This window comes from Cajanus cajan, chromosome 1 (genome assembly GCF_000230855.2).
Source record: "Cajanus cajan strain Asha chromosome 1, NIPB_CcT2T_4, whole genome shotgun sequence".
Classification (NCBI taxonomy): domain Eukaryota; kingdom Viridiplantae; phylum Streptophyta; class Magnoliopsida; order Fabales; family Fabaceae; genus Cajanus; species Cajanus cajan.
The window spans coordinates 77,210,918-77,321,963 of NC_138517.1; the positions used below are offsets into that span (position 1 = coordinate 77,210,918).

Sequence of the window (111,046 nt, forward strand, 5' to 3'; positions counted from 1 at the left end):
ACGGTATAAATAATGTTAACTTTTTTTATCAATAAAGATAAAAAATTAAAAAATACTTGTATAAACATTATAATAGATACGTTTTAAGTGTAAGAACTATAAAATAAAATTTATGCTGTAATATGAATGAAATAAGTAATTAAACTATTAATTAATGTTTTTATCATAAATAAGTTTCAAATAAGGTTGTTTTAGAATTAATGAATTAAACATATTTATTATTCAATTAATTTGAAAAGAATAATAAATTTAATTTAAAAAATAATTTGATATTAAATGACTTTTAATAAAGGTATTATTAATTACTATGTAATGAAAAGTAAGAAGGTGATATACAGGGACAAAAGCATGAGTGATGACAGAGGGAGGTACGAAGTAGGTTATGTGTCAAAGGCGTGCACTAATTAGGAAATTAAGGACGGCAGGTTTCCATAATGTCACTTTTGTCCAACGCATTAAAATCCGCTAAGGTTGCCATAACATCGTCAACATCAACCTCCAACCACTCCTTTCATTTTCAACTTTCAATTCCACCTTCTATCTTATTTATTACCTTTATTAGTATTTTGAAAACCAAACTAGAGTATATAACAAAATACTTCTAATCCCAAGTGTGTAATCTAGTAATAGGAGTTAATTTACACTTAAACAAGGTCAAGAGTTTGAATTCTGCTTTGTGTATGCAGCGACGTTAAATCTTGAGGCCAGTTATCATATTCTTTGAAGTGCCTCCAACGTAGCAAGGAGATTAGTCACTGCTATCGACAGTGGATACTCTAAGGACAAACAAAAAAAAAACAAAATACTTCTTCTAAATTTATGTATAAAAAAAATGTTTAAACTTTTTCGATTAAAATGTAAATAATTATTTAATATTTTAAATTAAAAATATCCTTAAATAATAAATAACAGTATTTTTTTATTATAAGTGTAGTTAAATATATTATAATAAATGTAATGTATATTTTATGTGAAATCGTAAAAATTAAATATATTTAATTTTTTTTAATAAGTGTAAACTTGTTTTTTTAACTTATATATAAGTTCAGAGGAAGCACTTTGTAACTTTATATATTTTTAAAAATAAAATAAAAATGTTAATGATTAAACGGTCAATATTTATTGAGTAATTATAATTGTAATGATAGTTTTTGAGAAATTTTAAGAAGTAAAATAAATTAAATAAAAATGATAAAAAATAATAATAATTTAAGAGATGGTTATAAGGACGAATTTGTTTAAAAAATATGTATACTAATAAAGAGAATTTCTTTTATTATTAATATAGATAGTGTGTGTAGTAATATATTGTAATTAGTGTATCAAGTCATTTGATCTGAGTAATATATTGTAATTAGAGTATCTTTAAATTTGAATGTTGTGTATAAAAAAATTATGATTGGAGAAGGAGATCACTATAGGTGGTTAACCAATTTTTTTTGACAAAAATAAGTTATTAATAAAATTAATGGATATTTCATATTAATAATATAATTAAAAAAATACTATAATTAGAATAATCACATACAAATAATAATTTATTCAAATATTTTTTTATTTCTTTTTATCATATTATTAGTTATACTTAATAGATTATTTTATAAAGAGATACTTAAATTCTCTATAATAAAAATCTCTATAAATTTTCTTACATGTTTTTTTTAGAGAAGGGTTCAAACGACGCCGGTGTAACTTTTACTAAGTGTTAGACCGCTCAATAACTTTATATTAAATGTGAATTTTGAAAATTCAACCGTTAGGTTGAAAGTTCATATCTCTTAGACCATATACATTTCAAAATAGACTAAAATATGAACACTTTGATTACCTTCAAGTTGTTGTTCAATTTTAACAAAATTTGACATATATGATCTAAGAGATATGAACTTTCAATTTAAGGGTTAGATTTTCAAAATTCACATTTAATATAAAGTTATTGAGCAGTGTAACATTTAGTAAAAGTTACATCGCGGTGTCGTTTGAACCTTCTTCTTTTTTTCAGTAAATTTTCTCTCTCTTATTTTTAATTAAAGAGTAATATTTTACTAAATAAAAATATTGTATATGAGAATCCAAAATCAAATCAATATTATAACTTTCAATTAATTTTTAAAAGTCAATAAATTTATAATAAATAACAATTTTTAATTAGATAAAAATTGTATTTTTTTACACGATATATGCATAGACTATTTCCTTTATAAATGGGTATATATAACAAATTTCTCTCTCTCTCTTTTTTTTTACTTTTATATTAATTATCTTGAAAATTATATTAAAATAAAAATATTTAGTAATTATTTAACAATTATTTTTTTACACAAATATTATATATCTATTAAAATCTATTTTTATTTCGTCTATGTTTTTACTTTAAAAGAATGATACTGTACGATTAAAAATATAATTAGTGTTTTTATTTATATAAAAATCAGTTTCAGAAGTAATTGTTTTCATTTATCTTTGTTGGCAATTATTTCATTCATTTAATAAATGTTTAAATATTTAAAAATAAAACAAAGTAAATGTATAATTAAAAACAACATTAATTCAAATTATAAAATATTGATAAAAATTATTATAAAAATAGCAAAAAATTTACTTCTCTATTATTAATTAAAATATATAATTTAAAGAATAAAATTATGACATTTTTTTAATTAGTTTCAATTAAAGTAGTAATAACATTTTCTTTCACTTTAGTTTCAAAATTTAAAACGAAATTAGAAAGCACGTGAGGAGTCAAAAAGTATTATAATTTGGAAAAGTAAGAAATTAATTGTGCCGTGTTGTTGACTGGGGAATAGAAATAAGTCAATCCACGTGTCATTCTTTGTTTCCTCCGAAGCAATAAGCAGTATGACGTATCAGTTTGTATAAGTACGATGACATATATGATAAGTCGGTGGGAACAACTGTGAAACAAAACCCACTGCAAAACGCATCGAAAGAAGCGAGACCTAGTAGTCCTATAACGCTATAACTTTTCTCTCTCTGTCTGTGACTCTCACTTCTTCCTCTTTTTTTTTTCTTTTCTCTTTTAATTTCCGTGCAAAAATTTTCTTCTTCGATTTCACTGTTCGCTACGCGCAACCGTCACGGAACAACCCTAGAAACCGCTTCTTCCTCTGCGCTTAACCACCCTAAACGCCGCCGTTTTGCTCTTCCATTGCAAAACTAGATAACACCGACATAGGTTTCAACCTGCCTTCCGAAAACCTCGTCCCCACCAACTGCTGTCTGCTCTCCGTGTTCAATTCCCAACCCTAGTTCCGAAACTTGGCATTTTTTCTCCGGTGGGTCTTCTGATTCCACCGCTTGGAGGGCAAAAATGTCATCTTTGAGTAGGGAATTGGTGTTCCTCATTCTTCAATTTCTCGATGAAGAGAAATTTAGAGACACTGTGCACAAGTAAAGGCGTTTCTTTCTTTTTATTATTTTTTACAAATTTTGTTTATTCGTTTGCTCCTCTTCTTCATGTATGTAAGTCTATATATGGTGAGTAATTCGCGCGGTGAATTGAAAATTTTGGAAATGTGCTTGTTCTGTGTTGTACTGGGATTCAGGTTGGAGCAAGAATCGGGTTTGTTCTTCAATGTGAAGCATTTTGAAGAGAAAGTCCTGGCTGGAGAGTGGGATGATGTTGAGAAATACCTCACTGGGTTTACCAAAGTTGATGACAATCGATACTCCATGAAAATTTTCTTTGAGATTAGGAAGCAGAAGTATCTTGAAGCCTTGGACAGGTCGTTATTGTTATTTTGTTAATTACTTGTATCTTACAAAAATAGGTTGCTCCTTCTAGTTGTACCCTTTATGTTTCTTTTTAAATATTTGTTGATGAGTGTTATTCGTTAGACTATTTTATGGTTCGGATTCTTTTTCCCTCTTCTCATGTTTAAATGATCATGTTTTTGCTCAGGAATGACAAAGTGAGAGCTGTTGAAATACTGGTGAATGATTTGAAAGCTTTTTCATCGTTTAACGAGGATTTATTCAAAGAGATAACACATCTTCTAACCCTTAACAATTTTAGGTAACTGTGTGCCTTCTGTTTTTTGTATGATGTTGTCCACCAGGGATTAAAGAGATGTTATATATTGAAGAGATGTTGAGATAATATGGACTTTGATTGAATGCAGGGAAAATGAACAGTTATCAAAGTATGGTGATACTAAATCAGCTCGAAATATAATGCTAATAGAGCTCAAGAAATTGATTGAAGCAAATCCTCTCTTTCGAGATAAGCTTATATTTCCTACGTTTAAGACATCAAGGTTGCGAACCTTGATTAATCAAAGGTAATATAGGTGTATACAATTTTTGTATGTGTTGAACTTTACACAAAATTATTCCATTTTCATAGTGCTTTAATCATTAATGATTATGAAGTGTTGTCAATTTTTTCTATCCAGTTTGAACTGGCAGCATCAACTGTGCAAGAACCCGAGGTCAAATCCAGACATCAAAACTTTATTTATTGACCATTCTTGTTCACCTACAAATGGATCTCGTGCAACTACTCCTGTCAACCTTCCTGTAGCAGCTGTTGCAAAGCCTTCATCTTATGTTCCACTTGGGGCACATATTGGGGTATGTTGTAGGTTTTCCAATTGTTTAATTTGAATCATCGTTGCTGACAATATTAGATCTCCAATTTTTTTACATTGGAATGTTTCATTTCCTCATGTCACTTAATTTTGTGCAGCCATTTACACCTGCCCCAGTTGCTTCTAATGCTAATGCTTTAGCAGGATGGATGATGAATGGGAATCCTTCCACTTCTTCTCAATTACCTGTAGTCGCTGCTTCCTCATTGTCTGGTCCCCCAAATCAAGGTATGTCTGGGTCAGTTTGTTGTCATGTAACATACTGTTCCATCAAGGGCAAAAGATCATAATTAGACTAATTTATGAAGTAGTCAATATTCCAATATACTAATTTCAAGTTTATAAAATAAACAAATGAGAAAGGTAAAAAAGGAAATTTTTCCCTTGGCGTGGGCGGTCTGCAGTGGATAGAATGGAATGGGACGTTTGTTTGCTGGAGAAACATACTGTTATGTCTTTCACATATATGTACATTAGATATTATCCAATTATCATGACGTATTCAGCATCCAATCAACCAAAGTGCATAGACAGTCTCTTGTACTGATTTCTTAATAGATTGACTTTGTTTTTTCCTCTCATCATGTGTAAGGGATAATTTAATTTCTCCTCTCCAATCTTCATAGAAAGCTTTTTCATTTGTATGCTGATACTTATGTGGATATAATTTCAACTTTTATCTACTCAATTGTCCTGGGTAATAGATGAAGAATTAGTAGAATAATCTTTCTATTGTCCATTCTCTTGAGCATTTGGATGATTAAATATGTGTTTGAAAATCAGTTATGGTGAATGTAAGTATGTAACTCCAACCCCACCTGAGAGTTCCTTTTATGTTTATGCATTGGAATGCCAAAATTCTCCATTGAATGTGGTTTTAATAGATTTTCAAACACTAGTTCTTGGAATGTTTGTTTGAGTCTGTTCCATTCTTAAGTTCACATGTTATTCAATTTCTTGTAGTCTCTGTTTTGAAGCATGCAAGAACACCTAATGCTCTCGGAATGATGGATTATCAAAACAATGACCATGAGCCACTAATGAAACGGTTGCGAACTGCACAATCTGTTGATGAGGTATTTACAATAGTTTGGCATGATTTCTTTTCCATGCAGTTGAATTGCCATAAGTATAATAGAAACTGTTTACAATCTATGTAGGTTACATATCCTGCTCCACCTCAACAAGCTTCTTGCTTGTTTGATGACCTTCCAAGAACTGTTGTTTGTACATTACATCAGGGAGCAACAGTAACGAGCATGGATTTTCATCCTTCCTTTCACTCCGTTCTTACAGGTAGGTTGAAATAGACTGCATGTCTTGTATTATAATGAAATTCAGTCCTATATTGACTTGGAAAAATAATTTCTGAAACAGTTGGTTGTGCAAATGGTGAAATTTCACTTTGGGAAGTTGGTCAGAGAGAGAGGCTGATATCAAAGCCTTTCAAAATATGGAATACTTCTGCTTGTTCTGTCTTATTTCAGGTGTATATTGCACTATTCAACTGCATATTTGTGACATACTGACTTTGCATTTTTCAGCTAAGATCTATAGGCAATTAGCATTGGGGGATATTCTTTTTTTAAAATTTTCTATTATTTTTTTTTCCATTTAGGGGGAAATACTTAAATCTGAAGTTGTTATCAACAAAATAAAAAATCCACTTAATTCCCCAGGATGGATTATGATAAATTGATAGAACACCAATTGTTAAACTAGTAAAATATAATACTGAACACAGAAAGCACAGACAATACATCAATACACTTCCTTTCCTAGAAACTAAGGTCGTATTATCTATTGACAGACTTATACACCTTCTTATGAAATGTAGTCCTCACACTTAACTGCCATCAGATAGTTTCTAATACAGAGCTGCTAATACAGGGTAACTTGTTTTCTATCATGTTACTCCTGATAACTGCTCCTGCTCATCAATGGATCTTTTCTAATCCATTCCATTTCAGTTTCACTATTTCATTTCCATTCTATTTCACTCACCATTAAATATCGAAACATAAACTATTAGTATTACAAATTCAAAATAGGAAAGCAGATATATTTAGAGGGGATGTTTAATTTGGTCAGATTATGGATTCACAAGTGACCAAATGTGTTCAATGGCTGCACAACATCTGCTCAATCTTGTAGTTTAGTTGGTCGTCCTTTTCCTGCAGCACAAGTTCTACCCTTACCTTTATGAACATTGGGAACTGTTTAGGTAATATGAAGGCATGGTTTGTTTGTCATTCCACTTCTCATCCATTTGCTTATTTCAAGTAACTTGTTTTTTATATATTGTAAGTGCCACAATATTCTTATGTGATATGCCGGAGTTTAGTAATGAGAGTGTTGTACAGGCTGCATTTCTTAAAGAGTCATCTATATCTATCAGTCGTGTATCATGGAGTGCAGATGGGAATTTTATTGGTAAGTGTTGTAAGGAAACTTGGTTCTAGTTTGTTGCTTAATTGGTGGTTAATAATATAATTTCCCTTCTTTTCAGGGGTTGCTTTTACAAAACATTTGATTCATTTGTATGCCTATCAAGCACCTAATGACCTACAGCAGCGTTTAGAGGCATGTTGAGATCAATTTCCGATGTGAATTTAATACACAGTTTTTGTGATTTCTGACTAATGTCTTCTTCATTACAGATTGATGCTCATGTTGGTGGTGTCAATGACTTGGCATTTTCTAACCCAAACAAACAGCTATGCATTCTAACTTGTGGAGATGATAAGTTAATAAAGGTGACAGATTAGTTTCTGGTCTGTTTTAGCTTGTAGCTAGATGAATGTATCCTCGCTTGTTAATTTTTGGGAATGTATTACAGGTATGGGATTTGACTGGAAAGAAGCTCTTTAACTTTGAAGGTCATGCAGCACCTGTTTATTCTATTTGTCCTCATCAGAAGGAAAATATCCAGGTAAGAGTCTCCTAACACTCCCTCCCTCACGTGGTGGGCTTTCTATTTTTGGATTTTGAGATATCCTCCTTGATTAATGAACTTTTTTTTTTGTTACAAATTGATAAACGGTGTATGATTATTTGGATTTTTCTAACTAAAGGTATGAAACCTAAAGGAATCCCATTATGTAAAATTTTGGTACATTAATAACGTTAGAATTTGAAAAATTAAAGATTAGTATAGATTTGGCCATACTACTGTGGGATGTAATGCAAGCCAATTTTCTGGGCACTTATCATGTCCATTGCTTGTATATGCTTTTGTACAGCTAGACTTTGGTCTTGTTTCATGTGTTATCAATTCTGGAAAGATGACTGAAATAAACATGCAAAGAGAAAATGATGTTATTACTTTCTTTTAAAGGCTGTTGCACTGAATGTTTGACTGATAACAGTTAGACATCATATATATGCAGTTTATATTTTCAACTTCTGTTGATGGGAAAATCAAGGCCTGGTTATATGATGACATGGGCTCCAGGGTTGACTATGATGCTCCTGGACAATGGTGCACCACGATGCTCTATAGTGCTGATGGAAGTAGGTAAGTATTCGAGGAATGATACACAAAATATATCCAGTCGATCTTATATATATTTTTTAGTTCTTTGGGTTTTTCTCTGAAAGTTACAATGTAAGTTATAACTATTCTTTCCTATTTTAGATTGTTCTCTTGTGGGACAAGTAAAGATGGAGATTCTTTCCTAGTTGAGTGGAATGAAAGTGAAGGGGCACTAAAAAGAACATATTCTGGGTTTAGAAAGAAATTTTCTGGCATTGTGCAATTTGACACAACAAAAGGTCGCTTTTTGGCTGCTGGCGAAGATAACCAGATTAAGTTTTGGGATATGGATAATGTCAATGTTCTGACTAGTACAGATGCTGAGGGTGGTCTTCCTGTGAGTAGTACATATACTTTCCATCTTTTGATGCATTTTAGAGCATTGTTTGATATGGTTGATCCCTTGTGTCAGAGTCTTCCTCGATTGAGGTTCAATAAAGAAGGAAATCTGCTTGCTGTTTCTACAGCAGATGGTGGTTTGAAAGTCCTTTCTAATTCCGATGGCATCAAATACTTGAGGGCCATGGAAGCCCGGTCTTATGAAGCATCTAAAGCACCTTTTGAGACAAAGGTTTTTATCTGCCATAATTCTCCATCTTACTTTCTCCTTTAATAAATATCATTTTCTGGTTTTATTACTGTGTCAATTTTGATGGGTACAACCTCAACAAATTAGGTACCTGGCTCTTCGGTGGTTACAAATATCAGTCCACTCATCAATAAAATAGAACATATGGACCGAAACTCTCCTGCTGGACTGGCATCTACCCTTGTAAGATATAAATGACGAAGGACAGACATTTACTATTATTTTGAGATTAGTAATGCATTTGTCTATTGAATATATTAGGAGGAACCTAACATACAAATTTTGCATCCTTCTTTAATCAATTAAATTAATATGGATTTATGCTGCAGAGGTTTTTGCCAGGCACCTCCTGGCTTTAGACAGTTGTGTCCCACTGAATTGTTCTGTTATTCTTTTTTATTCCAGAATGGAGTTGATTCTATGCCTAGAGGCATGGAGAGGAAAAGAAGTTTGGATGATGTATCTGACAAATCTAAAGCTTGGGAATTTACAGAAATAGTTGATCCTGTTCAGTGTCGAACAGTTACTATGCCAGATAGTATGGATCCCACCACTAACAAGGTATTGCATGAAACCTTCCCTTTTATATACAGTATTCTTAATTAATATATTTCTGTTTTAATATCAAGAATTTCATGTTCGTAAAAATTGTGTTTCTTACCAAGGTTGCTCGCCTTCTTTATACAAATTCTGGGGTTGGTCTTCTTGCTCTTGGATCGAAAGGGATTCAGAGGCTGTGGAAATGGAGCCGAAATGAACTGAATCCTAGTGGAAAGGTGATTGTTCCTTGAGACCAAAACATATGTAAACACTTTCCTGGTGTTTTATAAAAATAACAGGCCTCTGCATATTATATTATATACATGTTTCTGTTACATATGTATGCTTGTATTTTGTTATGTCTAATGCAATCATCCACATAAACATGAGTCTTCCTGTCTGTTCAAAAGGCCACGGCAAGTGTTATTCCACAACATTGGCAACCAAATAGTGGTCTACTCATGACTAATGATGCCCCGGATAATTCTGAAGCAGCAGTTCCCTGCATAGCACTCTCAAAAAATGATTCCTATGTTATGTCTGCATGTGGAGGAAAAATTTCATTGTTCAACATGATGACATTTAAGGTGACATGACAACTTATAACATATTTTGTGCCATCATTAAAGGCTTTTATCTTGCAATATTTCAGTGTTTGAGAGACCTGAAAATTTATGCTGAATTTCAGGTGATGGCAACTTTTATGCCACCTCCCCCTATTTCAACCTTCCTTGCATTTCACCCACAAGATAATAATATCATTGCAATTGGAATGGAAGATTCAACAATTCATATTTACAATGTTAGGGTAGATGAGGTAACTACTTCAAGATGCTCTCTGAAGTTTAACTTCTAATTGTTTCTTGAATCATATATTGATTTGACCTCTTTGTTTAGGTCAAATCTAAATTGAAGGGTCACCAAAAGCGCATTACTGGTTTAGCTTTTTCAGCCCAACTGAATATTTTGGTCTCATCAGGTGCTGATGCTCAGGTGTGTTCAACCACGATTTCTGTTTATTAGTTGTATTGTGTTAACTGTTGTTGCTTTTGTGGGTCTGTATTTTATATCACAAACAATTATTCTGAATCCTATTCAATTATTTCAATACTCTTTTTTTCTCCTTTCCGCCTTTTACCCGTAATCCCAAATATGGAACTCATTTGTGTTTCCCTTTCTGTTTATGTGAGTCGTTAGGTCTACTTGGTATTTTACTTCCCAGTTTGCTCATTGTCATCAGATTTTGTCTTCCCTATCTATATACATTGATTTTTTTGGTTCATTTTATGCAGCTATAGAAATGAACATCTAGATTTTAGATTCCAAGTTCCAATAGAATCAAAAAAATTTTAATCTGCAATTTTTGGTATCGATCAAAGTTGTTGGAGTCCATCGTGTTTCATACCAGAGTAATTCATGCAGTGAAATTATGGCAGAGTATTAGAATTTAGTTGTATTGGCTTTCTCATTACTTGCTTGAACTTGTACTAGTTGCACTACAGCTGTAATTGACCTAGAATAAATGGGAGTGTTATGTCGGTGTTTGCTTTGTTCCAAGTCCCAACATCACAATAAGTTTTTGGCTACTTAAATTAAATAAATGAATATATTATTCTTTTTCATTTTCATATAATTTAAACTATTTCAATTATCATTTTATCACTAGTTATTATGTAACTGTTTTGTGCTTATGTCTTTGTGGTCCTATCTATTTTTCATTATGATTCAAATTCTATCTATATCATATTTATTGAGAGAATCCATTTTTGAAATATAATTTCATAATAAAAAAGGAAAAATTTTGGCTGTATTTGTGGGTTCTTTGTAGCTTTTCTTTTGGAGCATTGACTCATGGGATAAGAAGAAATCACTATCAATCCAAATGCCAGCTGGAAATGCAGCTGTTGGTGATACTCGAGTACAATTCCACATTGATCAAGTAAACTTGCTGGTATGCCATGAGACGCAGCTAGCAATATATGATGCTTCAAAAATGGAATTGGTTCGGCAGGTAAGCAGCTATTCCCTCTTCCACTCTCTCCAAGAAAAGAAATTCTCAGAACAAAACTCTTATATGTCCTCCTCCCCCTCTTTTAAATTAAGAAAAATCACTCTTTGATTTAAGAAATTTATGATAATTAAATTCCCTACATTTTGACTTCCATGTAAATGAGTTAGTAACATCTTTATGTTTGGATTATAGTGGGTGCCACAAGATGGGTTGTTTGGTTCCATATCATCAGCAACATATTCATGCAATAGCCAACTAGTTTATGCTGCTTTCACTGATGGAAATATTGGAGTATTTGATGCTGACACCCTCAGACTAAGATGCCGTATAGCTTCATCAGCATACCTACATCAGACCACATTAAACAGGTTTTCCAACACTTTATTTATCTATCTATATGAGACATATCAAATGAGAGGACATACAAATCAGTGTGATTTTATTTATTTATTTATCAATAAAAATAACTGTTTTAAGTGATAACGTGACTTTTAAAAAAATAATCTTGATCATCCATGTATAATTATATGACCCATATTTACTCTTCTAACATAAAAATGCTCCTCTCGTATATATATTTGAGGACTTATTGCCTAAGCCATATAACGAGTATTTCCTGTGGCACATATTAACAGTTGGAAGTGGTGATAACCATTTGTTTGTTGTTACTAGAATTAGAAGTGTGCATTTTTGGAACCTTGCTTAGAATTTGTGCCTTAAAAATGCTTTAGAATTTTAATTCATGTTTTACTTTGATGAAAGCTTGCAAGTTGGGGAAGTTAAGAGTTTAAGTTCAACCGAGCTAGCCAATTTTTTTTACATGATTCCCTTCCATCAAAATAATCCTTAACCTTAGTTTTTTTTTGCAGCCAAAATGTATACCCTATTGTTGTTACAGCACATCCACAGGAGCCAAATCAATTTGCAATTGGACTTTCTGATGGCTCAATTAAGGTTATTGAGCCCAGAGAGTGTGATGGGAGGTGGGGAATTAAAGCACGTGTTGATAGTGCGATGCAGCAGAATGGTAGGACAGCATCACCCTCCACCACAAAATAATTTGACTCTGAGCACCTCCCGTTAAAGATGATATGATATGATTCATGTGCATGGTTCTAGTTTCCTAGTTTTTTTTAGCTTAATACAATAATATATAGTAAAACTGTTATGGATAAATGTTTCTTATTGTGCAACAGTGTTTGGCTGCTCACAAGGATGTGTAGGTAGAGAAACCTTGTGCATATAAATACATAAGTATTATCTTCTCTTTTAAAACAAGATATTATTAATTGCTTCAAATATCCAATGGCATCTCAAGTCTGAAAAGTATGAATAAAATTCAAAGTTGTCATTTACTAATCGAACTTGTGTTTATTTATTTTCTTTTAATTTGCACCGAAGAATTTTCAATTGATAGTTACAGATAAGTTTCGTTTAGGGTGTAGATCACTAGATTTTGTCTCTTCCAACAGTTTTTTCCTGTATACATGGTTGGGATTTGGGAATCGAACCTTAAGTAACATGTTTAAAGAATCTAATTATTTACCAACTCTGTTAGACTTTGTTGGTTTCACTTGTGTTTATCTGATACCAGTCAACAATAGTACCCAAGTTAATGAAATGATTTATGGATTATTCAATAGCTTTTGTTTTTCTTTTTGGGCACTAATTGCCATTTATCTAGCAAATTTTGCCTTTAATGATATGAGAATAATGTGTTCGTGACATGGATCTGATGGGGTAAGGGTTGGTAGTTGGCGCTATCATATGGTGAATGTTCCAACATCATTAGGTGCAGTGCATGCATAACGTTCATAACAAATGCATAATGTTCCACTTGCTTAATTGGTCTCACAAATTTTGTGGAGTAATCAGCGGCAACCAGCAAGTTAATAAGGGTGGCAATCAAACAAAATTGTGGCTTTGTGGACACATTTACGTTGAAAAGTTGTGGGCAAAGCACGTGTATGAATATTTTTTTTGGTTTGGTTGGCTAAAAAGGTGTCAGCAGATTCTGGCGAGATCCGCGGCAGATATTGCAATTTTGATGCTATATTACGGCTCTCAATTTGGATTTATAATCTCCAACTAACTATTTATTAGTTAAATGCCTCACTAACTCACTTCATAAATATATACTTTAAAGCCTTTTATAATTTTTTTACTTCTTCATTTGTACATAGTCATAAGCTTACTAGTTTCTATTTATCTGTTTTTAGGGTGTTTGGTGAAATTAATTTATAAGCTAGAAGATAATAAGAAACACAATTGAAAGTTTACTATAAACATCTTTGATTATATAAATTATATTTTATATTTACGATCAATAATTTCAATTGCAATATAAAATTATTTTTAATTATTGATATTTTTTAAAAAATATTGAAAATCAATCTGAAAATAGAGATAAAAGAAGCATAATTTGAGACAATTAAAAGATGTTTTTTGCTCAATTAATTACAAGAGTAGTGTGTGAAGAGTACTTTTAAAAGAGAAAAGGAAAAATGTTGAAAATATCTAATAGAGACTCAAGAGTTAAAGTTTTACATTTTAAAATATGAATTCTAATTAATAATACAAATTTAGATGGTAGTGGATATTTAGAACATTGATCAAACCATATTATAGGCATGCTTGTTTTATGTTCATAATAATTCTCCCATCATTCGCCATGTAAAATTTGTGGTCGAAATTAATTTAGATATATACCTCAATTATGTTTTAAAATTAATTCTATAATAATCAATTTAGATATATACGTTATAAGACTTAACACAGTTGATAGGTAATTGAGTTTAAATTAAGTTTTAACTATATGAATCTACAAGATATAGCATTGACTTCTATTGTTAGAATGATTTAAAAGTTTATAATTAAAATATTAATTAGATACATGTCAATAGAGAGCCCATTTCAACTGTTGGCTAAATTTAAGGACCCTTGTAATTAGATTAATTTCATACTATAAAAAATTTCTAAGCACGGATCTATACAATTATAACAAGGTTTACTCAGGAAAAGAAACAAGGTTTAGAAAGACCTACAATCTTTAAATAATTACACAATCCACAATCTCATCCTATAATTATGAAATCATAAGGGGTTCCAATATAAATTGCTTAAGTTAAGTTATATTTCTTCATTTTTCTTAAATAAGATCATAGATTAGATAGCGTGAATAAAAAACAAAATATATAGATGTTAGGAGAATTTTGTCCCCTTGAATTCGCTCGATTTTACTTGCAGTAGTCGAGACCTAAAGTTATTTCAATACCTAGAGTCGCAGATAATATAAATAACACAGGATAAAAATATATAGATGAGTGAGAAAGACAATACAGTCTGTCTATCATCAATTATTTAAAATGATTATATAAAAAGTTTAAATATAAATTTTAATTCTTATAAAATATGTTAGTTTTGATTCGGGTCCATCAATTTCTATTTTTATTTTTTACTCCTCTAAATTTTAAAGTCATTATTTTTAAATATTTGGATAAACTTTCTTGTAAAATATTTTTGTTTAACTTTTATCCTTTCAAAATTTAAAATCACTAATTTCAGTCCCTAATATTTATTTTAAGATGGATAAATAATATTTATTTTAGATATTTTAATTTTTTAGAAATATCATATATTAATATAATATTACAAATTCCGATAGGTGTCACATGTCAAAGATGGTTGCTTAATCTTCTATTCAACATGTAAACAATTAAAGAGTGTCAAATAATAATATGAGCCAAAAAAAATAATTTTTAATTTTTAAAAAATGAAAATAAAGAAAAAAGTCTTCAAGATCAAAAATAAAACTCATTTATTTTATTATATATATAAATATAAGTATAAGTAAAATATAAGTCATGTATAATCTATTTATACTAAAGTTTAAATAAAGTGTCAAATTTTTTATATAACCACTTCATCCCAAATTCCCAATAATACTTGGAAGGTACCAATTTAATTTAATGTGACTTTAGTCATGATTGTTGCTTATGTACTCCGAGATTAATTTTGATAGGATTAAATACAACACTAGTGTCGGAAATATTCCCAAATGCTAATTTAAGTACATCAATATTTGAGTATAATTTGCATCAGTTTGTCATCCATGGTGAAGTTAAAGAGCTATGCAAGTACATTGAGCATGTGTGGTCCTTCACATCACCAAAGTATTAAATGTCAGTACAAATAACCTGTTTGGCCCCAAAAACGCACTCGAGCGTGCAGCTCAAAGGTATTTGGTTTTGTGATTGTGTTAAATTCATGTGTAGGAAGAGATAAAGGTACTTCAAAAGTGTCCTTATTTTTTCTTTTAAATACTAATTAATATTTATCAATGAGTACGAGTTGCATAATAAGTCAATAACATTAACATCCTCTCATTATGTTCTGTCTATGCCTCTTACCACTTGACACCTTAAGATGGGGTTTGGCATACTTAATTATTTCCTCTTATCCTTTGTTGGGTGGATCACAATAATTTCACATTTTATATAAATGTGTATTAAATCATGGAAAAATGACATAAAAATAATAAAAGAAAAATTAAGTGTACATCTCAATTTGCAGACAGAGCATGTCATATTGTTTGTGTGGACTGTGGACCAGGTAGTACAGCATGCTTAGACACAATATTCTGTCAATTGATTTTCCTTAGAATGTAATCCACGCATCATAGTACCATATACTATAAATTATAAAGAGTAAATATATACCATGTTTTACTACCACTGCAATATTTAGCTACCAAAAAAGGGTGGCAAAGATGATGCACATAGAAAGGAATCAAAGGACATGCTTGACCACCAGTTTCTACTTTCTAGCCATGGAAATTGGAAACTGGTCCTTTCACAAGACATCTAACTCTAATGAGATGCCCCAGAAAGCAGAACAAAGATTCTAAGTAAACCTTCGGATCTTGTTGTACTAGAAAAATGTGACACCCATCATGCCACTTCAGTTCTGTTCCTCTTCCAAATAATGGAGTTCCTGAATTGGGAATTTTCAGGGAAGAAATCATCAATTTTACTAACTCTTCTTGGTGCATATAAAAACTTCAACATCATCCATACTTTTTCCTTTTTACTGTCTCTTCTTACTTTCGTACGTATCCTTTTTCTTCATAATTCCTTCGCTGCTATAAGACAACAAAGAATACATTTTTTTAACTTCTACTAGATTACTATTGCTGTCGCTTTTGATTTTAAAATATATTTAATTATAAATGGTCATAAATATGGTAACTTTTTTGTTTTAATAATAATTGTATTAAAAGTTATATTTATCATAATTTCTAATAACAATGTAAAAATTTTCATACCAATAATATATAAAAGCCAGACTCTTAAGAAACTTAAAATAAATAATATATATTATGACAATCTAAAAGACTTTTGAATTTCATCTTTTTAGGGACAAATTTACATATCCCAAAATTAACTATTAAAGATTAATTGGACCATGATTTTCACTCACTAAATATTATTTTAATATATACGTAAATTGTACCCGAAAGCATTATTCTTTTGAATTTCACTTAATAACAAATCATTCTATATAACAAATTTGTTAATTTTTATAATTATTATATTAAAAATATACCAATTAAATATAAGTTTTTGATTAACTGCAGATAAGGGTGAGTAAGATATAACACGTCTTTTCAATTCGGATTAACGTTTAAAAAATTAGACACAATATATATTTTTTTTGAACAGATTCGAGATTCGAGATTCGAGTTGTGATTCTTGTCTCAACTCGAATTAATGTTTGCTGTCAAAAAAACAGGCTGGAACTAATAATGTCTTATTATAAAATACGGAGTATCTTTTAATTTAATTTCTATATTTTTATTTTACGGTTTAATTATATATACAATATTAAATTTACGCTTAAATATATTTTTAGTTCTTTAAATTTGATTTTGGTTCCTCATATTTAAATTATTATTTTTAATCTTGTAATTTCAAAAATTTTATTTTAATTTTTATATTCAAATTTTATTAAAAAATTTATCAAATATTATTGCATAAAATTTACATATTAGTGTCTTTATTAGTGAAAATATTACATTAAATTTGATTGATATTGCATAACTATCTTAACTAGTTATTTTCAAATATATTATTGATGACTTAAGGGACTAGAATAAGATTTTTAAAAATTACAGTAATTAAAAATAATAATTTTAAATTTGAGGGACTAAAAAATAAATTTGTCTTAAATTTGAAGGATAAAAAATAAAATTATCTTAAATTTGAGGGACTAAAAATATATTTAACTCTTAAATTTAATATAATAGAATAATATATTAGGTTAAGTGGATCTTAAAGATGTAAATTAGATGAAGGTAAATTGAAATAATGGGAATGAGAAGATAGATGAAGGTAAATTGACAGGGAGACGCCAAGTTTGGCTTCTCTTCATTATTATTGCGTTTGCAGAATAAGGCTCAACTCTTATCACACCATTTGCACAGAGAGCTCAGTTTGCAGTGTTTGTCTTTTGGATTTTTCCGCACGAATAATTTGTTACAGAAAATGACTTATGGAATTGTCAAAACTTATTTCATGTCTTGTGCTTATGTGCAACTTTTTCACCACTCAAACATTTTTTTAATTCCCCACCTGTCTTCGCACGTACCACAGATAACGTGCCCTCTTTCCTCACACCACACCAAAAATCTCATACCTTCTCATCTTGCTTTTCAGTTTCCTCTTTCACTAATACTTGCACCACCACTCTATTTATTGTGTTATGTCACATCACCACATGCACTTATATATAATTCAATTAAGCCACGTTTCTTTTTTAAATCTTGGGTAACTTATACATATATATACGAATGATTCTAATTAAGATGCCTGTTTAAATTAAATTTAATTGAGAAGAACTAGTTTCCACCCTCGTAGATAAGATTTTATGTTTGAACTTTATGCTTGTTAATTGAAGTGAAAATTTTTGCATGAAATGGGTTGTCTTATTGATATGTGATAACTTTGACCATGGAAGAAAAAAATAAAGCAAACGCTAGCTGTGCAATTATGACAAAGGAGATTGGGACTTTCTACTATTGGCAGAACTTTTGAATTTCCTTCTTTATAAAGAAAATGAACAGACAGCTTAAGGTTGTCTCAATGTATTTTCTTTTTCATACACAGCAAGCAAACCTTAGACCATATACCATTGCCATGCAGGATACAGCTGTTTGAATAGAGATGCAAACCAGTACTACAATTTACAAAGCCAGGTAACCACATTGAATATTACAAATTAATTAAACAATGTTTGAACGCTGGGAATTAATGGAAGCTAGAAGTCAATATATATTTTTTTCCATCTAATTAAGTCATTTCAGATTAATTTTTGGCAACATCTTGCATGATTCTACAAATATATATCCCTTAGGAACTAAGTATCCTTGCCTCCTTGGAACTAAATTGTAAACATTTTATCATTACCATAGGAAAGCATCATCATACTGCTGGAAGGACAACAATCATACTAAAGAACCTAGTTAGCTTTAATCTTTCATCATATTGTTCTTTGCCAAAAAAACAAATTAACTAAAAGTAAAATAATATGCTAATTGATTTAGCCATTGTGGGGGGATGAATTTTCTTACCTTAATTAGAATAACACTTGTAACATTAACACCCAATTAATCTATATCTTAATGAGAATTTTCTATGACTAATTTATTCATGAGTTATAGAAGCTATGTGAGGTGCTGTATTGTTCAACACTGCCCCACATGTGCCACCATTAAAAAGCAATGTAACCCGTATATGGATTTTGAATTGGCTTATGGCTACCTTTTGGTGTGGTGTAAAAAAGTAGTGAGGAATATATGGTTGTAGGGAACGGAGATTTTGAATGTGAAAAGTCATGAATTTTGGTGTGTTATTCTTATAGGAATTAATTATCTGCTTTAGCTATAGCTAGCATCTTTCCCCATTTGTGTTTTCTTGATTTTATTTTTGGTCATTTTCATTGAAGATGTGAACAATAAGTCCATTAATAAATGGCCTTAAAAGTCTAGGGTTCCTATTCTAAAGATGGCCGTCGTGGGACAGAGAGAAGTGAATGTTGTTGAGGGTAGGGGTGTGGATTCTGAAGACTAACATAAAGAAAAGAACAAACTAGGGGTTCGCCCACACTTCTCTACATTCTTCGCATCTTAATTAATTTGTTGGCTATGTATGATTAATTAACTGTACTTGAATATATAATTATAGTAATATATAATTCAATGTTAAGGTTCAAATATCGAAAAAAAAAATATTTCTGGTGTTTAAGCAGCTTATTTGAATAATAAAAAAGAATGAAGATAAGAAAATGACAAATTTAAATAAGAAAAAAATATATATGATAATGTGCATAAACTGTATATATCAGTATACTTTTTTTTTTGAATTTTATAGAAAAAGCCAGTACACCCTTTTAAAAAATAGTTGATGCTACAATGACAAATAATAGTTGATGGAATAATACGGGTCAACAAATTGTTAAGGGGAAAAAGTGAATTTCATGAAAATATGAGAGACTAAGGTAGGTCAAAAACATTATTGAGAGAATAAAAGTGAAATTTGTGAAAAGATAAGACTGAAAAAGATATTTTTAAAAAATTACTTGTAATCATAATTGTTAATGTTGTTGATCAAGTTCAATATAAAGATATGATCTTTAATAATTTTGATGATTACAAATAAAATTTTTTTTGAAAGAAAAGAGTGTAATTTATATTTTATTTTGTGTTTTGAATTTCTTGAAAGAAAAAGTATAAATTGTAGTTTGTTTGTGTGTTTAGAGTTTTATTATTTGTATGTTTTGTGTTTGATAAGTAACTTAGTTATATATATCTAGATGATAATTGGTGATGAAAATAAGTTTTAAAATTGATTTGTAAAAAGAAATGGTATGAAAAATTGAGATATTAAATTTTTACTTAAAATAATTTATTATCTTAAGTAATAATCGATTATTTGTTCTATTTTTAGTAACTTGAGAAACAATTATTGTGATAATCAATTATTCAACAAAATAATCAATTATTTTAGAAATTAATTTTTGAAATAATTGATTATTGCTCAAAATAATTGATTAAACTATTTTCAAATATGCTAAGAATAAAATAATCAATTATTCATATAAATAATTCATTATTTCTGTCAGAAAACTTATATCATTTTTCATACTTAGAATTAAGATATTTGAATCTTTGTAATATCTTTTTTTGAAAACACTTTTTGTCTTTTAAACAACTTAGATAACACAAATCCAACCTTTGATTCAACATGCAACATAATTACACCAAGAAATCATCAATCTTGGGTTTTGGTTCATCAATCCCAAAATCTCCAATTTCATCATTTTCAACGATTACCTCAAAATAATAAATTAAGTCATCAATGGACAAATCACCAAAAATTGTAACATGCAAAAACTTCAAAGAATCAAACAAAGAAATTTCCTAACCTTAATTGCTCTAGAAAATAAGGAAGAAGGGAAGCAAACTCAAGAACTCTAAACTCTCGTATGACAACTTTTCTCTGAGATTTCCAATTCCTCAGCTTGAATCTCAACTTCTACCACATCAACTAACAATTAAGCGAAAAAAAAGTCTTTCAAAGGGATTAGATCGAAGATTAGACTTTGTTAGCTCCAAAACACCTCTCTAAGATTCTAGAGTTACAAATTTATGAAGTTTATTTCTCAAAACTCACCTTATATCCATTAGCCATTCCAAGTCAACTTTCATACACTTAAGGTATATCCTTAACTAATTAAGCTTAGAGTTATTCTAACCCTAACTCCCATCCCACATAAATTAAAAACAACCAAATAATATTAAATATATTTTTAATTACATTTATCACAAATAGACATAATTAAAAAAGAATATAGTGTTACAAAAGTACTAATTCATAATTTAATAATTCATAGTTAAACTAATATTAATTAAATTTATATTTTTAATATTAAAAAATAATGCACATTTTACATCGAATAAAAAGTATTTGCTGAAACCAATTCTTTAGGCTAATTTTATTTTTTGCCAGTTCCACCACCAATTTGTCTTTTTTATTATTATTTAAATTATTGATTCTTATTAGTTCTAATGTAAGTGGCGTTTCTACTTTCTATAGGATGATGTCATACGGGTGCAATTTCTACTATTGCAATTTTTTTTTTCTTTCTTTGGGCAGATTTTTGGAGTTAACATATGGATCATCAAATTGGTGTCTAGTCAGACTGGTTAAACCAACCGATCTAATTTTAAAACTTCGATATTAACTACTCAAAATGAATTAATATTTATTAATTAAAACAAAAACTACAATACAAGAAACAAATAAAGGAAAATTATTGTATTTGAGGAATAGTTATCCACATTACCTTAACCATTACGTTAAATACCAAGTATTAAATACGTGTAAGCTCGATCTTATTATTGTCAAATTTAGTATGCATTAATAAGATATATATATATATATTTTGAATTACAACATTTAATATAGTAATAAATAAAAACTTCTTGAGCAGGAAGACCAAGCAACCTTTTATTTAACCTAAGAAAACTAGAAACCAAAACAGGAATCTGAGGCAAAAACAATGAGTGATGTGATGCATCTAAGTGAGTAGATAGTATGATTGACACACACAAACAATGGTATACATGATTATCTTGCTACTAATTTTGACTAAAATTGAACATGACTCAATTGTGAGTGAAGCCAGGCTAGCATCTGTGCCATGATTGGTGTGGGTCCCACAAACCCCCCATTTCTGCTCTGTCAATCCACATGCTCTGTGCCCCAAACCCCTTTCTCATTCCCTCACCCACCCCTCCCTGCAACCTTCCACGTGTCGCTCAGGGGAGCCTCTCCTGCCATTCCTCACCCTCCCGTTTGCCGACACGTGGCACTCCCACCGCGACAACCATGCTAACCCTATCATTCCCCATGTCATAAGCTCAAACACGAATGTTAGTGACACAATAACGTTGTTTGTTAGATGCTAATTGCTAACACCAACACATAGGCACACAATAAAAACACGTAAATTTCTGACATGTGAAAACAAAACACCACGCACTGTTCTTTCTCTTCACTCACTGCAGCCACAATCTATGAGGGCCGTTTCAAACGATTTTGTCGGCGAGAGACGTTATTAATCATGTTCATTAACAGGGGCAATACCCAATTATTGCAATTAATTTACCTGTTTTTCTGCTTTTATTTTTTTTTTGTCCCGTTATTATTAGTATTCTCTTCCCCACTTCACCACCCTTGCTCATTTCCTACGCCCCTTTTTCCTCTTCCACATTATTCTGTTTAAATTAATTAATTAATATGTGCATGGAAAAAGAAAAGTTGTCATTATGGTTTATATTTGTGATTTCGCATTAAGAAAAAAGAAATTTGTTACCGAATATATGTGTGTACATGTCCATGTATGAAAGGACTATTAATCTTCTCCTTTTCTGTGCGTAGATTAATGCTTATAATAATACTCACAAAACTGAATAAAGCTGCTTCTGTTCCCGTGGCTGGTTCTTCTTCCTCCTTTTCCTTCTCTCTCTCTCTTTCTCTCTCTGCTTCTTCTGCAATTTTTTTCTTTTTTCTTTTTTTTTTGGTTACTTGTTTCTGCTTTGGCACTAGCGCCGGTTCTTGTCTCCCTTGGACTCTGACTCTGTTGCCAGCTTTGACCTAAGAAGATGCTTGTAAGTACGTTTTTATGGTTCATTCTTCTGTGGTTATTTGGTTTTTGTTTTTCTATGTTGTCTTTGCCTTTTAGCCTGTTTTCAAATCTGGGAATCGTTGATAACTAAGAGGGCATTCTGAAGTTCAATTTTTGGTTTGGTTTTTGATGTTTGAGTCCAAGTAACCGTGTTCCATTGAGATGGGTCTGGTTTTGTTGTTCCTTTTGTTAGGCATGTGGCAATGGTAATTGCTGTAGATGATGGGGGATTGGATCAAATGGAATGGAATTTGATCCGATAAACTTGCATTCTCTCTTGATGTGGAATTTGTCCCAAATCATTTTCAGCCGTTACAGATTCATTTATTGGCGTGTGATTTTTCATTCTTTTGGCAACGAGAGATGCTTTTAAACTCTGTTTGGAGTGAATTTTTTGGTCAATGATGAGATTCTTTACTTCTAATCCAATTGAATTATGTTTGGCTTTGGTTTCTCTGTGTGTGTGGCTCATAAATCTTAATATAGGATATAATCCTGTGGTTAATTATTGTATTTGTAGGATATCTTCTGAGAATCAATGGGTTGCGTTTTGCTTTTTCTACCCTCTTTCAGGTGGCATTGCTCTTGCTGTTGGCATTGAGCAATGCCGTGAGAGTTAATGGAGATGGTGGGCAATGTGGTTCCAACCCAACACTAGACCCCAGACCACACAGTGTCTCCATTTTGGAGTTTGGTGCAGTTGGAGATGGTAAAACACTCAACACTATTGCATTCCAGAATGCCATCTTCTATCTCAAGTCATTTGCTGATAAGGGTGGTGCTCAGCTCTATGTGCCTTCGGGAAAATGGCTCACTGGAAGCTTCAATCTTACCAGTCATCTCACCCTCTTTTTGGAAAAAGGTGCTGTCATTATTGGCACTCAGGTATATATTGCTTCTTTTTTCACTAGCTTTTGATTGATCTTGTCTTTTTTCTGCTGATCCTTTTGTATATAGAGATGGTTCGTGTTCTCACATGAGGAGTGTTTTTAATATGGTTTTTGGTATTTACATGTTGTTATTCCATGTTTAGGATCCATCTCATTGGGATGTTGTTGAGCCCTTGCCTTCTTATGGCCGAGGGCTAGAAGTTCCTGGGGGAAGATATCAGAGCTTGATAAATGGATACATGTTACATGATGTGGTTATAACAGGTTTTGTCGTGTTCCATGATTTTGTTTCTTTCTAGCAACCCTTTAATGGGTCTGTTTCTTGATTGAAGTTTATTGGATTCCTCAGGTAATAATGGAACCATTGATGGCATGGGAATGGTTTGGTGGGAGTGGTATAGCTCTCATTCCTTGAACCACAGTCGTCCTCATCTGGTTGAAATTGTTGCATCTGATTATGTGGTAGTTTCAAATCTTACATTCTTGAATGCCCCAGCTTATAGCATACACCCAGTTTATTGCAGGTATGTGTTCTGTGCTGCTTCTAGACATTAATGAAATGATAATTATTTTTCCAGAAAATAAAATGTCATGTTGATTAAGTGTATGTAATCTGATGCAGCCATGTACATATTCAAAATGTTTCAATCTCCACTCCTCCAGAATCCCCTTATACTGTTGGTATAGTGCCAGGTTTGTAAAAAACATATTAATCATTATTATACACTCTACTTTTGGTCCTTGTGAAAATGACATTGCATCTAAAATATCGTTACCTTACCTAACTTTGTTTAGGGTCACTTTTGTAACCTTTGTGCACTTCATGTATTCAGATTCTTCTGATAATGTGTGTATAGAAGATTGTATTGTTTCCATGGGATATGATGCAATTTCTCTCAAAAGTGGCTGGGATGAGTATGGCATTGCCTATGGCAGGCCTTCTGAGAATGTACACATCAGAAGGGTGCATCTTCATGCATTTTCTGGTTCTGCTCTTGCATTTGGCAGTGACATGTCTGGTGGCATTTCAAATGTTCTAGTGGAGCATGCTCATCTTTTCAACTCAAATAGTGGCATTGAGTTCAGAACCACCAAAGGAAGAGGTGGTTATATGAAGGAAATTGTTATATCAGACATACAAATGGAGAGTGTTCATACAGCAATTGCTGCCACAGGTAATTGTGGATCTCATCCTGATGACAAGTTTGATCCAAATGCACTTCCACATTTGGATCACATTACCTTGAAGGATGTCACAGGTACAAATATTACCATTGCTGGAAACCTTGCTGGAATAGAGGAATCACCTTTCACAAATATATGCCTTTCCAACATAACCTTGTCTACAAATTCTGTTTCTCCTATTACATGGAATTGCTCAAATGTGTCCGGATTTTCAGATTCCGTGCTCCCAGAACCTTGTCCAGAACTTGGCAACCCCTCATATGATTCATTCTCATCGTGTTTCCACCTGCTGAGGATTATCAGTGGCAAAACTGCAGTGCAGTGATAAAAATCCTTTCTCAACAGAAGATTCTTATTCTTGAGTACCCTTGTTGATGTTGATGAAAAAGTGAATGGCCATTTGCCATCTAAGATTAGGCCACATTCTTTCCAATAAGACGGTTGTGAGGATTATTCATTTTTTCATCCCTTAGATTTGCATTCTTGCATGTTCCTACCAGCACATTTTTTGTACAGCTTCATTTCTTCATTCATGTGTAAGGAAATTTTGGTAGTGCCGCCACAGGAGGACTCGAAAAGTTTGATAGTTTTTGCATTAGTTCCATTGTGATTTCACTGTAAAGCGTGTAGTGGATTTGGTGATACTTCAATCAAAGAAAGTTCAACTTTTTGTTATCATTATCCATTTCTGAGTAGTGATGTCATCATACCTGCAATATATTATTCACTAATTTTCAATGAGCCATAGAAAATAAATTCAAAGATAGATGTTTACAACTGTCAATTCTCCACTTGATAAACTACATCCTAATGCTTTTAATTGGTGGATCAACAAATCAATCTGTCTCCATTCAATTGGATCGACTTGGTGTTTATAATAAGTAGAACCAAAGTACAAAGACTAAGAATCAGATGATGAAATCAATGATGTGAAAATCTAACAAATAACTCATCAAATAAGAAAACTATTATGACATCCAAACTATACATATTATGATCATGATTAATCTTCGAGATTCAACTCACTTAAACTATTAAAAAAGAAAAAGAAAAACTATGCTAGTTATGACAAGGCATAATTCATATTATTTTCTAACATAAGCTATCAATGAGGGAAAACTAAGAAGTGAAATGGCTATAATCAGTTAGTTGATCACTCTAAATTGGATTCAATATGACTTAGACCCAACACAATATCATTGATTGGATTCAATCAGACAAATAATAAATAAAAATAAAATATTTTCTCTCTTATTAACTTCATTCTCTAAGTCATTTCTCTCTTCTATTAAATTTCTTCTCTAACTTATTTCTCTTTCCTATTAAATTCTTTCTCTAACATATTTATCTCTCTCCTATTAAATTCTTTCTTTAACTCATTTCTCTCTCATCTCTCATGATGTCTCCTCCCTCTCTCTCTAAACAAATAAAAATTAATTAATAGAAAAAATAAATGAATTGGAGAATAAAATTAATAAAAGAGAGAAAATATTTTATTTTCATTAAAAATTAAATTAAATTACTATAATATCCTTTGTACGAATTAACCAAATCAAAAGAAATGAGTAGTTTTTTTGTCATAAAATTTTGGTGTATAGGAGAATGCTTATATATATATATATATATATATATATATATATATATATATAGGGGAATGCTAATATACTCCCACCTATTTTTTAGTGGGAGTATGTTAGCAACCTACACCAAAATTTTAAGAGAAAAAAATCACTCATTTCTTTTGATTTGGTTAATATATATATATAGGGGAATGCTAATATACTCCTACTTATTTTTTAGTGAGAGTATGTTAGCAACCTACACCAAAATTTTAGGACAAAAAAACCACTCATTTATTTTGATTTGTTTAATTCGTACAAAGAATATTATAGTAATTTAATTTAATTTTAAATAAAAATAAAATATTTTCTCTCTCTTATTAATAGGAGAGAGAAAAATAAGTTAGAGAAAGAATTTAATAGGAAAGATAAATGAGTTGGAGAGAAAATCTCATAAGAGAGAGAAATGACTTAGAGAATGAAATTAATAAGAGAGAGAAAATATTTTATTTTCATTTAAAATTAAATTAAATTACTATAATATCCTTTGTATGAATTAAGCAAATCAAAAGAAATGAGTGATTTTTTTGTCATAAAATTTTGGTATAGGTTGCTAACATACTCCCACTAAAAAATAGGTGGGAGTATATTAACATTCCCCATATATATATATGAGTTAATCACCTATACACTGCCAGTGTAAAGTTTTTTTACACTGGCAGTCAATCAGAGCCGTTAATAGTGCTTTTTCATCTGCTCATTTAATTAAATTAAAATAAAAAAGGCACTATTAATGGCTCTGATTGACTGCCAGTGTAAAAAACTTTACACTGACAATGTATAGGTGATTAACTATATATATATATATATATATATATACTTTCTATCTATCTTTACCATAACATTTTTTTTGCGAAGTGTGGTCATTTATAATATTCTCTTGATTTATCAATAATTTTATTGTAAGTTTTTTAATTCATGCGATGACTCACAGTGTTGAATGTATATATGGTTCACCGTATTTCAAGGTTGTTAATTATTTATACATTATCAGTGTAAAGTTTTTTTATACTGACAACCAATTATATCTTTTAATTGTGTCATCCGATTTGTTCTGTCCATTTTTTAAGTAGACGAATGAGGGACGGTCCCCTTCTTTACTTTTTCGTAATACGCTTTAGCTCTATTTCCCGAGAACTAAAGATTGGCATTTCGGGCTGGATCTTAAAGTCTTCACTAGAGTCTGCTAGCTCGCTCCTCTGTACTATAGGAGACTGAGACCAAGGGGTCCAACTCTTCAGTGGGAAGCAAGTGGGATTCTTTCACATCAACTAAGGCCGACACTATAAATACATTTACTTTCAATAGTGACATGACGTAATTAAAAGATATAATTGGTTGCCAGTGTAAAAAAACTTTACATTGACAGTGTATAGGTGATTAACTCATATAGGTATGTTATTTGAAAATAAAATTATTCTTTTCTTTTATTAATTAAAATTAGTTTCTTAATTTTTTTAATAAGCTCATTCTAATAACAAATAAGACCAAATAATTGAGACATTGATTAGAGTGAGAATACTGTTCTCCACGTTATTCATTCTATTTTATAATAGATTGTGTTATTTTGAGTCTTGTTTGACATGAATTTCCTTTTATAAATATATTTTTCTTAAATGTCCAAGATTCTTTTACAATTAATTTTTTTATTATAAATAATTATGTTTATTTATTTATTTTTTTTAAATATGTTTTTAATCCTTGTAAAATGATTGAGTTTCAATTTTGAGTCTCTGTGAAAAAAATTCTTTGTTTTTTTATTTTTCAAAAATTTATAAATATTATTTTTGGTTCTTGTAAAATAAGTAAATTTTGGTTTTAATTTATGTAAAATATTTTTCTTTGATCTTCATCTCTCTAAAATCTAAAATTACTATTTTTGATCCCAAAAATTTTAAAGTAGATAAATAACATTTATTTTAAGAATTTATACAAAAAAACAGAGATATCTCTATGGTATCACTAACGATTGTTGGCATCACCTGAAATAGTCATTTGTCCTTTTAATAAATAAATAAGTAATTAACAATAATTATATAATAATAAAATCTAAAAACAAAAATTTCAAATTTTAGAGAGATGAAAAACAATTTTTTTTTATAAGAATCAAATTTAAAACTTGTTCTTTTTGCAAGGAATATATATATATAATTTTTTTTTGTACATCTCAATTTTTTTGGGTGCTTATGTTTATATTTATTTGAATTCACTATTTTCTTACCATGTTGATTTTATGGGTTAATAAATATCATAAATTTGTACAATTAATTTTATACGATGGTTCTTTTAACAAAGCAATGTATGGTGTTAATATTTTTTTTTAAAACTTATAATCAACTTTTGAATTGGTATAAAATGTTTGACCTTAACATTGACAAAACTTAGAGGTGCTTTCACGTTCGTTCTTCCTTCATGTACGAATGAGATTGGAATGGTAGTGACAAGGATTGGAACACCTATAAAGACTCTAATACTTTAATCGATGACGATTTTAATATTGTGACATGTAAAATGCACACATGATACTATTAACTTTAACCTATTTAAAGAAAATATATTTTAAGGTGGATTGATGTGGTTAAGGGCTTAAGGCTCTTGTTGGGAAGGTTTTTTTTTTAACCCATTTAGAGTGATATATATGCAAATAAAAACATGTCCAGATGAATGTACGCTAACAAATGTTATTATCAGACATACGTATACATATTTTTTTAATTACAATATATTAGTTAGTTATAATTAATATTATTTTAAAAATATATTGATGATATTACTTGTTACCATATTCTAATTGGAAAAGTAAATGAATGTATGTTAGCAAATATATATTTCAAGAATTATATATATAATCCTTGATTTAAAGCTACAATTTCAAATAAGGAAACCATAGTATTAATATGGTTACTATTTCGGTGAACATGGGAGCTTAAGTTTTGTAGTTTCCAATAAAGAAACCATAGAATTTAACTAAGCCGTGTAGTTTTTAATTTATGCTACAAAAGGAATCCAGAATCAATTAGTCTGGCACACACAAGATAAGAATCTGATTCTTGCTTTTCAATTTTGACGTGCACACCAAAATTTTCTATTTTCCACCTTCAGATTCTGTTGTTTTACTTTTACTAGTTTGCCATGTACCATAACTTGATAAGTGCTCAAATTGCATATTTTTATGCTTAATTTGGCACTTTTTTTGGGAGAGATGTAAGTAATTTTGGTTGTATTTGACCCTCCAAATAGATGAATTAAGATTAATCTAAGAAGTTACAAGAGTGTAGTTTCTTTGGTTGAAAATATTTTCTTTTTGTGTAGATTTTGATGAAGTTGGAAATCCAAGGCTATAGCTCCAAAGCCAAAGCTACAGCCATGAAGCTTGAACCAAAAAGAAGTGTTCCAAAGAGTTAAGGCTATAGCTCCATATTCAAAGCTGCAGCCACGAAGCCTGAACCAATTCCAGAGAGTTGAAGCCATGAAACCAGAGCTCCAGCCTTGGAACATTTTAGGCAGTCCAGAGAAATTCAGAGCTACAGCCCCCATTCCAGAGCTACAGCCTCCTTGGGTTAAAAATCTCAACTTTCACTTGGACAAGACGTATTTTAGGGCAAGAAAGGAAGGAAAAAAAGGGAATCGAAACGAAACGAAACAAAAGAAAAATAGAGAGAAAGATCACCCAGGAGAAGAGGAGAGCTTGAAGATTAGATTTGAAGATTGGCTTGCTTGAGAACGAGGACCCATTTTCATTTCTTCTCTTCTATTGTGTAATCTCATCTTTTTATTTGCTATGGCCCTCACTATGAGTGACTAGTTTCTCTTGGATTGGATTCAATGTAACTACTAACTCTATTTCTTCTTAGATTTATATGATATTCAGTTCTATTACTTGTGTTTGGTTCTTCTTTTAATGCTTAATCCGATTTGATTACCCGTTTTATGATATTAGGTTTTTGAACCTTGTTGGGAAACATTTTGAAAACCCTGAAGTGAATCATTCACCTAATAATCTCTTGTTCTAGGAATAGACTTGATTTTGTTAGCCATTTTGGTTCAAGTTTTTGTCTTAATGCAAGGTGTTAATCTTAAATCATAGAGGAATCATGTTTAGGGTTAACCACCTTAGGGCTCAATTTTGAGGAATCTGGTTGAGCTAATTATTGAACATGGAAGTAATAGAAGTGAAGTCATATTTATTTGATGAAGATTAAAAGAGTTAGAAAGTACATTTGAATCCAATCTCTTTCTCATATAAGGTTTTCTATTAAATTCATACTATTGCTTTTAATTGCTCTTTTATAAACTTAAATCAATATTTCATTCATGTTCTCTGTAAACAAGAAAGGAAATTACTAGTATTCCCAAATTCCTGAGAACGATATCAAATTACTACAACGAAGCTTGGTCCGCTTGCTAAGAGTGAAAAATCCTTCACCATAGCTCATTAATACATCTCAAAGCAGAATTGTCTCTAAACTTCTTTTAACTTTCATAAGTAGGTTTTTGACGTTCTTCTAGACTATCCTGCACGCATTTGGATTTTCATCGCTGAACATGGATGTGATGCTTCCATTGGCATTTTGGTAGTGTCCAGTGTAGTGTTCCATACTATTGTAATGGGCGTGCCTTGGTGGTGACCTCACATACTCATATTCAGTGACATAAGGTGATAGCCTATATGTATTATAACTATGTGTCACATACACTGGTTGAGGTTGCTCTTCAAGAAATGTTGGGCTACTATGGTATCTATCCCTCCACTGTCCAACATAGTTGTGACCAGAACCAAATCTGTTTCCATAATTAGGTGGATTGTGGTGTATCCAATGAGCCTCTTTTACATCATTGGTTCTTGGAGACTGCTGGTCTAGATTATTCTCTGCATGTGTTGGTGATGGTGTTGCCTCATGTTGTGGCTGTTCATGAAGTGGTGTGTCCCTCGGGGGTTCCTCTACTTGAGTTGGTGGATTTTCTTCATGTTGTGTTGCTTCAAGGGCTTGTGCATTTTCTTCAGGTTCTGGTTCTGTTGGTTGAGATGAAGACTCAATTGGTTCAATATTGCAAATGGTGGCTATCTTCCTTGTCTTCTTAATTGCTTTGACTATTTTTTCAGGATCTGTCCACCCAATTATTGTTATTTTTTGTTGAGGGAAGTCAATATAGAGATCATATATACCTGCAAGAGGAGTTTGTCATAGAGTTAGTTGATTGAGAGGTAATATGATCCATGCATGTTAAAGCATCAATTAGTAAGGAAATTATGGCACATGCTTACCATTTATGCCACTGAGTGCTTTCTTAATCTTCTGCACACATCCGTTACAGTTCATTCGGATATGTATCTCTGTGACTCGAGGTTTCTGCATTTAAATGTTTGATGAAAGTCTATATCTAAATTGAAATGGCAGGCCATAATTGCAAAGACATGTTAACCAATAAACATGCATGGATTTCAGATGCCGTACCTGGAACTCTGGAACCATGGAGCTGAATTAGAAAGACCAAAGGATGTGTTAATCTAATGAATATGTGACTGACATATATGTACATGGGAACGGAATATCATGTTAGGCAAAATATGTGGGACATGCAACGAATCTCTTTTTTATCTTTGGAAAGAGAGAAAAAAAGAAAAAGGATAGGTATTTTATTGTTTGATTGGTTCATAGAAGACTAAAAATTTGTTTGAAGAAATTTTTTCAAAAACATTTTTAGAAAAAGAAAATATCTAATGCATAAGTTAAAAAACATATTTAAGAGAAAATAATACGAAAGAATTTTTACAAATTAGCTTATGAATAAGTTAATTTTAACTTTTATGAAAATTATTATTTAATATTTTTTTATTTTAAAAGTGTTTTTTTGAGAAATTTTTTCAAATATGTTGTAAAGCTTATATTAGATCATTAGAATATTAGATGTGGGGGAGGGGGCAGTGAAGAGGGTAGGCATTCCTTATGAGTATTTTTAAAGGGAATTTGCTTTATCGAAAATGGTCTCTTGACAATGTATAATGTGGAGGGTGAGTCGCTTTATTTTTTTGTTGAAGAATCCACCCCCCCCCCCCCCCCCCCCCCCTCCCTCAACAGGAATCCTTTTATCCTAAGAAAATCGGCATGATGAATTTATAAAATGTTAGTTTTATACACAAAAAAAGAAACGAAAAAGAAACTATGATTTGTTATTTATAACGGACTTGACAATTCATGAATGTAACAGGTAAAAGTATGAAGGTTCTACCAAAGTAGTAAAATACTCGATCCCTATAAGATATAATTCTTATTTACTTTGTTCTTAGATTTGATAAACCTTGTGAACCACAAATCCAAAAAGCTTTTCCTTGCCCCACAGCCTTCTGCAAGAAAAAAAAAGCCAATCATCTTTGTTTTATTGTTTGCTGCCTTAAAGTGCATATTCCTTCATATAATTGCTTGATGCTCATGGATTTTGGTTAAGTTATTCAAATTGGTAGAATTTGTCTGGAACAGAATGTCAATTCAGGACCATTTGGTATGATCTTTTTTGAAAATGACAAATACAAAACATGTGAGAGGGTTGAATTGTATTTTGATATCTTTAAAAACAATTAGACAGATCAAGTGATTGAATGGAGGTCTTTGAAATGACAAATTGTGGAGAAATGACTTTCTTGTGATGGAAGTCAAGCAAGATGAGAGATGAGTCTTTACTAGTTAGAAGAAATATGCAATATAAATTCTTAAGAAGTTTCAGATGGAGAATAACAATCCTACGAATACTCCAATGTTTGTAGAAGTCGAAGCTATGCAAGGAAGATGGTACAGAAAAGGTGAATGAGATTGATTTCAGAAGTCTTGTTGGTTGTCTCATGTATGTAACAGCAGCAAGACTTGCTATCTTGCATGTTATATGTGTTTTTTTCAAGATTTTTTTCACAAATTTTATAAACAATTATTAATTAACCCGGAAGTTAATGCAGTCAAAGAAACAAAATACCTAACAAAAAGATCTTCTCAGATATTAAGTAGCAAAAAAAAGGTTTACTTATTTGGTCTTTGGTTCCTTACATGAATTAGAACTGTTAAGCATTTAAATTTATCCATCTTATTTTGTCCCTGGTGAACTTGACTACGTCTTTAGCAATTTTTCCTTCTCTTTTTGCCATGGAAACATCTTTTTTTAGTTACATAAAGGAAGGATTATAAAGCTACACATAACATCAGTTTAAAACTTTAAGGTAGTAGTTAGTAATTAATTTGTATATTTCCTTGATTATGTTCGCATGCTATGTTAGTTGACAATTAGTTATGGCGCATAAGCTCTTTATGCCACTCTTTTAGTAACATAAAATCAAGCTTTAGTTCTTTACCTTTCCACCCAATTGACCAGCTTAGAAGAATTCTCATGAATCATAGAGGTGGGCCAAGTGGTCATCAACCCCTCCTTTTTGGTTCAAAACCTTGTGGACTTCTATAAAGTGCAAGAAAGAATTGACAATCTCTGCTTTTTATCATGAGGAATATACAAGCTTACTATGCATGCGTTGAATTGTCATGCTTTTGTCTGATTATTGTTGCAGGCTATCTAAACTCCAAAAATGAAAAAAAAAAAAAAAAACTCAAATTCTGACAAATTTAGCATTGGTGGTCTCCACCCTCCACTCCAATCTAGCTGTGACGCAGTAGAGAATTTTATTAATTATGGCCACCACACTTCATATTCTACTGTGACTTCTGCTAGAGATTCTACATCCACCATTGATATGATTAACCTATAGAGTATATAAGTGGAAAAAAATAGAGTATATAAGTGTAGAATAGTATGTATCTTATAAGCTGATTTTGTAAAGTTGAATTCGGTCTAAATTTACTTTCTAAGATGATATATAAATAAAGTATCAACTTCATTTATCTTAACAATCATTGTTGGATAAAAGGGTCACTTGTTTTCGGATTATTTTTGGACCACTCATAGATGTTCAACTCTATTATAAAGGTTTGTTAGTTTCACAATGATTCGGCAGAATTATTATTATGATACTCAATCGATTCATAAAGAGGATAGTGAATCTCCAACTCTTTGTTACTACAAAAGTACAAATATTTGTCAAACCACAAAGTATGCCCTTAAACACTAAGGACTTATTAAGGAGTTTAATACTTTGCAAACATTATTCTTATTGTCCCTATATTTGTTGCACACTATCATTCAAAAATTGAATAAATTTGAATATAATCTTAGAACAGTATCTGTATATATACTTGAGAAAAACAAATGAACGATTAAGCATAGACTTGTGGATTCTCCAGCAGGTAGGCTTCCACAACTTTGCAGACTCCAAGGGAGCTTTCCCTTCCTTCCTTTATGTCTTCCTCTTTGATTTCGAAACCCCCAATGACATTGTATTTGCTTGTCATTTTACAAAGGCAACCTCCATCACTAGTGGCCTCAAACTTAACCTCATAAACTATAGAATCAAGCTTGTCCCCCAATGGATCCCCTTCAATCATAGTATATTTGCACACCAAGTTCTCATTATCAACCTCATCAATCCTGTGTTTCACATATTTGAAGGGGAAAGCTGCACCAAAAAGAAACATATAAGGAAATTCTCAAACAATATAGATAGAGATATATATAACTATAAAATCCATTTATTTCACTTTAGTTTGTCTAAAGTGTTTTTACTACCAACAAGTTGTTGATCTCAATGAAATTAGATACTGATAAAGTTAATAGATATTTCATACTGATAATATTAACATGGTTATACCCAATAAATAAATAAGTCTTTTTGCTAACCTTCAGCAAAGTTAACTTGTTCAATGCTTCCAGCTTCCCCATCTCCTTGGATCACGTTGACCTCTTTTATGAACTGTGGTAAGAGCTTTGGAAGCAAATTTCTAGAGTCAGTGATCAAGGCCTTGAACATGCGTGGTGGAGTAACTGGGGACGAATAATCATGTGTAAAAGTTGTGGCTCCCATGACGAATTGTGTAGATTGCAAAAATCAAAGAAAAACTAAGGTTGTGAAAGTTGGATCCCAAGGGAGAGCACTTTATAGATCCTGTGGTTTCATGTGAAGTAGGTTTCGTATTTATAATTGCGGCTTTAAAAAAATGGACATTTATCTGGTAGTTAAGAATGGGAATTTTTTATTTGAAGACTTTCAATGTTAGTGGCTGATTAATAAGTCTTGTATTTCATATTTCCAAATAATTGTACCAATCAAACTAATGCAATACACATGGGCGGCTATTGGTAGAAATGTAGAATCAAAATCAAACCATTTTGCCAACATTATGGACTTGAATTCGTACAAGTGAAAATAGTGCATTTCCTACCTCATGCAAAGTTTGAATCACAAGGTGTCATTCAGCATTTTAGAGCAATCAATTTACCTTAAGGCAATTAACCAAAGAGCAGTGGCTAGAGAGGAAGCAAAGAAAAATGTAACAAATAAGTCAACTTCTAATGGAACAAAGTTAGCAGAGAAGTTTGCTTAAGTGTAATGATTGTGGCACATGATGTTATGCTTTTCATTAGCACTATAACGAATAGTTTCTGGATCTTGATTCTTATGATGAGGACTTGTCTGATTAAAAAAAGGAAAGGCACAAACAAGCCAGGCAATGAAGGCGGCCACTGTACTTTAATATACAAAGACAAATTGCTATAAAATATTCTATACTTGATATAATTAATGTATGTAGATTTTATCTATGAGAGTTGATATTTAATTAGCCAGATAAGCAAAAATAAGAAAATAAATATGAAATTGATAATTAATTAATTAAGTGAATTGATTTAAGTGTTATTTCAGCAGATTTTATTTGCACCTGACGAGGAATAAAAAGAAATGTTAAAGTGAATCGATAATTAAACATTAAAAAATAAAAATAAAAGATTTCAATGAAGAAATTATATATTTGATGAAAAAGACAATATAATATAAAGATATTCTTTTACTTAAAAGATAAGTATTTTAATATGAAATGTAAGAATGAATTGTAATTTATTAATCACACCACTACAAATATATGCATTATGTAAGAGAAAACTAATAATGTATTTGACCATGTAAAGATTTTCAATTATAAACTATTATTTATTATGAATTGTTGATTTTTATAATAAAAGTAAAAAAGTCATACTAATGACAATGTCTAATTGGTTAAAGGTGTGTCAGCATGACCATTCATTTACAATTAGAGGATCCATTATTAAGACCAGTGAGTAAAAGGCATTCTGTGTCTTTTTTTAAATACACAACTGTTGGTAGAGGTAATAAGTGCTTGTTAAAAGATTAAAATAAAACTTATATCAAAAGATTTTTCTGATATTTATTAATTATTATTTGTAATTTTTTAAAAGTTAAAATTATCCATTATAATATGTACATCAAAATTTTATATGTAAGTATTGATATTTAAGTATATTTGAATCCCTTTCGGTTGTCCCAAAAATCAAACAATTTAATTGAGTGCCACTGTGGAACATAAGAAGTGTACTAATATTTGAAGAACCCAAATTTCAAACATTGCAGACCCTTATTATACAAAAGATAACCATAAAACAGTCTCGTGAGGTTAATGGGGGCATTAAGTAGACACTAATTAATTATTCAAGCATACACAGCAGGGTTCTGCAGGAGATAGGCTTCCACAACTTTGTAAATGCCCAAGACCTTCTCCTTGCTAGCCTTAATGTCCTCTTCATTGATCTCAACATCACCATTAAGATAATACTTGCTTGTTACCTTACTTATGCTACCACCATCAGGTGCTGCTTCAAACTTAATCTCATGAGCAATGGATGCAAACTTATCCTTCAATGACTCACCTTCAATCAATGTGTAACTGTAAGTAAATGTGTCCTCGTTGATCTCATCAATCCGGTTCTTAACACTTTTCACCTGGCTGCCTACAAAAAAAAAAAAGAGCAAGTTATGTAAAGAATTGAGACTTCAAACTCACTATTTTACCAATAAGAATGTTAAAGAAACTTTCACTAACACTATCTTTCTAAGATTTCTTTTATTATTAGTTAAAATTTACTGAGAATCATAAATTTTGTGAGTCTCATCTCATTTAATGAATTTCTCTCCTTATTTAGTGGAAGAACTACCAAAATTTGCAAATTTTAACTGATAATAGGGAGAATATTATCAAGAGTGTGTCAAATAGTGTCCGCTAGCATTTCTCTGACCAACAAATGTGATACTACTAAATTATAAATTTTACTATAAGTCTGTGGTAGAAAGTTATATGCCTTCAATAAAGTTAAGCTGCTTGATGCTTCCAGCCCCACCATCGCCTTGTATGAGTTCAATGCTCTTCACGGCATGTGGCAGAAGTTTTGGAATGAGGTTGGAATCATCAACAACCAACGCCTTAAACAACCTTGATGAAGAGATTGGAGAAGGGTACTCATTTGTTTCAGTGTGAACACCCATGCTAGAAAGTGATATTAGGACACCACTTCCAAGGAACTATAAAATGTGTTTGGTGAATTTAGATGAAATAAGATGTTGAGGGACTGTTATTTATAATGTCCAAGTCCATACCCCCTTTGCTTTTCTTTGTCCCAAAGTGCTATGCTTCGTTGTTTTCGAGATTTGTTTCATTAAATTGAAAAAAAAATATGCAAGATTGGCAGAAAAGGCTGAAGCTGTTTCTTGGTACAAAAATTTGTATCTATCATTTACCAAGTCAAAACCTGACTCGGCAGAACAAAATGATGGTGCTCATGAGCTAGAATATCCCATTATTTCGTGGTAAGTTTTTCATATAGGATTAAGTTATCCAATGAATTTGGACAATTGCTAACAGGTCTTGTTCTGTATCGAAAATTTCTAGAAAAGGATTTTTAAATTATCTGTTGAAGTAGTACTACTGAAGTATATATCCTATAATATTCTTTTAGGTTAAAATTATGTTTCATATTATATATAGTAATCAGTAATATCTTACCATGTGTCACAATATTAATCAATAATATAATTAAATATTCCTTAAGGATCCTTGACAGTTTATCTAGCTATTGCCTAGAAGAAATCAGAAGTGGTTTTAGTGGACATTATTGGTTTTAAAGTTCCCAAATGGACCATCACTCTGCTCAGACCATTAAGGTTTGTAAAAGACTTTGAGACCAAGGTAATGGTCCAAGTTCTTGTAAATCAAATGTTAACTATAGTGGATGGATGATGATTGAGGTTTCTCATGAGGGATTTTGTTCATCTTGAAGGACCAACTAATATACACTATGAAACTTCGTTTTCCTTGACTTATGGAACATACGTAGTTTGATTACTTACATAAGATTGAGGTTTTCTCATGAGAGATTTGTAGTGGTCTGGAGCATTGATTGATTTTCTGTCTGTCCATGATTTTACCTTCAGTCTCTGATTTGACACTTTTATGAGCGACACCATTAACTTAGTTAATATCTGATGGTGGTTAAAGGGAAAAAAGAAAGTGCTTATCACACATAACTGTTTCACTCACTCTGGTAAATGGTGGCAGAATCAGAGTCTAATAATTGTCTCAGTTTTTCAATAAAAAAAAGGAAAAGAAGGGTCCCAATTCACTATTGTGTGGATATTATAATCTTCCATATTTCTAGCACCTTAACTATCAACTATCAAGACCCATCAAAGTAACTCAAAAATTTTATTATAAGCCATATCATAGTTGGCTCCAAAGTAGACTAAAGGCTGAATTTAGAGAACATGATATTATAATGTAAAGCAAAGGTGCCCTATATGTAAGATCACTTCAAGCATAGGCCTCTGGGTTTGCCACAAGATAGGCATCCACCACCTTGAGGAGAGCCAAGCCTTCCTCCCTTGCAGCCTTGAAATCCTCCTCTTTGACATCAACCCCTGGTTTGGGCTGATACTTGCTCACATTCTTAGTCTTGCAACCTCCCTTTTCAGTGGCCTCGAACTTAATCTCATGTGAAATTGCGTCCACCTTTTCCAGTGCAGCATCCCCCTCAATAACTGCGTAACTGTATGTCAATTTCTCTTGGTCTATTGCATCAATTCTATGCTTCAAGCTTTTGATTTTATCACCTGCATTGAAGCCATTACCAACGATCTCTTTGTTACTCATTTCAGTTTCAAACTTAATAAAAGATAAAATAATATAAGAACAAAACTTTGGACAATTTCATAGGAATTTGAAAATATGCATCCTGAAGCCTACATTAAATATAAATATATATTATTGAGGTGAAATTCCGATTCTGATCGGACAATGACACTATGTGTCAATTTTGCCAAACTCTTGGTCACAAATAACAAAAACAAAAAATAAGTGATAAAGTGAAAACTAGTGTGAAATGATGCAACTAGCCTTCAGCAATGGTAATCTCCTGAATGCTTCCAGGGCCACCATTCCCTTCAATCAGTTGAACATTCTTAATGGCTTCAGGCATCAGCTTGGGGATGAGGTTAGGAGCATCAAGAATCAAAGCCTTGAACAACCTCCCTGCCTGGACAGTGCTAGTAAACTCCTCAGTGAAAGTGAGGGCCTCCATGTTGCTTAGAAGTCTGAAGTGAACTACAAAAAATGGCTAGAAACTTGAAAGTCTATGTAGCACTTTGAAATGCAGTGATGAGAGATCTTAGAGACGTGTGCATTTATAGATGAAGAGGATAAACATTTAATGTTACATATGGCAATCTTTCAACAAACTACCAAGGTGCCTGTCCCACTATTTTAAAATGGACCGTCCTTGCATGCCTCATTAATTCCAATGAAAGTCTTTGTTTCCTTTACCTTCTTAGCATCTAATCAACATATACAACAATGCAACCTGTGAGCCTATTACTTCTAAATCTATGCATTTGATATTACGAAATCACATGCATAGTATTAAAACCTTAACATTTTCATAGATGCCTCAAATTTCCAAATTTTCTTTCTGACTTGAATAATTATTTTTCCATACGGCCACCGCTATTTTAAGTTAGAGAATCACTGTCAAACATAAATGTGGCGGTTGGATTGCTATTTGAGCCTCTAATTCAGTTGAAAATTTATTGGCTGCAACTTATACATCCACTGTTTGTAGCGACAAGGATCTTAACTTTAACAAAGAAGCAAATAGAAACATCTTAAAAAATGAAACTGATGTAGAAATGGCTAGCATCTTAATACAAGAGTAAATAACAGTTAACACAATAAAGATTCATGTCCTTCTGTTTTTCCATCGTAATGCTATTGTTCTTGTTCATAGCCATCATGGGATTATCGTTGCTATTTTTACACATCATAGACCACAGCCACCTAGTGTGCCTGCGTATTTAAGGCAACAAATATCACACTCATTGATGAGTTCCCATTCCCTACCCTGACACAGATTGCTTTAAACTTTTAATTAATTGTTTCACTATGTACAGTAAAAATAAATTTTATGTAGAAAAATAGAAGTTGATCGAAGCCTGTCCTATTTAATGGCCGAAAAACGTAGTTGTGGTCGTCATATTTGTTATCTACTCCAGCGTGATTGAATGTTCTTTCTTTGTTATATTAAGGAAAAAATAATGCTAAAGAACAAAATAGCAATGTTAATCTAAAGGGGTAAAATTAAATAATTAAAAAAGAGTTGCTCAATTTAATTTTTTTCCTCAATTTATATAAGAATACCTAATAATGCATATTTTTATCTACGGTTTGTTTTGAATTAAGAAAAAATATCCTATATTTTCATATAATTTTTTTTGATTATTTTGTAATTCTCTACATTATCTGAGTTCAAAAGTAAATATGTTTTCAAGATTTTGTCGTGTTAGAATACTAAATCTTTCTCTTATTGAAGATTTGAATATTGGTTTCATTATTTAATAGTATATTTTTTTCATTAGAACAAAAACTAGTTGATTAAATTAATTTGAATTCACACTTTAATTATATTTAATAATTAATATTTAAAAAATTATTAATGAATAATATATATAACCGGTTGTGTAAACAATTGTTATGTTATTAGATTATTAAATAATTAAATAATTCATATTAATCTATAATATGCTGCTATAATAAAGGGATATACATAAAGTCTCCATGCATATTAGGGTTCATTTGTATACTATTTAGATAAACTTTTTTAAAAACATGATTATAAGAGAAATAAAAAAAAATCAAATATATTTATAAAAATAAAAATTAATTTATGCATAAAATAATTTATACAAATTTTATTATATTTATTTCTCTATAAAAAAAATTTAATTTATTTCTCAGGTCAGGTACATTCCAGAAAGATCAAGTTTTGATTCAAATAATTATTTGTCAATTATGAATGATAAATAATTTTATTTTCCTCGGTACAGATCGAGTTAAAACTAAATTACATAATAAGCTCTTGTAGCTACAAATTCCCAAAATTATCTGTGTTTAGCAAAATTACAGAGAATGGAATAGCATAAATTAGGTTTAGGGAATTGTTTGGTGAGAAGAGAGGCATCGGGAGAGGGAAAGCTGAGCCTGTTGGCACTGATGGCGCTTGAGAGCGGTGCCGGCGGTGGAGCAGAGGGTGCGCACCGCCTCCGATTCCTCAGGACACGCTAACGAAACAAGGCACATGGCCAGAGCCTGGTTAAGGTGGCGGCACGCTGAGTTGCGACTCGGACCCGGTGGTACTCGCTGGTGGCACTCCCGTAGCGCCTTCTCCACGCGCTCGCACGTGTCTTCCCTTCTCATTCTTTTCCTTCCAGATCGTACTCACAGTCACCACTGTAAATGGAATGCATAATTGGTTCGGCTCATTCTGTACTTGGATATCAATATGACGAGTTAATAATTATAAAACTCTAAATTATATATTATATTTTGGCATTTTTAAAAGAAAATGTTCACATTTAAAAAATAATATATTAAATTTTAAATTATTTATTATAAATTTAAGATATAATATGTAAGTAAACCTATTATTCTATATGTAAAATAGAATAATTTTTTTATTTTATATACGCGTTATTCTTCTCAAATTTTTTTTTACATTTATTTTTATTTGAATACTCTTTTAATATATATTTTTAATAATAAAAAATATTTTTATATTATAATATAAATTATTAATCATAAATGTTACATGTAATTTATATGGTCAAATTTATTTATTTATTATAAATATCAATTACAATATAATATATTATTAAAATATTTAATTATTATTAATTTAATTATGTAAAATAAATAATTATCTTATGCATGTATGCACTAATAAAAAACAACAAATTAGTAAAAAAAAATTAACCATATTTTTTATAAGTGAAGTAATTACTATAAAAAATTAAATTAAATAAAAATGTTATCATCTCAATATAAATTAAAAGTATTTTTGAGATAATTAAAAATAAAAAATTATTTTGGTAAAACTTTTAAAAATACTTATAATAAAGTTGTATTTAAACATGTTTTATATAAATCAGGCGGTGCTGAGTGCTGACGTCCATCCCATCCCTAATTTGTTTCGCACAAACCAGACACAGTTCAATTCGAAGACAAACACCAAAAAGGTTTCGACTTTTCACCTGATAACGTTCCTTCACCCCTCTTAATGTTTGAACATCCTCGCTCTCTTTTCGTTTTTCATTTGTTTTTTTGCCTCCCGCTTTCCCAATTTAAAACCAATGCATCACACCTTGCTGACAGTGCTTGCAGGATGTCAAACGCTGCCGAAGATTTCTCCCAATTCGGGATTTCAAAAGAGGTGCTTTGCTTCTTCCTTTATTTTCACAAAAAATGAGGACTTTTTGGGATGTAGGGCATCTCATTTGATTTTGATTTCAGGAAAAGGACAAGCTTGTAGGAGAAGTGATTAGGTACATGCTTTTTAAAACCCATCAGAATTCAGGGTGCCCTATTAAGAGAGAGGAACTCACACAACTCGTTACGAAGAACTATCATCAGCGTAACCTTCCCACTTTTGTCATAAATGAGGCTAAGGACAAGCTTTCTTCTGTATTTGGCTATGAAATGAGGGAACTTCAAAGGACCCTCCCTTCATCCAAAACCCAGACACGGTCCTCCCAACAAAGTGAGCATTTTGCTCACTCTTTTTTTCTTTTTGTGAATTTTTAGCAACAATTTGAGAGAAAATGATGGGGCATTTACTTTGTGATTATGAACAGGAGTGTTAGCAATATTCTGTGTGTCTATCTGTCACACTCTTTCTAACCATCATTCTACTATTGGGGAAAAATTATTTTAAACTACATAATTAAGAGATACTTATTAAATAAGAAGTGAAACTGCACAAAAAAAAAACGTGAAATAAATTTCAGTAAATAATAAAAGGTGTGTTAGAAAGTTATTGCTAGCATTTCTTGAATAGAATATTTTAGTCAGATGTTGCTGGAGCACTATGAGTCATGTATGTAGTAATTATGAATTTGGATTGTCGTTGTATTTTTTGTCCGTAGTTGATTTCAGGACCAGTAACTGTCTTCTTTAATTGTAAGAAAATGTGTATGGATCGACTTCTATTCTATGAATTGATTGAAAATATATTATTTCATACCTTTATAATCATACTTCTCTCTAGTAATAGTTAATTGATGATTGATCCACCTTTGTGGTTGCCTTGGCTATATGTAAAGTATCATTTGGACTTTGAAGATCTATGTCCTCAGAATAGTGTTACCTAGTAAACGTTAGAGACTAGAGAATGCACTGGGTTCATTTAACATTGTTTTTCTGGAATAAGTAAATCTAGTCTTAATTGCTTTTTACTTGTTTAAGCTGTTTGCATTCTCAGGAGTTTTCCAGCATGTTGTTATTGTTTCCATCTACATTTTTTTCTTCTAATGGTCTTATGATGTTTATTCTTTCAGGTGTTGCAGAATCAAAATCATATGTTCTCATAAGTCAACTTCCTCCTAATGTATATGAAAAATATGTTGTGGATGTGAACACTGCACATCTGTCTGGATTCACTTTTGTCATAATTAGTGTTGTATATCTTGCTGGTGGCAAAATTCCAGAAGGTATGATTACTAATTTAGTATCATAGTGCTAGAATTATGTATGTACATATGCATATGCACTTGGTAAACTCATGGAAGTCAATGCAACTACTTTAAGATCTCTAGACAAATGTAATTAATACAAAAGTTCTTTTAACTGTTTTATTGTTGTTGGCTAAAAAATTGATTGAAAGTTTTAAGGGAAATTCAGTTTTGGTCTTTTTAACACAATGGTACTCATGGTGCGAGTATTTCAGAATCTCTATGGAGCCAAATGAGGAGGATGGGTTTGGGTGAAAATGAAGCAAGTCATCCAGTCCTTGGAAATGTTAAGCAAGCATTGGAACTTCTTGTTCAGCAAAGGTGAGATTTGTTTAATGTGATGGATTTAAATTGGAAGATTTCCCGCATTTTGTGGCAATATATGATTTCTACTGACAAGTGATGACAATTCTTTTTTCACTTTTTTCTTTGCAGGTATTTACAGAAAGACAAAGTTAATGGTCCTGAAGGAAATACTGTATATTATGAGCTTGCTGAGAGAGCATTAGATGGACCCATGAACGACAAGATCAAGGAATATATCTCTCAGGTAGTGTTATGGGAAAGTAAATTATATAAGTTTGTGGTTAGTTCTTTCTTTTTTTAATTCATTTCATTCAATTTAATAGTAGGCAATAAGGGCAAGATTGATTATACAGTTTGATTAAATGCCTATTCAATAAGCACTTATCATGCAAGGGCTTACGCCATGTATTTGACCATGAAACTTGTAAGCATGAGTTAAAAAAACTTATTCTGTTAAGCTAGCTTATTGAAATATGCAAAAATGATCTCTGTGGAAGTTATAACTTGTAAGCTTTTTTATAAGTTCGCTGACAAGCACTCCATAAGCTCTTCCAAATACATGGTAAATGTCTTGTGAACTTCTTTTGTGGGAGCTTTAGCCCAGTGTTGATATATGTTACTATTCATATTATCAAATTGTTGCTAAACGCAATCAACATTGAGAAAAACAGCTGAAGCAAATAGAACTGAGTATGGAGGATTGTTCAGATGTGTCTCCCATGTAGCAAACAGAGAAAAGTGATAACTCAACTATTCAATTTATTTAAAATAAAACCGAGGAAATAGAGTTTACTTTATGTTGAAAGTAATGTGTGGATTGCTGTTTGTGATAATAACCATTGCTCTTCATCAAAGAAAATATTGTCATTTAATGTTGTTGATTTTGAATAATCCTATTGTATTACGTATTCCTTTATGAAACAAGATTTCTCTTGCAGATTGTGAAGGAGAATACTTCAGTGGGTGCTTCCCAAGAGTAGCTGGCTCTTCAATGTCTCATTGAGATATAATTATGCTGGTAAAAGAAAAGGAGAGAAATAGATTTACTAATTGATTACTGAATTTAAGCCCTAAACTCGTCCAGAATATCAATCAAATTTTGTCTTTAGAGAAATCTGCTGATTGGATGTATAAATGTTATGCTATGCCTTTTTCAGTTTAAATTTAAATTTGAATCATGTATATATTAAGTTTATATACTTAAATTCAATCTGATGTATTTAGTGTGTTAGGTTTTATGTATACATTGTTGCAAGTTGAAACCCTTAATGACAGGCTTAACAACTTTATATAGAAGAGTATTAAAAGTTAGTTTTCGATTTTCAAGACTCCACTGGATTGACGACATGGGTCATTATCATTACCCACAACATAATCCTCCAATCTGGCTGGTAGTCTCCTTTGCCTTTGTGGTCTGCTTGATGTTTCTGGTTCATCAGGTGTTGGATTTACATATCCATTCTCCTCTTCATAGTTTTCTGGATTTATTACAGGCTCCTTTTGTGCTTTGAAAGACCAATCCCACATTCCTTCTTCATCAAAGGTCACATCTCTGCTGATGATAACCTTCTTTGTCACTGGATTGTAAAGCTTATACGCCTTTGAGTTGGTGCTGTAACCAATAAAGATGCACTTCTCTCCTTTGTCATCTAGCTTCTTTCTGAGTTGATCTGGTACGTGAGCATATGCTATACACCCAAAAATTCTGAGATGCCGGATTGAGGGCTTCCTTCCATTCCAAGCTTCTTCTGGTGTTTTATCACGAACACTCTTTGTTGGACACCTGTTCAAAATATACACAGCAGTAGAAACTGCTTCTGCCCAGAATTCTCTAGGCATTTGTTTTGCCTTTAGCATGCATCTCACCATATCCATGATTGTTCTGTTCTTCCTTTCTGCTACTCCATTTTGTTGAGGAGTGTATCTAGTTGTCATTTGATGCTGAATTCCATGGTGGTCAAAAAAATTTGCACAGGCAAGATATTCTTGGCCTCTATCTGTCCTTAATGCTTTAATCTTGGAAGTGGTACAATATCATGGTCATCAAAGAAGCAACAAGTGGTGGCACTCTCAACTGCCGAAGCAGAATATATAGCAGCAACAAGTTGTGCAACCCAAGCTGTGTGGCTGAGAAGAATGCTTGAAGTAATGTATCAAAAGCAAAATACTCCCACAATGATATTTTGTGATAACAAGTCAGCAATTGCATTATGCAAAAATCCAGTATTTCATGGAAGATCCAAGCACATAGATATTCGGTTTCATAAAATCCGAGAACTGGTAGCTGAGAAAGAAGTAACAATTGAATATTGTTCAACTGAAGAACAAATTGCAGATATTTTCACGAAGCCGTTAAAAGTTGAGTTATTCTGCAAGTTAAAAAAAATGCTTGGAATGATACAAGCTTGATTTAAGGGAGGCAATGTGAGAAATCTAAATCAAGCTACAGTAAACTTGACATTTCAATTTTGGAGGCTGCCAACAATTTTCAATTTGATGAACAGTAAATTGGAATTTGAGAATTCCACATTTGCTGCACCGTAATGATTGAATGGTTGCAACACGGAATTGAAATTGAAATTCAACGAAGGCTACACCGTTTCAAATTTGTATACGTTTTCGAATATTATATTATTGTTTACTGTTTTAATTTGCCTATAAAAGGCCGTGTATGCAAAACGAAAAATATAAGTGAAATGCAGAATTGTTTCCTTTGAGTGAAAAACCTCTCCTTTTATTTTCTTTCGTTTCCGCTGTGTGTGAGGAGTAAATTTGATATAAAATTATGTCCAACTGTAATAAAAGGAGAGGTTTTTCACTCAAAGGAAACAATTCTGCATTTCACTTATATTTTTCGTTTTGCATACACGGCCTTTTATAGGCAAATTAAAATAGTAAACAATAATATAATATTCGAAAACGTATACAAATTTGAAACGGTGTAGCCTTCGTTGAATTTCAATTTCAATTCCGTGTTGCAACCATTCAATCATTACGGTGCAGCAAATGTGGAGTTCTCAAATTCCAATTTACTGTTCATCAAATTGAAAATTGTTGGCAGCCTCCAAAATTGAAATGTCAAGTTTACTGTAGCTTGATTTAGATTTCTCACATTGCCTCCCTTAAATCAAGCTTGTATCATTCCAAGCATTTTTTTTTAACTTGCAGAATAACTCAACTTTTAACGGCTTCGTGAAAATATCTGCAACTTGTTCTTCAGTTGAACAATATTCAATTGTTACTTCTTTCTCAGCTACCAGTTCTCGGATTTTATGAAACCGAATATCTATGTGCTTGGATCTTCCATGAAATACTGGATTTTTGCATAATGCAATTGCTGACTTGTTATCACAAAATATCATTGTGGGAGTATTTTGCTTTTGATACATTACTTCAAGCATTCTTCTCAGCCACACAGCTTGGGTTGCACAACTTGTTGCTGCTATATATTCTGCTTCGGCAGTTGAGAGTGCCACCACTTGTTGCTTCTTTGATGACCATGATATTGTACCACTTCCAAGATTGAATGCATATCCTGACGTGCTCTTTCTCGTCTCTATATCTCCTGCCCAATCACTATCCGTATATCCAACAAGATTCACATCAATGTTTTTATCATAGAAAATTCCTTCTGTCAGAGTACCTTTGATGTATCTGAGAATTCTTTTAGCTGCCTGCTAATGAGAATCTCGAGGCTTTTCCATGAATCTGCTGAGTAGTCCAACTCCATAGACAATATCTGGCCTGGTTGCAGTTAAATATCTAAGGCTTCCAATCAAACTTTTATAGAGAGTTGGATTGACTTTCTTGCCTCCAATGTCACTGGTCAGCTTCAACTTTTCTTCAACAGGTGTTGAGATTGGCTTTGAATTCTCCATCTTGAACTTCTTTAAAATATCACCTGCGAATTTCTTTTGAGAAATGAAAATTCCATCATCTCGCTGATCAACCTCGATGCCTAAAAAATAGGACATTAGGCCCAAATCCGTCATTTCAAAACATTTAACCATAGCCTCCCTGAATTCTACAAACATTTTTGGATTGTTGCCAGTAAAAATTAGATCATCAACATAGAGGCACACAATAAGAATATTGTCAGGATCAACTGATTTGATATACAAAGTGTGTTCAAATGGGCATCTCTGAAAACCATTATCCACAAAGTAAGAATCAATTTTCTTATACCACGCCCTGGGTGCCTGCTTCAGACCATACAATGCCTTCTTCAATCTGTAGACTTTATCTTCTTTTCCTTTAACTTCATATCCTGCAGGCTGCTCAACATATACTTCTTCTTCCAAAGTTCCATTCAGAAAAGCAGATTTAACATCCATTTGATGAATTTTCCAATTATTTTGAGCTGATAGAGAGATAAGCATACGAATTGTATCTAATCTCGCTACAGGAGCAAATACCTCAAAATAATCAATACCTGGCTTTTGTTTGTACCCTTTTGCTACCAACCTTGCTTTAAGGCGATCAATTTCTCCACTGGACTTGTACTTAGTTTTGTACACCCACTTTACTCCAATTGGCCTTTTGTCTGCTGGTAAGTCTGTCAGCTCCCATGTTTGATTCTTCTCAATGGCATGAATTTCTTCATCCATTGCTTTTCTCCAATGTTGATTATTTGAAGCTTCTTCAAAAATTACAGGCTCACAATCTGCAAATAAGACAAAATTGATAATTTCTTCATCAGATGGGTCATTATCATTACCCACAACATAATCCTCCAATCTGGCTGGTAGTCTCCTTTGCCTTTGTGGTCTGCTTGATGTTTCTGGTTCATCAGGTGTTGGATTTACATGTCCATTCTCCTCTTCATAGTTTTCTGGATTTATTACAGGCTCCTTTTGTGCTTTGAAAGACCAATCCCACATTCCTTCTTCATCAAAGGTCACATCTCTGCTGATGATAACCTTCTTTGTTACTGGATTGTAAAGCTTATACGCCTTTGAGTTGGTGCTGTAACCAATAAAGATGCACTTCTCTCCTTTGTCATCTAGCTTCTTTCTGAGTTGATCTGGTACGTGAGCATATGCTATACACCCAAAAATTCTGAGATGCCGGATTGAGGGCTTCCTTCCATTCCAAGCTTCTTCTGGTGTTTTATCACGAACACTCTTTGTTGGACACCTGTTCAAAATATACACAGCAGTAGAAACTGCTTCTGCCCAGAATTCTCTAGGCATTTGTTTTGCCTTTAGCATGCATCTCACCATATCCATGATTGTTCTGTTCTTCCTTTCTGCTACTCCATTTTGTTGAGGAGTGCATCTAGTTGTCATTTGATGCTGAATTTCATGGTGGTCAAAAAAATTTGCACAGGCAAGATATTCTTGGCCTCTATCTGTCCTTAATGCTTTAATCTTACAGCCACTTTGTTTCTCCACAAATGCCTTAAATGACTTAAAGGCATCACAAGCTTCTGATTTCTGTTTCAAAAAATACACCCAAGCTTTTCTGCTAAAGTCATCAATAAAAGTAATGAAATACCTGCTACCGCCATGTGTTGGTATTTCAACCATGCATAAATCTGAATGAACTATCTCTAATAGCTTCTTTGCCCTCCAAGATACTCCAGTTGGGAATGATTCTCTATGCTTCTTTCCAATCTCACACGTCTCACAAACACCATTAGGAATATTCACAATAGGCAAGCCAGAAACATATTCTTTTCTTGACAAATAATTTAATCCAGAGAAGTGAAAGTGTCCAAAGCGCATATGCCACAACCAATCATCATTGGGAATAATAGAACTCAAACAAGAAAACTTTTCATGACAAATCTTCAAAGGAAATAAGCGATTCGGGGTCATTTTTACCTTAGCTATAAATCTTCCACTTTTGTCTATCAACGTGCAGTATCCATGATGAATCTGCATGTTATAACCTTTCTCTGATAGTTGTCCCATACTTAACAGGTTATGATGAAGACCAGGAGCATAGAAAACATCAGAGATGAAATTTTGAGAACCATCCTTCAATTTAATTGCAACTCAACCTTTTCCCAAAATCGGAATGTTAGAATTATTTCCAAATTTCACAGTAGATTTTACCGTTTCATCTAGTGAGAAAAATAACTCCTTTTTCCCACACATGTGGTTGCTGCAGCCAGTATCTAGGTACCAAATATCTCCATCGCCTGAAAAATTATTTGCTACTAGAAGTAAGGTTTGTGGACTATCAGAACTCTCACCAGTATGCTTATATTGATTTTCTGCTATATTTGCTTGTTGTTTGAATCTACAATCTGCAGCTCTGTGCCCGAACTTTCCACAGTGGTAGCAATTGAAATTTGTCCTCTCCTGGTTAGTGAAGCTGCCTCTTCCTCTTCCACGGTTGGAAGATCTGAAATTGTGTCCACCTCTTCCTTGATTAAGTGGCCTGAAATTGTTGTCTCTCCATTGTTGATTAAAATTACAACGACCTCTTCCTCTGAAACTACCACGACCTCTACCTCTGAAATTTATATTTCCACCTTCACGACTTCTACTATCTTCACTTCGGCTAGATTCTGCTATGTTGGTAAAATTCACCTGGCTTTTCAATGCTTCTTCATTTCCTTTTTCAGTTTTCTCCAAGATTCTGCTCACATGGCTTTCAATACTACCTTGCAATTCTGCAACTGTCATGGTGTCTGTGTCGTGGGACTCAATTATTGTAGTCACCACATGATCAAACTTCATCAGCATGGTGCGTAGAATTTTCTCCACCACCTTGCTTTCAGGAATATCTTCTCCATATACTCTCATTTTGTTGACGAGATCTGTAACTCGTGAAAAATATTGTTCCACGGATTCAGAATTCGACATTTCATATCTTTCATATTCCCGTCGCAAAGATTGCAACTTGGATTTTTGAGCTTTCTCTACTCCTTTGTATGATAGCTTCAAAATATCCCACGCTTCTTTGGCTGTTTTGGCATTTGCTATTTTGCCAAAAATTGAATAATCTACACCTTGGTGAATTTGTGATAGCGCCAACTGGTCCTTCCTTTTAGTTGCATCATCTGCTCCTTGTTGTAAGCCTGGTTCAATAAAGCTCCAAATATTATGAGCTTTCAAATGGGTGGACATCAATAATGCCCAATAATTGTAATCCAGTTTCCCATCTAATTTGGGACCGGACCAAACAATATTGTAGTTGGTGGCCATATCTCTTTCTCAAATAGACTCTGAAAATTTTGATAAAGTGAGAACTCTCTTGTTCCTCACACAAATATATTTTTTTTTTCTCACACTATCACCGGACTCTCTGGCTCTGATACCAATTTGATATCAGTTGGACATAATTTTATATCAAATTTACTCCTCACACACAGCGGAAACGAAAGAAAATAAAAGGAGAGGTTTTTCACTCAAAGGAAACAATTCTGCATTTCACTTATATTTTTCGTTTTGCATACACGGCCTTTTATAGGCAAATTAAAACAGTAAACAATAATATAATATTCGAAAACGTATACAAATTTGAAACGGTGTAGCCTTCGTTGAATTTCAATTTCAATTCCGTGTTGCAACCATTCAATCATTACGGTGCAGCAAATGTGGAATTCTCAAATTCCAATTTACTGTTCATCAAATTGAAAATTGTTGGCAGTCTCCAAAATTGAAATGTCAAGTTTACTGTAGCTTGATTTAGATTTCTCACAAGACACCTTACGTAAAAATCTCCACAATTAGGAACATGAAGAAAGGAAAATAAATATCACGGTGGAATGATTGACAAAATGACCCGAATTAACTAACAAGTTCTAATAGAAAGTCCTTTTTTTTGGTTAGTAAAACGAGTTATTTGCTGTTTTTCGGATCATGTTAAATAGCTATACAACTATTTCGTGCAAAGACTTGGTGCGATAACTAATCACGTATAATTTGTTTGACTAATCAAGGATGCATAACAATACTAGGGTTAAATCATCAATTTGCTTTTTTTCCCCCTTCATGAACATAGATATACGAATTTTAATGTGTAAACAGAGTGTAATTTTTTTTAGTCAAGCATCATCAGTTTGTTCTTTTAAGTGTTTAATAGTTAAATTCGTACATGTTACTAACTTTATAGACAACAATAACCTTAAATCATGTTCCAAATAGGTGTCTTTATTTTGTTCATTACTCTCTTTCATAATACATATTGTTCAATTATTTTACAAAACTAAGAAAAACAGAAAGAGTATAACAATTTTATGAAATTAAATTTATTATTATTATTATTATTATTCTTTATTAGAAGTAATATAATACAACAATATCATTTGCACACACAAGCAACTCCAAAATAATATCACACATCAGAATCAGAAGCAGCACAATGAACAGTGGAAACTAAACGGGGTGTATAGAAATTTTAGTTGTAATGAGGATTAGCCAAAAGATAATCCTCAATAGCCTTGACGAAGGCAGCAGAAATGTCCTGGTTAGCCTTGAGAAAGTCTTGTGTGAGCTGAGCATCGCCTTTGGTGTAGTATTTGCGTGTGGCCTTTATGATGCCTCCTCCATCAGGCTTTGGCACCAATTTGTACTCATAACTCACCTTCTCCAACTCCAACTGCTCAGACAGAACACCGCCTTCAATTATGCTGTACTGGTACACGTAGTTATCCACGTCGATCACATTCACTTGGTGCTTCACACTTCCTCCTAATCATATACATAATATATAACACCAATTATCGTATTCTATCAGTACAAGCTCAAAACACATGCATGTATTACGAATAGGACTCTGTATACCAATCAATCCGGCCTAACCCATCAAATCAGCACATCAGTTGGACAAGTTCAAGTTTGCTCCATAAAATAAATAGATATTTTTCTTCAGATTCTTATTTGGTCCACCAAAACTTGCCAATAAATGGACTAGTTCATGATTAAAATAATTAAATGTCTAATCTTATTATTATCATTTTTATTAAAATAATTATTTTAAGTTTCATAATACACTTATAAAATTTTATCTTTATATTCATTTTAATGTATTTTTTGCTTAATTTTAAAATATATATAAACTAATTTTTCCTATCAATGTTTTTAATATATATATAGAGAGAGAGGAAGTAATCAAATGACACAGTATAACTTTTATCAACTACTACATCATTCAATAACTTTATATTAAATGTAAATTGTGTTGATTCAATCGGTGAATTGTAACCTCATATCACTTTGTATGTTTAAAATAAATTTTGTTAAAATTGAACAACTATAAAAAGATAATCGAATTTGTTCATATTTTAATATATTTTAAATGTATATATTATATATATATATATAAATATAGTATCAAACAAATTTGGATTAATATAACATTTTGTATATATGATTTAAGTAAAAGAAACTTTCAATTTAACGATTAGACTAACAAAATTCATTTTTTATATAAAGTTATTGACTGGTGTAATAGTCGATAAAAATTATATAAGTGTTATTTAAATTCTCTTCTCTCTCAATAACTTTTGTTAATAACTTTTATCAAACAATATTGACATAACTTTTAGCAATTATTACATCGTTCAATAACTTTTAATTAAATGTGAATTTTATTGATTCAACTGTTGACTTATAACTTCATATCATTTTTTATGTGTATATAAACTTTTGTTAAAACTGAACACTAATTTAAAAGTAATCAAAGTTTTCATATTTTAGTATATTTTGAAATGTATATACTTATGTCAATTTTTTTTCTATAAGAATGAAATATCAAATCATTTTGGATTAATATAAAATTTTGTATATATGATCTAGGAATAAGAAATGTTTAATCTAACGATAAGTTTTGAAAAATTCACATTTAATTAAAAGTTATTGAACGATATAATAATTAATAAAAATTACATCAATGTCATTTGAATCCTCATATATATGTGTGTGTGTTGGGAGTTATTGTATGATATTTGTCTGAAGAGATATTTTATGATGAAATATTGTCTGCTTTGAGTCTAAGCCCTCACGATTTTACTTTTGGTCATTATCTAAAAGGCCTTTCAAACATTGGAGTATGTGTGTGCTTTATAAGTTGTTATCTTTTCTCTTATTTTATCGATGTGAAACTTATTTGTATCCCAATAATCTTCCCCTCAAACAAGGGAACTAGCCTTTCATGCATGCAGCGAAATCTGTAATCTGTGTACTTATATATCACATTAAGCATACACTTTACAATGATGAGATATTGTTTACTTTGGGCCTAAGCCCTCACGATTTTACTTTTGGTCATTATCCAAAAGGCCTCTCAAACATTGGAGTATGTGTGCTTTATAAGTTGTTATTTTTTCTCTTATTTTATCGATGTGGGACTTGTTTGTATCCCAATAGTGTATGTGTATCAACATTAAATAGCATCCGTTAAGAACAAATCATAAATTTAAAATAAAAAAAAATTGAGTGTCATTATTTAATGAATTTAATTTTTATATGACAAAAATTTACATTATTAATCAAATAAATATTATAAAATTTAATTATTTTTAAATTATATAGAAATTTATAATTAAATGATAATATTTATACTATTAATGTATTTCAAGTAAATCCTTATTTAATATAAAATGTGAAGACAATAATATAAGTAACTTAGGACAAACATTATTTCAAAGTTAAATTTAATTAACTTTTGCTAACAATTTGTTGATATATGTGGATCTGCACTCAAACCTTTTAGTTAAAGTTTCAAGTTCAAAGTGTCATAGATGAAAAAAAAATGGTGATCAATTAAATTGTTTTGGTAAAAAATAGTAATCTGTTATGAATAATAATTAGTGGCTTAATTAGTGGATGCCAATATTCATTATCAATCATTACCATTTATATGTCCGTTATGTATTATTCCCTTTTTGTGTAATTGTTCAGTTACCACATGTACTTATAAATAGGTTACTCCTCTCCCAAAGATAATACACTAGTCAGATTTTTTTCTCCATCTCATACTGTCTTGTTTCTTCTCTTTACTTTTTCTTCCTTTTATAACACGTTATCAGCACGATAGTCTTTTATCTATTGGTGTTGCAACTACAAGAGAAAGCTGTGAAGATTTTTTTCAAGACAAATATTTTAAGAATTGAACATGTCAAATATTGCGAAACTCGAATTTGTTGCTCTTGACATTACGGGAAAGAATTATTTATCTTGGATATTAGATGCTGAAATACATTTAGATGCAATGGGTCTTGGAGACTCTATTAAAGAAGAAAACAAAGCATCTAAGCAAGATAAGGCTAAAGCTATGATTTTTCTTCGTCATCACCTTCATGAAGGGTTAAAAGCTGAATATCTTACCATAAAAGACCCACTTGTTCTTTGGAATAATTTAAAAGAAAGATATGACCACCAGAAAACTGTAATTCTCCCAAAAGCTCATTATGATTAGATGCATTTACGGTTACAAGATTTTAAATCTGTAAGTGAATATAATTCTGCAATATTTAGAATTACTTCTAAATTGAAATTGTGTGGAGAAAAAAATAACTGATGAAGATATGTTAGAAAAAACATTCTCCACTTTTCATGCATCGAATGTGCTCCTGTAGTAGCAATATCGAGAAAAAGGGTTTAAGAAATATGTTGAATTAATTTCCTGCCTCCTTGTGGCTGAGCAAAATAATGAGCTTTTATTAAAAAATCATGAGGTTCGACCAACTGGCTCTGCTCCATTCCCAGAAGTGAATGTTGCAACCCATGATTAAGAAACTAGTGGTCAAGGCTATGGTCACAACCGTGGAAATAATCGTGGCCGTGGTCGTGGCCGTGGTCATGGTCGTGGTCGTGGTAGTAAAGGTGGTCGTGGTCATGGTTATGAGGTAAAAAATAATTTTTCACACCAGAAGTGGAAAAATAATGGGAAAAATAAGAAGGAAATGGATGGACATGGTAACAAACACGAGGAAAACAAATGTTATCGTTGTGGTGCCAAGGGTCATTGGTCACGTAATTTTCGTACACCAAAGCATCTTGTTGAACTTTACCAAGAATCAATTAATAAGAAGAAAAAGATAGAGACACATTTTGCTTACGAAGATGGTGATTCAGATTATGGTCATATGGATGTTACTCACTTGGATGTTGCTGATTTCTTTGCTGATCCAAATGGAAAAATTGATCACCTTATTGGTGATGGGAGTGTTCAGAAATAATTTTTTTTCCATATTTTATTTATTGGATTTTGGGTATTTCTTATGTTTTTATGTTATTGGATTATGAATTTTTTTTAATATACAAATTATCGTTAAATTTTTTTTTTTCCAGAAATGATTGTCTTCTTGTCTTTTATCATATTGTTTATTTACAATTTTTTTTTTAATTTTATGAAGAATGGATATTGACCATAGCATCAATATTGAAGATATGTGTCTCGCTGATAGTGCAACGACTCACACAATTCTCAAGAATAATAAATTCTTTTCAAATTTAGTGATGCAAGAAATCAAAGTTAGTACCATATCTGGTACTACAAATATAATTGAAGGCTCTGGAAGAGCTAATATATTGTTACCGGGAGGAACGAAGTTGCATATTAAAAATGCATTATATTCTCCCAAGTCTTATAGAAACTTATTAAGTTTCAAAGATATTCGTTTAAATGGGTTTCATATTGAAACAAACAATGAAGGGAATGTAGAATATCTTTATATCACGAAAATCCACTTGAATAAAAAGGAAGTATTGGAAAAATTACCTGCTTTCTCTTATGGACTGTATTGCACGTATGTTAATACAGTTGAATCAAATATTATTGTAAACCAGAAGTTTACAAATCAAAATAAATTTGAGGTTTGGCATGATCGATTGGGTCATCCTGGGACTATCATGATGCGAAAAATAATTGAAAATTCATGCGGACATTTATTGAAGAGCCGGGAGATTCTTCAATCAAATATTTTTTCATGTACCGCTTGTTCCCAAGGAAAGTTAATAATTAGACCATCACCAGCAAAAATTGGGCATGAATCTATCTTATTTTTAGAATGAATACAAGGTGATATTTGTGGACCAATACACCCCCCATGTGGACCATTTAGATATTTTATGGTTTTAATTGATGCATCAACAAGATGGTCACATGTTTGTTTATTATCAACTCGCAACCAGGCGTTTGCGAGATTACTAGCTCAACTAATTAGATTAAGAGCTCATTTTCCTGATTATCCAATTAAGAAAATTCGTTTGGATAATGCTGGTGAATTCACATCTCATGCTTTTAATGAGTATTGTATATCCATTGGAATTGATATTGAACATCCGGTAGCACATGTTCATACACAAAATGGACTTGCAGAATCATTTATCAAACGTTTAAAACTAATTGCAAGACCATTACTCATGAGATCAAAACTTCCAATGTCAACTTGGGGGCATGCAATCTTACATGCCGCAATATTAATTCGCATCAGGCCAATAAGTTATCACAAATTCTCTCCTTTACAATTGATTTTTGGTGAGCAACCTAATATTTCTCATTTAAGAATCTTTGGGTGTGCTGTATATGTTCCAATTGCCCCTCCGCAAAGAACCAAAATGGGTCCTCAAAGAAGGTTGGGAATATATGTTGGGTATGAATCTCCATCTATAATAAAATATCTTGAACCATTAACAGGCGATTTATTTACGGCTAGGTTTGCTGATTGCCATTTTAATGAGTTGATTTTCCCAACATTAGGGGGAGAACAAAAACAGTTGGAAAAAGATATTAGTTGGAATGAATTATCACTATCTCATCTTGATCCTCGTACAAAACAATGTGAACTAGAAGTTCAAAAGATAATTCATTTGCAAAATCTAGCCAACCAATTACCAAATGTATTCACAGATCCAAAAAGGGTGACTAAGTCATATGTACCAGCGGCTAATGCTCCAATAAGAGTCGAAGTCCCTGTTGGACAAGTTAATACTACAAACGAGTCACAAATACGCCTGAAGCGTGGTAGACCAATTGGTTCCAAGGATAAGAATTCTCGAATAAAAAAAGGAGCTAAAGAGCAAAATGACCAAATTGAGGATGTAAAAACTCAAAAAGATTCCTCTGACATAAATCATATTCCAGTTCCAGAAGAAACTCAGGTACCTGAAATTATTGAAAATGAAGAGATCTCAATAAATTATGTCATGAATGGAATACGATGGAATCGAAACAATGTCAATATTGATGATGTGTTTGCGTATAATATAGCGCTAAATGAAATAAATGATATTGAGGATCAAGAACCAAAGTCCATCAACGATTGTCGACAAAGAAATGATTGGCCAAAATGGAAAGATGCAATTGAGGCAGAATTAGACTCACTTGCTAAACGAAAAGTTTTTGGACCAGTACTACGTACACCAAAAGATGTAAAACCAATTGGATACAAATGGGTGTTTGTGCGAAAACGAAATGAAAATGGTGAAATTGTGAGATATAAAGCAAGACTAGTTGCTCAAGGTTTTTCACAAAGACCCGGTATTGATTTTGAAGAGACATATTCACCTGTAGTGGATGCAAACACTTTTCGATATTTAATTAGTTTGGTTGTACATGAAAAACTTAATTTACATCTAATGGATGTAGTTACAACATATTTATATGGCTCTCTTGATGCTAACATTTATATGAAACTCCCAGAAGGATTTAATTTGCCTGACGATGCAATTTCTAGAGAAGATTATTCGATTAAATTAAATAAGTCCCTATATGGGCTAAAGCAATCAGGTCGTATGTGGTATAATCGACTAAGTGAATACTTGTTACAAGAAGGATATAAAAATGATCCAATTTGTCCGTGTATATTTATTAAAAGATCTCAAAATGGATTTGCCATAATTGTAGTTTATGTAGATGACATAAACATTATTGGAACTCCTGAAGAGCTTTCAAAAGCAATAGATTGCTTAAAGAAAGAATTTGAAATGAAGGATCTAGGAAGGACAAAGTTTTGTCTAGGATTGCAAGTTGAATACTTAGAAAATGGAATTCTTGTGCATCAAGAAGCTTATATAACAAAGGTGCTTAAAATGTTTTATATGGACAAATCACATCCATTGTGCACTCCCATGGTTGTAAGATCTTTAGATGTTAATAAAGATCCATTTAGACCTCAAGAAAAGGATGAAGAAATACTTGGTCCTGAAGTACCATATCTTAGTGCTATATGAGCACTAATGTACCTTGCTAATTATACACGACCTGATATAGCGTTTGCTGTTAATTTGTTAGCAAGATATAGTTCTTCACCTACACGAAGACATTGGAATGAAGTTAAACAAATACTTCGTTATCTTAAAGGTACAATGGATATGGGGTTATTATATTCAAATGTTTCCAAACCAGAACGAAATGGTTATGCAGACGCAGGTTATTTGTCGGATCCTCATAATGGTAAATCACAAACAGGATATTTGTTTACAAGTGGTGGTACAGCCATTTCATGGCGATCTGTAAAACAAACCATATCAGCCACTTCATCTAATCATGCTGAAATTTTAGCATTACATGAGGCAAGTCGTGAATGTGTTTGGCTAAGATCTGTGATTCAACACATACGGGAAACTTGTGGTTTATCTTCTGGAAAAATGACATCGACAGTTATATATGAAGATAATGCTGCATGTATTGCACAATTGAAAGATGGATACATCAAGGGAGATAGAACAAAGCATATTCTACCAAAATTCTTTTTTACTCATGATCTTCAAAGGAATGGTGATATAAATGTTCAACAAGTCCGCTCAAGTGACAACTTAGCAGATCTCTTTACAAAGTCACTTCCAAGAAAAGTTTTTGAACAGTTGATACACAAGATTGGACTCCGTCGTCTTAAAGATTGTATGCATGAGGGGGAGAAATAAATATTTATGAATGATGTACTCTTTTTCCTTCACTAGGTTTTTATCCCACAAGGTTTTTCCTAGTAAGGTTTTAACGAGGCACATTCTAAATATTGGACATCCAAGGGGGAGTGTTATGAATAATAATTAGTGGCTTAATTAGTGGATGCCAATACTCATTATCAATCATTACCATTTATATGTTCATTATGTATTATTCCCTTTTTGTGTAATTGTTCAGTTACCACATGTACTTATAAATAGGTTACTCCTCTCCCAAAGATAATACACTAGTCAGATTCTTTTCTCCATCTCATACTGTCTTGTTTCTTCTCTTTACTTTTTCTTCCTTTTATAACATAATCAATAAAGTCAATAGATATATATCACAGATAATATAATTATCAAAAGAAAAAAGAAAAGGTTAATTAACCTTGAAGAAGAGTAAACTCCTTAATGGTTCCTGGCCCACCGTCTCCCTCAACGATTTCAACACTCTTACATAAGTTTGGTAAAGCTTTTGGAAAAACATTGCTAAAATCAAGGACTATGGCTTTGAATAGAATTGCAGGAGCCACGGTAGTAACTTGCTCGCTTTCGGTAATGAAAACTCCCATGATTTTGTGATACGAAGAAGAAGAAGAAGAAGAAGAAGATATGGCATTTTATATAGGCGTTGCAGGTTACTGCGAAGTTCTCCCTAATTTGCAAAGTTAAAGTTAAATTAATCTGTCCTAAATTCCTAATAAAAAAAATGTTCAATTAGTTTGAATTGTTTAACAAAAAAGTCAAATTAAAAGAGGTGACTTTAACGAACCAGATCGCTCTAGGACTTCTCAAATTGTTTTACTGTCTTTATCTATATATGAAACATAATTAATTCCTAGAAAATATTGTTGGGTCCCTCTTTTATATAAACTAATCAAATGAACACGTATAAATTATTTAAGATTAAAATATTTTTTTAGTCGATATAATTTTATTTATTTTATTTTTTAATTGTTATGATTTAAAATAATTTTTTATTTTTTATTTTTTTAATCTTTTTCAAATTTTATAATTTAAGATAGTTTTTTTTTCACTTTATTTATAATTTTTTAAATCTTTTTAGTCTCTATTGTTAATTTTTTTTTTAACATTTATTTTGTGTTGAGGTGATAAAAGTATTCAAAAGGTGTTTCAGTAGATATCATAGGTAATAAAACAAAAGAGACACGAAATACTAAAAGAGACCTATTTTATTAAAATAAATCTAACAAAATAAATTTGGGCTATTGCTCCGGTGCCCTTTTATTTGAAGGGGTTTTGGTGCCCCTTGTCTGTAAACCAATGACAGGTTGACATGTGGTCTTAATGAGGTGAGTCACCTTGTGAGCTGGAAAGGTGTGACTTTAAAGTTAAATAATTCGTAAAGGGCAATAAGGTTATTTCACCGAAGGCTATCAATGTAAAATTGTCCCTTCTCTATTCAGGGGTTCGTATTGTGAATTTTACCCCGTTATTGAACCCTAAAATTGCCATTTTCCGTGGAGCTCGTTCCGACCGTGAGTTTTGAGGTCGTTTCCCCCGTTATTGAACCCTAAAATTGCCGTTTTCCGTCGAGGTCGTTGCGACTGAGAGTTTTGAGGTGGTTGCGACTCTGATTTTTGAATGTCGTTTTCCGTCTCCGCTTAGGGCTGTTGATTGTCGTTATCCCTGTTGTTGTTGTTCTCCGGCGAAGGAAGCTGGTTTGTCAGCCGTAAAGCGTCATCATCTCCGACGAAAGAAATTTCTGACGACGCATTTGACCGCAGTGGTTAGCTGTCGGTAGTCGACGGTACATGTAAGTGTTATGTTCGAGTTACGTTTTCCGTTGTCGTTTTGCCAGAAACAGTATTGTTGATATGGTTGGGTTTGTTTTGTGGTTAATTTGAAAATGTCATTTAGTGTTTAGTTGCTTTTATTGTGTTGTTTAGTAATTATTGTGTTTGATTTTTGACATACGATACGAATGACAAATTTCAATGATGAATCAGGTTTGCATAGTGTTGTTGTGAAGAATAATATTTTAGATATGGTTCGGTTTGTTTTTGTTGGTAATTTGAAATTGTGATTTAGGGTTTAGGGACTTTGATTGTGTTGTTTAGTAATATTTGTGTTGAATTTTTCACATACTATACAGATGGAAAATTTCAATGGTGAAGCATTTGTTAATTTAAGTGATGACGAAGAGTGTAGTTTTGAGATTGAAAATTTTGAAGAAGAGAGTGAAGATCTTTGTAATGATAGTGAAAGTGAAAGGGATTGTAATGATAGTGAAAGTGAAAGGGATAAAGTAGAAAATGTAGGTTTCAGTGGATTTGATGACAAAAGTTATATTAATTTAACAGCAGAGGAGATTTTGGAGATGGAGTTCTGTAGTGAACATGATGCTTATAAATTCTATTTTGATTATGCAAAGTATCATGGTTTTGGTGTTAGAAAAGATGAAGTTGGTTATGACAAAAAGCACAATATTGTAATGCGTCAATTTTTGTGCAACAAGGCTGGTTTGAGGGATAACAAACACTTTATTCGAGATGATAGGAAAAAACAGCATAGACCTTTGACACGAACAAATTGTAAAGCAAAATTACGTGTTCGTTTAGATGAAAAAATCGGTAAATGGAAAGTGGTATCGTTTGAGCCAAGTCATAATCATGTTAGATGTGAAGAAAAATATGTTTCATTAATCCCTACATATCGTGGGCTGTCTACTGTGGACAAAGCATAGGTTGATTCGTTGCATGCTCAAGGCATAAGAACATGTCACATAATGGGTTTCATGATGGAGCAAAAAGGGGGCTGTGTTGGTTTAGGGTTCAACAAGAAAGATGTTTATAATCATATTTCACAGCAAAGACGATGTAAAGTTGAAGGGGGAGATGTATTTGCTGCCTTAAGTTATTTACAAGGAAAGGCAGATAATGATGCAATGTTTTTTTCAAGATATGTTGTTGGTGAGGAAGGTGAACTGAAGCACCTATTTTGGTCTGATGGTACCAGCAGATCTGATTTCCAATGTTTTGGAGATGTTGTTGCATTTGATAGCACCTAAAAAAAAAATAAGTACAATAAACCTTTAGTCATTTTTTCTGGAAAAAATCATCATTCTCAAACTGTGATTTTTGGTTGTTGTGTTGTTTCAGACGAAACAATTGAAACATACAAGTGGGTGTTAGAAACATTTTTGGATGCAATGTGCAACAAAGAACCGAAGTCCATTGTGACAGATGGTGATGGAGCAATGAGGGAGGCAATAAAACAGGTGTTTCCAAATGTTACACATAGACTTTGTGGTTGGCATTTGCAAAAAAATGCCTGTCAAAATGTTAAGAATTCTAATTTCTTAGCTGATTTCAAAAGAGCAATGTATGGTAATTTTTCATCAACTGAATTTGAAAAATTTTGGCAGGAGTTAGTTGTTAAGCATGAGGTTCAAGATAACAATTGGGTTAATGAAGTTTATAGGAAGAGGGGCATGTGGGCTCATGCATATCTTCGTGATAAATTTTTTGCAGGAATAAGGACAACGTCATTATGTGAAGGGATTAATTCTTGTATCAAAACCTATATAAGGAGGAAAAATACAATTGTTGAGTTGTTGTATAATTTTGAGCACTCCTTAAGGGATTTTAGGTACAATGAACTAGTTTCTGATTATAATTCATTATATACTGAGCCTGTTCTGACATCATCTCTTCGAAAAATTGAGCGACAGCTGCTAATTTATTCACAAGAAATATTTTTAAACAAGTGGCATCACAAATTATAACTGCTGGATCTTTGAATGTGACAAACAAATTTGAAGGTGAGGATAAGGTTTGTTTTAAGGTGGACAAATTTTGTGAGCGTCACCGGGAACATAATGTTGGATTTGATAAAGAAGAAGGTAAATATCTTTGTGATTGCATGATGTATGAGTTTTGTGGCATTCCATGCTCGCACATAATATGTGTCATGCGATATGAACACATTGAGTGTTTTCCAAGTAGTTTGATTTGCAAGAGATGGTTGAAGGATGCTAAAAGTTCATATATGTCATCTTTTGAGTCAGAAGTTGAAGATACTGATATGAATGTTATGGCTCGTTTTGCATCATTGGCTGCATGTTTTAACAGTCTGTGCAGTATTGCAGCAAAAAAATCTGATAGTTTCAATTTTGTTAGAAATGAAGTCCTGAAGTTAAAAGAACAAGTTGATAAGAAGTTGCAATTAAATGAAAATTTTGAAAAAAACGATAGTTGTGATCCAAATGTGGTTAAGACAAAAGGTGCTGCAGTAACAAAAAAGCAGAAAAAGAATAGTAGAAAATGTTCTAACTGCAAGAAATCTGGTCACTTTATAACAACATGCCCTGTTGTTGTTTCTCAGCAGCATGATGCAAGTGAAATTCATGGTGTTTGTGGATAACAAAGTGGGCGTATTACAAGTGCACGACATAAAGTAAAGTTATTTTGTTGGATTTGAAATATTTTGATTGATAAATTGATGTTAATCCCTATATTTATTTATATTGAAGTTGTTATAATTTGTTTCAGGGTAAACAACCAATGTTGAACGCTTGTGAGGTTAAGAATGATAACAATTGTGAGGTTAATAGTTTGAATGAATTCCCAGAACAGGTAATTTTGTCAATGCCTAATCCAATGGGCACGTACATGGTTCGTTTAATTTTTTTTTAGACATAATTTGTGTGATTTATAAATTTGAAGAAGTATATTATGATTAAGTGTATACATGGTATGCAGGGTTTAATGTTAATATTTGAATGTGTCAGGCAAGACAGCATATAAGTCCTTCGGCAGTATGGTTTGGCTCAAGTGGTGTTAACATTAAATGTGATGAAGGTGGAGTAATGTCCATGCCAAATTTGATGCCCACATATATGGTTAGTTTGTATATAATGAAAATGATTTTGTTGTTTTTTATTTTTATTTTGGTCTTTGTAATAAATTAATTGGTATATTGGAATAATCATTTCAGAATTATGGTGTTCCTTCGAATTATGGTGTTCTTTCGAATTTTAATTCTGGAAGTGGTTGGTGTGAATTCCTACATAGTATGATGAAAAATCAAGGTGGATGATGTAAGTTAATGTTATTTTTTGATTTAATTTGTTTTGCCATAAATGAATTGTATGATAGATGAATTATTACAACCCACAAAACAGTCGTTGTCATACGTGTTTGTATAAATTATTGTGGTAGAGTTATTTTGAAATGATACTAGCGAAAATTTGAAAAAGTTATGAATATTGTTGGAGAAAACGATTTATATTTGATGTGACTATGCATCTCGAAATCGACTAGTTAAATAAGAAAAATTGTGTCTATAACTGGTGATAAATTAATGTACTAATGTTGATGATAAAAAGGTAAGAATATGATTACAAATTATAAATGAAAAGTAGATAAAGTAATGTAATACAATATCTGTTATGTCTAAAATTGTTACAAATAAAAAGGATACATCATTAGGCTTTTTGTACATATAGTATGTTAGGATTATGAGTAAAATAAGACTGAAGGACATCATCCACGACAAAGTTGTTGGAGCAGACAAACTGATACCATCCTTCAACGATGTACCTTTCATGACATGTTTGTTTCAAGTCACATAAATATTGATTTCCATGTTCATCCTGTAAGACTAATAATTTCTGGTCCAGTGGCATAAAATCCCTAACAACTTGAGATGGAATCGTCTACAAAAGCAACATGTTATGATTAGTGATGAAATATAACATTATATAATATTTTTGAACAAATTACCATATAAGTTGTTAATTAGGAAAAAAGTTACCAGTGTTTGAAATTTATTAAAATTTTCATCAGTAATTATTTTGACCCAACTTTTGTGAAGCATGAACTGTTGTAAATTTTCTTCATCTTTACCAATATTGTAATTAATTTCGATCTTGGCTGCAGAGAAGACCCTTATTAAGAACTTATTATGTTCCAAATAATGAATCCAAACCACATGATTGTTTTCAAGATTATATCTTTGTACGAGTTGCAAAGCACCAGTCAACTCGAAATCAATACCGTCGTATTGTAATTGCAAAGAAAACTCATTTCCTGCAGATCAGTAATGACGGCAACGCCAACATTCATCTTATCTTGCCAAAAAAAGTTAAAAGTTCCTCCAAGTTGCAATATATCTTGCGTTAAATAAGTTAAAGAAAATGTTAAACAAAAAGATATTCATAGACAGAAGTGGACACATTTTGTGTATTGATTAGTAGGGTTTAAAATTATACCTGTTCATTATTTATGTTGGTTCTGAATGTTTGAAAAAAGTTGGTCGAAAACTGAATAGTACGCCGGTTGAGGAATGCGTTTGAAATTGGGTAATCGATTTCATAAAATTTTTCATTGATTATACGTACATGGAAATGATTATTTCCTATAAAGTGCATGAAAATAAGATGAACTGTATTCATTTGATAAAAATTTGCCATATCAGTGCACCCACTTGTAAAGGAATGCTTGTTTTTTCTTTTACCAATTACCAGTGTGTTGACATTGCCATTGGGATCCATGGCATAACATAAATCCGTAAGTAAACGATGACCCCAAAATTTCAGAAATTTCTTAGACATTTTCATTGAATCCTGCATATGATTCAAATAGTGCAGCTTACATTACAAACAACAATAGTTGATAAATAATATTACTGAACATGAAAAATAGAATGAAAATACCTTTCCTGGAGTTAATTTTCTAGCGGAAGTTTGAAACCAGTATTTGAACTTGTCGTTGTTTACCGATGTCGAAGAAGATGCCATGTTTAAAATCTGAAGAAAAAAAAACAGTAGTACGAAGTGAATGGTGAATAATACCGAAACGAAGATGTGATTTCGAAATTTTTAGACTCAATACAGGCATACCTGGATCAGAGAAGGATGGAGTGAATGTTGAATAAATCCGAAAATGAAGGCAACGGTGTTATGGTCGTCAGTTATGGAATGTGAAAACTGTGTATTGTAGGTGACTTTAAATAAGTCATTGAGGGGCGGGGGTGTAAACTGTAAATCCGTAACGCGAAAAGGAACGCGTGTTTTACACAAGTGGATATTAATTATGTAATAAACAAATCTATAAATTTTGATATAAAAGTGATGACACACAAACCGTATTTACATTTACATTTACGAAGCACATAGAGATTTGAAGAGGGATATGTAATCTATTAATGACTGCGATTACATGATTTGGATAACTATTGATGATTTCAGAAGTATGCAGATGCCATAATTGTCATACAGGCGTGCAGTACGGAAGCATGCTGAGTTTGATTATCCCAATGTTTCATACAAACGCATTACAGTATAATAATAATAATATTTATAATTATATTGAATAATTAATTAATTTGTTTATAATAAAAAATAAATTATTAACAATTTATTGAATAATAAATAATGACATATTATAAAAGAATTTATTAAATGTAATACAATTGAAGTAATTATGTAATTAGTTAACAGAATTATATATTTGTGTATTTTTTTGTCGTCATTGGAATTAAAAGAATGCATATGAGAGTAAATGACAGGAAAATAAAGTATAAAAGTTACGAATGTTTAACAACATAAATGTATTAAACGATTGAGCAAAACAAGAAACAGCCTAAATTTTGGAAACATTTATGACTAGATATTTCGAGTTATAAACTTTTTCCAACTTCAAGACGTCACCCGCTTTGAATTTTGCAGTCTTCAAAAATTGCATCCAACCAGAACCCAAATAACACTCCTTAGTATGGCGGGACGATCTTCTGCTTATATATGATTCATATTGTTTTTTTTTTATTGACATCAAATAAAAAACAATATCCATAATCATTTATATTCCAAGCAACCACGTATTCAACAAGAAAATGCTGACACCAAACAAAAAAGGAATTAGTAAAGTATATTATATTAAGCATATTTTAGTTTTGTTAATTATTTTCTGCAAATTTATAAAGTTTATTAATAAAATAAATTTTAAGTAAATAATTGACTCACTAATGGTTGTTTCCCTGTAGCTGCTGCTTTTGTTAGAGTCAAATACCACGGTGGATAAACGGGCAGGTTATCCTCATTGGGCTCTTGTATTATGTTATTGTCGCTGATAACAACAACTTCGAACATTGAATAAATTTTATAAAGTAGGAGTATAAGAATAAACAAGTTAAGAAATTTTATAAATTAAATGTTACCTTAGATTTTGAGGGTTTGGATTGTCCGGATAAATAATTTCTTCACTAGCCATATTAAAAATACGCATATGAAATGTACTATTACCTTTATACCGAAACTGAATAGTATGTCTATTTTTTATACCATAAAATAGGAGTAATTCCTTGACTCCTTGTTCAAAATATCCGACTGTCGGACCAAATTTTTTTGTTAAACCAAGAGTGAAACTGTTTCCTTTTGGATCAATAGTTTGGCATACATTTAACCTCCCTTGCCATTGTTTAAAAAATAAATAGTTCCAATAAATTTTTGGCTGCAAAAAAATTACATACACAAATTAAAAAAGACATATATAATGCTAACTTTTTGTTTATGAATTTTTAAAAAAAGTTGAGAAAAAAATAACATAAATACCTTTTTTGGTGCCAAAAAAGAAGTGAAATGTGTTACCAATGGCCTAAAAATAAAGAAAATGGCATTTATCAGTCGTAAATAAGGTTGACAAATAACAAATATAAATAGGAAAAGCAAATCGTATGTATTGTATATCCATGCAATGAATTAAAAAGTAAAAAAAAATAAAATAAGAACAAAAATTGAAGTTGGACACACTAATGATAACCAACATTAGCATTTGGGTTAAACATGTTAAAAGAAAAAAAAATTTAGTGACAGTCAAAATGAATAAAATAACAAACATGAGTATCTACTGCAAAACGCTAAACATATGGAATAACAACATAAATGAAACTTACTGAGGATTTTTGTTTGCAGAAACGACGGTATCGTCGGCCATGTTAACGGTTTAGAGCGAAGAATATGAGAGAAAATTTTTTTTTAGAAGAAGATGAAAGGGAAGAAAGTTAGAATTGTCTGTCTATGATGCAAACAAAGCGTCAGTCTTATATGTTACAAGTTACAAGTAATGAGTAATGATTACTCTCCGAATAATGCAATTTACAAGTTCACATTTTTCAAAGACAGTTGGTAGGGTACACGTTTCGAAATGGTTGTACTCGAGGCGACGTGGGAGGCAGGGGGTGCAGTTATTGTGAACAGAGGTTGCGTATGGGAGTATCTCTTCGTATACGTCATTTTTGGTATATATATCCGCAAATGTCATTTTAGTCATCATTCGTTCACTGCACAAGAAATACGGTCGTGGTGTACAGTATACACCACCGTAAATAGAATGGCACTTCTAGTGGAGTTAATAATTGAGACTTTTTTGCGGCCTCCCGTCAAATCAATTTCCAGAGGCAAAGCAGTGTGTAAACTTTGGTTTTGTTTGTTTGTCGATTCTGTCTTCGCAAAAAGGCACTACGCTGAATCCAAAATCGTGAAAAAAAATTATTTTGTTTTCATGTTTCGTAAATGAAATACTATGCGTAGACACAAGCAAGGCTCTTGTTGACGCAAGTTGTATTCTTCAGAAACCAATGTCCTACTCCAATGCGTACATGAAAATTATTGGTACGTGCAGGGGCATGATACTTTTTTGGGTTCCTACATCCTTGTTCATTTGGAATCCCTCTACCGGGTTTTTTGGTGCTTTTCGTGCAAATCCATCTACTATAATGAGAATCTCGGGTGATTTTTTTGGTTTAGATTTTTATGGATTTGGTTATGTCCCATCTGAACAGAATTATGTTGTGGTTCAAATTTATCTTAGTAAATATGATCCATCTCATCGTGCATTTGTGTATTCTTTGAATGCTGGTTCATGGAGGGATTTCCAAGATGAGTCCCTAAACACAATTACACAGCCTTCTATTTGTGTTGATGAGGGATCTATGAGACTCTATTTTTGGCATTGTCTTCATTGGATTAGTTTGAACTGGCAAACAAATGTTGGTGTTATTTTGGGTTATCATTTAACAAGTCAGTAATAATTTTGCAGGATATATGTTACCGGCGTGTTCCTCAGATGATTCAATTATCTTTGTCAACAATGAAACGGGAGTTATGGCCACATGGAATGCAAGGGATGAGACGTTACAATATAGGACTTATGATCGTGTTGTGCAATATGAGCACCAGATGATAGTGTGTGAAGAGACACTGCTGTCAACCTAAATTGAATGTAATTTAATGTTTAGGGTTTATTATTATATATGTATTTTAATGTTTAACATGATGTACTAAACATATTATCAATTGGTATTTGTAAGTTTATAAGTAGCGGGAAGAAGGCATTTTGTAATTGTATTATATTAAAAAAAAATTATTATGGAAAAAATGATAAATTACAGTAGTCATAGAAATAATAGTTATTGATAAATAAACAAATAATAAAATATTTCATTTTAAATTGCGAATGAAAAATAATTATTGAAAGTCATATAATTTTGATATATTAATATTATTTTTTAACATTATATATTACAAAATTTAAAATATTTAATTTTGGTATGCAATTTTAATGAAGAAGTTCATGAAAAAAATGAGTTATTGAAAACTAAAAAAAGTTTAGAGACTATCTAACAATGATTGATAAATATTAATGGGACACAGTTAACCATTGTTGTTGCATATTTTGCCAAAAGCCCAACGCAACATCCAAATATATTAATTACAAACAAAAATCATATAATATAAACTGAGACAGAGTTAACCATTGTTTGTTGTTGCATATTTTGCCAACTTAACCAACAAGTTGTGTGTTCTTTTGTTGTAGATGCTTCCAGTTTTTGGCAGCATAGTTAAGGACCTCATCTTTTTTGGTGTTATATGAAGTCAGAACCAAATGAAGGGCTATCTTCATCCTCGTTGCATTGTCAACCTATAATTATAATGAGTGTACACATCATATTGAAATAATATTACATAAAAGGTTATGTGAAAGATGCATATAATAACATAATTAATGATTTTAAGGATAACGAATTGGTTACCTTGATGTTGTAATCGTTTATGGATCCACTCGTCATCATCCAGTCACAAACCCATACGCCACAGTCATTTCTGTTAGTTTCACAAAGAATGTCAAATTATAAGTTAATAAATAAGTAAATTGTATTTAGTATTAGGCATATGTACAAAGTAGAATATTTGATATAGGAGACTTGCTTACGAATCAGGATTTTGTTTCCCAATATCATGTGGAACCTTGATGGAAAATTCTGAAATTCTAGGTTTGGTTGATGCCTCGAATTGGTTAAACGAGTCATGCAAAAACATCTCTTCCAAAAATAATGCCTAAAATATTAATCTGATAAGTACGAATATTGTTTTATTTATGTTCAGTACTGTTCGTGGCATAAGAGATTACATGACATACCATTTTCTTAACAGACATTTTTCTCATGGGGTTCCTGGCAGGGTGAGGTAGAGAATCCAACAGAACTAGTGTTTTGTCTCGTAGATCCACCACAAGCAGAAACCAATGCAAGTTCAAATCATTAATAGGAACATAAATCTATTCATATGTTAGTTACTCATTATTTCAATACCTAAAACACTTTTAACAAAATATAATTCTGCTTTTATGCAAAGTTAGAATAAAAACCTTTGTTAATTCATCAATGTTTCCCATGTAATCTCCGTGGTAGTAGTCGATAATAGTTTCAGGTCTCCAAGCCAACGCATATTGCTATAACATAAATATTGATAAATTAGGGTTTAGGGTTTAGGGTTTTGACTTTGTATATAAATAAAGTTTCGCTTCACATTTGACTTTACCGCGACAGTTGTAGGAAAATACCAAAACCCATTTCTGTTCGAATTGGAACGTTCTTCATGGGTCAACATGGAAGCAACAAGATTAATGACCTAATGGCAAATATATTTTGTATACAAAATTATGTATACATTAATAAACTAAGAAATATTAGTTAACACAGCTAAAATCACTAAGATCACAATGACACAATGACACATCTAATGTAACGTACCTCTTGATCCACTAGTCCTTTTGGTAACAATGATTTGAGAGTCTTCCTATCCCCGACCATGTTAGTCGACGTAGTTATTAGGACTTCTTTGCTGAAAAATATTATAGGAAATACTTCATTGTTAATGATTGTGGTGGTCCCATGTTTAGGGTTACAATAATATACTAGAAGATTAGTTACGCATTGATGGAGTCATCTTTATTTGAGCCAAATATATACGCTGCAACCATGGCATGAACCTGGTCCAAAATCATCGTCATAGGTGGCCTAAATAACATTGGTATCCACTGCATTTAATGATAATGAAAATAGTTAGGTATTATTAATATGTAATTTTTGTAAATAATAAAGACACAACACACGATGCCTTACGGTGGGTATTTCGATACTTGTTTGCATCCCATCATACTTAGCATTATGTAGTGGCTCCATGTCTGCCAAGCATCCCCATTTGTTTCCTGCTATTGTATGTGAAAACAACCTTTTTTTTAAAGAATCGGGATTTTTAACAGCAGCTCTTGCAGTACCAACAATGTGTTCTTTTTTTTCTTGGTCGGAAACATGATCAGGCGAAACAAACTGTGCCACACGTTCCTCACTATTTGTGTGTTTGTTTATTGTTGAAAGAGTACATGGTGAATTTGAAGGAGTCAACAGTGAAGTTTGACTACTAACCAAATTAGTTAAGTTCTCCAAACCTTTAATAATCATTTCGATTGATGACTCTAAACGGGCCACTTTGTCCTCCAAAGCATCCTATAAGAAATGAAATGGAATATAGCAAGCATTAAAATTGAAATTCCGAAACATACATTACGGTCATTGAGTTTCATGTGAAGCTTTATTAATGATACCAGGCCATGTTTTCTATCCATGTTTTCATCGTTGATAGAAGGATGAGGAATACTCTCCATGTAGCTGATGTAATATGATAACAAACATTGTCATTGTCTGAATGCACAAATAGTTTGAACAAAAATAAAGTTACCTATTATAAAACAACAAAATAATGAATTGTAACATATCAAACCTAGAAGATATCTCGATCACTTGTTTCACCTTGGCTGCCTTCTTGTTCCGAGTGTATGTCCTCCTCGTCGGTGGCGGTGAAGTCTTGGCCGGCGCTTTCCTTTTCTTTCCATGAGATACCATCTTGGTGAAAATGTTGGATATTTTTTTGAGCCAAAACGGAAAAACGGATACTGTCCAAATATGACGGACTTAAATAACATTTTTTTGATTTATTTTTAATTCATGAAAATATTGAAAAAAATGTTGTGCAAAATTTGTAACGATGTTGATATTTGTTATTTGTTATTCATACAATGAAATGTACTAAAATGTCAACTGTCAAAATTTTTGGAGGACCATGGTGGTGCAACGCAGGGTAAGGGATGAATTGATATTTGTTAAACAATGGTAGTTTGCTGTATAGGTTTTGTAGGGTTTTTTTATTGCATTTTATTAAGAGAAAAAAAAATGTAATGTAAACAGGTAGATGTATTTAATACTGGTGTTGATTGGACGTAAGTTGATGGTTGTTCTTAGTTGTCAGTAGGTGGTTTAGGGTTTGTAGCTTGCAGGGTTTACAGTAGTTGTCATCATTGTTCGAAATCCAAGTTTCCAATTTCCGAAGGTGTGTATAGTACTGTTAAGCCGACTTGTAATAATGACGATTGTCATAGACATTAGACATATATTAATTTATACTTAAATATTGCTTTTAAACATTTCCAATGGATTTCGGAGGATTCACAATTTTAATTTGTTTTTATAACATAGTGACGATATGTTACTTAACACAAATTAAGGATTTTAATATGAATTTATATGATTCGGAGTGTGTTTAGCAGGATGTGTGATGAGCAAAATTTTAAATAGTTCAGCTTGTATGATGAATATAGTATTATAATATTCAATCATTAATATCAAAATCAGTATTTTATGGCAGTAATTTGTTAAATTAAGGCTAACCATAAAGTGTGATGTAGTAATTGAAAAACCAAACGGAAAGGTTTATAATTATAAATTTTGTTATATTTAAGTTATTTTACATTAGAATTTCATTAACAAAAAATTTTGAGCATAAATTTTTTTAGAAAATATTTTTGTAACGTCAAATAATGAATATTTATAATTAACATATTAGTAAATGTTGAACATATAAATAATTAAATAAGGCAATGTCAATGGTCAACTTGGAAAATACAAAACATTACATAAGTCGTCGAACAACAGTATTGTTGACAAAAAAAACCCTACTTATAATGTTGAGGATGAACTCAAAGTGGAGCATTTGGCAGGAAACCAAAACTTTTCGTCCATTTCGTTGACCCATTTCTTTAACACCGTCTAATCTGCAAGTAATAATTAAATATTTGTATAAGTAATTATAAATTTTAATTTTAATTATGTAATGGATAGCAAATTATTGAAAATATATTAATAATTACCTGACTTAAACTTTTTTCAGACACACATAAATAACTTGTTTATCGATGACCTTGTGAAATCTAACAACATCGTTTCCACCTAACTGAAAATGTCGGCAAAACTGATACCATCCACTCCCGAACTTGAGTTCATTAGGGTACCATAAAATTTTCCAGCTACGTTGTGTTCCGTCTGGATAGAAGACTGCAACGTCCTGGTTTGGTCCAACAAATTGCGTGGCACAAATGTGTTTTGGAATACCCTTAATTCAAAAACATTAATTTTAATTAAACATGGACAAAGTCGAACTGTAAAGAAACAAAAATGAATTACATATACAGACCAAAGGTCGTCGTCCCCGTGCCATGCTTTTCGTTAACTTTACTTCCCAAGAAACAATTAATTTTTGAGTCATAGTTGATGGCATACAACTTGTAATAGTCGCTGGATCAGTGATTTCAACGTTAAACTTGACATAACCGTCAAATGCAAACTTTGCCAATTTAGACGCACACATTTGCAGAGAATTAATGACATTGTGTATTCCATCTGCGAAATACATATCGGTCATGCCATTTCTGTGTTGAATCTGAATATCAACGGCAAACACGTTTCGTCCATTTGTCTCCAACATGACTTGTTGTTTCAAAAAACTTCCCCAATTTTTGCAGAAAAATGTTGGAATCTTCACTTTATGCTGCACATAAACACAATTAGTTATAACCATTAATATAATCTTGTATTATATTCACCAACCAAATTGAAGCAAAATAGAATCAGTATCATCGTTGCCTGTCCATTATGAAGGTGAATCTGAAAACTTGGAGGTACAGCCTGAACCATGTTTTAAGTCGGAGTTCGTAGCAAGTACCAACTAAAACTAAATGTTAAACAGAAGGGTAATTGTAAGACATACGCTTTAAACAGGGGAAAACACAACAACCTTTGCATTAAATAACATAATGAATACACGGAAAAACATATTATCTTAATAGATTTAAAAATTTAAATATATAATCATATTTTATTAAAAATTAAAATTTAAAATATGCCTAATTTTGAATTTTGAATATTATTTAATTCTTAATAGTTTTTAAATTAAAAAAAATTAAAACTTATAAATATTTGGTCTCCACTTTCTTTTATCCAATTTTACCCCATCATCCATAATTTATTTGACTTTAAAAAGATACAAAAATAAATAATACAATGTCATGTATCAATATGAGATATTTAAAATTTCATGTAATTTATCTTATTTTATGAAAGAAATAACCATAACCTAAAAAATAGAGATATTTTATTTTGCATGAAAGTTGTCAATATAATAGGTAAACCCAATTTGATTGAAAAAAATAGAATAAATTTAAGATACACATTTAAGTTCAATCAAACATAGTGATATATTATTTGGGTAACATAAATCAAATTTTATGTTTCATGGTTGAATTGTAACATTTTTTAATATATAATATCTACTAAAATTATATTAGATATTTATAAATATATTTAAGTTTTTAAATATATTAAAATAATAAGTTTTCAAATAAAATTTTATAATATTAAATCTATAACTTAGAAAATAAAAATCAAAATAAGAAACAAACATATTTTAAATATGGACATTTAAAAAATTGATTAAACATAAAATGAAAGAAAAATACATTTAAATTTACTATTGACTAAACTTGAAATGAATTCAATGCAAAGGATGTCCTCCAAATATAGTTAAATTTATTTAAGTCTTTGTAAATTTTAAAACTTTGAAATCGAATAACTTGTAGACATGTTACATGTCATTTTTGTGTAACTAATAGCATTGATGCGATGTCATCATTGAGAAAAGAAAAATAAAATTACACTCCTTTTATTCTAATTTTTAGCATATGTAATTGTAGATGATGTAAAAAAAAATAAAACATATTTTTGTTTGATGGACTTGTGAGTCTTAAGTCATTTCTTCATCCTCATGTAAGTCATGATCATCAAGGGTGTACTAATTGTCATAACCATAATCATTGTTCTTAATGGTGTCTTTATTGGGGTCAGAGTATTATTCTTTTACACCATGTGTCACTATATCCAACATTAAAGAAGATGACTTAAAATATAATACAACTTGCTTGCAAATGTCATTCATACCAAGACAGAGTGGGGATGAGTTTGGAATAAAGCGGAACTTGAGAATTGATTGGGATGACAAAAATGTAGAGAGGGAGAATGGAAAAAAATTGTACAAAGGAGGTAGAGAAAATTTCTAAGAGCGAGAAGATAAAAATCGATAAAATTATAGGAATATTGTGTAGCTATTATTTTAAAAGAAAGTAATCATCAATAAGGGTCAAATCTTAAGTTATATAAGTTATAGATAGAAGTTATAAGAGAATACTAACCTAGAAACTATGAATGGGAAAGCATAAGATCAAAGGTACTAATGGCCTTCATCGATCAAAACACAATATGGAAGACATTGATGTATATCATTGGCAATGAGTCATGGAACCAGGATTCAAGCGGGTAAGTCAATTTCAACAATGTGTTTTGACTTTTTTTAGGACAAGAAATATGTTTTATTTCTTGCTTGAAAGTATAGGGAGTGATGTTGTCAGAAGAATCATGTGCAACCCAGTTAGATACGATAATTCTGTGATTTGGTGATAGCGTTGAATGAAAATTTTGGTAAGAGAAAAAAAACACTATCTTACAAAACGTTGGATTGGGAATTATAATAGAGTCATAATGGATTTGGTTTATAATTTTTTTAAAAATAACATACTTAACGACGACTATTTGTGTGATTATTATTTTGATAGAAAGTAACCACCGTATGGTTATTATTTTGAAAGAAAGTAACCACCTTACGGTTATTATTTTGAAAGAAAGTAACCATCAACATCAATAATAATAAGGGGTAAAATTGGATAAAAGAAAGTGGAGACCAAATATTTATAAGTTTTAAAATATTATTTTTTGTAATTTTAAAACTATTAAAAATTAAATAAAATTCAAAATTCAAAATTATGCATATTTTAAATTCAAATTTTTAATAAAATATGATTATAAATTTAAAATTTTAAATGTATGAAGATAATAAGTTTAAAAATTAATTTTTATAATTTAAAAGGAAAAAATGAATTTGGAAAATAGAGATATCTTAAATTTGTAACCGCTTTTTGGTTTCCACTTTTTACTGGACCATTATACCCCTATAACTATTATAAAAGGGATACAGGAGATGTAACTGCTTTTTGGTTCCCATTTTTTAATAGACCATTATACTCTTAGATGTAAAAAAAATCTTTAATTTTTTTTTAAATATTTATACACAATTTTCTAATATTTTATTAGTGAATAATTATTAGAGGCACTTCGTGCCTCTACCCCTCTAGTTATTATTGATGTTGGTGGTAACTTTCTTTACGGTGGTTACTTTTTTTCAAAATAATAATCACACAAATAGCCGTCGTTAAGTATTTAATTTTTTAAAAAATTATAAACCAAATCCATTATTACTCTATTATGAGTCCCAATCCAATGATTTGTAAGATAGTATTTTATTTATCTCACCAAAATTTTCATTCAACACTATCACCAAATCACACAATTATTGTATCTAACTGGGTTGCACATGATTCTTCTAACTGGGTTCCATATTGTGTTTTGATCGATGAAGGCCATTAGTACCTTTGATGTTATGCTTTCCCATTCATAGTTTCCAGGTTAGTATTTTCTTATAAGTTCTATAACTTAAGATTTTACCCTTATTGATAATTACTTTCTTATAAAATAATAACTAGACAATATATCCATAATTTTATCCATTTTTATCTTCTCGCTCTTAGAAATTATCTCTACCTCCTTTGTACAATCTTTTTTCCATTCTCCCTATCTACATTTTTCTCATCCCAATCAATTCTCAACTTCCACTTTATTCCAAACTCATCCCCACTCTATTCTAGCTAGTATGAATCACATTTGCAAGCAAGTTGTATTATATTTTAAGTCATCTTCTTTAATGTTGGGTATAGTGACACATCGTGTAGAAGAATAATTGAACGAACCCGATAAGGGCAGCATTAAGAAGCATGACTGTGATTATGACGATTAGTACACCCTTCATGATTATGACTTACATGAGGATTAACAAATGACTTAAGACTCACTAGTCCATCAAACAAAAAGTAATTTTGTTTTTCTTTTCTCAGTGATGACATCGCATCAATGCTATTAGTTACAAAAAAATGACATGTAATAATATGGTTTTGAAAATAGTTTTAATTTGTCAATTTAATAGATATAAAAATATAATTTTAACATTTATTCATTTAAATGAATTCTAAATCATATTTTTGTCAATATTAAGACACTTGAAAATGCAACATTGAGTAATACCTGTTATATTGACAACTTTCATGGAAAATAAAATATGTATATTTTTTTAGTTATGGTTATTTCTTTCACAAAATAAAATAAATTACATGTAATTTTAAATATCTCATATTCATACATGACATTGTATCAGAATGACATTTAATTTCTATCTTAAATTGCAAGGAACTTAAAAATTGTCCTGAAGTAGAATTTTGATTTGGTCTTCCTATTAAGAAAATTTTATGATAGTAAAACATCATATTATAATAATTTAATTTAATTTTAAATGAAAATAAAATATTTTCTCTCTCTTATTAATTTTATTCTCTATTAGCATATATATATATATATATATATATATATATATATATTTTCTAAACATTATAAATTTGCTCACAATGGCTGATGAAGTTACACGGGAATACAAAACCTCATCGAATTTTCTATATTCAACATAAAAACAACAACCAATGAGCCAACGGCATTCATCCCGCAAAGCATATGTTGTTTTTGTAGGTAGGCAACCAGGAATTTACTTGTCGTGGGTTGAATGCGAGCAACAAGTTAATGGTTATAAAGGAAATAAGCACAAGTCTTATTCAACATACGAAGAGGATGAATCAGCATGGATTGAATACTGCAACAGTGGTGGCCATTCTGAAAGGAAGTCATCTTCTATGCCTATACCAACACAAACAAACGTTGAATGTGACAATTTTAGAAAACCGGAAGGTGACGTTTTTAATAGTTCAACTTATGTGTTTATATTTGGAGTGTCTTGGTAATGATTTTATACACTTTGTTAGTTTCAGGAACCACATCAACTGACATTCTTGAACAGACTTCGCCGGATGATTTTGTAATTCAGCAAAGTATGACGAAAATGTTAACCGACATATGTCGCATACTTAATATTCGTTTTCCTGTGTACACCAAAGCTGAGGTTAAATATGTTGAACATGTTGAATATCGAAGGTTCTATGGATCGTTGGTTGTTACAGTCCCTGACAAGGCAATTGGGTGTTTAGGCAAATTTGCTTTAAATGATGAAGAGGCAAAGGAAGATGTGGCGTTGTCGTTGATACAAGAATTGTTAGCGGTCAAAGGAAAAAAAATTAAGGACTTTAACTACTATACCATGTTACAAGTTCAGAAGGATCTACAAAAAGTTATTGATGATAAACTTGAATTGCAAATGGAGGTTGTCATGTTAAAAGAACAAATTGCCAAATTGTCTCGTTGACGGTATAAAAGTCATATTAATGTGTTCGTCTTTGTTATCTTTATTTATCTGTTCGACTTCCACCTAAATTATGGAATTCTTATTAATTATTGTAATTTATTTAAGTTTTTTATTTATACCTATCGTTAGATTTTAAATTTTACTACATAAAGGTGGACATTAAAAATTGGGTACGACTTGGCAGTAGATGCAACTGTGACACGACATACACACGGCTCAATACAGACGCAGAGATATTCTGAGTATCATCATGACGATTGTCATATCTTGGCCATCATCATCAGTCTGAATACAAAAAAACAAAAATGGTCCAGGTTCCCACTGAATCCACCGAATGGTGTTCAGAATTATATAAAAAAAATATATATTATAACATATTTTATAAAATAATTATTTTGTAATGAATTTATTAAAATTGATAATATTTAAATTATATTCGGTCGATCATTATTTCGAAAATTCTTGATCCTCCGAAAAGCAACCTCCGAAGAATTCGAAAATTACAATATTATTTTAAAATTACATATATTAAATTAAATAATTAATTTATATACAAATTTTGTTAAAAATTTATAACATACAATTCGAACGACTCTGAAAATAACAATATTAATTTAAAATTTCAAATATTTAAATAAATGATGATTTTATAATAAAATAAAAAATTTAATTTTATAACATAATATACCATGAATCGACCTCCATTTTTTATGAAAAATTCGACAACTTCCGAAAATGTATTCGGAATTAGGTGCCTATACCTAAATAAATTAATTTTAATTATAATTTATTATATTCAATATTTAATTAACAATTAAATTATAAAAAAAATATTGTTTTTTTAAAGTTCGGCCGATGTTTCGGATACTTTTCGAAGGGTGTACCACAACTCTAATAAAAAAAGATATCCCTTCATGTTTTGATCATTTTTTTCAACAATTTAATATTGTAAATAAATAATTACGAAAATGAGTTCAGAGTGAATATATTTAAGTAACTACAACCATGTACTAATTATTCTCAACATTCGGTTTCCATCTAACTAAATCGTCACCAGTATTTTTAATTTGGTATACATTTTTGTCCACATTTTTTAAACCAAACTCTTTAAAGTTAACCAACTTTATTTTGCAATTTAATAAAGTTAAAGTGTAGTAAGTCATAATGTTAATATAAATAATTAATTAATTAACATATTATATATTGATATAATATATATATATATACATATTACATTTAGTAAAATTTAGACAAACAATTAATATTTTTAAATATATTGTGACATATCTTTGATACAATCACAGCACATGCATTGGGCAGTGTAAACACACATTCCAATGTTATGAAAATGTGATCCCAGTTCTGTACAATTTGTGGAGACCAACTCATCTGCATAAACACTTTCATCATAAAAGACATACTATTTATACTATGGAAAAAATTGTATATACACTGTTTCCTTCATTTCCACATTAATTTGTATATTTTGGGCTTTCAGTGTTGTATGTTTCTCCAGTCATGGCAAAAATGGACTTGCATGATATATCATTTAGTCTCACACTTCTGAAGGTCCAGGTTTGTATTTGTAAATATTATTATCACTATTGTTATCTGTTGTTACATTTATATTATTGTTTTCAAATATTTTTTAATTAATTATGTATATGCATTTTGAAGAGGCGGATTATACTCCCCACCTATTTCAACGAACTTTTTCGCGATGAAAACAATCGGAAAGTCTTTGTGCATGATAGGGATAACGAAATAATAGATACAGACATTGAGGAAATGATGTATAATGGAAACCAAAGAATGTTTATGGTTAATGGAATCGCAGATCGTATAGACAAATTTTGTCCCCATGGAACTTGTAAGGCGCATTTCCGTTATATTGGTCAAAAACATTTTTTTTTTTACTTATATCCCTTCTGCTCCAATGCCACCTGAGGAAGTTGAACTGTATCAAACACAATGGGACAACAACAAAACTGTAGGTTGGGAAACCTTCATAAAAAGAAGTCATATAAAAGGAGCTCTGGTAAGTTGTAAATGACCGTTTATAAATTAAATATTTTTTACAAAAATTTGTATTTAATAACTTTATTATGTTACCATATGTTAGCCGATTCCCGCTAATATTCGTAAGGAAGAGTTTGTTGGAGCCAAATATCGACCTAAAACTGTTGAAATTGTTGTACTTCCAAGTGGTACAAAAATGAAGTGGACATTGTTGTGTTACAAAAATCAAATTTTTTTCGGTCCTGGTTGGTATCAATTTGTAAAGAAGGAGGAGTTGGGTACAGGTGACTATCTGTTCTTTGATAAAGTTGTTGGAGAAAACAAGATTTACCTGTACGTTGACCACAAATTATGAATTCCTACGGTAAGCTTTTACTAATCCTCTTTTCAAACCATTTTCAATTCAATATGATTTATAAATTATTCATGTCAACCAATTTCAAAAGCGACCCTAATATCTAACATTTTTTTAACATTTCAGGTCGTCCATCATGAATTCACCATTTCCTCTTTGTAACAAGGACTGTTGGTGTTAACTTTATTAATCTTTTTTTTTTATTTTATTTTTATTTTGTGTATGTGTGTTTGAATGTTAACCCTTTGCTTTTTGGACTGAACTTTGTTAACTTTGACATGTCACCCGGTTCATTTATATTTTACACATTAATTATCACCTGAACATCAAACCCTAATAGGTAATATGAATTGTATATACTAATTAAAGGTTTTATAATTGTTCTTACATTATCATATAAATTATTAACAATTTTATAAATACAACATTCATCACAAATTATTATCAAAAACATACTATCATGAATATTTTCCAACATAAACTTTTTTGCATATAAAATTTTTTAATTTAATATTATAACAATACATATGGTTGTAACAGAAGTAAGGTAGTATTTGCTAAGTGTTTGGCAGGCGTCATGATCACCAATGAACCTCGAGCGTCGAGCGTGTCACTTATCAACTATTATGATTACAACAAAATCGCATGGCAGTGGATCTACTACGGAATAGGTACTTATTACTTAAACCCTCTGAAATGTTTCAATTTTTGATGGGACGCATGTACGTAATTTCAGTCGTATAAATTTTTTTTCTCAATTATTAAATTTATATAAATAGTTAACATTTTCATCATAAGTATCCTTCAATGCGCATTTCAATATTTATAAATGGTTAATTTTATACCACGTATTAATTACTTATTTGATAATTTTACTTATTCCGTCTTAATTAATTTTTCTGTAAATTGTGTTACATATCTTCATATAACTTATTATTGAAATTGTGTATGTTGCTTTTCATTGTTACCACTTACCATTCATTCTTTAACTATACATTTGTTCAAAAGTGTTGGTTAATTTATGCCATTGAATGACTACAATTATAAGGTATAACTACAATACAAAACCTTCAACTCATAACAAATGACAACTAATGTTTAATAATATACAAAACAAAGTAATACACCCATTAATTAAAACATTACAACATAACTTAATGCATCCTTAAACATAACCTATGTATTATAAGGAAACTATAACCACATAAGGGTTTCTTCATAAATATACATGTAGTGCGGAACTTCAATAATTTCAAAATTCTTATGCTCAAGAATCCGATCAATGTTATTCTTCCTAATCATCATTCCATTGGTGTTGTTTACGTAAACATCACCAAAATCTGTAGAACACACCGGTAACATGTATCCGGAACCGTAGTGCGACGTGTGCAATGTTACGTACTGACTCCAGTAACCTAGACCACCATTTTCCTTCATTGTCCATATTTTGACAACATAATAGGATGATCTTTCAACATTGTCAAATATTGCACAAAAGCTCATAAGTTCATGTAGTATAACCAATGAACAAACTTCAATACTTTCCAAATCACAATCGTTGGGGAGAACAATCTCTTCAGCTTCACCACTACTACATTGGTATGCTAAAATAACAAACGAGTGACTAATATAAGACAAAACAACCCAATATAAAGCTTCACCAAAATACAAACCCAACCACCCATTTGATACAGTAAAATCAGGATCAACATACCTACACAATATATTCGTATGAATGCTGGACCACTCAGCATTTATGAAACAGTAACGCTCAATGATACCTGTGCCATCATATATGTTATCATATACCTCCATGTAAAAATACTCTTTTACAATAGGAACAAACCCTAAACCATAGAACTTACGAATATATCCGTCTACTATTGGGCTTGAATCAGTCAGTGCCCTCTCGTTAACCCCAAGGAAATTTCCAGTTGTGGGGTTCCAAACATAGGTAGAAATATTACCTTGAAATAACCCTTTCACCAGTAGCAGACCCCTGCATACTCTATATACTTGCAGGTCGTAAATGAGACCTTCTCCAACCATGTTTGTCCTTATACGCCGCTGAATGCCGATATCATCAAAACGTTTCGTGATGTCCATCGAACATACACCCAAATTGTGAAATCGATAAAGCGAATTTATGAAAATGGGTTTCCTGATTACACCGCCAGAAATGTAGTTTGCTTGCAAGAACATAGGATCAGACAAAAGCCTACACCACTGCCGACTAACACATCTAAATTTAGCAACTGACTTGGAGGGTAACCGGACAATGATTTCCAGAACCAAGTCAAAAGGGAAAGATGAAAGGTCCATGCTGGGAATTTTGAATAGATAAGGCTAACAGAAGCAGGGGTTTCGTCTGCCGAGCATCAAATCTGAAACAAAAATGGAAAACACCAACACTGGTTGCTTATATATATATTTAAAATTTTAAAATTTAAAATCTATAACTTAGAAAATAAAAATCAAAATAAGAAACAAACATATTTTAAATATGGACATTTAAAAAGTTGATTAAACATAATATGAAAGAAAAATAAATTTAAATTTACTATTGACTAAACTTGATATGAATTCAATTCAAAGGATGTCCTCCAAATATACTTACATTTATTTATGTCTTTGTAAATTTTAAATCTTTTAAAAGTAATTTTTACTATTACTTTTAAATCGAATAACTTCTCATTGTAACTGTCTCCGTCTTTTCGTTTCTAACTAGTGCCTCTCCGTCTTTTGGTTTGTCCGTCTTTTGGTTTCAATAACCACGAGACGCCGCGCTTCGAATTAACTCATTTTCTTAAATAATATATTGCCAAAACATTTTAATTTAACATTCGTAAATCATTTAATTTGTAAAAAAACCAACTCTTTTTTTCAAAAAAGTTAAATATCAATTAAAATACTTTAATGTAAATATATATACTATATTAGTCCAACTCGTCAAGTTTTTTGATTTTTTTGTATTTATTTTCCGATTACTTACTTCCCACAAACAAGGTAACCATTACTGTAATTTCATTCACCACTCCACACAACCTTTTTACCTGTTTTTTTGTTACTAAGTCAAGTTGTATGACAATTTTTAAGCCTCCATTCATACATGTTATGACAGATCTTTATCCATTGTTACACTAAATGTCAAACAATTGTCTGTGTTTGAATTTATATTTTTTGTTTATCGAATGAGTATTTTTAAATTTTAGACATGCATGCTTTTGTTTTTTGTACTGCTCGTCTTATGCTAATTTTTCATGAATGTCATTTTTTTCCAACGTTGCTTTACTGTGCTGTGTACAATACATAAAGTAATATGTGCTTCACGAGCCACGTGTCATGTGTTTAGACCAGCCTCGAATGTATAACATTAATTATAAGGATGAAAATGATGCGTCAAATTTCACTTGTTTGGAAATGGAGTAGACGACAACAAAGACACAGTAGGTGAGGCGGCAAAGCATACCATAAAGTACAGACCACAAATTGTATTTCAGGTTGAATTGAAGTCTAATTTCGGCCATGATACACCTAAATCCATATTTTTTCTATAATAATCACAAAACATTACAGAATAACAATATAAATAACATTTTTTCTGTAAAAATCACAAAACATTACTAAATCCAAAAGTTACTATAAAATTACAAATATAAGTAACAACCTATACATAATCCTTAATACAAATACCCTAAAAATAAAAACTAATACAAACATCTTATACATAATTACTGATACAAACACATTATACATAATTAATGATAAAAACAACTTAAACCCAAAGAAGGCTTTCCTCATAAATAGCCATGCGGTGATAAATCTCTATAACTTCAATCATCTGATGCTCAACAACCCGATAAATGTTGTTCCACCTAAGTATCATTTCACTGGTGTTGTTTATGTAAACAATACCGTAATCTGTAGAACATACTGGTAAGATGTATCCCGAAGCCCAATCACACATATGCAATGTTACATTATGACTCCAACTCCGTTGACCACCATATTGCTTCATTGCCCATATTTTTACAACATAAAACGGTATTTCAGCATTCTCAAAAATCCCACAAAATGTTAGAGATTCATCAAGTATAACTAACGAACATAGTTCAACTCTTGACAAATCAACATCACCAGGTAGGCCAACAGTCTCAAATTGACCATCACACAATTTGTATGCTAAAATTTGATATGAGTTAATATTATAGGACAACACAAGCCAGTGCAGACGTTCACCAAAATACAAACCGAAGGACCCATTCCTGATGGTATCATCAGTATCCGTATATGATAATTCCATGTTCGTATGAATAGTAAACCACTCATCATTTGTCAAAGAATATCCTTCCACTATGCCAATCCCATCATATTTGTTTTTAGATATCTGAATGTAAATATACTGCCCTATATTTGGAGCATACCCCAAACCATAAAACTTAACAATATATTCATCCACAAATGGAGTTGACTGAATCGGTGGCCTCTTGTTGTATTTCCTCAAATAACCTGTTGTGGGATTCCAAGCATAAAACTTATACTCACCTCCAAAAAGAACTTCAACCAACACCACACCCTTGCATGCACCAACAGGTTTGATATGGGATCTGAATTCCTGACAAAGCAAATTTGTTCTGAATGTTCGCACGATGCCAGTATCATTTAGATGTTTGCTGATATCAACCAAACATATCTGTTGAAGTATTTCATTAATGAATAAAGGCTTCCTTACTGCACCGACTGCTGCATAATTTGCTTCCAAAAAGTTCCGATCAGACAATAACCTCTGCCAACTCTTACAAACGCATCTATATTTTGCAATACACTTGGCAGGCAAACGAACAATAATTTCCAATATTAACTCACATGGCAATGAAGATAAGTCCATCTCACTCTCAAATATGTATGTATATTGCTGTATCCTGATGCTACAAATGTTCTGATTTTAAGGCTTCCGGTTTCTACATATATATATAAACTCATTGGATACTAACAGTCATCAATGGGGACTTGACTTGTACATGACTACTTATTTCGTATGCTGCAACGGTTCCCATCACCTATCAGTCGCGCCGTTTCGTTTGTGGGCCGTTTGCTTTGTGGGCCATTTGGTTTCTGGGGAGTTGTACCTCTTGTACCCACTGTGAATGTAAGGGTACCGGAACAGTCGTCTTTTTATTTTTTTTTCTTTTTAAAGTTATTTATTATAAATTACTTGTTTTTGTTTTTATTTTTATTTCATATTTTTAATCATTTATTTTTTTAATTTTTTTTTTATATTTTTTTTTTATATTTTTTTAACTTTTATATTAATGTAGTATGTATTATAATTAAATAGTTTAATATTAATATTTTGTTAATATGTTTTAGTTTTTTTTTTGTGTTAATTTTTTGATTTTATAATATAAATTAAAATTTTCAGTTGTATTATTTATTATTTATTATTTTAATATTTTTTTAGTATTATTATAACTTTTTGTTTTTAATTTTTTAATTCTGTCACATAAACAAATTTTGTTATGAAAATTCATCTTTTAACACTTTTTTTTAAATTAATCTTTTTATTCATTCATCTTATACAATTTTTAATTTAAAATTTATGTTGTTTAGAATTTATTTTTAAAATTTATTTGTTCACATAGTTGTAGGTACCAAAACCCTTCAATTTTCATGGGTACAGTAGCATTTCCCTTTTTAATATTTATTTTATTAATATTTCTTAATTTTATATTTAGTACTAAATTACTAATTACTAATTACTAATCACTAATTACTAATTACTAATTACTAATTTCTAATTACTAATCACTAATTACTAATTACTAATCACTAATTACTAATTACTAATAATGACTTGTTTTTTTTCCTGCATACTAATAATCACTTACTTATTATCATGTTGTAAATTTAAATTTTCCTTCATATTTATAATTATAAAATAAAATAATAATAATAATGTAAATTTCAATTTAACTTCAAATTTACAGTTTTAAACCCTAAACAAATAAAACAATAATGACACCCTTGACCCTTGACTTGACGTTCCCAAAATCTTTCACAACTCCCAATCTTTATAATAACTCCATACGCAACCTGTTGGTTCCTTTGTCTGATTTTGTTCAATAGTCCATTCGTATCATTCACATTGCTTCCCCTAAACCACTATAATCTTCCTCCATCCTTTTTCGACCATGGCTTTCACTGTTGCCTTCGCCGGTAATACTACCTCCAACTTTCTCCTTCTACTAAATTCTATTATGTTAACATTATTGTATGTTGTTCACTCATCTCTTTTTCACAACACAAACAAGACAACACATATTTGACTTCAATGACGAATGCCACATTTCTGAGTTTAAAGCAGAACTTTGGCCTCATAAGGTAAACCCTAAACCGTTTAAATTTTACACAATTTGTTATATAATGTTTGCATGTTAACAATTCTTTTTTCTATTTAGGGACAACTGATTATTCCCAGACGTTTTTACCATCACTGGATGGAAACCCTGAAGTTTCAAAAATACTTTATGACAGATCCGGAAGGAAACTGTTTTCCCATCAAGATTACCAGAAAAGCACGGGTTGGAATAATCACAACCGGAGTTCGACAAATGATTGATTTTTATGGACTGCAACACTTCCATTCTATTCTGTTCAAAACAAAACGGGACAATGGTTCACCATTAGAATCTTCTCATCCATTGACAACGAAATTCCTTATACCCCAAACACAGTTCATGAACAGCAACAACCACAAAGGTTATATTCATATTCCTACAGTATTATATATGTTATCAATTATTCCCATTTTTTTTATATTTCTTATTTGTTATACTTATAAAAATATTCTGTTATACAGATTCGACGAGGATGATGCCTCATTTGAACCAATTCAAAATTTCCCAACACATGAACAGAGTTGGACCTTGAGATTGACAACAAGTGCAGCCAAAGGAAACCAACAAATTGTAATACTTTTATTTTAATTTGTTATATTATTATTTATAAATGATTAAATGAACACTTATACAAAATATAACTTATCTTCTCTTCATTGACAATATTTCAGTACATCCTTCTTACTTTTGTTCGGGCATGGGAAATTAACAATTATACAAGTTGTTTGTTAAAGACTTCCTCTACCAATATCCATCAAAATTGTCATATTCTAAAGAGGAAGAGGAAAATGGCATCTACATTTGAGTACTACTTAACATCAACATGCTCAAAGTTCTTCAAACAACAAGGGTTTCAACCGGGAGACGACTTGATTTTACAGAAGCTTCTCACCCCAAACAATTTAGTTATTCAAGTTCAAAAGATAAACCATTAAGGTTATTTTATTTTTTTATTTAACTTCTGTCAATAACTTACATTTATGTTATGTGATGAACTAAACCTACATCAATCCTATCTTTCTATAACCAGATTTACTGCAACAACATAAGCATAAAATATGGTGTTACTATTGCAGTAACATGATATTCATATTTTATTTTGTGAACACATGTAATCGTATGTTGTCATTACTAGACCAAAATAAAAAATGCTGGGTGCATACACGTCACAACATACGCACTTCATGTGGTGTCTGATTACGGAATTGGAACACCTATATCTTTCACAAATAAGTCATACCACTCATCATTTCAAATAAGTCATGGCAAAAAAGAAGTGAACACTTTGCTGCTGAGGAATTTAACATACTTGAAAGAGAAACGAAGCTTCGTGTTTGTTTTTCTTCAAACCCCAATCCGCTCTCGCTCGCCACTCATCATTTCATACAGTACATTTTTAAATTTTATATGACAACTTTTATGTTATCAAGGGGGTCACATCCTTTTCTTTTCGCACGTCTATATATAAAAGAATCCTATATTTTAAATCGTATTTATTTATCATAATGTATACTGTTTGGTCATCCAACGTAATTACCAATATGTTTTTGGATTACTCATTAACGTGGTAGTGAAGCACCGAAATTGGATTACTCTTTAACGTTATTTCCATCCATATACCAACATGTTTTTGAATCCTAAAATCATATTATTTTCTGCAAACTTAGCAACTGAAATATCCTAATCTTAATAAAACATGAGGCTTACTGTTATTCTATATCTTGTCCACTGCGACTACACCACCTAAAACATAAGCCCATTTGCAATAGCCTAAACATAATAGGCCCACCAACATCACTTGTGCGACTAATATAAATTATATCATCTGCAAATGACTCTACCTCCATTTGCAACTTATCAATATTCAATCACTTTAATCTGTAACAAATTTCAACCGATTGCCATTTTCCCACCCATATCACAATTTCTGTTAACCACAACGTCAACAAATTATATCATGTATAAACATTTTTCCATCCTTCAACCATTGCAAACAAAACAAATTACTTTAGCCTCAATCCACATTATTCCACATCATTATGACTCGTTTAACAAATAATATGCCACTAACAAATCTAACAACGTTCATATACAATCAAACCGCATAAAAATAAAAAAAAATCATCTGCAGTAAACACTTTTCATTCTTTTTTGTTTCAAATAATTTGTCAACCATATATTATGAATCACATTCGGTCCAACTTCAAATCTCTCATTCCTCAAATTTCACTCAAAACTGAAACCATTTAATATAACACACTACTCAACAATAATACTTTTCAATGTAATATTACATTATTACAATAGTTAATTCTGTAACACAATAATGTAGACCTTATTCTACCAACACTTTCTACCACAATTACACAACATACATATCTTCTAATATGGTTCAAAATATATTTTTTTTTCATTCACAGTCAATGAATCAATCTTAATATTTCCTTATAAAAAATTCAAAACCGTTATTCAACTTCAATCCTTCTGAAAACAAACAAAAACCGCAAAACAACAACTTAACAAAATCGACAGTACACACATAACACACAACTCTGGTCACTTTCTTCGTCACAAAATACCACCGATTACAAACAAAACCCACTTTTCCCACACATAGGACATCGTACCACAAACACACTTTTAACTTTAACGAAACCGATTCATAAATCAATGTCGCAACCACCTCGCCGGAAAACGCCAATTTAACGCTTCAAAAGCTCGGCTGAAAAACCACACTTCGATAACCTCACCCAACAAGGAGAATTTTAGATTTCAAAAACGCCTTTCAAATAACACATTGCCAATCAACTGCTCCGACAACTCCAACTTTATGGTTTCACAAACACTACTCATCTATTCATTCCATTAAACACTAAACTCAATATTCACACAAAAAATTACTTAAATTAAAACATGATTCATCATTCAAACCTGTTTCATCATTCAAATTTGCAATCCGTATTGTATGTCAAAAATCAAACACAAAAATTACTAAACAGCACAATAAAAGCAACTAAACCCTAAATCTCATTTTCAAATTACCCAGAAAACAAACCCAACCATATGAACAATACTGTTTTCGGCAACACCACAACGGAAAACGTAAGTCCAACATAACACTTACATGTACCACCGACTACCCAAACGTAACCACTCCAACCAAATGCCTCGTCGGAGATGATGACGCTTTACGGCTGACAAACCAGCTTCCTTCGCCAGACAACAAAAACGGAAAACGAAACCACAATGACTATACGTGCGCTTTCAAAATGGACAGTCGCAACCACGTCCACAAAAAAATGACAATCCACAGCCCTAACCGGAGAAGGACAATTTAACCTTCTTAGCCTTCCGCAGAACAACAACAACAGGGATAACGACAATCAACAGCCCTAAGCGGAGACGGAAAACGGCATTCAAAAATCAGAGTCGCAACCACCTCAAAACTCTCAGTCGCAACGACCTCGACGAAAAACGGCAATTTTAGGGTTCAATAACGGGGGAAACGACCTCAAAACTCACGGTCGGAACGAGCTCCACGGAAAACGGCAATTTTAGGGTTCAATAACGGGGTAAAATTCACAATACGAACCCTGAATAGAGAAGGGGCAATTTTACATTGATAGCCTTCGGTGAAATAACCTTATTGCCCTTTACGAATTATTTAACTTTAAAGTCACACCTTTCCAGCTCACAAGGTGACTCACCTCATTAAGACCACATGTCAACCTGTCATTGGTTTACAGACAAGGGGCACCAAAACCCCTTCAAATAAAAGGGCACCGGAGCAATAGCCATAAATTTGACATCAGACACATAAAATCGAATATAGACATCACATGTGAAGGTACCGAAGAGGTAAAAAGTACAAGAGACTTAATTTAGAGTAACTTTAACAAAATAAATTTGATATATACAAACAAAGGTGAAAATAAATTTGACATCATATATACAAAATTGAATTAATATCTTTATTACATCGATACAAAATAGATAATATTAGGAAAAAAAATTAACGATGAAAACTAAAATAATTAAAATCTATATAAATAAAGGAATTAAAAAAATTTATCTTAAACTAAAAATTAAAAAAAAATTAAAATAGAGGTTGAAAAAGTCTATTATAAACTATATGAATTAAAAAATAAAATAAATGAAACTATATAAACTGAAAAAGTATTTTAATCATTATTTAAATATAAAACAAACTCTATATAGCATCATTGATTAAGATTATACGCGTCTTGTAGGGGTAAAAAAGCTACGGGTACAAATAGGTTCAATTAAACTTCTTTTTGTCAATTAAACATGGCTACTAATAAATTAAAAGATGTCGTTATTTATATGAGGTACATTGAGTATGCATTTAAGTAATCACTATGATTATTTTATGCGCAGATGTATAACTCGTTCGTAATATGGATCGAGTCTTCGTTGAATTTTATGAATGGACGTGAAATAAGTACGTAATGAAGGTAGAATATTTTTTGTTTTCTGTTCATCTTTTAAATCAGTCAATGAAAGTTTGAGTAAGTTCCAATACAGTCCTTCGAAAATGAAAATTTTAAAAATAATTTTAAAAGTTGTTTTCATCATTCAAATTAGGATAAAAGTTATAATAACACTGATGTAACTTTTATTAAGTATTATATTACTTAATAATTTTATATTAAAAGTGAATTATGTAAATTTAACCATTAGATCGAAAGTTCGTATCATTTTATATGATTATATCAAATTTTGTTAAAATTAAACAATAATTTAAAGGTAATCAAAATGTTCATATTTTAATATATTTTGAAATGAATATATTACGTTAATTTAGTTTTATAAAAATGAAGTATTAAATTATCTTAAATTAATATAAATTTTTATATGTTATTATTATTATTATGGCCATGTTCTTTTTTCTTAGATATGAGCAAATAAATAACATTTTGTTTGAGTTTTCCTTATTTAGCCTTTTTTTAATCTTTTTCTCTTTTCATGATATTTTTTTTTTACTTTATATCTCTTGGATATTTTAGATATTTCAAAAGGTCTCATGTCTCATTAGTTTAACCTATCTTCAATAAGTATATATACCATGTTTCAAGAAGTTTAAAACAAGTTAGAAATAGAAGTATGTTGGAGGAGTTGAATTGTGTTTTAATAAATTTTTGCAAATTGTATCCTTTCCCAAAGCTTGATGAAACAATTTATGATTTCAATTATAATATGAAGACTAAGTTATCTTTTAACAAGAAAAAATAAATTTTACTCTTAATAAGATTTCTGTAAAAACTTATTAAAACCGAAGAATAAAAAGGGTGGAGATAAAAATAATTTTTTTTATACTAGTTTGTCGTAATATAAGACTACATCTAGTCCTTGGTTTACTACAAAGATTTACACTGACACAAATACTTTAATAAGTTTTATTTAACCCAAGATTTTTTAGGCTTAGACATAAGTATTTTTTAACTTGCTTCTTTAGACAACTAATCAAATATTCTTTCAACATAAAGTATTTTCAAGCTTAAATACATGGGTATTTTTTTTACTTGTTTTTTAAACAACTAATCAAGTATTTTTAGAACATACAGACTCTTCATTCTTTAACTATTTTCACTTGAAAAGGGTTTAGGGTGAGACTTACCAACTATATTGTCTTAATAAAACAAACATACAAGATAACATGCAAGTATTTTTGTCAAAAGGTGCTTAGATGGTATGAATATGATTAAAAATGTTTTTCTCTTAAAAAAAACATGTCTTCACTTTTTCTTTAATTCTTTGTTGTGTATAAGATTGTTGGGGTGTTTAATATAACATCAAATATATTTCACTAATTTATCATTTTACATCTATTAATTAGCATAATTATTAATTAATTTTATTAAACACTTTTAATTTAATTAATTAATTAATAAGTTTTTAAGTCTTGACTTATAAGAGTTTATTTTCTGCATCAGGGGTTCCCACACACATACGCGTATCTCTGTATTAGTAAGATATTATCCACTTTGAGCTTAAACCCTCATGATTTTTATTTTGGTTATCACCGAAAAGACCTCTTATCAATGAAGACTTTGTATATATATACATTCATGTTCATTCTCTTGTTCGAACAATGTGGAACTTTGGTTGTATCCTAACAATCTTTCTCTCAAGCAAAGGATCATGATTTAACCCTCGATTACAATGGAAGTTAGTCCATAAGTATATTCAATAGTGGCCCATAAAGCTCAATCGTGCTCTTTAAGTACTTGCATCGCCACTCTGTCATTAACTCACCATAATGTGACACGCCTCTTAACCCTCAATGTTAGGAAAATTTTAGATACAAGAGATCTTATACTCGAATATACCTGTCAAGTCCATTACCATACTTGTTAAGCTAGTCACTTGGTCGAAACTTAACTCAAATACCATTTGATGTGTACTAGAGGTTCCCACACACATGCATGTTTCCACACTATAAGATATTGTCCTCTTTGGGCCTAAGCTCTTATGCTTTTGCTTTTAATCATTACCTAAAAGACTTCTTACCAATAGAAACAATTATGTGTTTATAAACTCATGTTCATTCTCTTATTTTAACGATGTGAGACTTTGATTGTATCCTAACAATCCTCCCCTCAAATAAAGGACCATGGTTTAACTCCCTTACAACAGAAGCTAGTCTATAAGATCCAATGGTGGCTCATAGAGCTCAATCATGCTCTTGGTACTTGCATAGTTGCTTCATTATTAACTCATGATAGCGAGACACGCATCCTAACCCTCCATGTTACTAGGAAAACTTTTCTCCATACATAGTAGATTCATCTTTAGAAAGACTTTTGATACAAGGGATCATATGCCCAGATTTACTTACTGACTCCATCATACTTGTCTAGCCAATCACTTGGTCGAAATCATTGGCTCTGATACCATCATTGGACACCAAAGGTTGACACACATGCATTGGTAAGATATTGTCCATTTTAGGCTTAAGCCTTTATAATTTTGCTTTTGGTTATCTCTCAAAAGACCTCTTACTAATGAAGACTTTGCATGTAAATAAAATCATGTCTATCCTCTTATTCAAACCATGTGGAACTTTGCTTGTATCTCAACAATCTTTCGTTCAAACAAAGGACTGTGGTTTAACCCCCTTTAACCCCTTTTAAGGGGGAAGCTACTACATGAGTATATCCAATAGTAATCCATAAAGCTTAGTCACACTCTAAGTACTTGCACGGTCACTCCATTGTTAACTCATGATAGTAGAACATGTCTCCTAACCCTTCATGTTACTAGGAAGAATCTTTTTTATACATGAACTCATCATTAGAAAGACTTCGATACAAGGGATTTTATACCAGGATCCACCTATCAATTCCATCATACTTGTCGAGCCTACCACTTGGTTGAAACCTGGCTTTGATACCTCTTGTTGTGCACTATGAGATTCCCACACACATGACACATGTGCCTTTTCATAGGTAAGATATTGTTCACTTTAAGCATAAGCCTCATGGTTTTATTTTTGTCTACTCCCAAAAGGTCACTTATTCAACGGTAAGTTTACCTAGACTTACTTCACTTATTAACTCATATTTTAAACGATCTAATCATTGAATTAAAAGTTCTTAATGCATAGATTGAATCTATAAACTTTTAAAAAAATTTAAATTATTTTATTTTCATTTCATTAATTCAAATTAACGTATAAAATATTTTTATAATTATCCATGAATTTAAATTAATGAAACGGAGTATCAAATAATTTTCAAATTTTTTAAAAATTTGTATATTTGATCTATGTATTAAAAAGTTTTAATTTAATAATTGGATTGTTAAAATTAGATGTAGAACATGAGTTATTAAGTGAAATAGATATAGATAAACTTACTTTTGGAATAAGTGGATCTTCTCATATATATATATATATATATATATATATATATATATATATATATATATAAGTTAAGTTTTTAATTTTTATAAATATTAAAAATACAAATTAATTGTTTTAATAATTAAATAATTTAAATTATAACATTAATTATGTAACAAACTTAAAATTATACGTTTAACTAAAAATGTAATTTAATTTTAAATTTTCTTTTTATAAATTATATAGTATTTATTATTTTTTATATTATAATATAATTATTAACTTATAACTTAATTTATTTTAAAATATATAAGCAAATTAAAATTCTAAAAGAATGTTGGGTCCCTGCGAGTTTACTGAAACCCACAAAATTTGATTAAGATGAAAATAAATTTTAAAAATATAAGTTTTTATCTTTAAAATTCAAATTCGAATTTGTCCCACCTTTCATGAAAATAAAAAAAATAAAAAAAATAAAAAACTCGTTCCAACTTATTTTATTATCATCCTTAATTTTATCTTAAAGTATTTAAAATTTTTAAGATATTAAATTATTTCATTAAAATCTTTCATCCAAATACAATCTAAATCTAAAGTATAATGAATAACATATAACCCTTCTCGTCTTATATTTTATTGAGTACTACACTTCTACAATTTGTTTATTATTGAATCTAATTAATCCTATGTGACATCTCCACTTACACTACGTTTGGTAGTGTTCAAATAGCAAAGAAATTAAAGGAAGAATAGGGAAATATATGAGAAATAAAAATGACACTTTGTTTGGTATAAAAAAATCATATAAAAAAGATAAAAAGGTGTGGCCCACATTGTTTTATCTCTTCACAAATACGTGAAAATCAACAATAGATTATTAAATCCACATTGTATTTGAATATATGTTACTTGCTATCAAATAAATCGATTTTTTATACTAAAATCGTATTGTATTCGAATACACATTTTCCTTGAAATATTTTTCTATTCGAATACATGGTATTCGATTACGTAATTATTTCATTCGATTAAATATATTTTTTATTCGATGACATTTATTACGAAAAATTCTTATTTGAATAAGAAGTTTTCTTATTAATTTTTTTTTAAGAATTATTTACTTTGTAGTTGTTTATTTTATTTTAAAATATTATCTATCTAGTTATATGATTTTTTATTTAATTGATTAAAATAAAAAATAATTAATAAAAATTCATTTTAAATTTTTATTTCTGTTTTGCTCTATTTATTTATTTATTTCTCTCTTATTCTCATCTATTTCTTACTTATCTTTTTTCAACTAAATAATCAAATTTTTACTAATTTATTATCTATTTTCACTCATCTATTACTTTTTTTTCCTTTTTTTTTTTCTCTCTACCAAACAGGGTTAGTAACATTACTAAAATCAGCTTCATTGTATGGATTGTTTGCCTGAAAATTGGTCTAACCATTCCTTGTGTCAATTATATTACGGATAAAACGGGGAGTTGAAATATCTTTGAACAACTTTTAATCAACTTGTCTCCAAATAAATACTCACCACATATTGGATTTGTCCAATAATCTGTCCCTTGAAAATATTTTCTGACCAACGACAATTCCAAGATAGATGGTCATTTTGTTTCGAGTTTACATTTACTTTTCTATACGAAACTATTCAAGTGTCAAGCGTCAAGGTCGACGCACTTTATTTCTCACAGATTTTATTTTTATTTTATGTAACTTTCTCACTAAACCATTAGCAAAATCTTGAATGCATATTTTTCTTTCTTGTTTGTTTTATGTGAATATTTAGTTACGTGTTAGGAGTGCAAATTAAATTTTTATTGCTAGCTTTAAAATACTCTATCTATAGATCATGTTGATGAATTAAAAAAAAAAAAAAAAATACACAATCATGAAAGCGCAACACATCAATTTTAAGCAAATGCAAAGTACATATGCATTAGAAGAAGAAAAAACTGAAGCAAGCACAACTAATATATGGCTGATTAATGGCTCAAGTCTTAACAAAGAAAAATTTAGAAGATATGATAAAAGAAAGGCTTACTGTGGCAACCCATGAAGGCTTATTAATTATTTGGCAAAGGCAAGTAGTTGATTATTGAGTAGAAAGAGGTGGTTTAGTAATGAGGATTTGCCAGAAGGTAACTTTCAACAAGCTTTACGATGCCTTCAACCTTGGCTTGGTTAGCCTTAAGGTCGTCCTCACTAAGGGTAGCATCGCCTTTGGTGTAAAGTTTGGCATGTGCCTTCCTAATGCATCCTCCATTTGGCCCTTCCACCACTTGGCTCTCAAATGACACCTTCTCCAATTTCTCAGGTAACCCTGTGCCCTCAATTATGCTGAAGTTGTATACAAAACTTGCCTCATCAATTGCATCAACTCTGTGCAGCATCTCACCTGCACCCATAATATTATTCGTTTATTAAATTCACGAGGGAGTGTTCCAAAGAGTTCACTCTCAAACACATGAACTGTTGTCATTCAATATTTATAAATAAATACTTAGATAATCACTTTCAATATTATACCTATTTCTAATTAATCCTAATCATAGATAGTTTATAAAAATTAATCTCTTATTATGATACGTACGTGCATGTTTGAATCTGTGGTCGAAATCTACGTTTTCTATAAATGGAATTGACATTAAAATAATTCAAAAACAAGTATTTTTAAATTGAAGTAATTAAGAGGTAGCTAGCATGCATTAATTAATTCACTAACCGTCAACGGTGGTCATCTTCTTGATGGTGCCAGGAGCACCAGTTCCCTCTATGAATACAACACTTTGGATGGAATCCACAATCTTTGGGAAGAGGTTATGGAAATCTGATGCCATGGCTTTGAAAAGCCTTGCAGGAGGAACAGCAGCAGGAGTATAAAATTCCTGAGTAAAAACACCCATTTTGATAACACAAAGGCTTCTGAGAAATTAATGTTAATGTGGGTTGCTGCTGTGTGGCTTCCCAAGTGAAGAGTGTGGACATTATAAAGCACTCCATGGGGTTCTCTCGGTTGACTATATTGTCTAGAACATCCTGTAACTTCAGGACAATATAATAAATAAAGACCAATTGCATCTAAGTTTTTTTAAAATTAAACATGGATTATATAAATAAAAAAAACATATCTATAATTTTAATGAAATTAATATATGTGAATAAGATTTTAACAATTTTTTAAAAATAAGTATTAATTTTTTTCTTTTAAAAAACTCTTATGTTATCTTTTATTATCAACAAAATATGTTCTTAAAATTTTCACATTGTACATCAATTAAAGATAAAAACACACAATTTACTAAGACTTCCTTTAATTTAGTATATAAAAATGTAATCCTCTTTTACGTTTTATATTTTTTATATAGGAAAAATTGTATTTCTTAACTCAAATACTCAGACAATGTTAAAGATTTAGAATTTGTGGTTAATTAATTAAAAATTGATAATAAAAAAAAATATCAATACATTCTCTAACACACTCTAATTTGTTGAAATTTATTGAAAAACACAAAAAATTTAGTGAGCTTTATATCATATTTAATATCTCTTTTTTATGATTTTGTAATTATATATAAGTTATAATTAACAAGATTAGATATATTAAGAGAAGTATATTAAAAAATGTGTTACTAGTAGGGGTGGACAAAAAAAAATTTAACTAGTAGTGAACTGAATTAAACTGCGCTATAAAAAATTGAATTATTTATAAAAATAAAAAAAATTGAACTAAACTGAACTATTTAAAAAAAAAAGTGAATTAAATTGAAATGTTTAAAAACTTAAATGTTCTTAACTATAAAAATTAAGAGTGGATAAAAACAACTGAACTAAATTGGTGGTGAAGTGAATTGAATTACACTATAAAAATTTGAATTGTTTATAAAAAATTGAACTAAACTATTTAAAAAAATTTGAATTGAATTGTTTGAAAGCTGAATTGTGCTGATATATAGAAATTAAATTGAATTGAATTATAAAAATTAAACTATTTTTATGAAAGAGTAAAAATTAAAGGTGTCTAACATATTTTATTTAAATGAGTTGGTTCAATAGTTCAACGACCTAGACTTCAAAAAAAAATTATCCAAAAAAATTGTGTCAATTTTAACTAGCCAATCAGATTATGTTGGACGACTAATTTTTAGGCTTAAAATTTACTGACTTTATTTGACTTGATTTTATATTTTTTTTGTCCCTTGAAAATTTTAAATAAAATAAAAAATGAAATAAATCTAGCAAATGTGTCCTATCTAATAGACCAACAAGTAAAAATTATTCAATTCAAAATATCATAATAATTCAGTACAATTTAAATTGTAATTTAGTTCAAAATTTTATAATGTATTTTAATTCAGTTTGATAATAAAAAAAAAGCAGTACATTTCAATTGTTTTAACTAAGGTAAATAGACAAAGTATTTTTAAGATCAGTATAATTTTTATAAATTTAATTTAGTTTAATTTAATTTGTCCACCTGCTAGTGATCTTCAACTAAAAAACTAACATTAAAAAGATATTTTGTTTTCCAAAAATTAGAAATATATTTTTAATTTAGGGCCATGTGAGTAGGAAAATTGACCATTTTCCTGACCTTTACGGCCATCTGTGGCACTACCCATGTGTGCTGGTTAGGTGAAGAATGTGAGGTTGGTGGGTGTTGTGTCTTAATTCCTCTGGCATTGGAATAATTTTTTTTTTTTTTTAGTAAACATCCACTTAAAACTTTTTAATCTGCAGAATTAATATTCTAAAAAATTAATATGCCCTTAAATACCAATATTCTAAAGAATTAATATGCAGAATTTTTTTGAAAACTAAAATAAAATTAAAAAATGTCTAAATATATTTTTAATAAAAATTTTCTATTTCTAATTCTTAAACTGACGTGTTAATTTTTTTTGAAGAGATTAAAGTCGTACTCATTAGTCAAAGATGGCGGCTTTTCAATAATGCACGTTTTAACAAAAATCGAGACTTGTACGTCAGTCTAATGTGAAGCACGAGCATGACTATATACATCTCTTAATTTTGTATTTCATTTAATTTTATTATTATGTGTGATTTTTATTTATGTTTATTTTATTTTTATAATATTTTTCTAATATTATTATTTGTTATTGCAATAGCGTAATTTTATTTTCCTTAAGATTATAGTATAAGTTTTTTATTATATTTTACTTTAATATTCTATTAGGGTTGTTTATATTTATCATTAGTGTTATTTTTATTTATTTTATATTTATTTGAAGATTATAATATCAATATATAGTTTATTACATTTATAATATTAATCAACATTTTATTATTATTTTACTTCTATCAAGAGATAATTATTATTTACTACGTATAATTTGAGTTTTAATATAAATTTAAGTTTAATTCCTGATATTTTAATTTTTACATAAATTTAATTTATTTTGATTAAAATAATATTTTTTACACCATTTAAATAATATGTTTATATATCTCTTTTGACGAATTTAAAAAAAAAAAAACCTTATATTTTAAAATAGTATTTTGATTTTGTATAATATTAATTTGGTTATTTTATAATATTATAATAATTAATTAGTATGTGTGCTTTTTATTATGCTCATTTTTATTATAATAATAAAATGTAATTCTATTTTAATTTTAATTTTGCCTTTAATAAATTAAAGAAAAATAATAATAAATAATAAAATTATTTTTTCTTATCTTTAATATTTTAATAAAAGAAATAAACAAAAAAGATTTTGATTTTATAATTATTAATAAAAAAATATTGATTGACTATAAAATGAAAAACAAATCAAACATAGGATCAATTTCTATACGAGGACGACTTCAAAATTGGCTACTCTAACTAGTCTCATTTTTTTGTCCTTTTCAAACTAATCTTAGATTGCTTCAATAAATATCTTGAAGGCATTCATATTTGTTTTGATGGACTCCACTAGTGTTGGAAAAAAAATTTGGATACTTTAAATCTCAATTATTTTAGAAATCAAACTTTTACATCTGCTTTTGCCTTCCAGATTCTATTCTTATAACTCTTCTTATTGAATATCTTAACAAGCTTGTGTTTTTAAATCCTGCTTCCACAATACCCAAAAACAAAAACAATTATTTTGCAGCAATCTTGATGTGACAAAAGAGTCGTATGCACCATTAATACTGTTCGACGGGTAAGATTTTATTTAAACATTTCATTTCTTAAACAAGTACAAATTTATGGACAAAATAGTTTATACTCTTTAGTATAGGAATTTTTTTTTTTTTTTTTTTTGTTGAGATTGTAGTTGTAGTTGAGATTTTGGCTTAATTTTTTTTTTTTTTTGTCTTTCACGTTTTTACAATTTTGTGAATTTGTTATCAATTTATCATATTACATATTTTGTTACTCAATTTTTAAAATTATTCATATTTTGTCAACTTTGTTAACTAATTGACTAATATTATTAAATAAATATCGATGTAACATATTGATTATTGACTGAAATATTAATCATATGACATGTTAAATATTGAAATAAATTCATAATGTGATGTCAAAATGATAATGTGGCATAGGTGTAATATTAATGATTAAGTATTACATCAATAATTAACTAGTGGCATCAAATAAACAACTAATAAATTGATAAAATAAAAAAAATGAAAATTTGATAATTAAATGACAAAATGTACAATTGCAAAAAATTGAATAACAGAACTTACAAAATTTTGAAATGTGTGTACATGCGTATAAACATAAGTACTTGTGTTTTATTTAGCTTTTTTCTTTTTTATTTTTCATATATTCTAGTTTATCAAATATATTCAATTATTTTAGAGACAATGCATTCGATAAATATAAATCAAAGATATAAGAAAAAAAAACCAATTGCCCGATCTTAATAAAGAAAAAGTTATAAGATTTATAAAAATAGAAGAAAAAAAATCAAAAGATATAATAGAAGAAAAGCCTTGTTGTTGAGTCTACAAATCTATCAAGTCTTATTAACTTGTAGTATAGTATGTTGGAAAAGATAACAAATAATAGTAATTATGTGGAAACAAAACTGGATCTTTCTTCTTCTTTTTTTTTGTATAAATATCAATAGGTTCTAGAAGTAGCAAGATAATTTTAACAGAATGTACAAAATAAAAAAAATAGAAATCAACACAAAATTCTAACGTGGGAAAAAAAACTTCAATATGAGATAAAAACTCACGGACCTAGTCCAACAAAATCTTCACTAACAATAATTAATGAGTGTAACAGCCCATTTTTTGTGGGCCTTTGGCCCAATTCGTGGCCCAGAACGAGTCGTTTCAATTTTGAAACGGGTCGTTCTGGAATAGTGAGTATGGCCAAAATTGTAGAAGCAGAACGGGTCGTTCTGATGGGAGAACGGGTCGTTCTGGTTTGGAGAACGGGCCGTTCTGGAAGCAAAACGGGCCGTTCTGCTGGGGTTGAGAACGGGTCGTTCTAGTTTGGGAACGGGCCGTTCCAGTTGAAAAATTTACGTAGGTATAAAGGGCCCAGAACGGGCCGTTCCGATTTTGGAACGGGCCGTAGTGGTAGGTGGGCGAAAAATCCGATAAATAGGCTTCAAATCCTCTCATTTCTACACACCTTTCATTCTCACTCTCTCTTCTCTTCTGTTCTCTCTTTCGTTCCTCTTCTTCTCTCTGAAGACCAAGAGGAACTCAGAGGATGAGGTTTTGCTCCAGTTTTAGTTCCGATCCTTGTTTAAGGAAAAAGAGGAGGAGGTTCTGCCCGAGTTCCTATTTATCCAGGTACGGGAGAAAAGGAGATTATTTATATGTAGAGTTACATAAGGGAATTGGGTAGAGGAAGAGCCCTTAGGGTTATGAATAATTTTATAATTATTTCTGTTTGGAGGATTAATTATCTTATGTGATTCTATATATATTTAGGATTACGAATATATGTTTAACTTGTAAAAATGATGCTCTAGGAGAGAACGAAATAATAGAAAAGTGCCTGTAAGTTAGGTTGTGAAAAATTGGATGATTTCTGTTTGAGAAATTGAGGATCCCATTAGATTCTGTATGTGTTGAGGATTATAGATATGCTAATAATTTGTAAGAATGATGATCTGAGAGGGAGAACAAAATTGTAGAAAAGTGCCTGTGAGTTAGGTTTTGAAACAATTGGGGATTTTACTGTTTACGTTAAAATTATATTAAATTGATAATTCTGTTGTTTGTTATATTAGTTTATGAATGTTATTGTTATATTATTTGATGATCTAGATGATGAATTACTTGAGGGGTATGTGAATCACCATTTTGTGTGGATTGTATGTGTATTGTGGAATTGAGATGTGGATGTGGATGTGGATGTGGATGTGAATGAGATGTGATTGTGGTTCTTCACACCTATGACCAGGGGTGAGCACGGCCCGAGATTGTTACATGAGTATCGTGACCTTGGTTAACATGTCAGGGGTGAGCACGACCCTAGGTTAGGGGTAACGTGACCTTGGCACAGTGTTATATCAGGGGTGAGCACGGCTCTGGATTGTTACATGAGTATCGTGACCTTGGTTAACATGTCAGGGGTGAGCACGACCCTAAATTAGGGGCAACGTGACCTTGGCACAGTGTTATATCAGGGGTGAGCACGGCTCTGGATTGATACGTGGGTATCGTGACCTTGGTTAACATGTCAAGGGTGAGCACGACCCTGGAATAGGGATAACGTGACCTTGGCACAGTGTTATATCAGGGGTGAGCACGGCCTGAGATTGTTAAATGGGTAGCGTGACCTTGACATAGTGTGAAGTGCAAGATTTGTGATGATTGGTGTGATTGAGAATTATGATGTGATGACGATGCATGATTGATTGAAATACGATATGTTGAAATATTTATGAATATTAAGTTATAATGAGATAATATGTTGTGTTTTCTTATGTGTTATATATATAGATGTTTTCTTTTCTCACCGTGCGATTTGTGGATATTTTAGGTGAGGAAGATCCGGCTACGAGTGGCATCTAGAATGCTAACGGTTGAGTTGTGGGTATGCTCTGATATTGTGATATCGAGGCAGAGGATTTTCTTTAGGACATAGATTGTTATATGGAATTAGAATTGTAAATATTATTTTTGAAAATCATTTGTAAACTCTCACGTTTCATTTTTATTGTCGTGGTTGTTGAAGAATAATTTTGAAGATTCTCATGTGAACCCTTTTACCGAAACTGAAAATTGTTTTTGTTAAGTTTCATTATTACAATACATGTGTTGGGGTAGTAAGGGTGTCACAATGAGTTCCCTACAAGTCTTCATGAAACTATTAGGAATTAGTAAAAATAGCTTCTCACTAATATGGTGGATAATTATACAAGAAAACTCTCAGATAGGTATCTAATCAAACAATAGAAAGAATCAAAATACACTAAAATTAGTACCAAACACTTATTCTTCAAGTTGGTTGCTCCACTTCTTCTCAAGAAATTCTTTTTTTTTTTCACAAAGAGGCACAACGCACACAAATGCCCACATTACTACCTAATTTCTCCTCTTTTTGAAAGGTTGATCATCATATCTGAGCCATTTTCTTCAGTATTGATTTTCTCCAATAATAATTTCTTATCTCTAATGCATCATGTATCCAATGGTACCAAACCCCAATATGCTTCGAAGTTGGATGAAAAGTCAAGTTCTTGTTAAGATGGGTTGTACTTTGACTATCACAGTATAAAATATATTTTTCTTGTGAAAGTCTCAGCTCTTGTAGGAATTTCTACATCCACAAGAGCTCTTTGGAAACTTCTGTTATAACAACATATTTTGCCTCTGTGAAAGATAGAGTAACACATTTTTGCAATCTAGATTGCCATGACACTACTCCCCTACAAAAGTCATCATATAACCAAAAATAGACTTCCTGAAATTCACATCACCAACCATGTCTATATTTGTTTAACCATTCAACACAGGCTCACCACTTCCAAAAAACAAACAAACTCTAAAAGTACATATGAGATACCTAAGAATCCACTTCACAACTTGTCAATACTCTTTACCCAGATTAGAGAGAAAAGGACTAACTATACCAATAGCATGAGCAATATCTAGTCTTGTACACAACATCACATACATCAAGTTACCCACTGCAGATGCATGCATAATCTTTTGCATTTCTTCTCTATTTTTCTCACTTGTAGGAAAATACTTAAAGATTAACTTGAAGTGACATGCAAGTGAAGTATTCATAGACTTGGGATTGTCCATGTTAAATCTCTTCGATACCGTCTCAATGTACCTTTGTTGTGATAACCACAAGTTACCATTCTTCCTATCACGAATAATCTTCATGCCAAGAATTTGTCGTACAAGGCCTTGATCCTTCTCTGCAAAGGACTTGTTCAACACTTTTTTGAGATTTTGAATTTCTCTCATATAATGACCAACAATCAACATGTCATCCACATAAAGCAAGAGAGTAATAAATTTTTCATCCAAAAATTTCTTCACAAACACACAATGATCAAAAGCGGTTTTGTCATACTTATAATTCATCATGAAGGAATCAAATGTCTTATACCATTGCCTTGGAGCTTGTTTAAGGCCATACAAGCTTTTTTTTATCAATTTGTAGACAAGCTTTTTTTTTCCTTTAAATACAAAATCTTCAGGTTGCTTCATGTAAATTTCTTTGCTTAAGTCACCATGGAGGAAAGTGATCTTCACATCAAGCTGTTCAACCTCCAAGTTTAAATTAGTTGCTAGGCCAAACACAACTCTAATTGAAGACATCTTAACCACAGATGAAAATATTTCTACAAAATCAACTCCTTTCTTCTTATTGAAACCCTTAACAATCAACCTTGCCTTGTACCTTGGTTGTGAGCAATTATTAGTTGATTTCAACTTGAACACCCATTTATTTTTTAGTGCTCTCTTGCCTTGGGGCAACTTCACCAACTCAAATGTATAGTTCCCATGTAAGGATTTCATCTCTTTTTGCATGACTATATATCATTTATCCTTCTCTACATGTGACAGCTTCTTCATAGCTCTCTAGCTCTCCCTCATCAGTCAACAACACATACTCATGAGAGGAATATTTTTGTGGAGGACAAGATTCTATAGTAGATCTTCTCAATTGAGACACTATAGGTGGTTTAAGAGGGACAAGCTCTACTTGTTCATTAATTTATGATTCTGGCACATCAACTATATTCTCCACATTTTCATTCATAACTCCCCCATTATTAGTGGCCCTGGTAAGAGGTTCTAGCTCAATATCAATTTCCCTACGAATAACATGTTTTGGTTTCTCCTTCTTATTAATATCTTCTATGATATGGTCTTTAAGAAAAAAAAACCATCTCGACTTTTGAAAATATTCTTATCAACGAGATCCCAAAACTTGTAACCAAAATCATCACGACCATAACCCAAGAAAACACATTATTTAGACTTATCATCAAGCATGGATCTTTCATCTCTAGGGACATGAGCAAATGTCTTGTAACTAAACACCCTCAAGTGACTATATGAGACATCTTTCCCTCTCCACACTCTCTCTAGAACATCACTATCAAGAGGAACAAAGGGAGAAAGGTTGATCAAGTCCTCTATAGTTCTCAAAGCTTCACCACATAAGGCTTTAGGTAATTTGGCATGAGAGAGCATGCGCATAATTCTATCATTAATTGTGTGGTTCATTCTCTCTACAATCCCACTATGTTGAAGGGTCTTTAGAACTGTCATCTCAAGTTTGATGTCATGGTCCCTACAATAGTGCTAAAATGGACCCATGTATTCACCACCATTATCTTCTCTAACACACTTCAACAATTTGCATGTTTCTCTTTCAACACTTGCATAAAAGTGTTTGAACACATCAAATATCTTATCTTTGGATTTCAAAACAAAAGCCCACACTTTTCTAGAATGGTCATCCATAAAAATGAGAAAATAAATGTAACCACTATGGGTTTTAGCATCAATAGTGCAAACATTACTGTGAACTAAATCCAATATATGTGGCCTTCTATGTGGAGAATAAGTGCGAAAAGAAACTTTATGTTACTTACCAATGAGGCAATCATAACAATTTTCAAAAGATGTACCTTCAATTAGAAGTAACCCTCGTCTTACAAGAATATCAAGACCCTTCTCACTCAAGTGACCAAGATGTTTATGCCATAAATTTGTAGAGTAATCCTCAATTACATTCACCTGAGGTGTAGACAACTTAATTGATGTTCGATATAGAGTACTCTGTTTCTCTCCCTTTATTATCACCAAAGTCCCTTTGGTGTACTTCCATTTTTCATTACCAAAAGGATTATGGTAACCATCTTCATCAAGTTCTTGTATGAAGATCAAGTTGAGGCGCATGTCAGAGATGTGTTTTACATTCTTCAAGTGTAAATTGCATCCGATATTAGTCTCTAACCAAATTTCTTCAATGCCAGCAACCTTACTTAACCCTTGATTTCTCATCTTCACTTGCCCAAAATCCTCAGTAGTGTAGGATGTAAAGTTCTCACAATGCGGTATAACATGAAATGAGGCAACAAAATCAATAACCCATTCATACTCCTAACATGAAAGATTAATAGAATTATCATCATGAACAATGAGAACTTCACCATCAGATATAACTACAGTAGTGTATTTGTCTTTATCTTCTCTTTTATCATTGTCTCTACCCATTGATTTATCTCGCTTAAGGAACCTGCACTCTTTCATCACATGTCCTATTTTATTGTAATAGAAACACTTAATATCTTTAATTGTCCTCAAACTTCCACTTGACTTGCTACGGTCATCATATCTATGAGAATTTCTTTGATGGCTTTTCCCCCTTAATTCCTCAACCAAAGCTTCATTATGAGTTAAAGAACTAGCCTTTCCTTATCCCTTTCTCCTAGTTTTTTCATTCAAGAGACTATCTTTGACCATATTAAAAGTCAACTTTCCGTTAAGAGTAGAGTTACTCAAAGATACTACTACCAATGTCTCCCAATTGTTTGGCAATGAAGTAAGCAACAACAATGCCAATAACTCATCATCTAATACAATATCCACAGTATTCAACTGATTCACCAAATTCTTAAAATTGCTTAAGTGCTTTGCCATTGAAGAATCATCCTTATATTTCAAGTTTACCAACTTCCGAATAAGGAACATCTTATTTTATGCATTTCTAAACTCAAACAACTCACTCAATTTCTTTCACAAGTTGAAAGCATTAGTCTCACTTGACACATGATGATAATGCTCTAATATATCCATTGTCTGATCATGCTAATGGTCTTTTTATTGGTTTTCTTTCAATCTTCTTTAAATTTATTTGTTGGTTTAATGCCATTAACCTCAATGGAGTCATTAAGGTTTCTACAAAATAACAAAGCTTTCATTCAAGACTTCCAAATAAACTAATTAGTGAAATCCAATTTAATCATTGTACCAGT

General features: G+C 31.0%; 13 protein-coding genes across 20 annotated transcripts; 3 read left to right on the plus strand and 10 right to left on the minus strand.

Annotated features, from left to right (window-relative positions):
- Positions 1 to 2,952: 2,952 nt before the first annotated feature.
- LOC109817603 (topless-related protein 2) lies at positions 2,953 to 12,644 on the plus strand. Its single transcript, XM_020382909.3, has 25 exons — positions 2,953 to 3,411; positions 3,567 to 3,746; positions 3,923 to 4,036; positions 4,143 to 4,301; positions 4,416 to 4,593; positions 4,709 to 4,838; positions 5,574 to 5,686; positions 5,771 to 5,906; positions 5,988 to 6,097; positions 6,974 to 7,043; positions 7,120 to 7,193; positions 7,271 to 7,366; positions 7,450 to 7,542; positions 8,000 to 8,127; positions 8,248 to 8,482; positions 8,558 to 8,716; positions 8,822 to 8,917; positions 9,140 to 9,295; positions 9,400 to 9,510; positions 9,685 to 9,861; positions 9,963 to 10,091; positions 10,172 to 10,267; positions 11,103 to 11,285; positions 11,478 to 11,653; positions 12,155 to 12,644. The coding sequence occupies exons 1-25, from the start codon at positions 3,332 to 3,334 to the stop codon at positions 12,342 to 12,344; spliced, it is 3,369 nt and encodes a 1,122-aa protein (XP_020238498.1). The 5' UTR covers positions 2,953 to 3,331; the 3' UTR covers positions 12,345 to 12,644.
- Positions 12,645 to 22,305: 9,661 nt separating this feature from the next.
- On the plus strand, positions 22,306 to 25,783 carry LOC109817608 (putative polygalacturonase). Of its 4 annotated transcripts, none has more exons than XM_020382918.3 (7): positions 22,309 to 23,017; positions 23,604 to 23,739; positions 23,817 to 23,915; positions 24,064 to 24,184; positions 24,270 to 24,444; positions 24,543 to 24,613; positions 24,754 to 25,783. In XM_020382918.3, exons 2-7 carry the CDS (start codon positions 23,737 to 23,739, stop codon positions 25,428 to 25,430), a joined length of 1,146 nt encoding a protein of 381 aa, XP_020238507.1. In that variant the 5' UTR covers positions 22,309 to 23,017; positions 23,604 to 23,736; the 3' UTR covers positions 25,431 to 25,783. The 4 variants fall into 4 exon arrangements, with proteins under 4 accessions (XP_020238505.1, XP_020238506.1, XP_020238507.1 ...); XM_029275266.2 differs by having other exon boundaries at positions 22,309 to 23,013; positions 23,551 to 23,739; XM_020382916.3 differs by having other exon boundaries at positions 22,306 to 23,017; positions 23,551 to 23,915.
- A 5,210-nt stretch (positions 25,784 to 30,993) lies between these two features.
- LOC109817623 (uncharacterized) lies at positions 30,994 to 32,301 on the minus strand. Its single transcript, XM_020382936.3, has 3 exons — positions 32,181 to 32,301; positions 31,991 to 32,075; positions 30,994 to 31,891 (listed from the first exon to the last, which is right to left on the minus strand). Exons 1-3 carry the CDS (start codon positions 32,196 to 32,198, stop codon positions 31,230 to 31,232), a joined length of 765 nt encoding a protein of 254 aa, XP_020238525.1. The 5' UTR covers positions 32,199 to 32,301; the 3' UTR covers positions 30,994 to 31,229.
- Positions 32,302 to 34,742: 2,441 nt separating this feature from the next.
- On the minus strand, positions 34,743 to 35,781 carry LOC109817619 (pathogenesis-related protein STH-2). Its single transcript, XM_020382933.3, has 2 exons — positions 35,497 to 35,781; positions 34,743 to 35,275 (listed from the first exon to the last, which is right to left on the minus strand). Exons 1-2 carry the CDS (start codon positions 35,678 to 35,680, stop codon positions 34,977 to 34,979), a joined length of 483 nt encoding a protein of 160 aa, XP_020238522.1. The 5' UTR covers positions 35,681 to 35,781; the 3' UTR covers positions 34,743 to 34,976.
- A 1,407-nt stretch (positions 35,782 to 37,188) lies between these two features.
- Positions 37,189 to 39,204, minus strand: LOC109817605 (major allergen Pru ar 1). The gene is made up of 2 exons (XM_020382911.3): positions 37,966 to 39,204; positions 37,189 to 37,617 (listed from the first exon to the last, which is right to left on the minus strand). Exons 1-2 carry the CDS (start codon positions 38,147 to 38,149, stop codon positions 37,319 to 37,321), a joined length of 483 nt encoding a protein of 160 aa, XP_020238500.1. The 5' UTR covers positions 38,150 to 39,204; the 3' UTR covers positions 37,189 to 37,318.
- A 144-nt stretch (positions 39,205 to 39,348) lies between these two features.
- Positions 39,349 to 40,328, minus strand: LOC109817615 (major allergen Pru ar 1). Its single transcript, XM_020382928.3, has 2 exons — positions 40,053 to 40,328; positions 39,349 to 39,769 (listed from the first exon to the last, which is right to left on the minus strand). Exons 1-2 carry the CDS (start codon positions 40,234 to 40,236, stop codon positions 39,471 to 39,473), a joined length of 483 nt encoding a protein of 160 aa, XP_020238517.1. The 5' UTR covers positions 40,237 to 40,328; the 3' UTR covers positions 39,349 to 39,470.
- A 1,658-nt stretch (positions 40,329 to 41,986) lies between these two features.
- Positions 41,987 to 42,404, minus strand: LOC109817611 (cytochrome C oxidase biogenesis Cmc1-like protein). The gene has a single exon (XM_020382923.3). The coding sequence runs from the start codon at positions 42,402 to 42,404 to the stop codon at positions 42,138 to 42,140; it is 267 nt and encodes an 88-aa protein (XP_020238512.1). The 3' UTR covers positions 41,987 to 42,137.
- Positions 42,319 to 46,338, plus strand: LOC109817609 (melanoma-associated antigen G1-like protein). Of its 5 annotated transcripts, none has more exons than XM_020382922.2 (8): positions 42,319 to 42,459; positions 43,136 to 43,265; positions 43,359 to 43,416; positions 43,497 to 43,743; positions 44,540 to 44,692; positions 44,929 to 45,034; positions 45,149 to 45,263; positions 45,958 to 46,338. In XM_020382922.2, exons 3-8 carry the CDS (start codon positions 43,369 to 43,371, stop codon positions 45,997 to 45,999), a joined length of 711 nt encoding a protein of 236 aa, XP_020238511.1. In that variant the 5' UTR covers positions 42,319 to 42,459; positions 43,136 to 43,265; positions 43,359 to 43,368; the 3' UTR covers positions 46,000 to 46,338. The 5 variants fall into 5 exon arrangements, with proteins under 5 accessions (XP_020238511.1, XP_020238509.1, XP_020238510.1 ...); XM_020382920.2 differs by having other exon boundaries at positions 43,136 to 43,222; XM_020382921.2 differs by having other exon boundaries at positions 43,136 to 43,222; positions 43,368 to 43,416.
- Positions 46,339 to 51,018: 4,680 nt separating this feature from the next.
- On the minus strand, positions 51,019 to 52,176 carry LOC109817617 (uncharacterized). The gene has a single exon (XM_020382931.2). It carries the CDS (start codon positions 52,174 to 52,176, stop codon positions 51,019 to 51,021), a length of 1,158 nt encoding a protein of 385 aa, XP_020238520.2.
- Positions 52,177 to 53,206: 1,030 nt separating this feature from the next.
- LOC109817607 (major strawberry allergen Fra a 1.06) lies at positions 53,207 to 61,439 on the minus strand. The gene is made up of 2 exons (XM_083063133.1): positions 61,256 to 61,439; positions 53,207 to 53,664 (listed from the first exon to the last, which is right to left on the minus strand). Exons 1-2 carry the CDS (start codon positions 61,437 to 61,439, stop codon positions 53,372 to 53,374), a joined length of 477 nt encoding a protein of 158 aa, XP_082919259.1. The 3' UTR covers positions 53,207 to 53,371.
- A 23,097-nt stretch (positions 61,440 to 84,536) lies between these two features.
- Positions 84,537 to 85,664, minus strand: LOC145955748 (F-box/kelch-repeat protein At3g06240-like). The gene has a single exon (XM_083070872.1). It carries the CDS (start codon positions 85,662 to 85,664, stop codon positions 84,537 to 84,539), a length of 1,128 nt encoding a protein of 375 aa, XP_082926998.1.
- A 1,453-nt stretch (positions 85,665 to 87,117) lies between these two features.
- Positions 87,118 to 88,230, minus strand: LOC145955749 (putative F-box protein At3g23260). The gene has a single exon (XM_083070876.1). The coding sequence runs from the start codon at positions 88,228 to 88,230 to the stop codon at positions 87,118 to 87,120; it is 1,113 nt and encodes a 370-aa protein (XP_082927002.1).
- Positions 88,231 to 99,505: 11,275 nt separating this feature from the next.
- On the minus strand, positions 99,506 to 100,589 carry LOC109814983 (pathogenesis-related protein 10). Its single transcript, XM_020379539.3, has 2 exons — positions 100,339 to 100,589; positions 99,506 to 100,011 (listed from the first exon to the last, which is right to left on the minus strand). The coding sequence occupies exons 1-2, from the start codon at positions 100,517 to 100,519 to the stop codon at positions 99,731 to 99,733; spliced, it is 462 nt and encodes a 153-aa protein (XP_020235128.1). The 5' UTR covers positions 100,520 to 100,589; the 3' UTR covers positions 99,506 to 99,730.
- Positions 100,590 to 111,046: the final 10,457 nt, after the last annotated feature.

Bases quoted from the DNA above. Each gene is read 5' to 3' on its own strand.
- LOC109817603 (XM_020382909.3), top strand. From the start codon at position 3,332: ATGTCATCTTTGAGTAGGGAATTGGTGTTCCTCATTCTTCAATTTCTC. The intron at 9,511-9,684 runs GTGATTGTTCCT...TCTGTTCAAAAG, and splicing joins AACTGAATCCTAGTGGAAAG to GCCACGGCAAGTGTTATTCC. The intron at 10,268-11,102 runs GTGTGTTCAACC...GGTTCTTTGTAG, and splicing joins CATCAGGTGCTGATGCTCAG to CTTTTCTTTTGGAGCATTGA.
- LOC109817608 (XM_020382916.3), top strand. The intron at 24,185-24,269 runs GTTTTGTCGTGT...TGGATTCCTCAG, and splicing joins ACATGATGTGGTTATAACAG to GTAATAATGGAACCATTGAT. The intron at 24,445-24,542 runs GTATGTGTTCTG...AATCTGATGCAG, and splicing joins ATACACCCAGTTTATTGCAG to CCATGTACATATTCAAAATG.
- LOC109817623 (XM_020382936.3), bottom strand. The intron at 31,892-31,990 runs GTAAGCATGTGC...CTCCTCTTGCAG, and splicing joins AGCACTCAGTGGCATAAATG to GTATATATGATCTCTATATT.
- LOC109817619 (XM_020382933.3), bottom strand. From the start codon at position 35,680: ATGGGAGCCACAACTTTTACACATGATTATTCGTCCCCAGTTACTCCA. The intron at 35,276-35,496 runs GTTAGCAAAAAG...TTTTTGGTGCAG, and splicing joins ACAAGTTAACTTTGCTGAAG to CTTTCCCCTTCAAATATGTG.
- LOC109817605 (XM_020382911.3), bottom strand. From the start codon at position 38,149: ATGGGTGTTCACACTGAAACAAATGAGTACCCTTCTCCAATCTCTTCA. The intron at 37,618-37,965 runs GCATATAACTTT...TTTTTTTTGTAG, and splicing joins GCAGCTTAACTTTATTGAAG to GCAGCCAGGTGAAAAGTGTT.
- LOC109817615 (XM_020382928.3), bottom strand. From the start codon at position 40,236: ATGGAGGCCCTCACTTTCACTGAGGAGTTTACTAGCACTGTCCAGGCA. The intron at 39,770-40,052 runs GCTAGTTGCATC...GCTTCAATGCAG, and splicing joins GGAGATTACCATTGCTGAAG to GTGATAAAATCAAAAGCTTG.
- LOC109817611 (XM_020382923.3), bottom strand. From the start codon at position 42,404: ATGAGAAGGGAAGACACGTGCGAGCGCGTGGAGAAGGCGCTACGGGAG.
- LOC109817609 (XM_020382919.2), top strand. From the start codon at position 43,264: ATGTTTGAACATCCTCGCTCTCTTTTCGTTTTTCATTTGTTTTTTTGC. The intron at 43,417-43,496 runs GTGCTTTGCTTC...TTTTGATTTCAG, and splicing joins AATTCGGGATTTCAAAAGAG to GAAAAGGACAAGCTTGTAGG. The intron at 43,744-44,539 runs GTGAGCATTTTG...TTATTCTTTCAG, and splicing joins GACACGGTCCTCCCAACAAA to GTGTTGCAGAATCAAAATCA.
- LOC109817617 (XM_020382931.2), bottom strand. From the start codon at position 52,176: ATGGCCACCAACTACAATATTGTTTGGTCCGGTCCCAAATTAGATGGG.
- LOC109817607 (XM_083063133.1), bottom strand. From the start codon at position 61,439: ATGGGAGTTTTCATTACCGAAAGCGAGCAAGTTACTACCGTGGCTCCT. The intron at 53,665-61,255 runs GTTAATTAACCT...GTATATGATTAG, and splicing joins GGAGTTTACTCTTCTTCAAG to GAGGAAGTGTGAAGCACCAA.
- LOC145955748 (XM_083070872.1), bottom strand. From the start codon at position 85,664: ATGGACCTTTCATCTTTCCCTTTTGACTTGGTTCTGGAAATCATTGTC.
- LOC145955749 (XM_083070876.1), bottom strand. From the start codon at position 88,230: ATGGACTTATCTTCATTGCCATGTGAGTTAATATTGGAAATTATTGTT.
- LOC109814983 (XM_020379539.3), bottom strand. From the start codon at position 100,519: ATGGGTGTTTTTACTCAGGAATTTTATACTCCTGCTGCTGTTCCTCCT. The intron at 100,012-100,338 runs GTTAGTGAATTA...TTATGGGTGCAG, and splicing joins GAAGATGACCACCGTTGACG to GTGAGATGCTGCACAGAGTT.